General features: G+C 40.3%; 3 protein-coding genes across 5 annotated transcripts; 1 reads left to right on the top strand and 2 right to left on the bottom strand.

Annotated features, from left to right (window-relative positions):
• The first annotated feature begins 10,366 nt into the window (after positions 1-10,366).
• On the top strand, positions 10,367-25,865 carry ATP6AP2 (ATPase H+ transporting accessory protein 2). The gene is made up of 9 exons (XM_075196419.1): positions 10,367-10,542; positions 15,002-15,129; positions 16,415-16,543; positions 18,177-18,272; positions 19,327-19,464; positions 21,107-21,160; positions 23,458-23,607; positions 23,915-24,034; positions 25,467-25,865. The coding sequence occupies exons 1-9, from the start codon at positions 10,500-10,502 to the stop codon at positions 25,659-25,661; spliced, it is 1,053 nt and encodes a 350-aa protein (XP_075052520.1). The 5' UTR covers positions 10,367-10,499; the 3' UTR covers positions 25,662-25,865.
• Positions 25,866-37,811: 11,946 nt separating this feature from the next.
• On the bottom strand, positions 37,812-44,315 carry C2HXorf38 (chromosome 2 CXorf38 homolog). The gene is made up of 6 exons (XM_075196411.1): positions 43,897-44,315; positions 42,536-42,670; positions 40,828-40,950; positions 39,468-39,617; positions 38,221-38,436; positions 37,812-38,133 (listed from the first exon to the last, which is right to left on the bottom strand). The coding sequence occupies exons 1-6, from the start codon at positions 44,101-44,103 to the stop codon at positions 38,002-38,004; spliced, it is 963 nt and encodes a 320-aa protein (XP_075052512.1). The 5' UTR covers positions 44,104-44,315; the 3' UTR covers positions 37,812-38,001.
• A 13,027-nt stretch (positions 44,316-57,342) lies between these two features.
• Positions 57,343-104,581, bottom strand: MED14 (mediator complex subunit 14). 3 transcript variants are annotated; one of them, XM_075196407.1, is made up of 31 exons: positions 104,201-104,580; positions 101,168-101,194; positions 100,727-100,832; positions 99,891-100,064; positions 96,482-96,611; positions 95,885-96,013; positions 94,939-95,046; positions 94,227-94,359; positions 92,279-92,429; positions 92,054-92,165; positions 91,193-91,318; positions 80,298-80,376; positions 79,158-79,317; positions 77,989-78,183; positions 77,661-77,795; positions 76,065-76,141; positions 75,011-75,171; positions 74,779-74,925; positions 74,600-74,691; positions 74,100-74,252; positions 72,718-72,987; positions 71,518-71,655; positions 71,286-71,391; positions 70,298-70,423; positions 67,625-67,807; positions 66,640-66,875; positions 61,528-61,707; positions 60,545-60,652; positions 59,922-60,047; positions 59,366-59,555; positions 57,343-57,985 (listed from the first exon to the last, which is right to left on the bottom strand). In XM_075196407.1, the coding sequence occupies exons 1-31, from the start codon at positions 104,383-104,385 to the stop codon at positions 57,912-57,914; spliced, it is 4,317 nt and encodes a 1,438-aa protein (XP_075052508.1). In that variant the 5' UTR covers positions 104,386-104,580; the 3' UTR covers positions 57,343-57,911. The 3 variants fall into 3 exon arrangements, with proteins under 3 accessions (XP_075052508.1, XP_075052510.1, XP_075052511.1); XM_075196409.1 differs by lacking the exon at positions 67,625-67,807; XM_075196410.1 differs by lacking the exons at positions 57,343-57,985; positions 59,366-59,555; positions 59,922-60,047; positions 60,545-60,652 and having other exon boundaries at positions 61,620-61,707; positions 66,621-66,875; positions 104,201-104,581.
• Positions 104,582-144,179: the final 39,598 nt, after the last annotated feature.

Below are 144,179 nucleotides of genomic sequence, written 5' to 3'. Positions count from 1 at the left end.
TGGTGCTTGTGGTTCTCAAAGACTATTAATGGCAGCCGCGATGGCTGGAACTTGCAGTTCCACTTAAAAAAATTGTGTTTACATTGACATTAACTATTTTATTTCTCCACACCCACTGCCCAGTGATATGGGAAGAGCCCCAGTGCTATCAGCACAGGGCTGGGTGTCCCTTGAGGGGCGGGGGGATGCACATTTTTCTTGTGGACCCCACTCCGTAGGGAATTCAGTTCCAAGCTGAAAAGCCTCTGGCTTGTTTGTCATTATGGCAGGGGGGTTAACCTGCTATAGTGCCACCAGCCCCAAATGGTTTACCTAGTGCTGGTTTTTGTGCAATTGGGGGGACCCCACTCTTTTTTTCTGTCTGATTTTGCAATTAGCAGCACTAGTCTGGCAGCACAAGGGTTGACCATGTTTGGAGGGGGGACCATACTTTTTTTTTTTTTTTAAAACACTTTTTAGAGCTGCCTGGTCTGGAGGCGGTAAAACAGTTGGACCAAGCAAAAGATTTAAACTAGACCTCTGGCAGGAGTTACATCTGAAACCAGTGTACTTCTCAGTGCACTGGAAGCTGACTTGGATGTTACCTGCACGGGAACACCCGTACTGTACTTTATCAATGTTAATGTGCCCATTCCCCGTCCCGTTCTCTCTCCTATCGTAGGTGTAGTAAACCCTTTCTTATTTGTGGAGGATGCCTCAGGCCCAATTTGATTTTCGCTATCAAAATGAATATTAACAAAGTTTTTTGCACTTATCCTCCGGTTGTGTGCTTTTAGTAGAGATTATGTCCAGCATGCATCAGCTTAGCATCAAGCCCATTATAGGTGCATGGGAGGGGGTGAGGTAGGGCTTGACTGTTTACATTTTTTTGGTAGGATAATGTTACTTTTTACTATTGACATAATAAATATTGAATGACTTCTCTGATTTTCCTTTGCCAAAATGACATTAAAAAAAAGTTCTTAATCAGCTGTACCTAGAAGAAATAATGTGTTAGCATAGGAATGTTCTTTTACCACAGACACTTTAAAAAAAAATAAAAAATACAACTACATTTTATTTTTATAATCAACTTTATTAACAAATATAATCCATAAGCAAGACGGTGGCAGATATTAAGTATGCCTTTGACTGTGTTGTTCCTCTTTAACATCTTCGATAAAATTCTTTATAATAGTCGCTCTCTTTCCATCATGCCTCTGTTTCTTATTACTGTAGAGCATATCTGGCATTGTCAGTTTCTATTACAGCCTTGCCTGATTGGTTTTTATTTTTATGCAATGAAAATCCATTGAAACAGAAAATCTGACCATAGGTTTTACTTCTCTTGTCATTTTTCATTATAATGACTATTTGTACTGTCATTGGACTGCCGTACTGAAAATTAAATACTATCAAATGCTTATTAGGTTCATTACCATGTGCTGGCTCATCAAAGCCCATCAGTTTTAGAATGCTTTACCCTGCTAATATGTTTGGTAGGGCATTTTACTATATACAATTAATTATCAATTCCTACTGATATTCACAGCAAGACATGAATTAATAGCATATGCAATAAAACCCAGGACAAAAAAAAATAGTCCAAAGTCATAAAAAAGAGTTACATACAATCTACTACTATATTTCCTACTGTTTCAATAATTCTTATCATTTATTGTGTTCTAGCAAAAAGTGAATGGTTTATAGAAGATGCAGAGAAAAGTGTTAAAATGTCGCCATCACAAACGTATGATTGGTATTGACTTTTGTATTTTTTCATTAGAAGTTTATGCATGAAAACCAGATGTAAAGCTCAAATATAAAAAGGTGTCCTAAAAACAATAGAAATTAGAAGTGTTGGTATGGAAACTTAAGTGAAAGAGCAGGGGCTGCCAAGGCTCCCAGATGCTTTAGAAAATTTAACAGTGTAAAATTCATTTTAGATGCATTTTAACACTATATAGTATATAAAACAATAAATGATGATAGAGTTCCCCAATTCCCGTATCAAATTACCTTTCCCCTGTGTTCCGCCACTTCTCTCTCATTTCAACTGTGCATCTTTCTCTAATGTTACCTGTGTACCCACTCTTAGCGATATTTCTTAAGTAGTGAGTGATCAGATAAGATATATCATATCGGTCAGAGAGACATTAATTACACAAACAGGTGGAGTGTACTATATGCTCTGAGTTTATCAAGACAAATTATCACCTAATTATAATGTATCAGTCTAAATGCAGCATCAACAAATATTACAAAGAATAAAGAAAGATATACATGTCCTAGGAAACTGGACATAATGGTTACAAATCATAGTTGCAGTTCTTGCATGTCCTTGAAACTTGTTAATAAAACTAAAGTCTATATAGACTTGCAAAGCTGTAGGCCTGAACCCTGAACAATATTTTTTCTGAACAAACCAAGTTAACTTTTTCACCAAGTATCCTTAGTGTACTTACATTCTCTAGCATAATGTATCCTGTGTTTCTTCACCTCTTCTGTATGTTCTCTATGTGTCCCTTCTTCTTTCTCCTATGTTTTCTTTGTCAATTATATCAGTGTGCCCTTGCCCTCATCCAAGTGAATCACTTTTACACACCTCACCTGCTTCAAGAAAACATATTAAATTCCAAGGTGCAACTTGGCAGGTCCAGCATAAGTCATGAATGGGTGTAGTACTTAGAGAAAGATCGTATGGTGTAATGAATACATACATTTACCAGAAATTTCCAACTAAAAAGGGATGATTAAAGGTTGGTGTAATAAGGCTGTGCCAGTGTTATGTCTATGTTTTGTAAACAACAAAATAAAGTTAGGATTTCTTTCTCCTTTATATATAACTTTAAAAACAAACAATATTTCCTAATTCCGAGCATCTAATAATCAGGTAGAAGTAAAATGTACTAGCATTTAAATGTTGCAGACACATACACTATATGGACAAAAGTATTCGGACGCTTAACCATTACACCAACAGGGACAGTAATGACATTGTATTCAAATACATATACTTTAATGTGGAGTTGGTCCTCCTTTTGCAGCGATAACAGCTTCCACTCTTCTTGGAGTGCTTTCCACAAGATGTTGGAGTGTTTCTGTGGGAATTTGTGCCCATTCATTCTGTAGAGCATTTATGAGGCCTAGCCCAAACTCTAGAAAACAGCCCACTACCATTATCCCTCTTCCACCAAACTTCACAGTTGGCATAATACAGTCAGGCTGGTAACATTCTCACAGCATCCGCCAAACCCAGACTTGCCCATCTGACTGCCAAACAGAGAAACGTGATTCATCACAACACAGAACACGTTTCCACTGCTTCACAGTCCAGTGTCGGTGTGTTTTACACCACTCCATCCGATGATTGGCATTGGTCTTATTGAAGTGAGATTTGCATGCAGCTGCTCGGCCATGGAAATCCATTCCATTAAGCTCCCGCCATACAGATTTTGTGCTTACATTAATACCAGTGGAAGTTTGGAACTCTTCAGCTATGGAATCAGCAAACTGTTGGTGAGTTTTACGTACTTTAGCAGTCGTTGACCCCACTCTATGACTTTACCTGGTCTTCGACTTCGTGGCCGAGTTTCTGTTGTTCCTAAACGCTTCCACTTTATAATGATATCACTTACAGTTGACTGTGGAATATTCAGCAGGGATGAAATTTCACGACCGTCTTATAGCAAGGGTGGCATCCTATCATAGTACCACGCTTGAAGTCACTGAGCTCTTCAGAACAATCCATTTTGTATCACAAATTAAGTGCTTGGCTGGGTGCTTCATTTTATACACCTCTGGCAACAGGTCTGATTGAAACACCTCTGTTCAATAGCTAACAGGTGAGGCCAAATACTTTTGTCCATAGAGTGTATATAAAGAACCAAAATTACAAACAGAATAAAAGGCAAAATGTACAGCAATAACAACTTTCAACATAAAAATAATAACAAAAAACAAATTAAATAAAAACTGTTTATACCTCTTTCTCCTCCTATTATTTCCTCTCACTAGTGCCAGAATTTTTTTTTTTTTACTTAACCCTATATTAGGCTGAACAAACTCATATAAACAAGCCTATAACATTCTGTTTGAATTTTTAAGGGCAGGCTTACACAGAGCTCTGGGATCAGCTGAGAGAGGCTGACTCACTGTCAGGTGAAGGAAAAATGCAGTGTGACAGGTACCGCTGGAGCTCCGCCCTGCCCCGTCCCCCACTGATAAAACATCAGGTGTCTGCAATCTCTAGTTTAGTTGTCTACTCTGCCTATAACACTAGCAGGACCCGAGCCAGCACCCCCCATACACCCCAGTGGACCGAAGATGCAATCTTGGAGCCTCTGCATGCTGCTGGTGCAGTAGTATAGCAAATGTGTGCTCTCATTGTTTGCAAACAAAATAGCTGCTTGCAGAGTGTGCAGCATCTTCAAAGGCAGTGGCAATTTACAACTGACGGTAAGTCATATTGGTACATACATGCACACTTCGGTGACTGGCTGTGACAATAAAAAAAAATATAACACACCCCCGCCACCACAACATGACAGAGGGCACGGATGGTTGGAGTTCTTCCTGGCCCCAACTGTTGTGACTAATCAACAATAAAAACAGGGAAAACACTTCCAGAGACAAATCTTTAAAGACTGAGAAAGCTTAAACTAAGAAACAACACATTTTTCAGGTACTCTTGAATAATTGTGAATAATATAGACAGAAGGTATTATCAGGGTAGTGAGCCTCCTTATGTAACTGCCTCATTAGACGTTTAAATGGGTTACTGGGTTCTATATGATGGGCATTTTCTTTATATCCGACATTCCCAGTGATCACTGTTGCCTTAATTAATGATGTCATTTAACATGGAAAAATTTGTACACGGTTCCACCAGAGTCTGCATCCTCAAAAAAATCATTGTGGGGCTATTATTATTCCCGTATGCCCAATATTTAGGGAAAGCAGGTAGGCAAAAACATACCTCCTAAACTGTTACAATTAAGGAGCAACTTCACAGGTTGCGAACTGCAAAAGAAGCGGGGCTTTACTAAAATCGGGTGAAGTTTTACCTGAACCTGAATTGTGGGTGAAGTTTGAACAGAACTCCTGATTTTGTGATTCTAAATGTTGGGAGGTTTGTATTAACCCTTGAACCCCACAGTATTTATTTCACCTTTGGGATAAGTTCTCTGCTATTATGCCACTTCCCACAGTACCAGAACAGTTAGACATCTCTTCTTAAACCTACAGTTTGTGGATTCATGTTAAGTCAGGGCTTTCAGCACAATGCTGGGGGCTATTTCTTTTTTTTTTTCAAAATGTGGTTTTCATATTTCTTTCACTGACCTGTCCAACTTCAACAGCTTTTTATATGCTTTACAGATTATAAGAGCAGTTTTGGTCTATGCTGTTAGTTTGTAACCACATAGGCACTGTTTCCTGTAATCTGTGCTCCCAGGAGATAAGAGTGAAAGCTTGCTGTAATGAGACCATGGGGTCTATTTACCAATGACCGCATAATATGAATGAAACTTTTCAATCCTCATCGCATAGATGCGGATTGAAAAGTTTCTCATATGTATTAAAAAATCAACACAGGAACAGCCGTTCCAAAAAACGGCTGCTCCTGTGAAGATTAACACTTACCTGTCACTGAAGTCTTCTCTTCTTCTCCCTCTGCGGTGCTGCTCGCCCCTCTTTCAATCCCTGTGCGCATGCGCCGACCAGTAAACTCGGGCATGCGCACAGAGATCCCTGTCTGACGGAACCTGAGGCATGTGTGGAGGGATCACATGATCCCTCCACACATGCGCTGTGCAGCTCTGCTCATCAGAGCAGCGCTGTTTTCAGTGAAACTTTTCAATTATGGTAATGTACGCCAGCTTCAGATGGCGTACATTACCATGATTGAAAACTAAGTATCAGTCATTGATACATAGCGTTACTGAGCACTTCCCATACACTGTTATGGGGAGTGCTCAGTAAACCGATGAGAGAAGCAAAGCAGCAGATATCTGAGATATCTGCTGCGATGCTGCAATAATACATAGTAATTTAGTGGTAAGTCCCCGAAAACTGCTGTTTTCGGGGATTTACCTCTAAATTAGAGGGGAGATCTTTGATAATTAGGCCCCCATGTATACTGGGCTTTCTCAAAAATGTAAATTTGTTAACATTATCATTTTCAACTCAGCTTACAGGGAACACTGAGCCAGAGATGTAAATATAATAGTCCTCACCTAATGCCCAGATACTTTTAATATGGGGTGTGAGGGCAAAGACTGAAGAAATGGTGTAGAATAATTAAGGAATAAGGAGAAGAAAAGGGAAATCTGTCTCAGATTAGGGGGAGTTTACTTGTCTGTAAAACTCACTATTCACTCCTAGGAGTTTTGAAAAAGTGTAGATGTTGCCTATAGCAACCAATCAGATTCTAGCTAGCATTTATTTAGTACATTCTACAAAATGACAGCTAGAATCTGATTGGTTGCTATAGGCAACATCTCCACTTTTTCAGACCCCCAGTTTAGTAAATATACCCCCAGGACTGAATAATGAGTTTTGCAGACAAGTCGAGTTGCCTCTTTTTGCCCTTTTAGAACTCCATCAATGGCATACATAGGCCAATATTCTTGTGATCCCAACCCAATGATGGCCGAACCGCCATCCTCTGAATTGTCAGTAGTATCCAAATAATAAAAAAGTCCTGAACAATTTTTAAGAACCTTTAACCAGACTACCCATATATGATGGCAAAGGCTTGCAATCAACTAGCAAATCCCCTTTGCAAGAGCTTATACCATTTCGTCTTAATCTTCCTCCATTTCTTCTTTCAAACTTTTCAATGGCAAACCCATGCAAACATCTGAAACCTCCCCCAAAACGTTCTCTCTGACTTCATGTTCCACATGCATCTATCAACCCTTCAAAATATACATCTGTACTACCTTGTGATGAGTCTGAAAATGACAAAGACTGCTCCTTAGTCTTATCTTCCCCACTTAATTCATGTGATGAAGATGGCCCTGGACCAGCAACACTTAATTCAGAATCTACCAGCTGCGGTTTTATTACCACAATCCCTCTCATGGCCTTCTCAGGTTAGAAGTGAACTAATGCTGTGCTGACTAGCCAGGGGCTAATTTTCACAGTTGTAGTCTCTCTTTCTGTTATAACAAAAACCACCTGCACAGGCTGCAGATTTGAGGGTGTGCCACACTACCCGTTTTTAACTAATTTTGCTGCCTGTTTTTAATTTCTTTTGTTTTTACATTGTTTTACACAATGAACTGTGCATGAGAACTGTTTTATCCCATTAAAAGTATTTGAGACTGATCTTTAACAGCTGTTATCTGGTACAAAAAACAAGTATTTTTACATAGCAGAAATGGTTGGGTACAGCACAGAACTCACCTAAAAAGGTTAGCTCATTTTAATAATCTTGCTCTACAAAATTAAATCCTTTTTCTGCACTGCTCCACCAGAGGCGCAAGAACATGCCTGCTACTTACTTCATTGGGGACACCTTTACATTGCCCAATTCATCATCATCATCATTTATTAATACAGCGCCACTAATTCCGCAGCGCTGTACAGAGAACTCATTCACATCAGTCCCTGCCCCATTGGAGCTTACAGTCTAAATTCCCTAACATACATACACACAGACAGACAGACATAGAGAGAGAAAGAGAGAGAGACTAGGGTCAATTTTTTGATAGCAGCCAATTAACCTACTAGTATGTTTTTTGGAGTGTGGGAGAAAACCGGAGCACCCGGAGGAAACCCACGCAAACACGGGGAGAACATACAAACTCCTCACAGATAAGGCCATGGTTGGGAATTTAACTCATGACCCCAGCGCTGTGAGGCAGAGGTGCTAACCACTTAGCCACCGTGCTGCCCTCATCCCATCATTCATCCCATCTATCTATGCAAACTGCTGCAAATCCAACTACTTTAATTCGCAAATCTATGTGCCCCAGTGGACTGTAGGAAAGGAGTCACTTAATGATCATACTTGCATGTATAACATAACTGAGCAGCAGCAGAAATTTACTCTTTAATTTTTCATACTTTTAGAACATTTTACATAACGGATCTCTGGCTATTAGATTCTAGACCTGTATAATTAAACATAACACATTGGCATTTATTGGCCAGGTGAATTACTGGCCGGAAGATTCTGTCATGTAGATGCTTAATTTTTTTGGCTTTAAAAAAACCCAAAACATTCTTAGCACAGTGGTTTCAATTAAGATGTCAGATTTTTACTGAAGGAATAAAATGTTGCATTTTTACTGACAGTTGGTAAATGTTTTTTTCTTTAAATCTTTTAATTTTGAGAAGCAAATGCTAACAATGGAGCTTCAGTTATTTATTTTCAATCACATAAGTGTCAGCATGGGCCATTTACCTAAGCTTAGGAAAAATACATCTCTGCGGCATTTTATTTTGTGCAAATATGTATATTTATCAACCTTTATTTCAGAGTTTATTTTTTATTCTAAAATACAGCTGCTTCCAGTCTAATTTATGTCTTATTCATTAAATATTAATATGTTAAGTCCCTAGAATAAGGAATAGTGAAAATTGCATTCAATACACAGAAAAATGGGAATTGGACTGTTCACCAGGTCAATTATGAAAAAAATGGACATTTTCATGGACAAATCTCGAACTGTCCCTAGAGATTAGATAATTACCAACAATTTAAGCATCATCTACTTAATTCAGCCCAAGTAAATTCAATGGAATACTAGTGGGGATCAGTGCAGTTTCTTGGGTAGAAATGTATACAGTAATTTGTTAGGTAATCTTTAGTCATAGTATGTATTGATAAATAACATTGAACACCCTCTGAAATGCTATACATCTGAATCTGCCTCTTTATTATTGCTGCATCTGAAATGCATAATTTAATTATGTTATTGCATAGATCATACTTGCCTCCGGGAGACTCCCAAAATTTGGGTCAGTCTCACGGACTCCCGGGAGAGCTGGCAAATCTCCTGCATCCTGCTACTACCATCCCAAAATGACACAATTTGCGGTGAATCGCTTCATTTAGGCCCCGCAACACAGCAAAACGACATTCCTGTCGCAGGGGCGGGGCCAAAATTACGCATTTGCCCGTTCCCCTCCTGGAAAAAACTTGTCCGAAATAGGTGTCTAATCTCCTGGAACATCAAGGAGACACATGAATTAAGGCGAGACCTACCAGACTTCCAGGAGACCAGCTAATTCTCCCAGAAGGGAGCTTACCTGCTTGCAAAGTGGGTAGGGACATACTGTAATGACGCAAATCACGTCTTTGAATTCACTTAATGGCTATCACAGTGTATCAAAATGCAAAGTTAGGCTACCCAAGCGGAAAGATGTCTCACTCTGAATCAGGTCCAAAGTGCGTGCACACAAGTTCCTATTCAGAACTTCGATGTGCTGTATCACCCTCAGATAAAAACACCTGGCACACACCTGCAGGAGTGTGCAGCACACACTCACTGCTACCGTGCTAGCAGAGCAGCAATGAACCAGGCATATCTCTCAACTTTCTCACTGCAGGACAACACATTCCTTCCAACATTTACAATCATGAAATCTGGACAAAATAAGCCCCCACCACACAAACTCCACCCACAAATACACAACTTCAGGTAAAACTCCACCCACTTTTGGTTCAGCCTCATCCTTTTCATAGGCAAACCGAGGGTGGGTTCTAGTGCCTGGAACCCCCCCCCCCCCCCAAGCCTAGGGTACTGTATAATTGAGGTGGCTGAACCCTGCCCCGCTTCATACGGCTCTGCTTGAAAAGGGAGAGCTGCGTGCATCTAACAATAGTGCACGCAGCATTGCCCATGTATTATGGGGATAGGAAGAGTTGGAGAGCAGCCAAGCACGGTCTAAAATTATAGTTACGCCCCCATGCATGCTGGTCACGCCCACTGGTGGAGTGGTGTGGAAACCCCCCTCTACAAATCCTGCGTTTGCCCCTGCTTTTTACAACCTGCCTATCAGTATGTCCCACCAAATCAGGACATTTGGTTGGTATGACTAGAGCAGTAGCACAGAGCCCTCAAATCAGTACTGCCCGTCCTGAGTACACCCTTCTCTCAGTTAATTAAATTTGCCACGGTAACTTCAATATTAAATTAAGTAGGACGTTTGGCGGCAGAGCCTCTTGTACAAGATGGAGAGGTTCATGCAGGGTCTGGGATAATTGTTAAGACTCAGTACCTCCATTTTACTTCCTTCCCAGCCATTTCCTCCCTTCCACCTCGCGCTTCCTAAAAGGACATTTCATGTGTCAATCACACAAACACCCGCCCCCTTATCCCTGAAAGTCACGTGAGACGAGCAGGGCTGGGTCGTACACTAAGGCGGATTTCTATTGGCTGCTGTGTTGTCGGTCAGCGGCTCTCCAGGAAGACGTTCCTGTCCTTCTTGTACTTGGCTCATAGTGGTATGAGGACCTGCATCAACCATTTGAGATAACCGGTGTATCTGTGCGATCAGCTGTAGCCATGCTGTGTCCAGTGCTGACCGTCTTCGCTGCACTTATGGCAGGTAAGCTGGAATGACCGCATTGCTATATACCCTCCTCCCATTCAGTGTGCTGGTCATGTCATATGACTGCTTCTCGCTGCCCCATCTTATATTATCATATCATGGTGTGGTATAGGCGTACATGTCATACGTTATACTCCGTCCATGTATCTTGTGGATCTAGCCTGCTGTATTTACCGGGAGGCGATGGTGTGTTGTAATCGTGACCAATAAGAACATATGTATGTTCTATATGCTTAATGAACTTGCAGCCATGTCAGTTCCCTCATGTCAAAAGGGGAAGTTACTGCATTTGCTTCTTTTTTTGCTATTTGAGTATATAAATTAATCATCTTGTGTTTATAAAGGTGAATGGTTATCTAAATGCAGATTCAGTGCAGACGTTAGTGGTATATAAAGGAAGGTCTGTTTTTCTTTTTTTGTGTGTGTAGTCTATGTATGCACAATACTATGTTATTGTCAATATAACTTAAAATCACAAAAATTGAAGCACTTAAACGTAATAGGATAGGAATTACTTTTCAACATGTCTAGTTGACAATAAAAATAAATACATTTTATATTTGTTATTAAATCTCAAGTTGAGCTTGTTTCGTAAGGCCAAATAAAAGTCAGGGTGACAGAAATTCTATCCTCAGATTGTCTGTCTGTTGGGCACTATGATTTATATATTTGTAGTCTCATTTAATATCCTACAATCTTGTGTAGAAAATAATGTATTATATTGAACTGTTTGGTCATGTTGGGGTTTTTTTCTTTTTGCAATTGCATCACATGATCCTTTTTTTTTTTTTTTTTCTCATTTCTGTTGATCTATTATCTGTTCTGTGGAGGATATCTGGAGGGCTTGAATCACTTCTATTTTTGTTTTCTATTATTATCTGTAATGCTTAGGACTTGGCAGATTCCCTTAACGTTCAGCTTTATGCCTAAAATTTGACCAAAACATCCGTTGGTGTTCCCTTTCTCATAAAATTTAGTCAATTGTCTTATAGTAATTAGGAATAAACACTTTCTTATCATGTCCGTCCCCAAATCTCCAAATTATGGAATTAATTTACTTTTTTCCTTCCCGTATTAAAGAACTTTACAGCTAACATAATATGCTTTTTTTTTTTTATTTCATTTTTACCCAACAAGAATCAAAGTTTCTAGAAATAATTCTTACTCATGGAAACTTTGATTTGGTTTGTGCTTCTTCTTCTCCCGTACTAAGTTCCTTATTCTTAAAGCAGTGAAGAATTTGTTAATAAGTTGAGCAATTTGCAGCAGTGGGTTTTTTACTTATTTTTTTATTTTTACAACAGGGCATGACAGTCCTGCAAGGAAATACAAATCCTTTCTGTCCCGGAACATTTTAATACTGTATCACAAGTTGGTAATGTCATCCCTGCATCCATTATAACCAAGTGTCTCTTCCCGCAGTCACTACTAAGCAATTTAATAAAGAAGGGAAGCTAGGAGCAATGTATGGTAAATAGGGTATTTTTTAAATTCAACTTACTAAATTTTGGGCACGTTGTCCCAAGCATTCTGGATAATGGTTCCCATACCTGTTTAGTAAAAAGCTATGTGCATGTTTCTTGGTATTTGTCCTAGAAATGCTTACTTCTGGAACTTACCAGTCTTTTCCCTGTCCTACCTTCACTTTATACATCAGTCTCAATGGCATGTGAACGGACAAATCCTGCATCATTTTAGTACAGGTTCATCTTGCCACTGTAATTTTGGGAAAACGATAAAAAAGGTTATTACAACAGTTACTTTATTTAACACACTGTAACTATGTCAAGGCTTCATTATTAGTTATAATATTTAAATAGTTTTATATTCTAATACTGCATGACTTACTTGTTATAAATACCGCCATTTACCAGTACCTGCACGTTAAAAGTAGATAGTGCTAGAATAACATTGTTAAAGCTTTTCAATAAAGTTGTCCTGATTGTAGTCTCTGTGTGGTTGTGCTTCAATCATATGATCATAAAGCCTGCATTATACAGTTAATTAGACATCCTCTTTTCTTGTTACTGAACAGGTCACTCAGTTCTTTCAAAATTCTTCAGCACCAGTGCCTGACATCCACTTTTTTTTTTTTTTTTAAGATATGGAATTGTATGTCTAGATTAATAAATGAGCTGTTATAGGAGCATGGACAATGCATATTTTTAGTGGGTGACTTATTTTGGGCACATCTGTCATTTGTGCTGGTCCTTGATAGTTTGTTTTGCACTTTACAAATTTGTATGAAACCATAGCCTGTACCAAGTATCTTCACAAAGAGCAGGGTTGTCAGAAGACAGTAAATTTATTGATGTATAAAAAGTCAAATTTTCACCTGTCGGTTAGAAAAAATAGTAGCTTATCCAAACCTTAACAAGGAGGTGAGAGTTTTACAGAAAAGCAGACTCGGAACTAGAAACACAATGGATAAATGCTTCAGCCACATGTTCTACATGTTCTGGTGCTGGAGGCTCCGATAGAGGAGCAATATAATAATTGATTGCAGGAAAAATATAGGGCACACGTTAATATTTCAGTGACAGGAAAGGACATATTTTTCTATTGTTTTGGAAGAAATAGTGACACAAATGTTTGTTTGGATGTGAACAATAAAAAGAATCTGAAATTACATCTAGACAGAGAATTTGGTCAGTCTAAGTCCACAGGGTGGATCTTATAGCCACATTCCCTTTTTGCTATATGTGTACATGTACACACCCACCAGTGTTTTGCTGCAAAGACTTATTAGTAAAAAGCTTTTATTATTGTTGGTGAGCTTTTTTCTGTTGACTGTGACTGTTCTATTTACACTTGACATATTGCCACTGTTGTATGTATGTTTATGTGTAAGCAATATGTGATGTGTGGAAGAGCAGGTTTAAGAGTGTGTACAGTAAACATGTTGATTGGTTCAAGTAGGATCAAGCAGGGTTACCCCAGAAAGTGATGTTCTGTGAGATCTCCTTAAATAACTTTTTATTAGAAACCATCATGCTGTAGAACTGTTTATATATTCCACAGATTTGTCCACACTTAATCCTCATACCCACTGATTTTGTGCGTTGTAGTAGTGTTTGTCACTAGTGTAGTGCACAAAAGTTGGTCTGAAGATGGAGCATTGGTTCCAATAATTTTGCACATGTTTGAGAGTAATGCTGTTTTATTCCTGTTCTATACATCATTTAAACCAGGTTAAACGTATTGGGCCTGATTCATCTTCTGACGCAAGTCCCTTTGCATGCTGTATCTTACGTCAATGAACGCAGTTGCATGTAATCCATGTCTGAACATAAATGACCCTTACTACTGTCTACAACTTGAAGGGCGGAACTGGGGAGGGAAGGGGCAGGCAATGTACAGTAAGCTCGTGCTTGGCAGAAGCTGCCAATTCAACCTCTGGGTATCTTGTACATATGTGTTTTTGTTACTGTACCATTTGCACCAGCTACAGGGCAAGTGTAATTGCCAACTGATAGTGATGACTGTCACGGCATCGTCTTTGTATTAAAAACTGCACGTAAGCGTTCCACTAGATAGCATAGAACATGTGTATGCAAGTAAGAGAAACTATAAAAACAGATTACATGTACAGTACATATTAATAACATCTAGATTTATGTATTAGTTACAAAAAATTAAGAATTTATTATTACTATAAACATTAATAAAAATGAGTTGGCAATTTATTTTATAATTTGTTTTTTTTATTATGTATGTGCGTATCCTGCAATCTGTTAACATAAGTCAAGTACTGTTTAGGCAGAAATGTGTGTTGAAATCCAATTGTATTTTTATACGCAGGTACACTCAAGTTTCGTGCTCATTTTAAAAGCGCAAGTTGCATTCACATTGGGTTTTGAAGATGAATCCGGCCCATTGTGCTCAATGGAGTGACCTTTATTTTGCACTGTTAAAATACCAAAGTGTACCAGGCCTAATTATGCTGGCATAGACTTTCATTTAAAGGAAGTCTCTTTTTGAGAGGTTGATTGCAACAGTAAATCTCACTGCTCAAGCATTTTTTAAATATAAAAAATGGCAAAAATACTGTGAAAATATATTTTTATTTAAAAATACGTTTACAGCTCATTATTTAACAGGGCTATTTTCCTAATCCATTAAGAGAGTTAATGCTAGATTAGACAGTGGTCAATCAGAAGATTGTTTTGTGATACTTGGAATTTATTGCAATCAGCAAAAAGAGTTAGAAGTAACAAATATAAATGTGCTATAAAAACAAAGCATTATTTTTAGGATGTTGATACTGATGTGTATTTGCCATGTCCTGACGAAAGCCACATATTTAACATATTCTATATGGGAATGCATTTTATGGCTTATAAAGGTATTACAAATTGGGAAGACACCTGCCATGAGTTGAACTCCCTAGGGACCGTAGGGGTATACAATTCCATATTATACAGAAATATTTAATATTTCTTTTATTTCTTTCTAGTTTCAACTGCTGATTTTACTGTCTTGAAGTCTCCACAAAATCAAATCTTTAAACAGGGAAGTTGGCCAATTCCTGGAGAACGCATTCCTGATGTGATTGCATTGTCTATGGGGTTTTCTGTAGAAGAAGTAAGTGTGTAATTTGACTTCTTCCAAGAATTATTTGAGCTGTGAGAACATGTAACCTTAATGGGTCAAAAGAAAAAAGAATTAACAGTAGTAGGAAAGTAACTGAAATACCAGACCATCACAATATTAGGTTTAAGTTACTAATTGTACCATTCTAACATCTGTTGAATTGATTTTAATTTCAGTCTGTTGTTAGATTTATAATTTAGTTCTACATTACTTAGGGTAAATTTTACATTCTGTGTATGTTTACCGTCTCTACTCCAGGTCATGAATGAAAACTTGCTGTTACTTAGAAGCCATATGCTTTGTACTGATAAATAGATTATTAAGTGAAATAAACATGGATTCAAGGATGCTGTGCGGCCATAACACAATGGCCACATGGATAGCACTCTAGGGCATAGGTATCCATGTTGTGACACACTGCATGGGTAATGTATTAAAAGCCGCACAGTAAGTGAACTTTTAAAGGAATCGTGTGACTGAGCGTACGAAAACATTTTTTTTTGTGTGTGTGCAATGTCAGTAATTTTTGTTGGTATGTATACATCAGTGTTGGCTAACCTGTGACACTCCAGGTGTTGTGAAACTACAAGTCCCAGCATACCCTTCTAGCAAAAAGCTGCTATATATTGGCAAAGCATGCTGGGACTTGTAGTTTCACAACACCTGGAGTGTCACAGGTTAGCCAACACTGGTATAGATTCTCTTAACTCCATAGCTCTTTTCTCCACAAGGAAAAAATCTTTACTAATGTCAGATGAAGAATCCATTGAAACGTTTAAGTACACCCTGATTCTCTAGTCGTAATCCATCCTTAGTTTGGGGACTGTCAGTTGTAAGCTCCGAACAAAATAAGGCTCGCTCCCTCTGTAACCTGCTATATACATTTTAAGAAAGTTATGTTCGGTTTTCAGCCAGTGGGAGGGATGTCGGACATCTTGCTATAGAACCTTCATTACTTGTTTATATTTCTGCCAGCAATATTATGAATCCAAGTATGAAGCTCTGCTTTAATCACAAGGTTCTTCAAATTCTTTTTAGAGTGGGAACCCATCTTCCTACCTGATCGGATCCTCTGAAATACAAAATGTAAAAGTAGAGACAGTAGATGGGTTCCATTACTAATTGGTTACACTTGTGTTTAGGAATTATTTATCCTTCATACAGTGCTACACAGGGGCCTCAAGTACCTGAATGTAATGTATTATAGAATGAACAGAGATCTGTTACAGAAAAGAAATAGGGAATTACAATATACTTCTCTTGGTGTGTCCCCTAGGATCTGCTTTGGCCAGGTTTAGGACCTGGCAACATTTTCCATCGTCCTCGTGCAACCGTCCTGGTAACGGTGACAGGTGTGGATAAACTTCCTGCAGCAGACAATGAGATTTCCTACCCTGTAGAGAATGTGAGTATTATGGTGATTTGATTGCTTTCTTCACACAGTGCATTTTGTTCTGAATTATATAAAGCAGAGGAAAAAAAACACACATAGGACACTTGCATGATATTTGAGCAGACTAAACTGATGTAGAAGTATATTTGAGCTTGTGTTTGAAATGCTCCTCCTTCCTTCACAGTTATTCCAGTACATACACATCATGTCCAAACGTATGTGGAAAACAGAATATCACATCCATGTGTGCTTGTTGACGTTCTCATTCCAAAACCATGGGTATTGATATGGAGCTGGTGCCACCCTCCTTTAACAGCCTTCATTCTTCTGGGAATGCTTTGTACTAGGTTTTTGAACATGACTGTGGGGATTTTCAGTCATTCAGCCACAAGAACGTTGGTTAGTTCAGGCACTGATGTTGTGTGATAAAATGACATTCTAGAGAATTGTGTGCGTCTCTAGAATGTCATTTTATGCTTTAGCCTTAAGATTTCCATTCATTGGAACTAAGGAGCCCAAGCCAGACCATGAAAAACAGTCCCATACAATTATTTCTCCTCTACCAAACATACGGTTCGCAATATACATTCAGGTAGGAAGTGTTCTCTTGGCATCCGCCAAACCCAAATTTGTCTATCGGACTGCCAGATGGTGAAGTGTGATTCATCACTCCAGAGAACATCATTCCACTGCCCAGGGTGAAATGGCATAATAACTGTACATACAGTTGACAAAGGCAGCTTTGTGTGTGTGTGTGTATATATATAGCTCTTGCACATTTATAATATATATACAGGTTGGTTCATAAGTGTGGAAACACCCTTTTAAAACAGAAATGAGTAAGGACATATAAATCCAGTGTCTACACATTTGATTTGGGTGGGGTGGAAAACCTTTATGTATGTGGCCAGTATGGTGGCCATCTTGATGTGTGCCATCTTGGATGCAACTCTTATTTTTTTTAAATGGGAAGGTAATCATGTTACGTATCAAATATTTATATATACTGGCATATGATTAATTATTATTATTTTTTTTTAGCAAGGACCAGAATACATACCCATATCAAGCATAAAATATAGCCTCATGTTCATGATACAAAACTGCTCCCAGCATTACTTATGTTCTAATGATATAATATGCTGCCAGCAACATGTGTGGCCTCACAGCTTCTCAATACAGTCATTATAGTAGAATTGTCACTTTTTTGCATTGGTTGCAGACTTTGTATTAGCACAGTAATGCTGATTTCTGAGCTAGTCATTAATTTGTGTGTGCTGGATTACAAAAGTGGATTATTATGGATTATTGTGTGTGCTGGATTACAAAAGTTCCTAGAATCTCTTATGACCAATGATGGCAAATGAGAACATGTGGAATATACATATGATTTCTTCATTCTATTTCATTAACTTCTGCATTATTATGACTGATGTGTCTAAGCCTAATCAGACACAACTGTTTGCTGAAACACAAATTTCGTGGCAAAGGGAGGATTTTATCTTCATCAATTACACAAATTGTGTTTCTGCCTTTTCCTCCCTTGAGACACTTAAACACATTGCAAGCTTTACAACAATATATAAGAGTTTATTTTATAGTGCTGATCTCACATGACATTCTTTTTTCTTTTTTTCTCTTGTAGGCTGTTCCTTACAGTGTCGACAGTGTTGTGAACTCTATCCATTCGCTGTTTTCTGAAGAAATGCCAGTAGTTTTACAGCTGGCACCCATAGAAGAAGTAAATATAATCTATTTTACTTTTATGTTTGTATGTTTTCATTTAATTGTCTGTGTTCTGTTGCAGTTGATCTGTGTCTGAGCACAAATGGGGAGTAATAGGAGCATAGCATCAGAGGGGGAAGATTGTAGTTTTTAAATGATATTTTCTTGTATCGTTAATGATCAAATATGTCCTTTTTTTTTTTTTTTTATATATTATTTCCTGGATAGATCTAGATATCTATGACCTTTTCTTTCCTCTGTTGATCTGACCCATTTTTGCCTTGCTTCATCTAGTCTCGCCCAGTTGCTTGGAGCACCATCATTCCGGGAGTGTACTGGGAGTTACTAGTTTGATTTGCTTTTAGTGTGATCTGTCTGTGTTGTATGTACACCCAACACAAATGCCTTTTGTATGCTTATCACACTTTGCTCTTGACTAGTTCTAGAATGTTTTAAAGACATAAAATGAATAATGTAAATATATAAATTGGATATAAAGCTTATTATATTGTGTGTGTATTATATATACACACAATTATAATAAACTTTTTATAGCATATATATCATGAGCAAGATAGAAAGTAAACAATTATTGCTCAGTGATAATGTAAGGAAAAAGCACAGAGATATTTACAAGGTGTCACCTCTTGAAGTTCATGAAGAGGGCTGCAAAACAATTTCAGGAGGGGTATGTCTGGTGCAGTGTGAAGAATGAGTGGGGAATTTTGACAGGCGTTTAGAGCACCATACCAAAAATATGTAGTTACAACTATTCCGCATAAGATTTCAAACCAGTATAATGTTATAATTGTTTGCAAAATAGTGAACCCATTATTGATACAATAAAAATTATAATATCATAACCTAATTAGATTTGCGGAATGTTCAATTGTATACTGACTTCTTAAAATTATTATTTATTTTTTTCAGTGTTTTCACCACAAAAAAATAGGAAAAAATGCCCATATTCTTTTGTTAGGAATCTGGTAATTTTACTATTGGAGAATTTACCAGGTAACTAAATAGTTTTGTGCCAGCACATTTACCTTGCAATTTGGTATTTTTTCCAGAGAGTTTACATGGTTGGAAAGGCGAATACAGTGTTTGAAGATCTTGCCGTCACTTTAAAACAGCTAAGAAGCCGCTTAGAGCAAGATAACTCCATTCTTGGCTCTCTGTCTGTGGGCTCTTTGTACAAAAATGATGAGGTAAATTTACAATATACAAAGTATTTAAATAGATTGTGGAGTAACTGATATATATGATGAATTGAATTATGTAGTGTTCTGTCATACAACCGTATTAAACTTAAGAAAGCAGCCAATTTACCTAATAAAGGAGGTACTTTTATATGACATGAGCTGGTCTTTATTATACGTGAAGCGACCTAGATAAGTGTCTATGACGTAGAATGCTTGAAGCAGCTTACAGTACTGGTTCTTTATGATTGACTTGTGATTTCAGTATTTTTAGGGTTTTGCCTCTGAAGTAACTTTTCATTCAGTGACCTAAGCTGGGTACACACATATATAATTATCATGCAGATCTGACAATTCACAACCTTTTCATCAGATATGGCAAGAGTGTGTACACTCCCACGATCTTGTTTTATCCTACCAAAATGCTTTGCATCTGTTGATTTGGTTTATAAATTTCCTAAAAATGGAACGATGTCCTCCAAATGTGGAAGTGTGTATACACATGACCAAGAGTGTAGGCAGATGGTTATGAGGGATGATTATCAAAGATCTGAAGGCTAAATGGGTAGGAGTGTACACATGAATGGGCATGCCTATTGGGACTTTCAATTGTTTTTGAAATCGTTAAAAAATTTGCATCTAATGTAAGATTGCAAAGGTGTGTACCCAATTTTAGGGAGTTTGCTAAATACTTTGTGCACTAATTGTGTTGTGCCCATGCTAAGCAATGATTTTGAAAAGAGAACATTGAGAATGGTTGCTTCAGCATATTTGTGCACATTGCTTTGTAAAGAATGGCCCAAGCCATTGAATCCCATTTGGTGTGTCCAGACACAATTGTGTTGCTCAACATCAGGTTGGCGTTACAATAATTTATTGATAATGTGAAAACTCACTATACATGTATAGGCTTATATGAATTTATCATTTCTATTTGGATTATTTAAACCTATTGTTAGCTTGTGTGTTGTGATACTATAAAGGGTTTCAACAATTGCCCTATATGTAGGTACAAAGTAATTGCCAGAAAAACCAACTGGAAATATACAATAATACATGTATATTCAGATGAGATGCTCATACTGGTTGAAAAAATGTTCTTGAAACAGTTTTCAAAAGTTTTTTAAAATGTGTGAATTTCTTGAAGTTTTGTGTGTGTGAAAGGTTTGAGCTGTTGGCCTATTCAGCATCTGTGTGGTACATTTACATGCATTAACCTTGCTTCTGGTTGCAAACTGTGTATTAGGAGGACTAAACTGCTCCTACCAGGGTCTTGGCTAGGACTTTCGTTTCCAGATTTGATGGGGGAAATATGTGCATTGCTTGATTTGAGGGTGGGGGATTAGTCAACCTCCACTTTTGGTCATGGCACTGACTTAGAGGAAATCTTGAAGAGTACCACCATTGCTCCCAGTTTTCACTACAAACAAGCTTGGCCCAAATCGTGAATAAACCACAAACAAGTGTGAGGCTGACGCACCTGCATCTTTGCTCACATTTCGTGCATCTCCATATATACAGTACTTCAATATTTTGAAGTAGATTGAAGTTTGTACACTTATGGTATCAGAGTGGAATATTGAGACTTTCAACATATGTTCTTTGTTAAGCACTGTACTTACATTTGATTGCCCATCTATATTCTTTTTAGACGGACAGACTGTTCTTCTCTGAACTGCAAGTTCTACAAGACATTCCTAACCTGGTGAGTTTATTATAATTTGATACACATGTGTTAGATAAACTAAAGAATGGGGAGGAAAAAGCCCATTGATCAGTCGTAATTATCCTTATTTATTCTCCGTCTCTGGAAGCGCTCCCATACATTGTTTAACCATTCATTGCAAAGTTAAATATTCATGTATATTGATATTTTCAGTAATATACTGTTCACTAAATTACTACTGCCTCAGTAAAGTAGGCTACAGTGTTTATTTAATTTTTCTACCCACTTCTTTTAGGTATTTTATATTACATGACCAAAAGTATAGTGTGTCATGGCAACAAGGGAAACATGGTTAGGCTCCTTTGAAGGGTGTAGAATTGCAAGACACCTCTGCTTATTTTATTTTGAAGATTCTGCCATGCACTCCACTTTCCCTCCCCTCCATAGTCTAATAAAGGTTTGTCCAACTAGTTGGCGGGGTCCTGTGGCTGGATGCAAGCAGCAGCTGACGGTGTCAACATTGAAGTTGCTATAATTGTCCTGATGCTGAGCAGTTTCACAGGCTGCTCTACCTTCACTAATAAATTATCACAACAAGCCACAATTGTAATAGTACCTGCAACAAGCCTAATGGTTTTGTCGAGAAAACACACTGCTTCACTATCTGAAATCAGGGTGGTTTCAATGGCTTCATGATTTTATTCCTTTTGAGCCCCACACCTTCAGTGAATGAAATCTTGTAGCCTTTCAACTGGATCTCCACAGTAACTGGGGTATGCAATATGAAGGAGACGCCACTGACCACCAGAGAACCACAAATGTGGACAGGCACAAACAGGATAGAACAATAAAATAAAGTAGGACGATCGGAGACACACATTAGAAAGAACAGAGGCACTACCTTTAATTTTTAGATTGTAAGCTCTCATGAGCAGGGTGTCACTTCCCCAATTACTTTCTACCCCTCCTTTGTCAATCTTCCCTTACCCCTACCATCCTTGTAATTGCCCTGGATTTTTCCTTTGTAATATGACTTTAATGTTTCATTTCTTGTATTTATATTCTTTTCAACTTGTGTTTGTTTATGTCTACCTTGTTTGTACTACCGTTATCATCATCATCACCATTTATTTATATAGCGCCACTGATTCCGCAGCGCTGTACAGAGAACTCATTCACATCTGTCCCTGCCCCATTATTATTATTATTATTATTATTATTATTATTATTATTATTATTATTATTATTATTTATTTACAGGGCGCCACTAGGTATCCGTAGCGCCGTAAAGGGTGAGACATCACGGAACAGTTAACAAAAAGCACAGTAACTCGGAAGCTCAAAGTACAGCTAGATGACAGGCGAGAGCCCCAGCGGGATAGCTAGAGGGGTAGAAGGGCCTCACGGAAGAGACAAGGAGCTGGAGAGCAGAGTTAAGGTGGTGGAGGAGAGGAGGCCCTGCTCGAAGGAGCATACAATCTAAGGGGAGGGTAGGACGGACAGAGACGCAAGGGTAGGAGGAGGAAAGGGGGAGAGCGGAGGCAAAGACGGAGGGGAGGGGGGGAGAGGAGAGCGACGAGGAGGAAGGTAGGTGGGAGACAGGAAGGAGGGCAGTTAAGTGGGGGACTGGAAGGCTATAAGGAAGAGGTGGGTTGGAGCTTACAGTCTAAATTCCCTAATATAGACACACACTCACAGACAGACAGAGAGGAAGACAGACAGATAGAGACTAGGGTAAATTTTGATAGCAGCCAATTAACCTACTAGTATGTTTTTACTGCACTGCAGAACTTGGGGCGCCCTATAAATAAACCCTATTAATAATTTTTCATAGGACAAAACCTTTTCAAGTGCACCGTATCACTTCTATTTCTATATTCTTATTTTCTTACTCTTTATGCATGTTGTATATAATACACAGTATTTGATCTTGTTCTGTATGCATGGGCAACTGCTCAGTACCACTTGCCAAGTTCTGTATCTTTGTATAAAAGAGTAGAGTTCTACTAGTAGTGTTCTTTGTGTCTCTTGATCATTGAGTATGATCACAATTGAACATGACATAATTCAATATTAAACAGGACTAATCATATAAAATCATTTTTTGGATTCTTAAAATAAACAAAAATTATCCATTCACAAAAAGTTGGACCGCATCAGCCTAGAAAATATCTGCAGAAGAATGTAGCGTCATTATGCTGTGTAATAATTTCTGTTTGATAAATGCTTAATGCATATACTGAGCCGTAGTAAATGCTTTTTGTAAAAATGTAAGCACTTTTTTTTTCTTCCCACTTGTTGAATATTTCTGTGACCTGTTTTTCTTTGTCACACAGCTGTCTCGGCATAAGCATCTTGCCAAAGATAATGCTCCAGATATTTATTCTCTGGAGTTAACCGGTCTGGAGGAGATCAAGAAACGTTACGGAGAAGACTCTGTGAAATTTAAGGATGCAACCCGAATTCTGTCTGAATGTCTACAGAACGTAAATAAATTCTGGTTTATTTCTAAGAATGTTTGGAATAAGGGGAGATTTGGAGTGAAATTCGGACAATATATGTTAACAAAAGACACCATACAAAATAGTGTGTGAATTTAATATTTTGTATATAGTAGGGTTTATGGTGATTGCTGTCCAACACTTTGGCCGCTATTGATGTAAACCTATCCAGACTGGCACCCATGTAGGAATATTTGACATTTTCATTGTGCTAGACCCTTTCAAAATATAAATCGATGTGTAATCATTTATTTATAAATGGCAGAGTCTCCACTAATCTCATATTTTACAGTTTTCAGATGATATGTACAGTATTTATGGGGGAAATGCAATTGTAGAAGTTGTCGCTGTGAAAACATTTGAGATTCCACTGACGAGGAAAAGTCGCTCCATTCTGGAAAGTGAAGCCATTGTAAGTGCAGCCGTTTCTCATAGGTGATAGAGAGCAAGGATTGTTTTCATACAACTAGTGATTGATACAATGGAATTCTGATTTAAAAAAATGGGGTAATTGATTTAAGGAATGTGTTATTATTATTGTTGTTAATACAGTCCTTCTTGCTAGACTGTTTATATATTGCTGACCTCCACCCCATTTACAGTACAAATTGCACATCACTCTTGAAATTCCCTCACTGTTTGGCCATCCATGTTCCTCAGGGAACTATAACAGTGCAGGTTTCCCATATCTCTTTGCTGGAGCACAGGTGAATTAATCACTGACTGACACATTTTGAAAGATCCACAGGTAGTAGAATTATTTCACTTGTGATCTGGAAAACCTGCACTGTTAGAGGTCCCTGAGGACTGGGTTTGGGAAATCACTTGAAATTTGGGTAATTACACTTTTATAAAGACAATGGGACATCCAACCATGTTATTGCTTTAACTTTTTTCATGGTCTCTTATATTTTTTGCCTTTACACGTTCCACACATCTGTATGTGATAATATTTGAGCACCCCCCCCCCCCCCTCTGATGCCTCTGTCATATTTGTGCTCTTTTTTTGTGGGTTTTTTTCTCCTGTACCCAAAGTAAGATGTGCCCTTTGTTCAATAAAAAAAATGATTGGGGGGGGGGGGATTACACTAGTAATATAATTGCACAACACACTATTATAGATGCTTTCAACTCCTTAAAATATGTAAAGCTACACTTCTTTGGTTATTAAATGCAGAGTAGAAAAAAAATGATCCTTCTTATCCAGGTACACTAATTTCCATTAGCTTGATTGAACATAAGCAGATCCTTTTTTATATATACAAATATCCCATCCATAACATGGCTGGTATATGTTATTGTATTTAAATGTTTGCAGATATATCTGTGGGCTGTGAACGTATGTGCTTTTATGTTTGCATGAAACTTTTTAAATTTATGCGCTTTGAGGTTGCAACATATCTGTATTATTCTCCTTTATAAAGCGCCATTATTTTACTCTGTGCTGGATATTAATATTGCATCCACTGGCCTGAAAAAGAAGGTTACCATGCCCCAATTGAGCTTACGTGCTGTGCATATATATATAGATGTATGTGTCTGCACACTCCCTTAGCAGCCTTATTAGAACCTTCAGAAATGTGAGATTCTTTATATGATTTCTTTAAAATGCCCCCTCTTACAGAGATTGTCCATTTCTTGTATTGCAATACATTTTAGCATGGCTAACTATCTTCAATCTATTTAGTGGGATACTTTAATGGTTCATGGCCTATTTATTGCAGGGGTTCCTTTTTTCACAAAATGTAACTGTGTATTGATGTTATACCACACTATGCTGAGTGACTAAGCTTGTTTGTGCTGCTATTCCTGTTTCACAAAGCATGTTTCCTTTATATTATTAGAGTAATCCTGGCAGTCCATACAACCTGGCTTATGAATATAATTTCAACTATGCTGTCATCTTCAACATCATCTTGTGGATTATGATTGGTCTGGCTCTTGCTGTGATTGCAATCTCTTATAACATGTGGAACATGGATCCTGGCTATGATAGTATCATCTACAGAATGACTAACCAGAAGATCAGAATGGACTAATGTTAATAGTTACTAAATTATTTAAAAAGAAATGGCGTTACAGATGTGTTTTTGTTTTTTATTCAGACATTGAAGCTTTGTGAGTATTTGGAAACATCTTATAAAGCTGCAAAAAAAAAAAGAACTTGTTAGTTTTATGCCAATGTAACTCACCAGTGTCATGCCACTTCCACTTGAACCACTGTCTCAAATCTCCTATTGCCTGGCTCAAGCCAGCAAATAAATTATAATGTCAGCCAGGAAGCAGGAGATTTGAAAATTGCTGATTTTCTGATCACACTTTATACTACTTGGGAACTATTCCTGTACCTGCTATTACCAGGATATCGGTGAATGAGTATGCTGAAGCTCTTGAGTGGGATTGGGGGCATGCGCTGCCTTCTAACCAGTGGGTGTTCAGCATTGAAGTGCCCAGAAATGACACTTCAAAGCTTGTTAGTGAGACAGGCAATGACCACATTAAACATGAAATTAAAAATGATGTGGAAAAATAGCGTACAGTGGCTCCATTGGCACCCAGATAATTAACCAGTACCAGGAAAACTTGAGTGCTTAGATTACTCTCCCTCATTCGATGTTCCAGGTAAAGTACTGAACTGGACTTTAGAACAAATTGGAAAAGTTATAATGTATATGCAGGTGATTCCCTCCCCCCTCCTGTAACTTTTGTTAAGAGGGGGGGATTGTTGTCTTACGTGCTGTAGCTGATGACAAATCGCAGCAGCAACTAAAGCTGTGCACAGAACCCCCACCAATGGTCATGAAGTTGCACCAGTTATCAATACATGGACTGAACCATTACTCCAGAGAGCAGTCTATTTACTAGGAACTAGTGACACAGCTTTTCACCTCTGTCATGTCACTAGTTCCTCAGATTTTTAGTACAATGTAAATAGCTTGGTGCTTTCATTGGTTCTTACTGAATGGAGAGGTTGCCTTCTAATGATTATTGCTTTAGCCCACACAATGACTACCCCTGCTGTTCTGTGCACTAACTATTCTCTTTCAGTGTGAAGAGCAAAACCTGCAGCGTATTAAAAAAAATAAAAAAAAATACAGAGGAATTACTTGTTAATATAAGTGAAACTACAGATATATATATATATATATATATATATATATGTGTGTTCAAATCAAATAAATTGCATTGATCTATTATTAAATCTTACACCTGTTAATAATACATGTTTTATTGATGGGTTCTAGCTCCTTAGCCATTAACTTGCAACTACCATTAGGTGTCCTAATGTAACGCTGCTTAGCCATTATAGATATGATACAAGAAGTATACAAGGCAATGTTTGTTTTTAGAAACAATGATTTGGGAGTAGATTAAATATGGGGACATTTATGAATTTGTTTTGTGTACAAAGTGTGTTTAAAGAAAAATTCCTGTGCCCTTAAGTTGTATGGTTTAGTGGGAGTATGGAAAGAACTCTACTTACATTCCTCTGGGAAGACTATAAATGGATGTAAATGTTTTTTTGTTTTAACTAATGTAAATTTAAAAAGGGGAAATTGGGTCATTTTTGTGTTAGGTTTGTGAACGAATGCAGTGAAAGACATCACCATTTAAGCTGTCTTATTCTGAAACCATTAAAACTTGCAGGTATATTACATGAATTAAACCAAGGTGACAATGTGCCCGCTGGTGACCCTTGTGGACATGTTTTGACTTGTATGAATGCTACAAAGAACAATGTTTGGAAATGTGTGAACACTGTTTTATGGATATAATAGAATATTGCAACATGTCTTTCAACATGGTGACCTAGACTACTGTCATGTTTTCCACCAGCTAATAATCAAAGTCCATAAGACTAATTAATGAATAAAGCAAATTAGAGTTATGGAAAAGTAATTCTTGAAAAATATTTAGTATGTTTTTGCTGCTGTCATGCCTGAAGATTGCAATATAGGCAACCTCAGTACCAGAGACTAACATGTCTATTAACTGCACCCAACCTGAAACAGTGTTAGACTGTTATATTTATACATAGTGCAACTAGTTCTGTACCTATGGCTGATTTTTGCTATTTTGCTGCATTTTTTTGATTGCAATAATGCTGTATTTTATTTATTTTGTTACACTTCTACTAGTCTGCAGAAGTTTCCAACTAACTACTGGACTATCGCATATTAACATTTCTCCAATTCTGTGATTTCTATGAAGACTTAAAGATCATATGCCTACTATAAGACCAGAGACGGCACACCTAACGGTGTATTGTTAAATTAAGCACCAGGCCTTGGCGTTCCAAACAGCAGCAGAGTGTGACTGAGAAGGAGTTCTTGGATGTGGCCACAAAGCAATGGACCAAGGGTGGCATATGTGTCATTTTTTTTTGTGATTTGCTAGTTACAAAAATACTAACATTTTTGGCACCTATAAAACAACATATGACATTAGTTATATCCCTGAATTACAGATTAGTAAATGGGGAAATGTTGATCATCACACCCTTGAGATTTTTCCAGCCAAAATACTACAGATATTTAGCAGCTCTGAACATATAACAGTGTCCTGTTCTTTCAATCGGGACATACAAACGTTGCAGCTCTAATATACAGAAAAAAATAGCCTGTAGTGTGAATGTAGGTGTGGATAAGTATTGTTGAATACTGGGGAAGTGGCATGGTTATGACTGTCTTCTGAGTGTTGTTATTGATTGGTGAATTAGTTAAGGTTTTGTTTTAAATAAACTGTAGAAAAGATTTAAATCCTTATTCTATTGACTGCTGTACTTGTTCCTTGGTGACTCCATTTACCCTGTATTTGAACCACTGTTTCCCTTCATGGTAGGACAACTGTATAATCTCAGACCAATTAAAATAATAAATTATAAGGTTCACAAAGCCTCCAGTCTGTCTTTTCAGCATTTATGATTGTCTTGGTTTTTGTTTTTGTTTTTTTATTAAAGGGACACATCCACCAGTTGGTAAAGAGGTTTAAAGGTGCACACACACATTTTTGGTTATTTATATGGGTGCCACTTGTAACTTGGATTCCACCCATTTGTTTGCCAGTTCTCTGGCATCCCCTGGTTCTTGGCAGCCCTGTTGCTCTGATTAGAGGAGCAGGTAACTGCTGTACCTGGCAAGGGTCAGAGAGAACATGTATGTCAGATGTCAACCATGCTGTGCTAACTGCTTGACAAGCTGTGTTAATCCGTTTGAGAACATATCGGCCTATGTAAAGCTGGTGGGCAGTGGTGTGGCACCCAAGGGCGGAGGGGATAAGATTTGATATCTTAAGTCAGTTCCATGCTTGTTCAAAATAGCCAAAATTTACTGTAAGAAACCCACAGATAGAAATTTTTTTTTATATATATCTATATTAAAAAAAATCTATGACTGAATTAAGAAAGAAAATTTCAAACAGGCAAATTTATTTTATTGATAAAATGCATGTACAAATATGTAAAAAAACATTTTATTTTATGGAAACCAGAAATTTGTTTGGGATTCCGCTGAATACAAGGAGTTTTTTTTTTTGTTTGTTTTTATTATATGAAGATTCTGATTTAGCTAACCAAGTCTGAAATATGATTTATTGTACACTGCACACAGATGGATTACTTTCAGGGTCTAAAGTTACAGATAGGATTTTAACATTTTTCCCACAAATTAGGATCCAAGACCAGTCTAGTATATAACAGTATTGTCCCGGTTGGCCAGCCCAACAATGGTAGCGGGCATGGGGTAATTGGAACTCCCCATATCCATTTACATGTTTTTACTAGTGTTAACACTAGCAGGGGAGATTAGGAATTTAAAGTGGCCTCATGTAGGCGGGAACAAATTAATGGTAGGCAGTGCCAATACAAAATTAGGCATGGTTAGCAAACCATTATCCATAGCCACATCAGTGGTAGACAAGACCAATGCAATACGCAATGGTAGGCATTTTAGGAACCTATATACAACAAGGTAACCCGTGCATGATACTCATGCATTCTAGTCAAATCAAGCTAATTAAGGTGTTAAAAAGGTTCTGGTCATGCATTTAGGCCATAGCCCAGGCCTCAACCACTCCCCACTGTCACCCCCGGCAACCACCAACCACTCCCCACTGTCACCCCCGGCAACCCCTCCCAACTGTCACTTCTCCTTCAAGAAATATATATATATATTTTTTTTAAATCTTTATAAACACTTTTAACAATTAACAAATTATAAACATCTTAGTATACCAAATTTCAGCCCTTTCTGAATTTTTTTTCCCACACACACTAAGAATTTAGTAGGTCAGTGTATAATGCCACCCAGCAGGTGGCGCTGCAGCTTGGTTTTATTTTTTCCACACACAGACAGACTAACACACGCCACTAGACATTTATATATTAGATACAGAAGCATTTCATTGAGTGATATACAATACAGAGTGTATCCCAATTACCCATATACCATACAGAGATCATCCCAGAGACCGATATAGAGTGACCACCATACAATCAGATAACATCCTGGAAACTGGATTACAATATAGAGAGCATAAAATAAATGTTAATAAATCAAAGTGACTGCCATACAATGCAAAGAGCATCCCAGTTACTAATATACCATACAGAGAGCATCCAAGTGACCTTCATAAAATACACATATACACCAGGTAAAGGGTCAGTGACTGAGATGTCGGTATATTCATATATACAATGTGTAGGGTCTTTGTCATTGATATGTCTATTAATGTCAGTGACTCAGAGCTCAGTAAACATACTGATCTGGGTGTTGTAGAAAGACATCACCCTCCACTCAAATACTTACTTGAGGCCGTGCAGATACTGCTGTCCATCTTGGCCTATCCCAGCCTCTTCTTTTTGAGGCCTAGTTGCACAGTAGTGATGGCGGAGGCCCCGTTAAGGCTGAGGGTCAGGCTTTAAGCAACCTGTGAGTTCTCCTCTGGACAGTTTCCTCTCTTCGATGCCAGACAGGAGGAGGAAGAGGGGATGCTCCTCTGGTGCAGGAGTTTGGAGAAAGTGGAAGCCAGGGATTAGCTGGCGTAGGAAGGGTTAGGGCTGGAGAGATGTTTCTATGCAGTGCTCCTTGGGGGATCTTCAGCAGGCCAAGCAGGGGTCTCTCAGTTCTCAGCCTGTCTCTCAACACTCATACTGCATCTCACGACTGCCTCTCTCTCTCGAACAGCTCTGAGCACATCTCTCTGTTTTTCTGTCTTTCAGCCTGTTTCTCTCACAGGGGTCTCCCTCAGCCCTCAGTTTCTCTCAACATATATTTCTCACAGCTGTCTCTCTAAGCTCGCAGCCTGCTTCTCTCATAGCTGTCTGTCTAAGCTCTCAATCTATCTTTTTCAGTCTGTCTCTTTTACCTCTCTGCCTGTCTCTCTCCTAGCTGCTTCTCTCATTCTATCTCTCTCTGTCAACCAGTTTTTCACAGGTGTCTAATTTCTCAATCTGTCTCTCTTAGCTGCCTCTTTCACCACTCAGCCTGTCTCTCTAATAGCTGCCCCTTTATATCAGACTCTCACAGCTGTCTCCCTCTCAGCGAAGTTTCTCTTTTACCTCTCGGTCTAATAGCTGCCTCTTTCTCTCAACTTGTTTCTCTGAGCCTGACTCTCTTATACCTCACAGCCTCCCTCTCTCTCTCATTCTCTCACACTCAGCCTGTGTCCCTCTCATCTCTCAGTCTGTGTCTCACTCAGCAGGAGTGGGCCAGGCATAGCTAGTGTCGAATCTATATCAGATTATTCACCTGTAAGTGTCAGTTTATCAGTTATGAACTCATCAGCTGGAGAGAATTAAATACACTGCATGGTTTAAGTGTACAATAAACTCTGCTTTATTAGTTACAAGTCCCTATCTATATAGCAAAAATCATGTATTACAGAAAACTATGCCCCAAAAGGTTTTAACCACTCATGTTCCCTTCACACAGATGTTGATACATTCTTTCATTATCACACTGGACAACTCCGGGGGAGGGGGAGGGGGATGGCTTATCTCCTGCCTGCTATGTCCAAGGTTCTAAGCATAGCCTTGCAAATAATGAATTACTCCTACAAAACAGGTGCATCTAATTTGTATTTAAGCTATAACAGAACAAAATGGCTATAAGCCAACAAGATGGCGTCAGCTTAGCAAAATCACATTTCTCACTAGTCAAACCCAGAGAAATGGATCAAGCAGCCAGCCTCAGACACATAACCAATAAATAAAGGCTGCATGCTCTGCAGTTGATTACAAGACCTGCTGGTTTGCCAGCCAGGGTCTGCTGCAGCTCAGAATGTGCACACAGCCTAACACTGTCTCACTGCTTCCAGGCAGCCTCAGGAAGCCATCGGCCTACCTCAAAAAGTTCCTGTAAGGTCTATGGCCAATCCGCCTCTAAACACTAGTAATAGCGTTTATATAGACGTCAGTGGGTAAGGGCCCTAAGCTATTCAAAGGTGTGTAACTAATATTCTATGGTCGAATAAACATCTCTTATTCTACTGCTAATCGCTTTGCCTTGGCAGCCACACGGGTAGCTTTACCTGTTGTCTAGCTACAATCTGCATCTTTTACAGTTGACTAAATTATTCACCTCAAAAGCCTTATCCTTGGTGTATCAGCCCTACAATACTTGAATTTATTCTCCCAGGATGACTTCTCAAGCCTACAGAGTAGGCATAAGGTTAAATGCAAAACTGTGGTTGTGTCACCTGTTTCCAACATTGTGTGTGGAACCATGTAATACAATTAAATACAAACATATTTGGTCCCCATGGCAAAATCCTGGTAGGGGCTGATTGATGCCTTTCTGCCTCTCAATAGAGCAGGGCTGGGGGCCTCTTCTGATGATGCACAGTCTGGTGCGTGCGCTGAACAGAAAAGGCCATCACTCTGCTGTCTTGATAGTGGAGAGGGGTGGGAGCCTCACCTCTGGGCCCCATACCTCCTGCACCCATGATAGTTCTGCCCCTGCTGGTAATTGCCATTTTGGACACATTTTTTAATACTTCATGACATTAAATAACACACACTTACCAACCTTTGGTAAGTTCCTTCCGGGAGATCCCAGGCAAGGGGGCGTGGTTGGTGGGAGGGGTGGGGTGTGGTATTTCGCATCATTTTGGCTCCGCCCCACGACAAAATGATGATTTTTGTTGCGGGGGGCGGGGCCAAAATGACGCAAATAGCATCATTTTGAAGAGCAGATTCCATATGCGGGATATTTGCCTGCTCTCCCAGGAGACCTACCCAATTTGCGGGAGTCTCCCGTACATTATGGGAGAGTTGGCAAATATGAAATAGCAGTGTCCATGGTCTGTGGTTATTTTTTTCCCTATTCAAGAATAGCTACATTTTTAACAGATTATTAACCACTCCTGGCATGTCAAACTGGTTATAAACCTGGTTATAAACTTTCCGCTTCCCCCTTAGGTACTCCTTTACAGCAAAAACATATATATATAGGTGGGGCATCCCCCTAACCCTGGATATTCCCTGGGTTGCTTCTCTAACAGTATGATGTCCCAATTAAGGAAGTTACAGAAACCTACAGTGTGTACATTGCATCCTATCTTTGAAAAGATTTGGATAACCATAATCAAATTAATTATTGGTTGGTTTACAGCATTGGCTCCACCTAAGCCAACATTATGGTGTACAATAAAGGTGGCAGTTGCCTGCCTGGAAGACCCAGTCTTTGGTTCTAGTAAACTAGCTCCAGTGCTTTTGTCAAATACACCACCTATGCAATGCTTTAATGCAGGCCTGTCCAACATGTGGCCCTCCAGATGTTGTGAAACTACAAGTCCCAGCATGCCCTTCCAGCTATCAACAGGTTGTCTACTGGCAAAGCATGCTGGGGCTTGTAGTTTCACAACACCTGGAGGGCCGCAGGTTGGACAGGCCTGCTTTAATGCCTAATGGACTAATACTATGCCTGCAGCAATACTCTCCAAGAAGTCCCTTGTACTTTTTTCAGAGGTTATTGTCCCTTGAAGAAATCGCCATAAATAATTTTTTTCTGCCTCTTAACCACAAAAACAATAGGTCTACTGCTCTTGTTTTTATCCCTAAAAACAGTGTCTGAACTGCACTGTTGTCGAAAGCAGTGTTTCATTTTCACAGGGACTGCCTGCAAACCAAATCACTATGAAATAATGGATTTCTTAACCTCTTCAGGGCCATGTACGAGTGGGACTCGTGCTGAGTATATAGTTCGAAAGTTCTAAGGTTGAGTGCCGTGGATGGGTGAGGATCCTGTTATAGGTACTTGAGGACTAGGTTTAGGAAACATTGCCTTACACTGCAAAAAACATTAGGTAGCCCAGTATGAGAGAGGGGGGTTTTAACACCTATTCTGACTGCAAGAAACTATTGAGACCCACCATCATCTGAAATACAATAGCTCCTCTTAGTAGTTATTTTCTATTGATCACTAAACTATAACTTCCTACACTACAGACAGTATTAATATGTCCAGAGAGTGGGGAATTATACTGTCCAGATCTCCCCTATTCTGGCATCAATAAAAACAGGAGTACCCTCATTTGATGCAGAAGATTGTCTAGGTTTCTAAATGGAATGTCCTGTTAGACTAACATATTATCCCTACGTATTATATGCATTTCATTAATTACTGTGCAAACTAGCAAAAATCCCCCCCCCCCCCCCAAAAATAACAGCATTATCATTTTTAAGTACAGATTTATTCTGAAAACCTCTGTGTAGAATCCTGCATTTTGCAGATTTGGAGAGGTGGATTGGTGCCAAAGCAAGAACCAAAAAGTATTTCTTGGTGGTGGTTAGAAAAAAAAATACACATCCATTTGCTTTTAGTTCCTTTCTTGTAAATTCAAATGGAAAACAAAAATACTTTTTTTAGTCCATTTTGGATAGATTGCTTATACCTCCTTACATGGCAAAAACAAACAAACAGTATTTTATGAGAATTCAAACTGTTTTAAAAAAAAAACAAGGTATAATTTGTGTTGGTACTTCATAAACAGATTACTGAAATTGATGTTGGATGTGTCCATCAGTAATGAATACACATCTGCTCAAAGATATGAAAAGATTTCATAAGGTCCCATAGGAAGAGATTTGAGAAACACTGCTCTAAAACACCAACATCTTGTAACAGGGTTTAGAATAAGAAAATATCCTTTTAGCTAGTACTCCCAAACCAAATGTCCTTACAAAGTCTTCCCCAGTCCCCACTTTCTGCCCAACAGATGCTGGTAGCAAACTGCTTCAATTTTTAGGTAGTAACCATTGATGTCAATCTCTGGGGCTTGAGAAAGATATTGTGATGTAGTCTTCCCATAACTTCATTGAACTGCTAGCTCACATTGACTCCTATGCTATGTGTGTGTAATCTGACAAAGCGAACATGAGGGCCATCTTTTGTACATGCAGCCGATTCCATTTTCCACTAGTTCCATTTTTTGATGATTTCCATTATGCCCAGATAGAACGTGGCTCCTTCCTCCATTGGGATGACACAAAAAAATATTTACCAAGGGACATTTTATTTCTTTATGTTTACCAAATACTGTTTCACTCAGGAATACTGCTACCAAATGCTTAGAAACTCTGCTGTATTCTAATAGTCAATTCTGAACCTCTTCACTGAGTGGATACAGGGCCGGATTAACCATAGGGCTAACTGGGCTACAGCCCAGGGGCCTCTGGCATCCAGGGGGCCCTTGAAAGTGCTCAGCAGCAGTATTGAGATCGGTCGTGGGCGGGTGCGCCCCCGGCGCGATCAGTGCTGCTGAGCACTTTCCCTGCAGTCCTTCCCTGGCGCGCTGTAGTCTCCTTACTGAGGAGATCTCGTGAGTCTCACTCTCACGAGATCTCCTCAGTAAAGAGACTACAGCACGCAGGGGAAGGAGGAGAAGGAGGTAAATGCCGGGGGGGCGGGGCTCGGATCACGGGGGAAAGGGCGCGGCTCGGATCACGGGGGGGGCCCTCACGGGGGAATGGAGGCCCCCTTAGCCCAGGGGCCTCCATTCCCTTAATCCGGCCCTGAGTGGATACTTGCAGATTTACATGTGTTTGAGTGGAGTGTGCATCCCCAGAATCAGCAGTTTCAGATCGGTAAAATAGAAAAGTGTTTTTGGTGCCCTTGCACTTTATTATACCAGCAATCCACTGAATGCTCGATTGATCAGACACATTGCACACGAACCAATGCACAAATCACATTGACTATTTACAGTCCTTAAAGGACACACAAGTAGACAGAGTGCTTGCACTGGTGAATTCCTGCCCATAAGTCCTACATGGTATGACAGTTGTCTGGATGTTCCAGAGACATTCAGAACAGTGAGTGTCCCTCTGCTTTGTACTACAAGCAGATTTGATGTTGAAGGAGAATAGGGCATATTAATATTTTATTTATAATCGTTTATGTGTTATTCACACCTGACTGAATGTGTAGACCCGGCCCTAAGAACCAAAGACAGACACCAGGAACAGTTGCTCAGCAACAATATGTCTGGTATGAGCTGATAAGAACCTGTATAGTATGAGAGACAGCCAAGAACCTCGGAGAGAGGTCCTGGCCTCCCTGCAGCAATCTGGGGTGCAGGTCTATACATATGAATGAAATAGGACAGATTTGAGGGAGAAACTACCTCAGAACCTGACTGTATGACTACAACATCTGATTGAGTGAATCCAGAGACATCCTGCTTGGATCAGAGTAGGCGCGGGCTGGCATGTTTCAGCCCGGGGGGGGCGCACAGGCGGCTGCATCACATGACACGCGATGCGGCCGCGTCCAATGACGCGGCCGCATCGCGTGTCATGTGATGCGGCCGCCTGTGCCGCATCACTACACTCGTGTCATGAGATGCGGCCGGCGAAGGTGTACGACTTATCCATGAACCACAGACAGTGAAAGGGGTTACATTTATATAGCTCCAATCATTATACACAGCACTTTACAGAAAAGAGTTGTCAGTCACACCAGGCCCTGTACCATTGGAACAATATAAACTCCCTCACACACAGTAGGACTGATTCATTAAGGAAAGTAAGGCAAAAACTAGTAAGGTTTCTCATGGACAAAACCATGTTGCGATGCAAGGGGTGCACATTAGCAGGGGCGGGCTGGCCCAGGGGGCAGGGGGGCAGCGGCCCCCCGGGCCGCTCGGTCAGACCGCTATTAGGGCCGGGGGGTAGGCCGGCCGGCCGTCCCCCGGGTGCAATATAGAAAATTTTCACCGGCGGCCACATCTGATTACATCAGATGCGGCCGCGTCAGCACACAGGCGGCCGCATCACATGACAGGGGATGCGGCCGCGTCATCAATGACGCGGCCGCATCCCGTTTTATGCGATGCGGCCGTCTGTGTGCCCCCCGGCCATCACTCTCCCAGCCCGCGCCTGCACATTAGTTTATTATTTTGCACAGAAGTTAAATACTGGCTGCTTATTCATGTAGAACACAAATATTTGATAGCTTTATTTTTACACTAAAATTTAAAGTAGATCTAGGACATGTCCATGGGCAGGCTGGGCTGGGGAACATCTGCCCCCAGGGCCGGTCTCATAGTGGGCTATCTTGGGCTGGGTCACTGGGCCAATTGCATTTTTTTCTATTAAAATGTTTGTAATAGGCTGCTGAGCTGAGTCTTGCCCACCCAGGTTAAAATTTGCCAGCCCTCCCCTGGACATGCCCTTCCCTAACTATAAATTTGTCCCCACATTTTAAATTTAGCTTCCCCTCCAATGCAACATGGTTTTGTCAAGGTGCAAAGTTACTACTTTTTTTTTTCTTTACTTCCTTAATGAATCACGCCAAGTATGTTCTTGCACTGTAGGAGGAAACCCATGGAGAACATACAAACTCCACACAGATAGGGCCCTTGTTGGAATCAAACTTATGACTCCAAAGAGGCAGCAATGGTGTTCACTGTAAATAAGAAATACAAAGCATATTGAAAGTAGTGCTTCTACTGTGTGGTTTAATTAGTCAATTAAAATCCAATTATGCTAAGGATCATGTGTAAGAAGCCTAGTTGGCCAATATTGTGTCTACCATTGAGTAAGAGACCGCAGTTCCTTTAAAGGGTTGTTGCGGAGGAAGTCAGTTTATGGAGGCAAAGGTGCCAATGAACTGAAATCAAAGACTATTCCAGCCTTTCTGCAAGTGGACATCACACAAGTTTTCCCAACATATTTTAAACAGTGGATGTTTGTAACACATGCAATTTATAAATGTTAAGTGTTCTTTGTATACAATACATTTTAACCTCCTGTGAATCACTGTGAATGTACAACAATTTCACAACAGTACGTAGCCTCACCAATAAAGATAATAAAATATAAGACACGAGAACTCAACTTGTTCTCCTCTTCATGGATACTAAACAAAAAGAAAGGCATTAACTTTCTACATTGAGTGTGACATTGTCCTTCTGCAAGAGGTCTAGCCTCTCTAAGTCTTCTTGAAAAACAGACTGGAGATCTTCATACTCTGATAAGAAGTCCTTCACTTTGCTGATATTATCCTGGTCCTAAGGGAGAATACAGAAATTGTGTTTTGTAGCAGTCACTTTCCTCATTATTCTTGTTTTAATGCAGTGCTCTCCTTTTTGACTCACCTCTTTAGACAATGTGCCTTGTTCCTCTATCTGTAGATACAGTTCTTGAAGCAGCTGCTGTATGAGTTGTATTTCAACTTCACAGAGGGATAAGTTGGGAGTGTCCACGACCGATCCCTTCATCTTCACAACTATTGAGGGATCATATGCTGGTTTCACATGTCCATCAACTTCATATAAACCTACATCTTCAACACTCCAATCTGACAATAATACCTGAAATGTTCATTGTAGAAACAGACAGTTGACAAATACACAAAAAACATGACTGTAATAAGTAGTATGCAGTTAGCTGGTGCAGCTCAGAGCCATGATTAGAAATGCTGGCGCCAGGGGCAATTATTATTAGCCTTTATTTATAGAGTGCCACAAAATTTCAGCAGCGCCGTACAAAAAACAGAGAATGAAATGTGAAGTCCCCAAACCCTCAGTTGTAACCAAATTAATTTAAAATATCCATTCCCTGTGCCCCCTCGCACAGTCCTAAATACGGTCCTGGTGCAGCTACTGGGATTGCTGACTATAAAGTGTGTAGATTATTTCCCATTGATAGTGGAGGGTCCAGAGGCTAGGATTGGTACTTTAGACAGTGTCCTAAAGCGGGTAGAATAGATAGTCTATTTCACAACTGACTTGTGATTTTCTTTTTTAAGTAATCCTGCAGTTTTATGACCCTTGCAAATGATCATCCAGAAGGAAGTCAGTAATCAATGTGGGTGAATGTTAGGAATGTGTCATCAGACTCTATGGCAGGCATATTCAGCAACAATACATCTTCATATGTACCATAGAAATTACTACATCCCAAGGCTTAAAAAGTGGGTCTGGTTGGAGTTTTCTTCATGAAGTCTGTTGGATGAGTTGGGACACCAGATTTTGATATCGAGCAGTAGTGTTATTTTGTTTTTGCTTTTTTTACTAGGGCCCCATATGATCAATGAAAAAAAAAAAGACTGTTCCCAAAGGAATTTATAGAATATATAACAATTAGGGGTCCCTTTAAAACAATTACAAAAAAAGGTGTAGGGAGTCATGTACCAGTTTGAGAATGTAAAACCAATACTATAAATGAATAAAAAAATAACGTGAAAAAATCTCAACCAATGACCAGATTATGCTTGAGGTGCTGGGGGATAGCAGCGCCCCTGTTGTGATGTCAGTGTTTCCATTACTTAAGAACATTCTGCTCAAAACCCCAATATGTATGGATGTGCAAAATTCATATACAGAATAAAACAGACTATTACCTCTTGCATTTTATACCCTTCTTGTTCTAGGCCAGGTACGTGTGTAAACTCAGAAATTAATTCATGCATCTTCTGTCCAAAGTCTGCCAGCCAGGAAGAAGAAACCTTCATATCAGAGTTGTGCATCAGGTCATTTCTACACTTAATAACCTGAGACATTGAAAGTGAAATGGTCATACAAAACAATACATTCTCTAGATGCAAAAATAAGGTAATGCCCTATAATCAAAGATATTAAAATAAAATGTCAAGGTAATATTTTTAAAATTGTTTAATGAAATTGCTGTAAGCATACATTGGTAAACTGTCTTTACAAGGGATTGGTACAGCAGCAAGGTTTCATATCATATCTCCTCTATTCACTCAGATAGACTTATACCGCTTTCATACTACCGCCCCGGGTTTATGAACCCGGGATATTGCTGGGGCGGCAGAGGCTCTTACCTTTCAAATTCCCGGGTAGACCCTGTTCATATTGAACACAGGTCTACTCAGGTCTCCCTGGCAACATCACAAGAGGAGCTCAGATTGGCGCCTTTTGTGATGTTTTTTTTTTTTTTTGACAAACCCGGGTCTCACCAATCATAGTGTGGGCAACCCGGGTCGGACCCGGGCATTACCCCACCACCCCACTAATTCCCGGGTCAGCCGGGCTGCAGTATGAAAGGGGTATTAGTCAGATTATCTAGGGTAAACACAGCACTATCAGCTAGTTAGGCTGGGTAGACACTATACATCATTTTTCTCGATGTGACATCCTTGATTTTACCAACAATTAAAAAATTTAAAAAAAGTACTGATCAGCATGCCGATTCATGTGTACACTAAACACATTTTACATGATTTACCTTCAGATCTGTCACAACCATCAGCTGAAAGGATCATGACTCTGCACACTTCATAGAGATATTTGAACTCGTCATGAATGCACACACACTGCAGAATTGGAACAACATTGTTCCATTGTTGAACGAGATTTTTAGTTCAGTTTAAAAATCAAATGAAACAATACGATGTGCTTTGGAACGGTATTCGTTCATTGTTGTAATGTACACACTAATGTGATATCAGGCTGAACAGTAGGTTATTGTGTGATTGTCCCGATAATCAACTGAACACCCTGTAGTGTGTACCCAGCCTTACCTTGGGTTGGTAGCACAATGAAGAGTAGTAAGTCCTAAAATAATAGAGTGAAAATTAAGTCTTTTGTGCAAACTTGTATATGAGGTCAGGGAAAGTTGGGGGTCAGGAGGTGGGGTGAGAATCCCGTCTCTGCCTAACATGGATTGTGCTGACGGAAACAAGGATCTAACTATCCCTCATGGGAGAAACGGCCCTGCTACCAATTATTTTAAGTTACCTCTCTAATTCTTGATATGTTTGATACTTTGAAGCGATCACATGTATTTATCAGATTGAGAAACGCCGCGGCATCACATTGCTGGGGTCCTTTGGATTGCGCATGTCCACGTGGCAAATAAACCTATAACAAAAGTAACATTTATACAACAATGATCACACAATAATAGCGATTGCATTGATTATACATACACAAAAGCTGTGAAGGTGTTGGTCTTTTGTATTACAGTTAACAAGCAGTGTTCTATCCATTCCCTGGTTCTAGTGACAATGATCCTCACATTATCCCATACTTAGCCAGACTCCCGGGAGAGCAGGCCATTCTCCCACAGCCTGCTCACTTCCTAGTGAAATGGGTAGGATGAGAGCCACCATGACCAAAATGGTGCAATCAACTGCACCCACCCCTTCTGTCCTCACACTTCACCTCTCCTCTGGGATCTCCCGGAAGGGAGGTGTAAAAGGTTGGCAAGTATGCATTAACCACAGTAATGCAGGAAAATGCAGGAAGCTAGACAGTGCCACTTATTTATATAGTTATATATCAGTAATTTAAAGCAGCTTATTCTTTAGGCTATGTGGAATGGAAGTAATGATAATGCACTGTACAGACCACATGGATCTATGCAATTCATATATCATTAGCTGAGACAGTAGAATTTTTGAGTGTCCCAAATCTATGAATGCTGGATGTTGGTTATAGTACCCGTGTGTCACTTGGTAAAAAATAATAAATAACAGAAACCAAAGCCTGACCCCCCCCCTTACCCCCCACAGAAAAAAAGAATGTTAACTAAATGTCTACAGCAAAGGTTTGGATAAGTATCTCAAAAGAAAACAAGTTTATTGATCTGTTAGTGGACTATGGCTTTATGCGGTCACTGGGCCTTGTTTAAGAAGCGAATAACAGCACAGTGAAATATCCTCTTTTGTGGAGCCTTGCACCTCGATTTCCACCAAGGTACATGGGTTTGAGGAGCAAGCTGACAGTGTTTGAGGAGGAGCAGAAGTTTGCACTGGGCAATAGAAGTAGTTGGGTGCAGTAAAGTCGTTCCTCACTATATATAGAGGATGCGCACTGCAGTACAGAGTTATCTGATGCAACGCACAAATAGAATTTCAGTTTCAGAAGCTAGATTATTACATTAGATAAAGGGGGGTACTAAGCAAAAGGACTTAAATTTTACATGAGCTCTGAGCAGGAGGAGATCAAGGGGTATATTTACTAAATTGCGGGTTTGAAAAAGTGGAGATGTTGCAAACAATCACATTCTAGCTATCATTTATTTAGTACATTCTACAAAATGACAGCTAGAATCAGATTGGTTGCTATGAGCAACATCTCCCAGGGTTTTAACCTATAATTTTAATGTGATGAATTTTACACCTTCCAGGTGCACTTCAGTGCAGAAATGCCTTCCTTCTCAATCCATCCTCTACAATTCCAGACTGATTTTTATCTTCCACCACTTAAGTTTTGCAGTTTGTTAACAAACACATGTATACAGGGCCGTCTTTCCGACTGGGCACGATGGGCAGGTGCCCAGGGGCCCAGCAGACAAGGGGGCCTGAGGCAGGACTCCTGTAAAAAAAACCAAACCAAAACAAAAAAAAACATTACCTTTTGCGGTCAAAAGGTAAGGTTCACTGCTTTGCCCGGGGACCCATAATGTTAAGATGGCCCTGCATGTATAGTCTACATACATTACCTTTGCCACCTCCCAGTAATGTGTAGGCCACAAGGACGGATCACAGTTCCCCCAGTGTATTTCTCCATTTCTGTTGTTATGATGAGCTAGAATGTTTTCTTTCCATTCTGCACATATAGGACAATTAGGCTGAAACTTACAAGCAAAACCAAAATAATACATTGGTTAAATTGTTGACATGGATAAAAATAACAGTACATTTCGAACATGAGATGACAATAGTTATGCAAGTGTAGTCCACCATGTGACAATATATTATTTTTGCTCATGTTTGTGACTGCAGGTACATTTTGGGATTTAAAATAGGTATATATAGTTAATTACAGGTTTTGTGACTTGATGGGCTTAATTCCCATCCAGTCACAAAAACTAGAGCAGGAGGATCTGCTGCAGCACCTCTTGGCTAATTCATCTTGATTACTTAATTTGGATCGGGACTGCTGGGTAGTGGGCAAAGTGCCGTGGAGGATGATGGGAGCGCTGTCAGCTCCACAGTCTATTCTACTTGGACAACATAAATGGCAAAATGCAAGTATTTCCCACTTTTCATCTTCTCCCCCCTTATGACTATGGACACTTAAGGTAACAGTATACAATAGATCCTTATGGGACACTATAGGGGCATATTTAATTAGCCGCGAGGTGTCTCCAGAACATCCGCGATACACCTGGCGGCGGAGATTTGACCTCAATGGGGTGCGAGGGAAAATGGGTGGATATTTCTACAGTAATTGCCAGCAACTGAATCTCCCCCTCATGAGTCATAAATTAACACCATGGACAGTATAGACAATAGGTAAATATAATTCTGCCTTCCAAACTTTCCATTGTGTAAAAGTCATCTTAACCTATTGATTACATTTACATAGAGACGTGTCACAAATAAAACATATTTGAGATAAGGCTTTGAAAAATACAACTATTTTGTCTATTCACATAAGTCTTCTTCAGTCAGTCAAGTCTATTCTAGAAAATTGGAGTGTGCTGATCATTGCCTAAAATAGCTGAGAACAATTCTTCCCCAAGTTACATAGAAATCTTGTCAAACAGGATATTTTACTTATTTTTTTTTATGTTAGAAGGCAGTCATGATATATGTGCAGTTAATCGCTAGACTTTATACAGCGTCAGATTTGTCCCAGTTCTGTAGTAAACGCAGGACAGTGCACTTCACATGACTACACACACGCTCTTGATGCTGCAATCAGGTCATCTACTGTCGATGCTTCTGTAATTGCGTGGCTTGGTGTTGCATATATTAAAGTGACACGACACCTTCTGAAGTACATGGAAAATTATATATATATATCCCAATCTATGGTTCTATGGAATTATGCCTCTGTAGTGGTCTACACACTTACCTGCTTCCCTTTAGCTCTACACTGACATCTTTTTCTTTGTCTTGGTGTCGCTGTCATTTTGCTGGCTAGCTGTCTATGAAAGCTCTGCATCTCCGAGTTAATGAATCCCTGCATGCGGCTCTGCAGCATAGTGAGGCACTGCCCAGCTTTTATCCAGTTCTTGTACTCCCTGCTGTTCAACCTCCTCATAAAACCGGCCAGCGCCATGGTCACTATAATTTACACTGGAATATAGCTGCAGCATAACAGATATACAAATAGCACGAGAGTGATTCCGGGGCAAAGCTGAGCTAACTCCACCCAAGGTTTTAGACTATCTGACATGCAATATATGTATGTATGTCTCACGTTACCAGGCTGAGACTTCTCAGCCTGGTAACTGTTACCTCTACATGATCTCATTAAAAATCACCTCTAGATAATGAACTAAATGTAGTTCCTGCGGAGACAAGTCCTGCAGATAATGAAAGTGTTTCCTGTTGTGTAGCAAGTACATATAAAACTTATGTATGTGTGACAGATGCAAAAATTATATGACTAATTCTGTAGAATAGACTACACAACAGGGTGGGTCGCTATTGTTTTGTAGATGCTCGGGGGTCTATGCATCAAGCTAATTTCCACTTAAAATATATGGCTGTTTCTGTATCTTTTAAGAATATTTGCTATGTATTAACTATCTAATGTAGATTTCACAGGAAACCTCCTCCGTTTAGGCTAATATTGAGCAGCATCGCAGTCCCCATAGATTAATATGGGGACTGCGATGTTCTGCAATGCATCAAGCTTTGCTAAGCTACGCATTGCAGACAGATAATGCCATCCTGAGATGGCGTTACCTGTCATTTCTTATGGAATTGTGCTGAAGGCTCTCTGGCTTCGCAGAATCTGATACATGGTTAGTGCTGTGCGCATACTTCTTCCCGTCACGCTGGCGGTAAGCAGGAAAATGGGATCACTGTGCTGTGGCTCCCAGAGTAGTCTTGGGATGATGCATCCTTGCGGTACCTAAATATGCATCACTACAATGTGCAGCGATGCATATTTAGTTGAACCGCATCAAATTGATGCATAGACCCTTTAGTATAGTGCAACTGTTGAAACTTAAAAATACATATGTTCTTTCTGTTGGAGTAACTAAAGGTAAATCTATAAAAAAAAATATTATTTCCATAACCTCCTACTTCCGCACACCAGTTTATGCTGCTGCTCAACCTGACCCCAAGGTATAGGACTTGTTTCTAACAATTGTCCACACGCCATGCAACATGGTGGAGTCACTTTCAGACATGTGGAAATTGGACCAGACAGACCAACATGCCCAATTTATAACCATTTGATTTTGATCAAATTACTAGCCCCATCATCTGCAGGACTTGTCTCCGCAAGAACTACATTTGGTTCATTATCTAGAGGTGATTTTTAATGAGATCATGTAGAGGTAACAACACGATCAAAGCCAGAATTATAGTCAGGGACTCTGCACCTTCCAAATAAAAACAACATATCTGCCCATTTTCTGACTAGTATAAAAAACAAATACAGAAGTGGAAGTTGCTCAATCAATTTATAGGCTCATAGCAGGTGCTTGAAAGGGTGGGGTTATCCTAAAAGGAACAAACACACAAATAATTCTCCCAGCACACTGCTATAGCCAGCAAAAGACCTGCCTTTTCTACTGTAGATAAAAATGCAAAAGTCTTTTTTGCACACAACAGACAAAAAAAAACCCCATAAAGTATTTGCTTACTGGAGAACTATAAGGCATTGCCCTAAATACACACTGTCTGTGAATTATTCCAACATTACTACACACCAGAAACCGGAATCTTTATTTCTGCTTATAGTTATAAAGAATGAAACAGACATTGGATTAATGACCCTGCATCTTTGCATATACACTGATCAGCCACAGCATTAAAACCACCTGCCTAATATTGTGCCGCTCCTCGTAGTGCTGCCACGACAGCTCTCACCCTTCGAGGCATGGACTCCACAAGACCTCTGAAGGTGTCCAGTGGTATCTGGCACCCAGACATTAGCAGCAGATCCTTCAAATTCTGTAAGTTGCGGGGTGGGGCCTCCATGGCTCTGACTTTTTGCAGCACATCCCACAGATGCTCCATCAGATTGAGATATGGGGAATTTGGAGGCCAAGTTAACACCTGGAACTTGTTGACATGTTCCTCAAACCATTCCTGAACAGTTTTTGCAGGGTGGCACATTATCCTGCTGAAAGAGGCCACTATCATCAGGAATTATCGATGTCATAAAGGGGTGTACTTGGTCTGCAACAATATTTAGGTAGGTGATACGTGTCAAACTAACATTCATATGAATGCCAGGACCCAAGGTTTCCCAGCAGAACACAGCCCAGAGCATCAAACTGCCTTCTCAGAGTTGCCTTCTAACCATAGTGCATCCTGGTGCCATCTCTTCCCCAGGTAAATGATGCACACGCACCTGCCACCTCCACATGATGCAAAAGAAAACATGATTCACCACCAGACTAGGCACCTTCCATTGTTCCATGGTCCAGTCCTGGTGCAGTAGACAGGGGTCAGCATGGGCACTCTGACCAGTCTGCAGCTACGCAGCCCCAAATGCAGCATGCTGCGATGACTGTGCTCTGACACCTTTCTATCATAGCCAGCATTAACTTTATCAGCAATTTGTTCTATAGTAGTTCTTCTGTGGGATTGGACCAGACAGGCTAGCCTTTGCTCCCCATGCGCATCATTGAGCCTTGGGTGCTCGTGACCTTGCCACCGGTTTACTGATTGTCCTTCCTTGGACAACTTTTGGTAGGTAGTAACCACTGCATAACAGGAACACCCCACAAGACTTGCTAGTTCGGAGATGCTCTGACCCAGTCTAACCATCACAATTTGGCCCTTGTCAAAGTAGATCCTTACACATTTATTCTGCTTCTAATACAGCAACTTCAAGAACTGAATGTTCATTTGCTGCCTAATATATTCCAGCCCTTGACAGATGCCATTGTAACGGGATAATCAAGGTTATTCACTTCACTTGTCAGTGGTTTTAATGTTGTGGCTGGCAAGGGTTTTACAGATTTGTTTAGGGGTTTCTCTCAGTCGGTAACCTAACGTTACTCACCACTGCTACTGATGCTGCTTGGTCACCAGGCAAACACTCAGGTGCCCATGGTACCCAGTTGTCGCTGCCAACACCAGGCTCTTTCACCGGCATCTTTAACTGCTTGCTTCTGGGTGGTGTTTAGCTGCTGTAGCATCGCTTTGCTGGTTACTCTAGCTGGATCCTCCTGACCCCTTACCTTGGATCAGGACAGCGGAATAGCAAACAGAGCTTTCATTCAGGACACTGAGGTCTACACAGCACAACCAGGGGATAGATGAAAGTGCGAGCTCTTATCTGTAGGTCACAGTGTAGAATAGGATCTTTAGAAATAGTGATGTTTATTTGTGCAGAAATAGCTCTTTACAGAGCTGTTAGTCAAACCAACACCCCAACACCTTAAGGTAGATGTAACAAACCTTACATGAAGTTTTTTTGCCATTTATGTATACAGTTCTAAACACACATGTTGGCAGCGGGTAATCTACCTCCGTCCTCCTAATTCTTGGTAGATTCAGTTATCTTGCATGTGAATAAAATGTTTTCCCCACTGTCCATTCCCTGCCAGGGTCACAGGAAGCTCAGACCACCACGTCCACCCTGGCCAATTTAATCGTTAAATCTGCTACTCAAAATAGCTTCCAGGACTTCTCAACCAAGGTCTAGTGCCATCTCTAAGTAAAAATTGTCACCAAGAGCCGAACCAGCAGACCTCAGGCTATAGTGTGGGCCTTATGCTTTCCAAGCTACAGAAAGTCCAGTGTTCAGCTTGCCTACTAGAAAATCAGGCCCCTCCTACATGTGAACCCTGCCTGGAGATACTAAGATGTCACCTGGTTCCACAACTCTGTGCTCACACAAAATGCTGCTGGGACTCCTGAGACCGCTGCGATGATCCCTCAAACTGGGCCAGCCAGCCCGGAATGGGTACCAAAGAAGCAGGAGCAACTCGGCAGACTTCATCATCCACAGTAGTTTTAATATTTTAACTTTCTTTAAAACAGTCAAAATGCACTTGCACATTATTATATACAAGGCACCTTGGCCCTGCAAAACAGTACAATGGGCACACTACAGAAGACCTAGCTTGCAGGGTGTATGTGTAAGGGGAACCGGTCACAAGGAGATTTGGGATAAAGAGGGGAATTGCCAGGTCATGGAGCGGACGTGGTTTACTGTCTGGAAATTCCATTTGGATTTTTTTAAAATATTGACAAGCATAACATGCAAAGAATGGGTCTTTTTATCTGTACTCTAAATATTTGGAATACAAAATTGCATGTTGCTAATTAGCTCTTTCATTGTGTGCACACATTAGAAACTGTAATTTCATTCAGTGCCTCACAGGCTCTACAGTCACAGACATTCAATCAGAATCTATGTGCCTTGTATGTGTGACATGCAGTGGTGCACCATGCCACAAGGTCAGTAGTAGCTCTGGTGTCCATAGTGCACGATTTGTAAAGTCAGTGAAGTCAACTCTGTGCATGAGCAGCCAGCTACAGGGGCCTCCACTTGTCACAGAAACCACTGGAGACACCTGCCCTCAGCTCTAATCGCTCCACAATCACCCTCTTTGTTGGTTTGCTGTCAGTGGCAAAAAACGAGCTGTATTGGGGTGAAAAAGACAGTTGTGGGAGACCCTGACTATGCCTGCAAGCCAAGTCAGGCAATGCTTTATTACAACCAGCAAGATGGTAACAAAGAATGAAAGGGAGTAAACTACAGGGTACCTGTAAATGACTGTATAGAATTAATGCATGTACACATTTTCATGTATCTACCCATAAATAATTCAGAGCAGGTTTTAATCCTGTAGATGTGTCACATGGACTCTATTGCTTTTCCAGCTACAAAAGAACTAGCATTGTTAATACACAATCACTCCTGGTACACTCCTCCACGCTCCTTTAACACATAGTAACATTTCTCCTGCCCTTCAACCTATCACTATAGAAGTAAAAGAGCATTATGATCACTAGAGGTCTCTAGTTGGAAAAGTGCTAATGTTTAAAGTGACATTGCGACACTATCATTTGGTGGCCCAAACCCAAAATAAAGCACAAGGTGCCCGGAATAATTTTAGGGCATCATCATCTGTTTGATGTTTGAAGAGACACATTCCTACTTAGAAAAATTAGAGTGAAGCAGGCGCTTTCTTAACACATCACATTATTCCCTTTCATTTTTGCATAGATGCACACAGGCCACTAAAAGAGCTGCTTGCTGATATTTCCACCTGACAAAACGTATTTCCCATGGGTTATATACCTGCCAATTAGATAACAGCTATAGCCAGATTTATGATTTATTTTAAGTATAAGTCTTCACAAACATCTCATCAGTCAGTGGATAACAGTACCCATTGTTTAAAAACAAAACATAAAAAAGCCTAGCTCTCCAGGGTTGATGATTACCGCACTCTATTCAGAAAAAAGGAGCCGACAAATGAGCAACAGCATGCACAAGCTGGGCATTGCGTGATCGTCGAGATTGTTTGAGTGCTGGACTTTAACTTTGAAAATTCAGCTTTGTCTGTAATTATACTTTAAGGACCATACATCTACTACATTGGGTATCTCTGCCATACAAATACTGACCAGACATACCACAGCTACCCTGCAAAATTTGTCAAATGTGTGTTAAAATTATACTGGTTGTAAACAGCTTGATAGGGCATTTGGCATTTTAAGAAATTTGTGCTATTCACATTCAGAACAGCTGAGAAGACAACACTATTGTTTAGATCAGTGGTTTCCAAAATTTTGCAGTTTGCAACACCTTTAGAGTCTCCATAATTTTTTCAAGGCATCCCTCCAAAATAATTACAGAGCAGTCCCATTTTATAAATAGCTAGGTGAAAAAAAACGTAATAAGTATTTAGGTCAGGACAGAAATACTTATTTAGTTGTATGCAAGAATACACATAAATCCAAGGAAAAATAATATTTTTAGATATTTTTTTTCAAATATATTTCTGTCAAAGAATAATTTACAGCTAACTCACTCTGTGCCCCCCTCTGCATCCACACACTGTGTCCCCTCCATCCTTTCATGGCCAGGAAGAGAAAAAAACCCAACAAATAATCATCATCATTTATTTATATAGCGCCACTAATTCCGCAGCGCTGTACAGAGAACTCACTCACATCAGTCCCTGCCCCATTGGAGCTTACCGTCTAAATTCCCTAACATACACACACACAGACAGAGACTAGGGTCAATTTTGATAGCAGCCAATTAACCTACCAGTATGTTTTTGGAGTGTGGGAGGAAACCGAAGCACCCTGAGGAAACCCACGCAAACACGAGAACATACAAACTCCACACAGATAAGGCCATGGTCGGGAATTGAACTCATGACCCCAGCGCTGTGAGGCAGAAGTGCTAACCACTTAGCCACACGTCCCAATCGGGCAGCGCCCGGGACCCAGCATCCTCTCTCTCTCGCCGCTTGTCACTGAATGTCGGGCGTGATGATGTCACGCACGACATTCAGTGAGAAACGAGGATGGTTGCATGGATGCTAGGTCTCGGGCGCAGCCGGATTGGGAAGTTTGTTTGTTTTTTCCCTCTTCCTGTCCACGGCACCCCTGTGACAGCGTCGCGGCAGCCCTGGGCGCTGAAGTGCAGTTTGGGAACCTAGGGTTTAGAGAAACATATTTGCTGATAAGTAACACAACATCTACGAAAACTCGCTCGTAAAGCTGAACATCGTAAATCTTGTACCGCTAATGATTTCAGCGCATACACTACTATCTACCACTCCTATCGACGTGCTCTGGCCACTGCTAAACAAGCATACATCCAATCTCTCATCTATGCTCAGGCTTCTAACCTCAAACGCCTTTTTAACACATTTAAATCTCTTCTAAATCTCCAACCCCAAACCCCTTCGACTACCATCAGTGCCCAGGATCTTGCTTCCTATTTCAAGGACAAGATTGATAAGATTAGACTTGAAATTATATCATCTCCCACGACTAGCCATCAGCTAAATTCCTTTGCAGCATCCTCTGACACCCTCTCCATTTGATCCCACAAATGAAGACAAAGTTTCTACTCTCTTATCTTCCTATGATCCCATACCCTCGTAAATTGTTAGGTCTCGATCTCACCTCTAACTAAAATCTGTAATCTCTTTCTACTGGTCATAAATCCCACCCCGCAAGCTCACTGCCTAGGTGTAATCCTTGACTCGCAACTATCCTTTGTTCCCCACATCAACTCTATATTTAGATCAGGATGCATACATCTAAAAAAAAACACATTTCCAGATTACGTACATAAGTCACACAAGACACTGCAAAAACATTAATTTATGCACTCATCTCCCGCATCGACTATTGTAATTCCCTCCATAATGGTCTTCCCAAAATCAGACCCTAGCCTCTACAATCTATTTTGCAAGCAGCGGCTCGATTGATTTTCCTTGCAAATCGTTTTACATCTACTGAGTCACTCTGTCAGTCTCTACATTGGTTGCCTGTTTTTCAATATAAAATTCCTCTACTAACATACAAGGCCATCAACAAAATTGCACCAACACACATCTCCTCACTTGTCTCAGAATATCTCCCAACTCGACACCTCCATTCTACACAGAATCTGCGTCTCTCTACCACTCTCATCACTTCCTTCCATTCCCGGTTACAGGACTTTTTTCGGGCTCCACCCATTTTATGGAATTCACTTCCCCCGCACCACAAGACTTTCCTCTAGTCTTCAAACGTTATCTGAAAACCCACTTCTTCAGACAAGCTTATAATATTCCTCTACCACCCTCTTAATCTCCCTCGGTTACCCTATTACCATCCTCTACACAACATAAGACAACAACCCTCTGACCAACAGTTGTGTGACTGAGCATACTGCCCACTTTATACTTTGTAACCTTTGCATTCTAGCTGGACAAATACTCAATATGATGTAGCACTTACCCTTGTGTATCAAACCATTGTCCCATAGATTGTAAAGCTTGCAAGCAGGGCCTTCTTACCTCTATGTATGTATTACCCAGTATTGTTTTATTACTGTTTGTTCCCAATTGTAAAGCGTGCTACCTGCTGGTGCTATACAAATGATGATGATGATGATACAAAGGGCAGTCACCTCCTTTAAAAATTGGCAGGGCCGCCATGAGAGCCATCAGGACTAGGTACTGCAACTTCTTGGGGCCCCTTCCATAGCCTCCATTGAGGGCAGGGCCATAATGGACTGGGGACTCCTCCTACTACCCTTGCAGGCCAGGTCCTAGGACTTTCTACCAGCTCCCCCTTTCCCTCTTGATACCCCTGGTAACTGGGTTCTAGATGCCCTTTGGTTCCCCAAAGACCGGGCAGCTGTCTGGTGCCAAAAGAATAGGTATTGAGTTACTAAGGACATAGAATAAAAAATCTGCCATATAAGCTCCACAATCATACAGAATAGCATTTACTACTACAAAGGATAAGAAATACAAAAAGCAAACAAAATACCAACTTTGTATATAACTGGGAGGGGTGTCTGATTTAAAGTGGGCCACAAATTTGCAACCCAAATGCAGCCTATCCTGCGTGTTTGAGTGACGGGTCTTAAAATAGGTGAAACTCCAAACTACACTGTAAATATGCGGCTGGAGGAAAGATACAGGAATCGTCTCCATTTTGAAAAAACACAAATAAATATGAAGTAAAAAACAAACAAATTGCAAAATGAGTAACCAGCACCAATGCTATACAGCAGTCGCTTATCATTCAAACATGGCAACAAATGCAGGGTCCCACTGCAAAAGCAAGAACCAGCTCTGGGATATACCAAGCTGAGCTGATCACACTAAGGGAAACCAGCAACGTGGGCACCCCATTATTTGATATCAGCCCCAGCTTGGTCAGTGTGGTCCCTCTGTTACACTCCTTAATTGTAGTGGAACTTAACTAACTGCTCTGAACATTAACAGCCCAGAGAAAGGAAATCAAATGCCTGTAAAGCATCTGACAGACATAGTGGCAGTACTTACAATACAGTTGTTGATAAGTAGCACAAAGAGCAAAGGTGGAATCCCAATCTAAGGCTCCTATAAAAAAAACAAAAAACTCCCTAAAAATAAAAGCAGAGCTTCCACTTCTCTCATAGATGCAATTTAAATAGAAAAACACTGGTGAGTCAAAGGGAAAGTAGGGCCCTTTAAATACATTTGCTTCCTGTCCGTATTAAAGTTGGAGTCAAACTACAAATAGTATTGTCATGGAGCTGTAACAGAAAAATATTGTACAAACCTAACGTATGAAAATTGTCCATAACACCTTTCCCTTAAAGTGTATTATTTTAACCATACTTGCCCCTACTTTGGGCAAGTTCTTTCTGGGAGAGGGGCGCGGGTAGGGAGGGCGGCCAAATGCGCCATTTTAGCCCCCCCACAACAAAAATTTCGTTTTTCCGCGGGTGGTGGTTTGGGGGGCCTAAATTTGCGGTGAATCGCGTCATTTTGGGGCGGCAGTAGCAGAATGCTGTAGATTTGGCAGCTCTCCTGTGAGTCTGTGAGACTGACCCGAATTTCGGGAGTCTCCCGGACATTCTGGGACAGTTGGCAAGTATTATTTTAACCAATATGTATTTAATACACTTTATTTCTTTCACACTGTCATATTTTCTTCCTACCCTTTATCAGTCTTCCTCTCAAACTTGAAATAGTGCTGCTGCAAATAAGGCAAGCTCAGGGAGGACAGAAACCTCTAACTGTCTAGTTTGGGAAGGGGGGATGGGTCTGTCTGTATGAACCCTGTAAACAGATAAATGTAAAAAATGAAATCAGTGACCACTCTGAAGAGTTTAACAGACAGAACTTATCTGCCAACATAGCTTAAGGGTGAATAATCTTTATACATGTATATAGTGCCAGGAACTTTGAACACAGAAATGCTTCTAGCTAAGCAGCATTACAGCACTATTGCAGTTAGTGAGAGAGTCCAATCTAGCCCACACACACACCAGCTATGTATTACAGTCGCCTCCAAGCAACCAGAGACATAAAGCCATGTGTTTGAAGAAATTCACACTTGTACCTAAAAGAGAATTAGACATTTCTTCGCAGTGGAGTTCTAAAATAGTAAGAATTTAGATGTATAAGTCAAGTTTCTACAACTTTCAAGAAACCTTTAAAAGCAGACTCTATAGTGTAACTTTTTTTTTTTGTTTGTTTTAGGTATAATTTTGAAAGTGAAAAAAAAAGAAGAAAATAAATAAGATTTATTTTTTTTCTCTCAGAGGGCTGCTCATAGCGAGTCCACAGTCAAACCCCCTCTGCCACAACACAAACCTGACATCTTGGTTTGGACAAAGTAGCAGTACTATGTACACTCTACTAGAGAGATCACGTCAATTTTGCAAATTGAGCCAAATATAAAGAAAAAAAACCCCTACTAAAATAGTTTTTAAAACAAACTCTGCTCTTAACTAATGCACCTTCGGTATCCTAGGTACTTCACGCCCTTTTACCCTGTGCAATCACTTCTCTGATCCACTTTGCCAATGTGGGTTTGGATGGGGCATGTCCTTTGCGAGGACCTTCAGGAAGTCCAAATAGTTGCTTTGTCTTCCTAAGTTTTTTTGTCTTGATAATGTAAGCAGATATAGCTCTCACATCTAGAGTATGGAGACGTGTTTCGTCACTATTAGTGGGATGAGGGTAGAGAGATGGCAGAATCAATTCTTGATTGATGTGGAAGGAAGATACAACCTTGGATAGATACTCCGGATTTGTCCTCAAAATTACTTTATCTTCATAGGTATTCAGGAAGGGTTCTTCACACCATAGCACATGTATGACCCCTATTCGACGAGCCAAAGTGATTTCCACCAGAAGAGCACCTTCAGAGTCAGCCACCTGAGAGATATGTCTTGCAAGGGTTCAAAAGAATAAGCTGTTAAGGCGTCCAAGACAATATTAAGGTCCCAAGGGGCTAAGAATGGCTTCAGCCTCGGTCGTAACCTCTTCAGTGGCTGAAAAACCTGGAAGACGAGACCTTAAGATGATAACTTGATATCAAGAAGGATGCTAAGAGCAGATACTTGCATCTTTTAACGCAGCGGGTGCTAGTCCTTTAACAAAACCATCTTTGAGAAACTCTAACACATCCGGCACACTGCAGACATGGAATCCTTTGCCATGTCCCTTGCCCAACAAATTAATTTTTCCAAATTCTGTAATAAATCATAGAGAAATTATTTTCCTGGCCTGAATAAGAATGTCTATTACTTCATCTGTGACCGCTTTGTATTTAAGTAATTGCCTCTAAGATTCCACGCCATCAATCTCAGGGAGTTTGGATTTGGATGTAAAACTGGACCCCGATGTATGAGATCTTGCCTGACCGGTAACGGCCATGGATGTTCCAGCAACATTCTCTGTGCTACACCGATCCAGAGACGCCTCTGCCATGCCGGGAGGACTGCCATCACCTCCACCTTCTCTTTCCTTATTTTCCCAAGTACCTGAGGGATGACTGGAAAGGGGAAAAACACATACCCCAGCTTGAAATTCCACTTCATTGGCAGGGCATCTATCCCTAGTACCTTGGCATTGCTTCCTGTGGCCATCAAGTCTATCTGTGGCGTTGCAAATCTGCATTGTATAAGTTGAATAACTTCTTTGTGCAGCTCCCCTCTCCTGGGTGGACTTGGTGTCTGCTTAAGCAGTCCGCCACTACGTTGTCTTTGCCTGCTACGTGAAGGGCTGAGAGAGATTTCAGGTTCGCCTCTGTCCATTCCATTAATGCGGTTATTTCGGGCAACATTGCCCTGCTCTTGGTAACACCTTGCTTGTTTTATGAAGGCTACCACAGCCCTGTTGTTGCAGAACACTCGTATATGCTTGGTTTGTAGATAGGGCTGGAAGTACTGGATCGCACACCAGACCGCTCTCATCTCCAAGATGTTTCCCTGAGAAAATCTCTCTTCGTCTCGCCAAGTGCCCTGCGTGACCATAGCTTGCATGTGAGCACCCCAGCCTACTGAACTGGCATCTGTGGCAAGGACACACCAGTCTGGTTCCAAGACAGTCACACCTTGCTTTCTCAGGCCTGGGAGCTGCCACCAACGTAAGGACAGTCTTGCCGGTCTTGAGAGGTTGACTTTGGAGCCTAGAGACCCCACTGTATGATCTTATTGCACAAGGAGGTCTGATTGAAGATCTCTCATTTGCCATCTTGCCCACGGGAGGATTCCTATTGTTGAGGAAAACATTTCTAGGAGGCACAGCCATGTTCGTGCTGACACACTAGGTTGAATTTGAACTTGGTGTGCTAAGGACTGGATTTTGTCCATCCTTTCTTGAGAGAGGCAGACTTTGTCTGTTCTTGTATTTATTTGCACTCCTAGAAACACAAGCTGTTGTGACAAGGTGTCAGATGGCTTTTTGATACATGGACCAACCAACCGTGCTGTTGCAGAAACTGGATTACTTGGGCTGTAACCTCCAAGGCTGCTTCTTCTGACTTTGCCGAAATTAGAATATCGTCCAGATACGGCCACAAAGTCACTCCTCTTTCCCTGAGTGCTGCTATGAGAACTATAAGGACCTTGGTGAATGTTCTTGGAGACGTGGAAAGGTCAAACAGGAGACAAGTGAACTGGAAGTGACGTCCTTGAATGCAAAATCTCAGAAACTGCTGGTGATGAGGTGTGATTGGAATATGGAAATATGCATCTAATAAGTCTATTGCTGTCAGAAAATTTCCTATTTCCACTGCCTTGAGTATTGTGTTGACAGATTCCATCCGGAAATGTCTTGCTCGCACATAGCAGTTGAGAGCCCTTAAATCTAGCACTGTCGTGAAGGCACCTGATGGTTTCTAGACGAGGAATAGTCTGGAATAGAACCCCATGTTTTCCTGACTTGACGGTACTGGTAAGATAGCTTTTGTTTTCACCAAAGCCTTCCTGGGCTTACCCATGCGCGCGTGCGTCATTGTCCTGCGCGTGTGATTTCAGTGTGCAGGCCTATCGGCAGTCTTGCTAAACTTCAAAGAGGCAGACTTGTCCAGCACTTGCCCTGCTGGTGCTGTCCTCCACAAAGCCAGCTCAGAAGAAAGCCAGAAAAACCTCCAGGTAAGCCCTCTCGAATAAAACTAAAAATATAACAACAAACACTCACTACACTACCTGTCCTCTATACACTGCTGAGACAGGAAGAAAAGATACTTGAGGAAGAGGAGAAGCTACCTTATATAGGAGCCAGTTGGGACAAAATTCTTCCTGTCTACACTAGCGGATTAGGGATTAACCCATTGTAAGGGCTGCCATGGAGTAGGGAAAGGAAAACACAATGTTTTATTGAAGTAGTCCCATGTTTTCACAGCAAACCCAAGCCTGGTTTTTCATCTAATTTATTAAATATTGCTCTTGTGAGGACATGTTCTCAACACACCCAGAACTTTTTATGTATTAGGACTTTAAGCAGTCATATTAAAATACAGTTTCATTATAAAGTCTGTCACAGTTTTACAGTATCCAAAATGACAAATTCTTTAAAAAAAAAAAAAAAAAAGTCTGTTACACCAAAGAAAACACATTTACAAAACAAAAAAAAAATCAAAAACAAAGTTTGGCGTTTTCAAATTTCGTTAGGTATAAAACAGAATATTAAACCTGTTCCCGGCAAGCAGTTATTTTGGAGTCTCCATCATAGCTTGAAATGGGTTGTAGTATAACACTATACAACAGCACTATACAAATTTTTTTTCTTTTTCTTTTTTTAATCAATTATATATAATTTCTGGTGAAAGAAGTGCATTTTTGAAAAATATCTGCCACCTTTTGTGTCGTTGTTCTTACAGACAAAAATATCAAATGGCAAATAGTCCCTTGTCCAAATATATTTTTATCTGAGCAAAAAAAAAAAAAAAAGATAATAATCCATGCGGTTTGCAAAATAGTGTTCAAGGTCGACCACCAGGTGATAGCGTCAGATTAGCCATTAGATCACGCACTGCAGCAAATATTGTACATTCACCTGTGAAGAAAGGAAAATGTATGAGAAATATGATTAAAATATAATATTTATAGAGACACCGAAAAACCATCAAGGAAATTATTACTTTTTGTGCTTAGAAGTGATATGTAGAAGTCAGCTTGGAAAGTAATGTAGTAAAATTGCACATAGCCGAAGCGGCCGTTTTGTGTGTTGAACCAATATTCATGAGCAAATCAATTCACCAGGAACCAGGGACATCACTGAGACACAGATAGTTCAGTTTACAAAATAAATATTGTATCATCCGTCAAAATGGCTGCCTCCCCTTTGTGGGGCACTGTAAAATACATTTACTATTAGATTTGTTTGGATTGTCTTTAAAATGACCATTTCGGTCAATGTTGCTATGTATGTCCATAGTTACACTTGACTACAATAAAAAAGGAGTGAAGCTGGATATACCGGTTTACAGTCAGCAGTGTGGGCGGGTTTGACGGGATTAAGATATTTCACTTCAAGGTAAAAAGTATCACTAAATTGAAATTATTTGGGGAAACGAGATTAAATAAAGCATGCTTCTAGTGGAGAGGGTTTATGGCAATTTACAGCACAAATCTCTGAATTGGAGGCTAATAAAAAAGAAAATACAAAACTCAGAATTCGTACAAATAAGGAGATTAGAGAGAATATAAGGTGGGTACCTATATTCTCTCTAAGGTATTTTTTTTTTTTTTTAAATAAAACAAATTTGGATAAGAGAAGCAATTGCATTACAGTGGACCAGTCACAATGACATATGCATGACAAAGTACAACAGCACTATAAAATAGTTGCTGTTTTTATTTCTAACAGATGTAGTGGCTTCATAAGTTTCCTGACTCTAGGGGGGAATTCAATTGGCCGCATTACTGTAAAAAGTAACTCAGCCTGCGCACTATTACCGTTATTACGGTAATAGTACGCTTAAATACAGTTATTACGGTAGTTTCAATGCCGGCTTCTTGCTCGCAGCTCAGAAAGCTGGGTTAAATTTACCGTAATAACGGTAATAGGTTTAACGCTACGCTACTTCACGAGTAATTGAATTTCCCCCTGTATGTTAATAAAGACAGTTTTATGCTCAGTCATAGTGAGTATGTGCAAGATATTGGTGATGTGATCATCTGGTGGTTAAAGAACATTTATGCAGCCATCACTTACATAAACTCTTCCCTCAGAAAACGGGTAAATACTTAGCTTATTCATTCTACAGTAAATGTTTTGTTTACAGCATATGTAGTATTACAGTAATAAAAAATAGAAATACAGTATTGACTAGACAGCACCTCTCAGCTCTTTATTCTTAAAAAATGTTCATAACTTAAATATTTGTGAAATAAATAGGGATGATAAGTTCTAAGAAAAGCGGTAATGGCTCACCTGGACGTGGTGGATTCATCTCTGCAAACCTCTTTAGGATGTTGCTGACCATAAGTGGAGCTGCCACCGAGGAGTTCTGCTGACGGGGAATGTCTGCCTGCTGGGTTGTTCCTGATGCCATGTCATAGATGATGGGGACAATAATACTAACTGGCTCAGGGGGTACTGAAGTCTTTTGGGTTAGCTGAAGCTATGAATAAAATATGAATATAGGATGTTAAAAATAAAAAAACATATTTCACCAGAAAAAGGGCTGAAAAATATGCTTCTGGTACCAAACTGGGTTTATGAACATATTTGATAATAGTACACATTTTTTTTGCTAATATTTCTATTAATGATCTGTTCCTTGAATGGTTATAAAAGCTGGGTACACACAGATAGTCAATGTCAGATTAAGATATTATTAAACCCATTCATATTCGTTTCACCCTTTTATGACCCGACCAATTCAGACATTTATGCAATGTGTTACACAGAATAACCTTTACTACCAAGTCTAACCATACGAATTGTATATTTTTTGTCTCTAATAAATACAAATTATAATACTTACAAAAAACAGCATTTTTGACTTCAGCACAACAGCAGGAGTCCCCGGGGGAGCAATTGGGGGAGCACTGGGAGGGATAGTTAAGCAGAACTGTACATTCCATTTCAACTGCGTTGTTTGATCTGGGAACTTTAAAAAAAAGAAAAAAGAAAAAGAAATAAAAATAAAAAAATAAAAAAAAAAGTTAGTATCACATGTATTGATAGAAGAAATAAAAAACCACTGAAAACAAATCAAGAAAACAATTAAGGCTTAAGGTGAGGGCTAGTCCAAAACAGGAGTTTAAAAAAAACAACAAGCCACCAAAATGCGGTATACTAAAGGCTCTGTAGTGACACAGTTAAGGGAAAGCTTGGCGCCTTGCTTCAGAGCACTCCAGCTGTGAGAAAGGTAAAGCTTTCCCTTCATTGCTTTGTGTAACTCCATGCTGTGTTCTAGACCACCTGTGCACAGCTAGCCTAACCCTGCCCCTGAAAGGGCATTTAAACTGATCGTTGATTGGAGCTGCAGGGGAACGTAGAGGTCAGGGTGAGTTTGTCTCACATTTCAACACAGACAGACATCTCATAACTAGCATACTTTTCCCATTCATATTAACATTTAACACATAGTATATATATTCTTACCAGCTCTAGCTTCATTATGTGCACGCAGTCTCTGAGGATGTGCGTTGGTGCACCCAATAGCTTTGTAAAAGCTATTAGGGTATTTGCTTTGAAGGGTGGGCCCGCAACCTAAAATAAATAAAAATAAATTAAAAACAAAAGTAGTGTACACTCATTCAAGTTGAAAAGTTTTCAAAATTCCTACTTTCTGCATATCTTCAGCAAATGCAGTACAATTTCAGTTACAATTACAGGCATCCTTTAAACCTTAAACAGCAAGGAGACACAGGGAGATGTGATACCAGCTGTGAGAAGAGGATCTTGGCCAGTACTAAATTAAAGTGGGTTAGAGATGTTAAAGGGAATAGTAGTCAGGGAATCTAAACAGGTCTTATCAAATACTTGTGACATGTTCATATATCGATTTACTATTCACACAGTGATGGAACCCTGGAGCTCAACTACTTCTAGCAATGGATTAAGAGTATGATATAGACTTAACTGAAAAAGGTTTGTGCAAGTCTAGGGAAAATATTATTATAATATTATACTGAACAGACCTTGGGGGTCAAACTGTACACAGGTGCACATTTATGATTTAAGAATTTTAGGATCCTCTTTTTACGCCTTACAAATGACATGGGTGCATAACTAGCTAGTCCGGTTTTGAAACTAGGAATCATTTCAGTGCAAAAACACATTAAAACAATAACTATGAATTCATATTAAATGCAAAGTCACAGACCCACATATTTCAAATTTGGACCAGATTCATCCCATACTAAATCCCAAGCGTTTAAGACAACATTGAAAGTTAGATAACCGATAGGACAATTATCATGGCTGCTGCTGAAGTAAGTAAATCAAGTATATGATATATCAAGGTTTGTATTTTTATTTGCAAATATATAACTTGTTTGTCATTGTCTCTGCGTGACATACAGGAAATGTGTAACTGTGCTTTAAAAGCATTGTGTGAAATAGTATTGTAGAAAAACACATACTCTGGTCTCAAAGAACTTCTCTAGGACCTGCAGTTCCTCTGGCTTCCACTGCCCTGCATTCTCAGGTGTCACTTTCAGCTGCAGGGTCTGATTTGTAGCGGGGTTAAGAGCCACACGACATTTTAGAACATCAGTCTTGAACATTATCACCCCTGGTTCATTTGAGTTTATGAGCTGCAGCTGGAACAAATAATAAAATATATCTACAATACCAATTAAATTGAAAACCACTTAAAACCTGCTACATAATGACATCATTGCATGAAATAACAGCAGAGGGTTTGATAACAGTACAAACAATTTTGCAAACACTAAGCTACAAATGGAATACTTAAATGCCTTACTGGATTTATGACCCACTACATGGACACACTTCACACCCCACTGCAGAGTGACTCCAGAACTCTGAACTAGTAGGACTTTTACTCTTCCATCCCTAACAAATCCCTTCTTTTTATTACTTTAGCTTATCTTAATGATATATCCCCCGCCCCTGTAAAAAATTCTTGATGTAACAGTTCTTAAATGTTGTGCATTTTTCTCAGTCATTCATTTGTAAACTTGCCTGATGAAGGGGTCTCTGTGCTCTGAAAACTAGCAAATACAATATTTCTTTTTGGGTTAGCCAATAAAGATATCACTCCTATAATACTTTTGTCTTTTTTGACACGAAAGTATTTAACATCACATAACAAATAACGAATTGGATGATCACACTTTTTTCTTCATACACTGTTAATTTTACAGACAATTGGATAACTTTAAACCTAACAGGTATATTAACATGTATAGGCCTGATCCACTTTTGATTGTTCAGATATGGACAGAGACGGGTGGTAAATCCATCCAAACGACGACTGCTTATGAGGTCATCATCCAACAGGTCTAACACATGGTCTGTATTACTGAGCCATTTAGTTGACAAAATGGCCATATCTACTACAGCCTGTTTATGAAGAATGTTTAGTGTTAAGGTAATTAATGAAAAGTCCTAGGCTCATTTCCATTAGCAGATAAAGATAGGTCCCCATCAAGTTGATTTAATTATCACAACCTCTGGAAAGTTTTTCCTAAGGATGAAATTAGCAGATGGTCACAAATAGGATATATTTTTGTACTTTACGTTAAATCTGTTTTCCAAGGCTGTAAGGGAACAAATACAGTGGGTTATGTTGGGTGGGACTCTCTCCCTTGTAAAACTCTCTTTCCCCTGCTGATCAGTTTACCACTAGCCCAGCAAGGAGAAAAGAACGAAGAGGAGCAGATTCCTTTCCTCCAGCGGCATCAGAAAACCCCCAGATCGCGATGGGGTTTTCTTAAACACTTAACTGCAGAGGACAAGTGGGACTTAATATTCATCCTTAATTCATCCTTAATATGACCCAATATAGTGCTAAGGACGACTCCCACTAAAGGAGTTAAGAAGTTCAAAACATTCCCCCATTTCTTCTTCAGTAGCAGAGGAAGCACAAAGCCATCCTGAACAGAAGGGAAGAAAGTAGAAAAACAGCCACTTAGAGGACTTTTCCACCAAAGTCCACCTCCAGAGAGATGGCAAAGTCCACCTTGTTAATCTTTGAAAAAGCACGTTGGACAAACATCCCTGGTCAAGTATGCCGCAAGTCCAGATGTAACAAAAACCCCGTTATAGAAAAGGCCTGTTTGGATATAGCAACAGATTGATCAAGAGGAGGTGCAGCATCTCCCTTCTTATGCCCATAAAAAAAATACAAGCCTTTAACAAGACTTCTGTGTCCTGGACAAGTAAATTCATAGACCGTGCTAAACATCCAGAGAAAATTAGTGTCCTCCTTGGGGTGGAAAGACAGCATTGTGTGAATGGCTGTTAAACCCAATGAAAACAATATTCAAAAGAAAGATTACCTTCTAAATGAGGAAGTATAAGGAAACCAAAATAAGGGGCTAAAAGGGAGCTCCCAGCAAGGTCTTAAGAACAAAGATAAGGTTCCATGCTGAAACTGGAGAAGGAAAGTGTGGAAGATTATGTCCTGCTTGCATAAAATTTTTTTATTTTTTTTTTGAAAGGAACACTAACTGGCATTGGAAGAGAAGAAATCTCAACTCAGATCTTTTCAACCCTTCACTTGGCGAAAACAGTTTACCTCGGTTGGGAAGAAGTACAATCAAAAAGATCCTATGATGTATATAAGAGGGAAATAGCTTTTGTGTTTCAAGAGTCAGAGAGGCCCTTTTGTTTCCTAATTATGGCCTATGTGGTTAAAGCCGGCTAATGAATAAAAATGTCCTGAGACAGAAAGTCTAGCCACAGGGCAAAATGCTGAGGCTGGTTTATAAATTCAATATATAAGTTCACTACATCTGTGTAACAGGAATACCTTGGTCAGTTGGGGGCGATGATCAAGACCTGCATCTCTTTACCTGATTTAATACAAAATCCAAGGAATTAGAGGCATTGAGGTAACTAGCAAATGGAGGCAGCCACTAAAACATAAGTGAGATGCCTTCTAAGTATTGACGAAATGGGTGGGAAGCTTTTGATTTGGTGAATTACTCCGTCTGTCCTTTGAAGAATGACTTTTGGGTGGCAAGATTCTTGAAGCGTCCGTCTGAGACTTTGCAGGCTGGGCCCAAGAAGAATTACCAACTGAAGAACTCTTCTCTCCTGTGCAGTCCTTAATGATCCTTTCCAATTCAGGCTCAAATGAGAAAAGGGACTTATTTGATGTGTTGTCTGCTGACCAGAACTTTAGCCACAGGATGCCACCAACGAATTAGCCGAAGACCCCTTTGTTTATATAGCAGAATCCAGAGCCATCTTCCCTGAGAAGGAATGTGTCCAGGATATTGGAAGGCAATATCATCATCTCAGCCTGTTTCAAACTCTTCCAGGAATTTATCTGCCCATTTGTAGATCACCCTTTTACCCAAATTTCAAAAAAAGGGTTTTAAAAAAACACTTCATCCTCTTGTCCAAGGCAAACTTGAAGTATGCTAGATCCATAAGAATAATTGTAGTTCTTCTAGGTAGTTGAGAGACAGGAGGATTCATTGCTGTTCAGATTTCCCACAGCCCCAAGTTACCTTGGGAAAAGGGGTAAAGAGCTCTCCAAAATGTTTTGAGGCACAATTGATTTGGATCAGCCCATTCCTCAGATGCCTATTCATTAAAATAGCTAGTGTGGGGAAAAATATGAGCTGCTAGTAAGACCATTTTTTAAAGCTAATGCATGGAGGCTGCCCCTTGTCCTTATCATCAGCATTATTTATTTATATAGGGCCAACATATTCCGTAGCGCTTTACAATTGGGGACAAACATAGTAAACTAATAAACAAACTGGGTAAAACAGACAAAGAGGTGAGAAGGCCCTGCTCGCAAGCTTACAATCTATGGGATGTTCACAGCCGTAGTAAGGCAATCACCAGTTTGGTTGCCTAAATGACAGAATTGGCTGTAGTATCTTGAGCTGCTTCATCATCAACAATTCCTGAATTTGACCTCCTACAAGGACAGTTTCTACTACAGAGCTGTCTGAAATTATGCCCAGGAGCCTAAATTGCAGGGAAAGAGGATATTTGTTCTTTGGGAGTGTGAGGCTTCAGGCCTTCAACCTTCCAATAAAGGCCTGAAAGATTTGATAATGGGCAAGTTCCAAAATGGAAAAGGATATGCTTGGGCCTTCCTCCAACTGTACTGAGAAGAGTGAGAAACAAGCCAAGGACTATAACAGGGACCACTCCTATACGTGATCCAGTATAGCATGGGCCCCAGAGTGCTGTCTGAGGATATGGGGCCACCAGGTAAGGGGGGCTAATTGGGCTAATTGTCCCCTAGGTGATTTTATCCGAGAAGGTGGAATGACTAATTGTCTGCAAGCAGTTTAATCTGACATTTGACACAGACTTGCACAACAAGGTTGGAGGCTTAGTTATTGGCCTCTAACTGCTGAAGATAGTGAGCCTGCACCAAAGCAGGGACAAAAAAGAAAAAAAAAATGAGTGCAATCTGAACATTGCACTGCTGCTTTATATAAAGGCGTAAGATAGAAAACTAGCACCAAACAATGGGAACTACTCCCTAAGCCAGTGTTGGCTAACCTGTGACACTCCAGGTGTTGTGAAACTAAAGTCCCAGCATGCTTTGCCAATACATAGCAGCTTATTGCTGGAAGGGTATGCTGGGACTTGTAGTTTCACAACACCTGGAGTGTCACAGGTTAGCCAACACTGCCCTAAGCTATCATATTGGAGCAAGCAGTACAGTAATCAGAAGCATTTCACTTAAAACGGGCCAGTTCTGGGGGTTCAGCGAGCGCAGGAGCCAGAGTCCATTGACTGGCATTGTATCAATAAAGCTGGACCACTGAAGAGGGTATGAAGCCTATGCAACAAGCTGTTTTAATAGGCTGTGATGCTGTAGTGTAGCTGTTAGCTGCTTGTATAGAAAGGAATAGGCCCTTTCTCTGGATGTCTGCTGCTGACTGCTCAGTAATCATCACCACTTGGGGCCACGCACATTCCAGGAAGGGATATTTAAGGGGCATCCCATGATTACCCAGCCTAGCACAACTCCTTCCTCAAAACTTGCGCCCGCATTTTGTTGCATCTCCCCAAGGTGATAGAGGAGAGGAGTTTTTCCATTGCCCTACATCCTAGGGGTGAAACATAACCCACAGCCTATGTCCATATACTATGGAAGGAGAAAACCATTAGGCACATATTAAACCACAACAAAAGACTCAAGATTTCACACACACAACGCCATCTCCTCAAATATGAGCCCACCAAATAAGGTTCTTCTTATTTCCTCATTTTGTTGGGAGTCAAGCTGCTATTTCCACACTGAAACATAGAGGCTATTGATAACATTCCAGATATTGTGATCACTTGGGCTCAGCTTTATGGCACATTTTGTACAGCATAGTTTTTCAATCTGGTTTCAATGATATGGTATCAAACATAATTTCTGTTTAATTTAGAGAATCCTGTATATCTATAAATCTCATATCTGTGTTCCTTTATCTTTGTGCTGTGTAGAAGGAGGATCTTCATATCAAGTGACAAACTGAGAACAAATATGAAAATAGTTATGGGCAAATAAAGTGTAAATTACATTAAAATTCTTTACGTACAGTCTCCTGCTGGATTATCCTTTGGAGATGCCGCCTCATGTTAACAGAGCCCAGAAACCTTTCAAGAGGAGAACACAGATAGCTGCCTGCCAGTGCTGGGGCTAATCCAGGTGTAGGAGAAGGTAACAGGAGAACGTGCAAGGCACTATGAGTGAGGATTGTAGGGATGGAGGCAGCCCAAGAACGTTGAGGTAGCTTGCGAGGTGGAGGCATGTTTGTTGGCATTGACTGAGAGCCTAGAAAATAAATAAATTAAAAAGGATGTATAATTCAGCTACTTGCACTGGATACTTGCAGCAACTTCTACCAAACCAATTAAATGCTGGTAATTTGTTAAATACATGTTTTGGCTGCAATTTAAAAACAAAAAAAAAAATGCATGAGCAATATAAGATTACCTGTTCCTGTGGTATGTGCGATATAAAACATGCTTCTGACACCACAGTCCATATGTCAATATACAGAGTAGCAAAATAGAAGCAACAATTCCTAGCATTTAGTTATCTCCACACATTGGTACTGATCACAGAGAAAGGACTATAGCCTTTAGCAGTCATTGAGTATTCATGCTAAAATTGAATTAGAGAAAAAATACATGGTGGCAACTAAGTAGCGATCTCTTATTATGTGATACCTAATTTTTGCTTTGTTCAGTTTTTTGGCCTATTTAAATTTCACGATAAAATGTATCATGATAAAAATAGAAAACTGTACGAAAACTTTTTTTTGCACGTTTCTGAAGTTAATTCTATCATAGACTTTTACAAATATTTTCTGATCTTGTTCAATCTGTGATCAATTCCTCATCTTACCTGTCACTGTGAATACATTTTGGGTGAGCTGATAAATGCATTTACATTTTGCTAGTATCAAAAGAAAAATATGTAGTAAAAAAATAAAATATGCAATAGTTGTTCTGAAGTAGCTCTAGTAGAGCGATATACTAGATTCACTAAATGAGAGCATGATTGGAACCACAACATACTTGTTCCAGCTCGAGGGGAGTGAGACACATCAGGGACAGGAGAGTGTAGAGATGGATTTGCTGGTGACATTCCAGGCATGCGAGCTGCTGGAGAAGGACCAGACACTTGAGGAGACCCTGGCCAATTCCCTGCACGTTGGCTGGGTGACATCATGGTGTACGGAGAACTAGGGTCTAATGTACCTGTGCAGGTTGCAAAATGAAATTTTATCACATTACCTCCACTGTCAATATGGACTTAAAGGGACATTTTACTGATAAATAGGATTTGTTAAAACAATATAGGTCTGCAGATTTTAAAACAAGGGTACAAATATGCCAATCAAAAGCTTATTTGCAAGTAATGCCTTTCAATTATTCTATTTTTCCTCTGGATGTCAATAGATATTGATGTCTATAGATGCTAATGCTGGTCACACTCTGCAATATCTTAGGTAAAATATAGTAATTGGCCAGAATTGCAGCATGGCCCAAAACAACTGTGATACCTGATGATAACCTGAATAATTAAAGCCAATCAGATCATTATTGGGCAAGTTGCTAAACATTGTTGGAAGATGACCTTAGATCAACAATATCAGGCATATTCAATTAGTCGCGATGTTCCTCTGAACATCGCAGCTGCGCGCGGTTTCCGGTACCTGGACATCGTGGATTTCTCTTCGCAACCCTATGAGGGTGGGGTGAAGAAAAATCTGCGATGTTACATCGCCGCGGAGTGCCTCGAACAGTCTCAAAGGCACTCTGCAGCGATGTAACATGTGGCCAACTTTAAAGACATATAAATCATAACCAATTAGGCCAATTTAGGCAGTTTCCATTCACATGGACAAGCATCCAGAGAAACACATCTCTGTGTGAAATATCTTCTCCCAAAATACCTGTTTTTTTAAATGGCTGTGACTGTCCTTTCAATTTGGAGAACGTACAACTATTTACTACCTACCATACTGTAGATGTTAGTTCTATTTACAATTGCGAATCATTATAAAATGACACTGCTCTTTTACTGGCCACATATGGGTAAATTTGACCAACTAAATCAAAGGATAATTTAACAGCACACATGGGTGTATGTTCACAGATTGGGTCATTCAGTAGTTGGTGCAACAAGCAGATAACGCATGTGTGTGTAAATATTATAGGCCGATCATCTTGCATAGTGCCCTCCTTGAGAAAGACCTGCTTGTTGCCCCTCAACTGCCGATTGTTTAGACATGGAGCAGGCAACGGTCTCAGAAAAAAAAAAAACGTTGGAAAACCAGGTCATTTGTAAGGACGAAAGGTTAAAAGAAATTATACCGTGCTGCATACAAAAAAATACCCTACAACACATTCTTACAACCATAACCAACTTTTTAAAGCCAAATCATAAATGCAGCTCATGGACTGCAAGGCACAATTCTCTAGTATTGCCATTCAATAATCAATGCTATAGGGCTTACATAAACCCTTCCATGTCATCCAAACTGCTGCACCCTTTTTACTAATCTTTTATCTATTCAAAGTAGAGGTCACTTATCAGCTAAGCCATTCTAAAAAATCCACATGCTTGCTTACTGAAACAAATCAACATTATTTTCCTCCCTACTTTGACAACTAGTATTCCTATAATGTCTCTTAAAAGGCTTTTCATCACATGCAGCCATACCTGGCTTACAACTCTACACATAGAACACCAAAAGGGTGCAAACAAAGTCATATCAAATCTACCAAATCAAAAACTAAACTCAGGAAACTTTTGATGTTATGCTGTTAATTCTATAAACCTTACATACTATTTGTTTTTTTCATATCGAAATATTTAGAGACTAATGTATTACATGCTTACTTACTATAGGACTTTACCTATTTAGTAATCATTTTGTTTCATTCTTCTCCACAGTCCTTTATATACCCAGAAACCTCAAGTTACTCATAGTAAAATTTGATAATCCCCTAACCAGACTATATAGTGTAGACAAATCTAGTGGTAATTACATTATTAGGGGCTTGACCAGTTTGAAAAACCAAAAGTAACAGAGCAGGCAAAGAGGTTTACAGGGGGATAGCCTAAAACTATGTCTAGCAAATGTTTCCTTGGTGCTAGACACAATAAGACAAAAGTACATCTTTCCGATAAAGTGTCTTAGAAGCTATCGCTACCGAATTACTTACCTATAAGTTTAAGATCAGCACAAATTGAAGTGGTCAGAACAGTCATGTTGTAACCTTTATTATTGATCCATACAAGGGGTAAAACTATGGGGGAACGCCCCATCCACGACTTTTTTTTTTGATGGAGAGTAGCAAACAACTTAGTCTAAGTACTGGTTCCTGAAGAAAGTGCAGTCCAATAACGTACCACCGTACCTCCAATATGTGATCTTTCCTTATAAGGAAGTTCCACACAGATTTGTCTAATAAAGGCAAATATTATCTAATCTGATATTTAGGTAAAAATAATAACATGTAGAAGTGGTGGCACTTCCAGGTTGCAAATGGTGTAAAGATTTTGGTTTCTTCTGATGTCACTTCAGCAATAAAAACTTTTGAGTTTGGAAACCGTTACATATTTACACTTTAAAGTAACCCCTAAAGCTAAGATTACATGCAATATTCTTTTCAAAGTGGTCTGAAATATAAAAATAAAAAATTTAAACAAAACACAAGATCCCTATATTACATACTCACCATGAGGGCTAGCAAAGCTTGAGGTTGGAACCATTGTAATCCCAAGGGAGGAAGGAGACTGAGTGGGACCAAAAGATGCAGGGGAAGGTGCTCTGAGTGCACCACTAGGTGAACTTTGCAAGTTTCCTGATGAAGGACAAATAATAATGTATTACAATGCTGCTGCTGTACAGTTAAGGAACTAGTACTTACACTGCAGTTCTGTTTTGAACACAGAGAGGCAGCAGTGAATAAGTCAACAGTGAGTATATACAGTCCTTTGAAAAAGCTTATGAACTAAGCAAGGATGAGGGCCGTTTAAGTTGTATTATTATCCCAGACCAACACAGAAGATCACACATCAATAATGAGTGACAAACAGAAATTTTAGGTTTCACAACTTTTGTGCACACTGTCCAGAAGGTATTTCTCTGGGGACAGAAACGGGTTGTTGGTTGTTAAATAGTGTGGCAGGGATAATTCTGGAGATCTCTTAATTGAGAGAGTACAAGATTTATATACATGTAAAAAAGTGTGTACATCTCTCTATTAGAGGGGTTTAATTAGGACCCCTCATCATGTAGAGATACTGTGTAATAAATTAAGTGATAATTAAGATAAGATTAAGTAATAAAACTCCTTCCGTTTACACAGTGTTCTTTAGTATCACGCCGCCATTTTAGGGATGTTATTTTCTATTTTAAGACCCCAAAATTATTCAAATCTTTAACAGATCCCTCTCTACTTTTAATGGAAGTAACAACAGTTCCTACATGTGCCATATCTTGCTCAAAAGGGCTCTGTATATCTATTTACAATATTTATATTTGTTAGTTTGTGCATTTTGCAGGTTACTTTATCTGATTAATTGGTTTCAGCTGCTCTTTCATCCCAGCATTGTCCAGGACCTCAGATGTAACACACAAAGGAAATGTACTGCGTTCAAAAACTCTCTTACAAAGTAGATAATTATTGTCCAAAAATAGAAAGAGCAGAAGTAACATCTCACCTGGTGAATGAGAGTGCATCATTACTGGAGAGGGTGTAACAGTGTTGTGGTAAGATGTAGGAGATGTAAGTGGATAAGCACCTGATGCTCCAGACTGCTTTGCAAACTGTGAATGTATAGAAGAGATGCATTCAAACATTTACCCAAGAGTGGACAACCAAAATAACATGGCTTACACTGTGCACTCCAGCAGATACATAACAATGTCAGCTTCTGCACATATGGCAATTACCTGCTGTGCCTGAGGCTGAAACTGGGATATCAAGGAGTCCATCATATCACCTCCAATAGGTGATGGTGGATTGTCATCTTCATTAACCGATCGTCGCCTTGCATCCTGATTGCTATCCACAAACATATTTAAGAAAGTCTACAAGCAGAAAGAAAACATTCCTAAATATATGCAGCTAAATAATGGCCATGATACAAAAGACAAACAAAACAATTGCTGAAAGCTATGCAAATTAAATTACATTTTGCAAACACTATGAAATTATATGGAACTTAGAATACGACTGAGCGATCTGTGCAGTTCATGTACTGAAGAAACAATAGCATGCTAAGTAATTACCTACTTTGTGTTCTCAGAGCAGAAAATGTCAACATATGACTCTCCATTTTTAAAAAATTTCCCTTCATATTTGTTAATATAAATATTAAGAGGTATATATACACTTCCTGGCGCAGGAATTTACCTAAATTCCAGAAATATGTTCAACTCAATTTGCTAATTATCTTTGTCTCGTAATTCCAACATTGAAGAGAAACAGGATTTGTGGTCTGAACCTATTGTGGAACAAAGTCTAGCACAGGGCTGGATAAATCCTAGCACTGGAAATGGGGGCAGCATCTCTCTTTTGGTATCACAACTGCTTACTTTAGCCATTAGAGTTCTCATGCACCATGTTATAAAATGCTTTGCTATTAATGTATCCAGACACATTTCTGTATTTCCTGAAAACCAAAGTCAAGTCATGGCCAAAGATTCTCTACTGAAGAGTTTGTGACCATGTGGTGTCTGGGAAGTCTAAAGAGTGGTACCTCATTCTATTGAGTCCTGGCTTATGCATTGGAGAGGTGAGGAAAAAACAATGTCTGGTGTGGATGCAAAGATTGATATCTGCTAGTCACTGTGGGGGTTAGAATGTGCATACACCCATGTCCAAACTTCCTGCATATCTTGCAATATCTTTTGAAATTAGCAGAAGATTGTCAGAGAGAGGCCCCACATATACATTACACTGTGCTGAGCACAATTCAAATCGTATTCACACGATTAAAGTTCAACTTGCAGTTTAACAGCTTCAAAACTAAAGGCTGTTAAATTCTAAACTAGATGAAATAATAATTGGTAAAGATAGTCTTGCTAACTGTTCATTTACAGTTGCAAAAAAACCCCCAAAAAAGACAAGATCTAGAACATTTTACACACCTTCAATCCTGGAGCTGGATAAAAGCCTTCAACAATTTTGCTATTGTCGAAGAGACTGTAAGCTCCATCTCGAATAGCCACCACACCCCTGCTTCTACAATAAATGTCTATACAATACATATTTCTGAAGGCCAAGCGAATGTGCGTAGGGGATTGGGGAAGTATAGAAAAGCACTGGTAGGCTGTGTTTATCCGTTGTGTGAGTCCTAACATCGGCACAGTTGGAAGCTTGTTGATGGCATTTAAAGGAGCTTGAGTATCAAACAATACCTGTTGGGTTACAAAAAATTAAAAAGATGATTAGCTAAAAAGGCAAAACAATATTGATATTTGCACTGCCTGATGTAAGTCCTCTTCTAAATGTAGAATGACAAAGTCCTGCTGCTTAAACATGTCTTAATTTCCTACTTTCCTGTATTTTATACTTTTCTCAAGCCTCTCAAGGCAGTAAGTTACGTCTCTACTTCAAATAGCCAATTGTCATTTCTAGCAACTGATTATATAAGAACATAGCTGATACAAAGCAAATCTTTCACAGAACTTATACCATTTCAGCCCTGTTAGATTATTACTTCTCCTTCCTGTTATAGGTGCTCTGCTAATGAAGCTACATTCTGCATATTGTGCAATCTGTTCTCTAGTTGCAGAGTTCTTGTCTATGTATCATTCCTTCACTGCTGGTCTCTCAGATTAGTTCTACTCTAAAAAGCTAGTACTGTTAAGCTCAAAGCCTCTCTCTATGAACTCTTTAATGCAGTGGAATAAAATGATAAATTACACTTATTAAACCAGCATATATGGCAAGAGGTTGCCTCAATAAATGAATTAAAGCCTGGGATTCTTGAGTGCACGCACAATTCTTCTTCACCTGAATGATTATTCTGAAGTTTTGGTAGGGTAGAGCTGCCACAATTCCCCTGTCAATCAGTCCTATGTTTATTGATGCGTGAATGTGTTCTAAGGGGTTGTTTCTCTTTTTGTGTTTAACTATTATTGTGCAAACTTTTATTAAAATCTGAAATAAGAAAAAAGTCCATTCAACATACAGGATGTCATAATACATCTGAAATAAAATTCAAGTATTCGGGCAAAAATGCCACTATCTTTCCCAAAAGTGCCAAGAGACATTTAGAATTAAGCTATAAATAAAGTAACTGGCAATAACTATGTTTCTAAAGGGAGACTTAAAAGGTTAGGTCTGTAGTATTATATAGTGCATATTTCACAATCCCTTGCATGTGGTCTTGATGTCCAGCACTAAGAAATGACAAACATTCCATGTCCCCCACTCTTGACTTTAATCAGCTCGCCATTTTTACCATGCAACAGCAATCAGTAATAGCAAATTATGTACTTTCAAAATGACTAAAATAATAACAAACCTGTAACAATTGCACCACATTTGGGATTTTGTTGAACATCTCCTGCAACTGGTGAAGGATGATGTTGTGGCAGTTACTGCAACCAGAATTAGGCCCAGTGGTCCCAAGTGAGATGTGAAATTTATGGTGGATAGAATTCCACTGAATACTTATCTGCAATGTGGGATAAGAAACTGAAAAGTTAGAACATAAAAAGAGAAAAGATTAAGTGTCAATCAAACTTCTGGATGTATCAGTTTTCCCCAACTTTGCACAGAATGTAAGTGCCATTAGACAGATGCAGTCAGAAGATGAGAGGAAGAAAACATCTTAAAACTGCATATGCATAAAAAATATACATAATATAAATATATATATATATATATATATATATATATATATATATATATATATATTAATGTGGTTCCTTTCTTAGTACTATTAATATGGTAAAATGAACTGCGCCCATAACACCTTAAAAAAGTTAAAGTGGCATGACATAAAAATAGTTTTTCACCTACCGAGCTTCCCTTTGTTTGCCCATAGCACAGGATAAGCTTACGATAATTGTACAGTCGGACCTCAGAAAAGAGATTTAGGTGAGGAGGTATATCTTGGGGAGAACAAAAAAAATATAAAAGTTAGTTTAGTCACTTAAAACAAAGTTGCCATGTGAAAATGATCATTATGTAAATGTTACCTTGTAAACAGCGTGAAAATTCCAATACACATTCATATAATCGTGCAATGCTATTCCAGTCATTTAGGAACATTTCTACTACTTTTCGCCCACCTACTGGTTCTGAGAGGGGGTTTTCATATGTCAGGTATACGTGTCTTGTTGTGCCTGCAAATACAAAAATTGTAAATAAAATACTTGTTACTCCTAAGAAAATAATAAACTATAATTAGTGTGAAGGAATGCATCCTACCTTGTTCTCTAGAGACAGCACTGTTCAGAGGACAGTTTGCAAACACCAACTCTGCTACCCATGTTCGGTTATTCCTGCCTTGCAGTCGGAAAGTGCAATCAAGAAGCGACTGTTCTAGCGCCTTCTGCGTTTCCTCACATATTCCTTTACATGGAGGAATTCTTTTGAATAAAAAAAGGAGTAAGATATATATATCTATCTATATCTTTATATCTCTCTATATATCAATATATCTAAGATAGATCTATCTATATATCTATCTCTGTATATACACATATACATACATACAAAGATTTAGGAATAAAGATTCCAGAATGCAATTAATTAAAATTCTAGAAAAAAAAATAAATAAATATTGTTGATTTGTTGTTTTCTTCTCCTTTTTAGCTTATCTATGTAATAGCCAGGTGCTGCAAGCTCTTATCATACTGACTAATAATCATCTGTCTAGCTCCGGTATGCTCCTATAGTTAAGCTAACTAGAGTTTAAAGACTTGCAGACTATCTCTGTCCTAAACATGCTGAACTCATCTTATACTAATTGGTTGGTCTCAGGTCTTTAATTGTGATTATTAACCACTGGGAATTAGACTATAGTGTTCAGAGTAGAGTAGAAGCAGACAAGTTATATGGGGGTACATGGATGACCGCAATAGGGAAGGGGCACTGAAATGTAAACGCCATGTTTCCACAATTGTAAAAATAGCTTGAGGTGTAGTCTTGCCATGCGATTCTGGGGCCAAGCCGATAATCATGGTTTAGCTGATCTCTTTCTTTGCTTAACCTTTTATCAGTATCGATAAGGCTCATGATATGCCTATAAGACACTGTGTACACACAAACTGGACTGTAGCACACACATTACTACTGCTGCTGTAAAAAATACCTCAAACTTGTAAGCTAGTTGGTAGAAAGGTTCTTTGCTGTGGCAGTGGTTTTGGCAGATTAACTTTGCCAGGAGGCCGAGTCCCTTCGTGGCGATATTATGCCATAGACAATCTCTTGTTCCATATATGCAATATTGCTAAAGAAAATAACTGAAAATTCAATTTACCTTAGTATTCTGATAGCATGACTGAAACCATCCCCTTCTATCTGGACACCTTGATGTGGAATGTCCATGTTGGACAACTGCAAAAGTTATTTCAAAGGGAGAGCAGTAAATATTACAGTACAGCAAACATAGCTAGATTCTGCAACTTGACCTAGATATCATCATCTAGTGCAGGGTTACAAGGGCTCTCCCTTTCATGTCAATCTAAAACGGTGTTCGAACTGCCTATAACCAACTTTAATGCTAAATAAAGTTCCTCTTAGCACTTCTTTCTATAGAACCATATGGTGTTATTACTGACTGTCCATATATGCCTGTCAGTGTGATAGATTATAAAAACCAGGCATGCCAATTCAATTTTACAAGAGACCACTATAGGGACTCCCAATGAAAGAGTAGGGACTTCTAATGAAAGGGAAACAGGTCTCACATGTAACCGGTTGAAAATCAGGTTTAGCTGAAGAGGAAGGTGCAGAGTCTGAAAAACTGAGACTGACAAGATCTGCATACCAGGACAATATGAACCAAACCACCTGCAGAGTTGAGAGTGAGGTAGGGGCTAGACAAAATAGAATGGAATCAAACTCATCTACGAGAGTGCTCCTGGGTCCAAAAACCTGACGCCATGGTGAGGGAGTTTGTGGATGTAGTCAGTAGGCCAAAAGTTCTAATTCCTGGGAGTCCAAGATTTGCACTAGGTCCTAAAACACTTGCAGGGACCATTGGTCTGGGTCCATATGTGAATGGCTCAGGAACTGTGCTTATTATTTGTCTCCACCTTGTAATATAGATCTTGAATGATAGCTGGAACAAAACACTCTCTCTGCCCATTGCAAGATGCTTCATTCATGTGCTGGTCTCTGCAAGTGTCTGTTTGGACCTAACTGCCATCTCTTGAGCAGCAATGTCCAGGAGCTCAAGGACACATAGATGGCCCTATGCTCCAGGTTAATAAAATTGGTAAGACTGACCCCCCATGGACCATGCATCCTGGGTGTGGAGATATAGGAAACCCGCCCCCAAACATCCCAGTAGGTTGTTAGTGTCTGTGGTGCACACGTAAAACTTTGCGTATGAAACCGCTAGTAGGATCGAGATCATGGTCCCCAACCACTGACACGCAGTACAGGATGCTAATGCAATGGATGGCCAGAAGTGTGTATATTAGAAAAGCTTGTACTGGAGAAGGAGCATCACATCAAAATAAAGTCCCAAAAACAACTCGGAAGTTGATGGGTTCAGCCATGATTTGGGAGGAAAGGAGAACCCAAACCTGGAAGTGAGCTCCCTGAAAAGCAAAGAAGACACATTGCTTTTGGCCTTTCCATATGGAGATATCAAGGTAAGTTACTTAAAATAGTGTAGCTCGGTTCTCATACAAAAAGTTTCCTTAATGTCCGTCCAAGGACTCAAGAAATTACCCTCCCCATAAACAATAAATAAGCAAATCTTTAAAACGCTAAAGCTAAGCATGAACATTAAATACATTAATGAAAACTGTTATTTTACCACTACTATACCCCATGTCTCACAGTGTCCCCCAATGGCAAGAAAGAGAAATTGTTATTTTAAAAGGTACATTTGATGAAAACATACTTCTGACCGAAGGCCAATAAACGGCATGTTGGAGTCACACATGGCCACGAAGTGGGCAAGCACTTTATTAAAGGCACACATTTCTCCCGTCCGCTTTGGCTTTTTAGATTCTGGAGTACCCTGATCCCCAGAAAGCTGGAAGTGACAACACAGTAGAAACTCAGTTGCAGACATATAAAATGTGCAAGACATATAGCAAGCCTGGACAAACAGAACATGTTTAACATAACTGGTAAATCAATTCTCACATATTACTGGAACACTGAATATATTTCACATAATATATTAGCTAAACCACAATGCAAAATACACAGAGGTAAAAATATACCTTGCGTTTACAGCCAGCTTTCCCCTGCTTCCGCCACGTCCCATCAAATGACAGCTCCTCAATATTTCTCTTGAATCGCTGTAGTAAAAGAGCGGTAGGTGGGCTATCTTCCCCTTCTGTGTGACTGACAGACAGGAAGTGGTAATTATACTCCAACTCTGTCGGGCTGCCAGCAACCTCAAACATCTCCACTACCTATATGTTTAAGACAAATGTGTTAGCAGAACATGTGCAGAGAATACAAAGTACTTCATGGTCAGTTTAATCTTCAGTTCTGCAATTCTAAAATTAAAATTGATTTGGTGCATATTAAAAAGTAGTGCAAAGACATGTATTCATATTTTCATATAACTTCTCAACCTCAAAGACCCTAACACTGTCCCTTAATGAGTACTCCATCTATGTGTTAAGTGTGGAAAGTCTTGTAAGTTGACCCAGAGAACACTGTACCACACAAATATCAAATCCAACAGAAAAACAGATACCAGCAGTTATAGAACTGTGGCGAATCTAAAGTGAATTAACTATTTATATTGCCCTGGTCATTTATATTCATAAGTGAGAGGGGAAGTTGGGTAAGGATGTGAAAAAACTCTCCAATTACAAATATATAGGGCAGTACATTTTGCCATACACAACACATAAAAAACGAATTAATGTTCTTACTGTTAAATCAATTATCACATAATTCAATGAGACACAGTATGTATAGGCCCTGCCAATAGGCTAATGGTCAATAACGACTTAAAAAAAGTTAGCTCTTCCTCTGCATGCCATAGCCTCGATATGATGTTGGGCTATTGAGTTTTACTTCCAAAGTAGAGATAAAGGAAAAAAAGAAAACAAAAAACCACTGGACTGAATCAACATAACCATTGGCAGCATGATTGAATTAGTGACTTCTGAAGGACCTCTACAACACTTGCCCCAATGAACCACATGAGCAATAGATTTAACAGGAAACACTGAATATGAATCTTCTTTGTATCCCTGCAATTGTATTACATTGAATGATATAAGGCAGACGCTTAGTTTGTGCAGGAGGCAGTACAATTTTAGGGTGCATAGGAGTACATCACTGAAAACTAAAACAGAAGCCATATACCTGACAAGCATGTACTACACAGCTACATAATGCAATACATATTGAATGAAGGATGAGCACTTACTATGTAATACTGTGGAAGACGTGTAAGCTTAACAAACAGCTTATGTCTGGAGAGATTGTTAATGGGATGGGTGGCATAGTTTGTCAAATGCAATATTTCACTGCACACAGTGGGAAGGTGCTTTACTGAATGCTTACAGCGCTGCTGTCCAAGCCAAAACCTGGGGAAATAATAACACAATGTAATACTAAATACTGTAATACTAAGGGTGTAAGAAAGCAGGTTACTAATCTGTTTTAGAACATCACTGAGAGAAAAAAATAATTAGTAATTTCAACAATTTCCAGACACAGTTTAGAGGTTAATATTTCCAACTATATTACCTCCCATCTCCTAACAATGGAGCCTCAACATAAAAGTTACATTTCATATATTTAGGAGTCCTTTCTATCCTGGCAAAGCAGTGCGTTACAATCTATTCTGTAACTTGTACTCAACTGCTATTAAGAGGATAAGAGTGAGCTCTATATATTACATAGGGCCCACAGATGACACCAGTATTACTGATCTCAAGGTCTAATACGAACATTATGTAAATATAACAAAATATTCCGTAACATTACTTTAAATAAACAGCACTGGAATGAACTATACCCCATTCACACTGCCTAAAAAACCTGGGTTTTTGCAGAGGCAAGTTCCGACGACCCAGGTAGAGGCTCAGCATGAAAGGGGGTCAGTGCAATTAGACCCGGGACTTTTGCAGGGTTATTCCCTTGTCAGTCCTGGGTCGCCTGCAGTGTGAATGGTGCGACCCTGATTTTTTTAACCCAGGTTTCACCGAACACCATTGAAAAGTAAAATAAATAAACATCAACAGAAGAGAAGCCAATCAGAGCTCCACATGTGATGTTGCCAGGGAGCTCCGGGCAGACCAGTGTTCAGTGTGAACACGATCATCACGGTCTACCCGGTCCAAGGTGCAGTTTGAATGGGGTCTCTGAGCTGGGATGCTCTGTGACACGGCAAAAACCCAGCTTGGAAAACCCGGGAAATTGCAAGGACTGGCAATCTGAAAGTGGCATTATATGCATTTTTACAGAACACATATGGAAAATAATCAAAATATGTGTACTATGGATTCATTTTCCTCATAATAAAAAGTACATAATGTCAGAATCAATTCCCATAGTTACTTACTTTAGTTGCTGAAGCCAAGGGATGATTTTCTTCATGTCATCGTTGATGGATTTTTCAATATCATCTAAGGTGGCTTGGTCTATAAAATAGAAATTTTCACTTTTCACTATGATTACCCAATATAAATATACTATTTACACTTATTGATTAAAAATTATTTTAGTGAAATAAAGACATGAGTGAAGAGGTTTGAGAACTCATTAAACGGTCTGTCCACCTTTGATTACCACACTCTAATCAATGCCGCGCCCCACGGTGGCTCAGTGGTTAGCACTTCTGCCTCACAGCGCTGGGGTCATGAGTTCAATTCCCGACCATGGCCTTATCTGTTGAATTGTCCTCAGTTCTACCAGCAAAGCAGAATATTTAAGCTTTGAAGCGTTCCATACTAAGGAAATAGTCAAAGGACAGCTTTGACCCCATTTAAATGAGCACTGGCCCTTTCTACTATAAAAGTTTTGCATTTGATATAAGTTGATTACTATCAGGCATTCTAATCTATCTACTGACCTACATTGTTGTGTTTATAGCACATCAGCACTTGGGAGTACTTTTTTATATATATTCTTTTGTCAGACCTGTGTTTTCAATTTATCCCTCTCCATCTGTACAGGTAATTATCATTCTTTGATGGTACAAGCAATTTTAAAAGCTTACTTTAGTTATTTTATAATATAACTTAAGCCTTTTCAATGGTAAGTAGTATTTAATATAATCAATGAATTACAAATAAAAAGACATGTAAATAAAACAGACAAAGTGAAGGAACAGGATACACTGAAATATAAATGGAAAAAATTAAAAATAAATCATCCAGATGTCCTAGCTACACAAACCTCCGAGTTGGTGGGAAGTATTACCATCAATAACCACCATCTCAAATGGCTAGACAATACATTAGCAAAATTTAAAAGGCTCAGGAGAAATTACTGTAATAAAAAAAAATACATGAACTGATCAAGGATTAGCCTTGAAAATTATACAGCAGTGACCAAGCCAATGAAGCATCTAGAAGGACTAAGATGATACATAGGAATTTATTACTTGCCTATAAAGACAATACGCAAACCACCTTACAAAAAATTGTGCTACATTTCATTACCCTGAGCACACTTTGCTCTGGCAGTGCATGAAAAAAAAATCACCAGACACCATCCCCCTCCATGCACAATGTACATATACAGCAGCAACTATTCTCATATAGCTGGGGGCATCATGCTGGTGCGCAGTTGACACAGTTGGTGGATGTCTAGTGGCTGAGTGGCACAAGTAGGAGTAGTAAATAACAGTGGGTTGCAATCTGCAAGTGCCACTTGAACTGTAATAGCAACACCAGAACCAGCGGTTAAGTAAACTCATCCTGTTAACTGTGGCTATGTAATCAATGTATCCATTAAATGTTTTTATGTAATACTTTTTCACTTCATTGTTCATTTGGTATTGTTAACTGAAAATTACAACTCCTATTTATATGCTTACTGCACACACCAATCCCCCAGAGGAAGTGTGTAATACGCTGATAAAATGTGCTGGAACATTTCAATATACACTAAGCGTTTTGGACAGGGAGCTCTTTCGGCTCCCTTACTCTCTCTTGCAGATCGGAAGGTTCTTGCTTGAAGCAGAGCACAAAACCACAAAGAGGGGCTCCACATCTCCTGGGTAAATCCCACACCATTAAATTGAAGTTCTCATAAGAGCAAGGAGACTAAGGGGTATATTTACTAAACTGTGGGTTTGAAAAGGTGAAGATGCTGCCTATAGCAACCAGAATCTAGCTCTCATTTTATAGAATCATCATCACTTATTTATATAGCGCTAGCAAATTCCGTAGCACTTTACAATTGGGGACAAACACAGTACTAAACAATACTAGGTAAATACTGAGAGGTGAGCAATATACTAAATAAATAATAACTAGAATCTGATTGGTTGCTATAGGCCTCATCTGCACTTTTTCAAACCTTCTATTTAGTACGTTTACCCGTAAGACTACCATTTCTTAATGTAACTATTTATGGTCGCAGTAATAATCATGGTTTGTATACAAAAGAACGTTTTTTTTACATCTCCACAGGAACCAGAGAGATTGTGCTCATGGGAAGTTAGGATTCCCAGATAATTACAAGAAAACCACCTTATTTACCAGTTGGGTTCATTACAAAAAAGAAGGATTGGATTATTCATTCACAACTTCACCTACTTTATAATTAATACATTAACTTAGACTGGAACTTTTCCCAAGGAGACAATTTTTTCATCTTTATTTTATCACTGTATTTTATTTCATTCTTTATATTTCAATTATAGCAAATATTTTATAAAAAGAGGATTTTTATACTTACGATAAATCAGTTTCTCTGATTCCATATGGGGGACACTGCTACCATGGGTTGTGAGAGTGGAGGTGGTGTTGGCAATTAACAGGTTAACTTTGTTAATGTATAAAAGCTGACAAATCCCTCCCCTCTGCAACCACCTGTTGCCTCTCCAGTCCAAGTATAAAGCCCCAAGGAAGGGGAGTCAACAAACCAAAGACCACACAGCAGAAAAGCAGAAGGGAGGGAAACACAGTGTCCCCCAGAAGGAATCAGAGAAACGGATTTATCACAAGTATAAAAATCCTCTTTCATCCGATCTGGGGGACACTGTTACCATGGGGACATTCTAAGCAGCCCCCTTAAGGAAGGGAACGCTCTGATAGTCCGGCACGTAGAGCACTACTGCCCAAATCAGTGTCTGCTGACGAAAATACATTGAATTGATAAAATTTGGTAAAAGTATGGACTGAGAACCACGTGGTTGCTCTGCACAACTGGTCAGCTGAGGCCCCATTTCGTGCAGCCCAGGACACCCCCACTGAACGGATAGAATGGGCCACAATACGATCTGGAACAGGTCTGTTAGCACCGACTTAAGCCTGCTTAATAGTAGAAGTATGCCACCTAGCAAATCGATTGCTTAGAGGCCGGCCATCTTCATTTTCATCTTCAAAATAAAGGATCCGTGTGGCAAATCTTTGATATCCTCCTGACAAATTCAATTTCATAACCTTTTATTTATTGTGCAGTGCTAGATTTATTCACTTCTTCACTAGTTGGTATTTGATCTGGACTACTACTTTTCTATATTTATTATTTGCACCAACGATCATATTGAGCCTTAGGTTATTAAATACAACTATTGAAGTCAAGAATTTAGTTAATATATCTGAATGTTAATTAATAATAAGGGGTACTATAATACAATACTCAGTTCCTATTATGTCCTTTTTTAATACACTACATCTATTCACTTTTAATCATCAATTCGCTGATATTATGATTTTAATATTGAATTAATAAAGAAATTATTTTAATGTAATTTGGATCGGAGTACTTTCATAATATGCCAATAGTTTGAATAAATTCATTAAAAGGTAATCCAGATACATGCACCTTATAGTATACATACTTTTCTCTTTGTTTTTTGACACATGCTTATTTATGTACAATGGTTGCACCTTCTATGAACACATGATGAATAATACAGCTAACATAGTTTTAAATAGGAGCATCTGATTCAATGTACATTGTTAATCTATACAATCTGGTGCGACAGTCCCCTTTTCCTCTTTCTACAATAAATTCTTAGAGCCCTGACCACATCCAAAGACTCCATGGAACCTGTCCCTTAAATACTAGAACAACAATTTCTTGGTTCACAAGAAAGCTGGACACCACCTTTGGTAGGAAAGCAGGAACTGTTAAGATCCAAGGGGGCCTTTGGAGGAACATATGGAGGCTGGATATGTAGGACTCCTTGCAAGGGACGATATCTGTACTTTCAGTCAACCTAGACGAAGGCATGCATCAAAATCATCCTAGAGAAATGCCAGAAACCATGGAAGACAAAAGGCAGCCATGTGGCATGGTCAGTTATCACACCATCTGATGTAGGTTCGCCAGATGCGGTGGTAAATACGAGCTGAAATTGGTTTTGTAGCCTGAAGGAGGGTTTTTACTACTTGTGGAGAGAACCCTCTGGACCTGCACAGGTTGGCCTCAACAGCCCTGCAGTTAAATTGAGCCTAAATAATTCCCGATGTGTGAATGGTCCTTGCTGAAGGTGCTCTTGAAGAGGTAATTTCAGACCCAGACCTAGCGTTAGCCCCAGAATGTCTGCGTACCAAACTCGCCTTGGTCAAGCGGGAGCCACTAGTATGACTGCGAGTCCCCCTTGCTTCACTCATCAAAGGACTATGGGAATTATAGGGATCATAAACTGAATCCCCATGGCATCGTCATGACGTCGATGGCCACCGCAAAGGGGTCTCATGCTCGAGAGCAAAACGGAGGTACCTTCCTCTTGTGACGTGATGCCATTAAGTCCAGGTCCGGGATTCCCCATTGTAGGACCAGAGACTGAAAGTCCTCCGGATGGAGCAACCACTCGTCCGGCAATATCGCGTGCTGGCTGAGAAAGTCCGCTCCGTTTTGTATTCCTGGGATAAAAATTGCTGATATAGCGAGAACATGGTTCTCTGCCCAGGTCAAGATCTCAGCAGCCACCCTCATTGCTCCCGTGCTCCTGGTGACCGCCTGTCCTTTGACATGTGGCATTGCCGTCACATTGTCAGACTGCAGACGGACTGGGTGTCCGCGAAGTATCGTCTGGGCCTTCTAGAAGGCCATTTACATGGATTTTCGCTCCAGAATGTTGATGGGGAGAGAAGCGTCCTGAGCGGTCCAGAGTCCCTGAAACCGTAACTGAAGTACCACAGCACCCCATCCTGTCAGTCTGGCGTCTGTGGTTACTAAGATCCAGGACCATGGGGCAAAGGACCATCCCATTGTCAGATTGTCCTGGACTGCCCACCCATCTGAGGTGGACTTGATCTGCCTTCGTCTCTGGTGATAATTGTATCAGGTGTTCCGGAACCTGGCGATGACTTTGGCGGAAAGGAGAGAGGCAACACATGTAAGCATTGCCTCTTTCTTTTGAGGGATGTGGGTTTAACTGGTTGCGAAGAACCAACGAGGTGCTTGAACAGATAGGTCTATCATGTATTCTCTTGTCATGATCACCGGTATCCAACGGTCTTCTGAGGATGCTGTCCACTGATCTCTGAACAGTAGCAGACGTCCAACCACTCCCGCGAGGATGGGAGGGAGACAATCAAACTGACTGTTTTACTGGAAGCTTGGGAAAGTTTATAAGTGCCAAAACTCCTAGCCCACCTACTATACCCTAATGTCTCGCAGTGTCCCCCAATGGCAGGAAAGAGAAATGGATATTTTGTGAAGGAGGAAGACCTAGCTCTATACGATTGTCCTCTAGACGCCGAAGTGCTCCGTGTGCCCGACCCAGGCCAGCGGAGCCCCCACAAAAGGACTGTCTAAATGAGCCAAATCTCGGTGTCCTAGGTTTTGGAACATTTACAGGGAGGAAGCTGTTTTTGCCTCCTGTGGCCTGGCAAATTATGATGTCCATTTCAGGGCCGAATAACACTCCCCCTGAATAAGGGAGTGATTCTAACGACTTTTTTGATTCTGTGCCTGCATCCCAGAACCTGAGCTATAAGCCTATCTGGCTGCTACTGCAGTTGCAGAAATAGATGAAGAAATGGAGGCTGCATTCTGGGCAGCCTCCTAGAAGTATCCGGAAGCGTACTTGAGATGCAGGGCAAGGGGGAGCAATTCCAAATTTTGCAGACCCGCTAATTGGTCAGCCTATGTTTCCATGGCCCTGGCAACCCATGCCGATGAAAACATAGGTCTGAATGATGTACCTGGCACAGTGTAGAAAGACTTTAAAAATTCCACTATTTTGCAGTCAGTATTATCCTGCAGGGTGGCTGTCCCTGGGATAGGGAGTGTGGTGTGTTGTGCCAAACGCACCACCGGTGAATCAACTCTTGGAACCTATTCCCAGTTGAAGTCCTCCTCCTGTAATGCATGTAAAACCAGATACCTTCGCGGAACAGTACATTTCCTATCTGGTTGGTAACTGCTATGTTTGTTACATATTCTTTTACTAAAAACTTAATAAAAACCTTTTGAGAAAAAAAAAAAAAAGAATGAAATACAGGCAATCACTCACAAGCAAACAGAAAGATACTGTTGACAGAGTCAAAAATTAGTATCCCTTGCAAAGGCTATGTGGTATGCAATTAGTATTCTATATTTTATTAAAAAATGCTATTGCAACACAACTTTTGTTTCAATATACCCCTATCATCAGTTATTTATATAGTGTCACTAATTCCTCAGCGCTGTACAGAGAACTCACTCACATCAGTCCCTGCCTCATTGGAGGACTGATTGGAGGCACACAGACAGACAGAGACTAAGGTAAATTTTTGATAGCAACCAATTAACCTACTAGTATGTCTTTAGAGTGTGGGAGAAAAACCAGAGCACCTGGAGGAAACCCACGCAAAAACAGGGAGAACATACAAACTTCACAGAGATAAGGGCATAGTCGTGAATCAAACTCATGTCCCCAGTGCTGTGAGGCAGAAGTGCTAACCACTAAGCCAAGAGATATAGGCAAAGTAGTACTTAGCCTTCCAATCAGGCTAAGATGTCTTATGGAGCAGAAGAGGTCTGTCAGCAACGTATTGTCCCAGAGAATGTCTGCTGCACTTTTCCCGGGCAGTGTTTAGCGACCTTGGAATAGCACACTTGCTTCAGACTGCGAGGGGGGACTCTTTCCTTAGTACCCTCCGACTGCACCTTTTTTCCTGCTCTTCCTCAAGTTTTTTGCTGTTAAAGAGGGAGATCTGCTGCATCTATATTAGCAAGCAGTCGCTTGCAGCAGATTTCTAGTGGCCGTTTTTTTTCTGTTTGCACAAGTACCTCCCCCCCCTCCTTTGCTGAGGAGGGGAATTGGTATAATCCAATATGGCAGTCCCTGGCGATCCGACTTACCGGCGCTCTTTGCCGTTTGCTGATATCATGGTCCTGTAGCAGCCTGGCAGCGGCTATAATTCGCTTATCAGCGCCGACTGCTAAAATAAAAAAAACTTTCGATGTAAGCCAGAGCCGGCCGGCTCTCACTGTCTGAATAAGTGTGCTCTGCAAGCTAACAGAGCACACTGCTGCAAAAAATAAGTTACATTTTGGGAGAAAAATTTTAATAATTTCTTCCTGTCATAAAAGTAAGCCCAACTCCCTTGGGCACTTAACTAAGACTGGAGAGGCTACAAGGGGTTGCAGAGGGGAGGGTTTGTAAGCTTTGATACATTAACAAAGTTAACCTGTTAAGTGCCAACTCCACCTCCACTTTCACAACCCATGGTTGTGAAAGCACGGTGGCTCAGTGGTTAGCACTTCTGTCTCACAGCACTGGGGTCATGATTTCAATTCCCGACCATGGCCTTATCTGTGTGAAGTTTGTATGTTCTCCCTGTGTTTGCGTGGGTTTCCTCCGGGTACTCCGGTTACCTCCCATACTCCAAAAACATACTGGTGGGTTAATTGGCTGCTATAGTGTGTGTGTGTGTGTGTTAGGGAATTTAGACTGTAAGCTCCAATGGGGCAGGGACTGATGTGAATGAGTGCTCTGTACAGCGCTGCGGAATCAGTGGCGCTATATAAATAAATGGTGATGATGATGGTAGCAGTGTCCTGCAGATAGGATGAAAGAGAAATTGTACTTTTGTCTGTTTCAAGTGCATGTTTTTCTGTGCCCAATACCGTGTCATGCGTTCGGCAGTTACAGATGGCTGCATTTTATATGAGCTCTGTGCCTTATATCCCATATAATCATCCTCTCACAAGTATAAAATAGCTAAACAATTCGTGAAGGCAGTGGGAAATTACAAGGTGGTGTTGAGGAGCGTCATCACACAAAGGACAGGGTTGTTTTGAAAATCTATCTAGAACAACATCTCAATTTAGCTACTGGTCCCAGTGAGTTCAACTCATTGCTGTCGCCATCTCTGTTCCTCCTTTGTCGATATATGTGGTCTCCTTAAAGACAGCATCTGCCGCCACATCTCCTACACACATGTGCAACATTTGTCCTGGCTCTGTGTCCAGCAGTGAGCATCATGCCAAAGAAGAAGAAAACCACACAGCTACTCCGAGCTGGCAGATAACCACAAGAGTGCCAATACAGCATAAAAGCAATTCCTTGTTCAGAATAAGAAGAGGAAGGAGGTGCAGTTAAGATAAAGCTGAAGGATGGTCATTGTTGCCAGCAGATGAGTGTCTTAAGATTTTATAATGACTAGTTCAGCATTCCACTGTGTTTCTTCATTCTAAACATAACACCACCGGAAATTTGTGTCACCAATGGCTGCTTTAATATTGGTGGCTGATAATGCTTCTGCCTTACCACAGCTATATATACACTCTCCCCACCACCAGCTACAATTGCTTTGCCACCATCTTATGTATCAATTGTTACCCATAGCTCTTAGATTGGAAGCTCATTTGGATAGGACTTTCTGTTTCATTATATGCTATTGTATCATGATCCCCGCAATATGCAGCATTGCATAACATGCTGAGGCTTATAAAGGACATAATACTACTACAATTATGATGACTTTTGATGAATGATTGGACACCATTGTTTTAAGCAGCACAACAATTTGTTCTGTTACATTATTCAGGATCTAAATGCTAAATGATAATATGCAGATATTGTCCTATTTTACAGATGAAAAGGAACACTTAGGACTCGTTCACATGTGATCTGTATAAATAGGTAGAAATGCATGAAAACTAACACAAAATTTAGTACTGTTTTCCATGTGTTTTTACGAATATAATCTACTGTACTGGAAATGCAAATCATAAAGCATGAGAAACAGGTTGTGGTGTGTTCTAGAAGTTTAATGTGCCATTAGAACATAATGGTGAAAATAAGCCCATAAGAAATCATCCATTCTTATTTAATGCCCTTTCAGGAATTAGTTTGTAGCTGTAAAGCACATTAACATCAGAAAGGTATGAACAAGTTTCAAAACTTGAGAATCTCGGTTTTGCAGAAAACTGCAGCATTTTGGCTAGTATTTCAAGACCCAGTGAGATATTATACACAAATAAGCTGTGCTTAGATGGGATAAGTGTAGTATACACGATATCACAGAGTATTTAACAGAATAACAGCTACACAAACATTCTGCATTCCAACAGCAGGAAACTACAACCCCAACATATAAGAAACGTGCAAAACCTACCTATACAATTTATCTCTAAAATGGTACCAAACATCCAACCAAACTGGGAAACTCCATATATGCATATTAGAAGTACACTTATGCCTTAAGGACTTGACTTCAATTACTGATCTCAAGCATCAATTATCTTAATAATAAACATGAAAACATCACAAGCACTTCAGGTCGGTGGTAGTGGTGACCAAGGCTCTGACAAAGCAGACACACTTAACAACTACAAATTAACCCCGAAAGCAATAATAGCGATAGTATAACAATATGGACTTCTATGACAAAATGAGACTGTCCAAAACATCTGTTAAAAAGTCATTTTTTATGTAAACACAGTGCAAATGCTGCTTTTGTAGCGGCAATGGGAGGCCCCACTGCGTGGATTACATTATACAGGCAGTGCGGCCGCCCATTGCTGCTTTAAAAGCGGCATTTGCACTGTGTCTATTAAAAATGACGTAATTTTTTTATGAAGATATTTTTACATAATTTTACATCTGTAGATCATTCGATGTGCCGGACACAATAAGTGCCTCCTATATGGTAACTCCATATTGTTATACTATCGCTATTATTGCTTTTGGGGTTAATATGTAGTTGTTAAGCGTGCTGGCTTTCTCACACCCGTTTATTCATACCACACCCCTTCAGGTCACGTCCACAGATCAAAATTCATCCTTCCACAAAACATTAAGTCAAAGAATGAGATAACTAGACCAATATTACAGCAGAGAACATGCCAGGTCCTACAAATGGAGATCAGGATAGAAGGCATGGAAAAAGAGGGTGGAACCAGGAACTGAAAAGGCAAATAAATGCCCTAGTTACCCCCAATAATGCTGGTAGGAAGCTCAGAGATTTGATATACACTAGCTGCTGTAACAGTACAGTTGGTAATAACAAAGAGTTCTTGCAATCACTTGCAAGAAGGAAAGTAGGTACACATTCCAATGCTAAATAAGGAAGTAAGGTCTGTGCAGTCCTTTGCACTCTTAGCAACTTTTATATAACTGACAGATGACCAACAAGCTTTATGCCATAGCAATGAGCAGAGATGAGATGCAAGTCACTGCAAGAACAGGACCAATAGACAAAAAGCAAGCAATGTTGATAAGGCCATAAGAGTTGAAATTACCCTTAATATCTCATGCACATCTCATACTAATAAAAAGTAATACTCAAAATATGTATCAACTTCTTTATTTATTCCTAGGATTAGGGCTACAGAAAATAAGCCTAATAGACTTATAAGGGAATGAAAAAGGGCAAGAAAAGTAAAATTTTGGACATAATTCTGCATAAATAGTTGTTCAGATTCCATGAGTAACAAAAGAAACTGTATTGATTTAATGGTCACACCTGTCCTATTTAATATATAAAGATACCCCGATATCAACAATTGTATTTGCTTATTTGTGCCAGCACATAGAAATGCATACGCCAAACATAGATTTAGGTTAACGACTTAACCTAAGAATATTGTGGTTAAATGATAAAGAAATGGCAGTTTAAAGTATAATTCCACCCCAAATCCCTTCTCATCAGATCTTTAAAGGCATCCCAGGATCAAAGTAATGCAGGTAAATGACATTTTCTTATTGAAAAGCACATTTACATAAGCTTGTGAAAGCTTTTAAACTAAATTTATTTTAACTAACAATAATATGCTTATTGTGTCTATCAGACATATAGAAAACATTTAAAATGTAGTTAGGTTGCCTCTAAACCTTACCAAATCCATATAACATGAGTTGAAACATTCCAGAATGAAGATCTACAAACACATGAAGACACTCTGAGCGGCCGCAGGGCTCTAGAATGGGAATGACCAGGGTTGGCAGAGATGTTTCCACAAATGCTTCAAAACAAAAAGACAGCTTCAAATCAAACAAAACCATGAAAAATATTATTGTTTAGCTTTTTTTTTTTAACTTCCCTTTCCCCTATTTCAATTATCTGGGACTCAAGGAAAGATCCTATACAACAGAGGCTATTGATCACCAGATGTATCATACTCCCCTTCCATGTCAGGTAAACAATCAAGTACTCTAATAAGTATATTGTTTGTCATAAATTTCAATGATTTCACCTGAAAAATCCACTATTTTTTTTTTTGGGGGGGTGTTATTCCCATCTCATACTAGAAGTGTACAAGCAGCAATTGAATGCTCCCAAAAATTGTGAGGAACCCCCATACATTAATCAAAGGTGATAATATGAAAATACACAAAAGTAAATTATAACCAACAGAATTCTATGTTATTCAGGAAATCACACAATTCTAAAATACGATCACTGAAACTATGTATTTATTTGTGCACTTATGAAATGTCTTGCTATCTGGCATGGCCATGAAAAATTACACCAGCTTCAGGTAAGTGGCAGGACTGCAAGTATCATTAGCCAGCAAGGAAGAGAGAAGGGCTTAATTATAATTAAAGTGTAGATGATAATTCTATAAGCTCTCTAACAGATCTGCCTTCACAACTGCCTTCTGCTTATTTATAAAGACGTTTTCTTTCACTCAATATTTATCTTTCAAAAAGAAAAACACACCAACACACACAGACACACACCAGTGGAAAATACATACAGTTGTCTCTGGGGTTGAAGTACTTTAAGATGGCTTTCAGTTCCTGCAACTTCTGATGCGACCTTGCATGAACACTATCTATTAGCAGTTTTTCTATAGACAGATGGTCGATCTACACAAAAAAAAAAACAACAAAAAAAAACAAGAATATACACAAATGTAGAAATATATGCAGCAAATAATTAACAAGGAATCAAAACTGGTTAATGAGAAGCAATTGCTTACCCGCATAGCTCTTTCCAATAATTTGGAATCACAAACTGGTAGCGGAGGTTCATGAGAAATTTGCAAAGGTTTTGAGCCATCATTCTCATCGATCTTTATAGTGACCTTATGAACAGGAGCTGTGCCTGTTTTTCTTCCCAGTACCTGTTGGCTGCAATTCAAAATAGATCAACAAAAATTACACAGATCCTTATGCGTGCGATACTAGTGCTAATCACAAAAAAAATGTACACTCCACAAGGCAGTCATGGGGACTAGAGGAACCGAGGTTTTAGGTTACAAAGCAGTGAAAATGTCTATGTGAGTGTGTGACGGGATTTGCATAGTTGACCAACACTAGTTTCACTAAAGAAAGGCAAACAGAAAACAAGAGGGACATACCATTTGCTTGGAATAAGTTGCAAGCACAAATTGCATTGGATCACTTAACGCACAATAAACCATACAAAAAGAAGCATTCAGGCATCTTTATCAAACAATAAAAAATAACCTAGGCTTATCCAATCAAACAAAAATACCTATAAAACAGGGTGAAAACAAACAAACAAACAAAAAACATACACAATAAACCCAAGTTGTCATGGAATCTGTAAGGTTGCATGTAGAAGGTATCAGATATTTTTTTCTAAAATGAATTATGGCCTAAATGTAAATCTACTGCCTGTGACCCCTAATTGACCACATTAAAAAAAGAAAAAAACGAAAAAAACCTATTTTCCTGGTAAAAAAATTTAAATCTAACATTGTTTGCTTATTCTGTCAATCATACACCCAGATGTATTCACCGATGAAACCTTATTATTTCCAAATGGCCTTAAAAAGTACTTAACTATAACAGTTTTTATTAAATGTCCACTGTTCACTATTGAGCTAGACAGGAGGAAGAGTTCCAAGCCTTCTGTGGGAGGAGCTTAAATTCTATCAATGACCTCTGCGCTCTCCTCTACTGATGGTGACCCCATTGTGAGTAAGTCTCCGAATATCTTAAAAGTGGACTACTAGCTTTAACATAGGCTTTGTAACAAAAGGGAAGGACTGACCCTGTCATGTGACTGTTACCTAAAGACAAATTGCACTGTAAAACTCACAACAGAGAACTCAATCTGTCCAGTTTCTTCAATAAACCTCCTTAGAGAGTCATTGAAGAGGACAGGATGGATATAAACACACACCATGAGCTGCAGCACGAATGCACAGGATGCAGCAGAATTCAGCTTTCATAGCTCTCCTTATGTGAAGCTACGAGGGAGTGAGGAGACATCTATATAACAGGGTTTTCCAAATGTGGACAGACCTTTTACGTTTGCTGCATTTTATATAACTTAATGCCCAAGTGTACCGTAGTATCTGCCACACAAGGATATATATATACAAGATGTCCTATATTTGAGAGTGAAAGTTTATTAAAGGGATTATACATGGAAATGGTTTCTCTTACAATTTAAATAAATTAAATACATAAATGATATACAAAGTAAAACAAAAATATGGTCAAAGACGTTATGTTTAAAAGGCCTATGATGAAGCATATCAGCAATACTTATGCCAGTGTCACGTAGAGATGACATAATTTTAGGGAGACAGAGGAATAGGGGAATGTAGAGGTGCAGGAAGCTCATCCATGGCTATAGGAAGAGACTGCAGTAATTGTGACATCAACTATTAAGTCTAGGATATCAATGCCATTTATTTAATTTTTTGTTTTTTTAAAAGCATATACATTATTAAATTCAGATTCAAAAACAAAGGATCTGTATATTAATTGAGAGAGAATTGTAGAGACCAAATACTTTTGCGTTTATTAGAGGAAATGGTGTTATTTGAAAAGAGTGCCAATATTTTAAGCCACGATTGTACGATGCTTATTTTTGTCTCCCAGACCTATTTTATATCATCCTTGCAAAGGTAGTAACCCTTTTAAAAATGCATGAACAAATAAAATACATACTTCCAGACAGCTAATATGAGGCATTTCCCAGCAATGTATCGTTCAATCTGAACAAGATCTCCCCACCGTTCCCTTATTAGCATTTGTGCTTGTGAATGGAGGACTTCCAGCTGAAGAGATAAGCAGAAAGAATCTACCCAAGACAAAGTTAAGGAAAACAGAAAAAACTAAATTACAGAAAAAGGCCTAGATTACACAGACAAAAATTGCAATACTTTATCAGTTATAAATTTTAGAGAATAATCAGAAAAATGAAGTGTCTTCATTGCATGGCATACACCCAGTGGTGGATTATAACAAAGCTGATTGGCCAAATGACACAGAGCCCCCCAAAAAGATTAAATGAACCAGTGGTTCTAAACCCTGTCTTCAGGCCACTTCAACAGTATATCATTTTCAAATATCATAACAGGTTAATGCCAGGTAGGAATTTCACATAACTTTTACTCCTGCAAGTCTATCCACAAAGCATGCATTAGTGGCGAGGTCTGAGCATAGTCGAGAACTTTGTGGTTAATACACTATGGCTGCCCATCTCCTGACCACCAAGAAGCGTTCAATTATTTCAACTTCTAAAGTGGACAACACAAACTTTATGACGGTAACCAGCAAAGAATTTGCCAGAACAGATGATAAAATTAGTTACTAGCTTCACAAATTCTGTACAGCCAGCAGAAACAAACAATCTGAATCCAAAAAGCTGAAAGGATACGCAAACATGTATACATGTCCTGAAGTGGTTTCTCATCAGCAAAAAGCCTGGATTGAACCAACTGGTGGATGAAGTTAATTTGCAGGCTATGAACCAGGGCACGACCATCTGATAAAAAAAAAAAAAAAAGGTAAAATGTCCATTAAAACTGTCATAAAGCCTGAATAATAATGTCAATTACTAACAAATTACCTAGTGCTATACTATAATTATTTCAGCAAGATGCTTAACTGGACCATTAAGAAAATAAGGTATTATAGATCAAACCATTGAAAATAGTACCCTACGAAAGGTAATTTATATGAAGTTTAATGAAAGAATTTTGATAAAAACCCCTCTTAAGATATAAACTCTTTTTTTTATCAGCAAAGTTTGGTAGGTGCTGCATCTGTGAATGGACATTTAGACGTGTCCATTAAAGATAGCAGCAGCACGATCAATAGTGTGATATCTCTGAAAGATCTAAATAGAATTTTTTTTATTTTTTTTTTATTGGGTGGGGAACAAATGTTCTTAAAATGGTCTTTGATGGAGTTACTTCGTTTTTAAATCATATTTTATTAGAAATGGGCGGTAAACTCCACCATCTTTATCATTAAGCCCCACCCTCGTTTGCAAGCCGTGAAATGGGATGTCCTGCCAAAACCGGGACAGTTGGGAGGTATGAGATAAGGCAACTTCCAATAACAGATCCAGGTAACCTGGCTGTCAGTTACTATTTGTTCCAGTTTCTGGCCATATAGCTGCATCAGAAAAGTACACATTTATTATCCCTCTACTCAGGAAATGTAGCCAATCGACATTTGCTGTGTATTACAGCTCTTTCGACCATACGCTGTACAAACTTGTGCTTCCCTTTTGAGAATCAAACTGCCCCCCCCCTCAAAACAAACAAAAAACCCAACAACAAAAAGATACAAAATTCAAAAAGGCCCAACATACACACCTCCGGTTTCTTTATCTTCAACAAGAATCTCCAATTTCAGAAGCCTCCACGGAACCTCAGGATCATCTCCCATTACTGTGAGGGTGGCTTCAAACTCTCCTTCTACACGAAATTTTACTCTTCCATTGGCTGCAGAATTTTATAAAAACATTTTTGTTATATAAAACAAAACAAGAGGAAGAATCAGTTAGCATTTAAATAAACAGGACACTAATAGCATTGTGTGCACAGTATTATTTATTGTATGACTGATCGTTAATTGTAGGACAGGTTTAAAGTAGGATCCAAATCGGGTTGTGCACGATCAATGCTCAATTCCCCATATCCCCTCCACCACAAAGTAGAACAGGAATAAAAAATAAATGAAGTTTACGAGGCAGAGTTCTGTGTACTCACAAAGCACCTTTCTTGTGATGTATAAAGAAATACATCTGATTAAAGTTACAAAAACAAACTTTGAATTATATGATATTCTAACAATCTGCTTTGATTTTTTTTTTAGGGGAAAAAATGTATTAGGTTTAATGTCCTGCACAAGGATTGAACATGAGAAATGTAAAGCACAAAATAAAAGATCTGTTATAAAAACAATCATACCAACTGTAAGATTTGCCAGCTGCGGTGGCAGGTCTGTGGTTACCAAGCGATGTCTGAGGATCTGATTGAGATGATGAAGTGTTGATTGCTTCTCACTTTTGGTAATAGGATCAGGAGGGATTATTTTATCCTGTCAGGTAAAACAAATCATAAAAAAGAAAATTTCAGTCATGAGAAAAAAAGTTGATTTTTTCACACTTAAATAATTTTTTCGGATACTTGCAGAAATACATAGATGGTGGGCAAGTTTCAACCTCTAACAGGCAGTGCCAGTTTACCAGAAAAAATTACAAAAGCAGCTACACAAGTCAGACACAAAGCATTCCCCAGGTGGACTATTCTGTGTACCCTTCAAGCATTGAAGAAAGGGGTTCAACTGGAAGTACAATAAAGTCCCCATTTCTCCTACTGCAGGGGTAAACAGAGGGATATAGCAAAGCCACCCACATAGAGAAGAGGGAAGAAATGGCTAAACCACACTGGCCACATGGAGGACTTTTCTGCCAAAGGCAGACTCTGCCTTGTTGGCCACGTCCATCTTCTAAAATCTGTCAAAAGTATGCGGCGACAACAAGGTGGCTGCTTTGCAGACCTGTGCAAAACGCAGGAAGGACCGACCACCCAGATTGAATTGAGTCATAACACTGAAGGGGATCAGTTCTCTGAAAGTGGCCTAGTCTAATCTAATCATTATTCTGATCAATCTGGATATGGAAAGGGTTTAAGTGCCTCTTCTTAGTTGATATCCATTGAAAAACATAAAGAGGCAATCCATATGCGGGAACATCTGTGTCCCAGAGATATAAACATAAAAACAGTGGGCTACATCCAGGGTATGAAGTGTCACCTCCTTGGCATATAGGACAAGGGCACAAATCTTCTGGTTAATATGGAACCCTGAGATCACCTTCTCTTGAAGGATTACCCAACAATGAAATGTACGTAGCAGAAACCATAGCAAAGAGAAATGTCACCTTACAAATGAAGATAGACAATGAGACTGAATGCAGCACCTTGCAGGTCTTTCTGAAATCTTAAAGTTCCATGGAGGAACAAGAGCACGAATTGTCAACCAGACATGACCCGAGTCATGGAAATACTTCTCTGGATTAGCCCATTCCTCTGCAACAAGTTCATTTTTGAACAATCAGGGGTGTAAAAATAAATCATGAAGGCTGGGCCTGATCTAAGGAGTCAAGGATATGTAGGGCATAAATAACTGTTTTAACAAGCTAGAGGATCCCAATTTCACCAAATCAGCGGTCAGAAAATATTTGTTTCACTTTCACTTCTGCCTCCCAATCTTCAACTCTGGCTTTGCAGTCTTCCGAGGGAAAGGCCTGCAGGCTCTCTACCACACTAGACAGATATGCAAAACACCTGTTTGAGAAAGGCCCAGATAAGCTGTGCTAGCACATGCATCCCAGGTGAGAATCAAATAACTGTAGAGGCTGGCTGCAGAATGTGGGATAGGGACTAGACCCACTTAGGCAACAGTAGCAAAGCAGGGGCTATAGCTGCCAGGGAGTATGACTGGCAACTGCAGGGCTGCATAAAATGTGCAGCCTAATCATAGCCGTCCTTTAGGTAACTTCGGCTGGCACTTAGTTTGCACAACCAAAAAAAAGGGGTTGAGGCCCTTCACATTAGACATTGCATCTTGTGAATCTGACAATGTCAAAGTCACAGTACTCAAAAACACAAGGAGGTCAGAGTGACCAACCACTACTACCAGCTGACTAAATGACAAACTGCAGAAGCCTCCGCAAAAAAACATTTCCATCCTAAAGTAGTCTACATTGAGTCCAATTAACACAAAGCTGTAGATGGGAACATAGGTGGGGTGAGAGGGCTGCTCACGCTGAGAATGGGAGGACTGAGGGAGTGCAGAGAACCCAACCTGCCATGCTCAAAGAAACAGCTGCTGATGTTCCTCAATATGAGCACAGAAGTAAAAGAACAAAACGATAAAATACAATAAAATTAAATAAAACAATAAAGCCCTATGACCACATCCTATCCAGGAGTAGGAAAAAATACTGCCCAGGTATAGGAGGAACAGGGGTTGCTCTTCCTTTCAGTGCCCTGCCTCCTATAGGGAGCAGCTTACCCAACATCTGCATAATGAGAAAGAGGATTTCAACTGCATACAAACATAGGGGGGTATTTAATTGTCCGCAATTTTTTTTTTAGACCGCGTTAAGTCATTTCAACGCTGTTTTTTTTTTTTTTTTAAATCATTTTCGAGCGGGTTAACTTTACCCGCGATTCAATTCCATTTTTTTAACGCTACTTTTTTTCCCATGAAACGGTCCTCTCGCGGTCCAGTAGAAGGTCTATTAAATGTATAGGGTGTGCGAGAGGCAGCAGCGTTCAAAGCTATACAATTGTTTTTAACGCGGCGCGTTAAACAGGCAAATATGCTGTTTTATCTCGCACGTCTTTAGGGTGTGATAAAAATAAGAAACCTCTGAAAACTATTTGAAATCATGTAATAATGTGAAAAAAAAAAAAAGTTAAACTATGTTTATCACTAATGCCTAACATGTAAAAGTTGATTTTCATGTGAAAAAAATAATGAAATAAAAATAAAAAATGAAAATCACTAATTATATTTATGTTTGTTTTTGGTACAAATATGTATGTACTAATGTGTTTTGATATGGTATAGATGATTCTATGTAAAAAAATAGTTCAATAAAAAAATATGCTAAAGAAAGTACTGTAATGTAGATATTATCAATGTGTAATGCAATCTAATGTATAAAAATGTATGCAAATCTTTTTTTGTAGTATGTGTACAGTTTATTGGAACTATATAATGGAAGTATAGGTATAAAAAAACCTCTAAATCTAAAACGTCCAATGTGTTAATATCACAATTGATTTAGAAAGAGTGTTCCATCAGATATAATTTTGAAATTTTTTTAGCACAATTCATAGAAAACCATAATTGGGGGGAGAGAGAGGGATTTATATATACGTATATATACAAACACATATATATATATATATATATATATATATATATATATATATATATAATTGAGCACATAATCCTTTTTGCACTGTACTAAAAGGGTGTGTAACTTAAACCAAAAGAACATTCTGAGAATGTAAAATAATACACATTTGAAACTGAACTACTTAGCTTATGCACTTTGTTACTGTAGGAACTGGTTAAGAATTGTGCAGTCATGTAGTCAGAGTAATAGTATATAAACTAATTCAGTATATATAGTACTATTGTATATCAACTAGCACAATGATGTGTTGAGACCAGAAAATTGAACCCAAAATTAGATACAAACGATGTTATCTTAAGAATAATTTCAATTAATAGCAATTTGTGTACTTTTAATATAAGTAGCAACAGCCTGAGACAAACAAAAAAGGTGTATAAACATACCCTTATACAAGTTGGCAGGCGTGGATATGACCCTGTTGTTAGTACATCAATGGCATAAGGAATTGCAAAACTAGGTAGACGAGCATGCACCAGAGCATCCCTGGCTAAAGATGCCAGTCTGTCAGCAGTGTCAACAAACAAGATGGTTTGCTGATCTAGAAAGCTTGATATCAGCTGCAAAAAAAGAAAGAAAAGGTAAAAATTATATACATAACGGTTGAGAAAGTAAACCATTGTAAAATTATTACAATGCAGGTATAGGATTAATGATACAAAATGCTTGGGGTTTTCCGGATAAGGGTTGATCCCATAATTTAAAGCACCACGCCTAAACTATATTTAATTACCTTAAAAATAACCTAAGTCTTTCCTTGTACAGCCCCTGACATTAACGTCTTCATTCAATTGTTTACCAGTGCTCCTCACAATATGTGGCACGGCAACATACTTGACCATTTTAGTGCATATGATATTCTTTTTTTCCCTTTCTGGTTCTCGGACTTTCAGAATAGCGAGTTTCCAGATAACATGAAAAATGTTTAAAGAAAATGTAAGTGTTTTTAATGCTGCATAATGTATATGGAAAATGTTTAAATATCAGCCATGACACGAATATTTGTTTAAGCAATATGTCTGGTTTGTTTTATTATTGTGAAACCTTTAAACAGTTAGTAAACATGAATTGTATTGTGTTCTGCACAAACCAGCTGTTTAAAAGGTTTTTTTTTTTCCTTAGACACTACTACTGCCAAAAAGCAGGCTTAGTTTTGAACTGGAATAGATGAAACAGAGTAAGGGTAAAACAGTTACAATATTAAAACACTGCCAATACTCACCGCACACTTTTCTACTTTGCCAGCGTTGTTTGCCCATTTCACTAGTGCTAATAACCTGACGAAGAGCTGACGTGTACGGCTGGCAAACTGTACAATTTCAATTTTCCTACAAATAGGAAAAAAAAAACACGACGCTTTGTTTAGCTTGAGGTTTCTTTTTTCAATTATCTCAACAGTATTTTTTTTAAACACAACTAATGCATAAAATAACAGCAAAGCTAACATTCCAAGATCACAGCTGATTACACCAATGTAAATTGCTTTATATGTGTTCATTGTGTGGCTGATGTGGCAGAGCAATGTGATTATTCTCAGTAAAGCAACACAATCCGCGCATGTGTAGTTGTCACAACCTACCCATTAAGCTTGTACTATAAATGTTAGAAGTAGAATCAAACACTTTATCCACCAATAGTGACCACCGATTGTAAGAGAACTCACCTTTCCATGTCTGTCTTCCGTGGAAGCCTAGAAGATAAAAAGGTAATAGCTGTTACATTCAAATTTAATGTACTTTGACATTTATTTATGTTGACAAGGTTTTGATAGGGGGATAACAACATGTAACTTATTTGACATGATTTGCCATTTCCTAATCTAACTTTCCATTATTGACATGGCTAAAAAATATTAGAAAATGCAAAGACATGAGAAACAGATTAAAACAGATCAAAGCATTGTGTACTTTTTTTAAATGTAGTTCGCCATTCGCTCATGGTGTTTTACCACATTGTGCCTCGTGCACTGTATAGTAGGCAAAAACAAAAACAGTTTTCATATCAGAAAGCATGTTATTTACCTGGCAATGCAAACTCCTGAGCAGGCTTCATCAACACAGCACTGTGCCTGGTGACAGGTCTGTATTAGTAGCCAATTTTGTTAAACATACACAACATAGATTCTACAGCTGTCACAGCAAGCAGTAGAGTTTTAGCTGTGTTAGAGAAACATGCAACAGACTGCCCAAGTTTTAAGAAAGGGGCACACTTTTCCCAGGACCAGCCTAATTTTGCCCCTGTAAATCTGATTATTTTCCTAGGATGTGCATACATTACCATATACAACTCCCTCTTTATAGTGGTACCCTTGCATAAAAACATATTCCTTAATTCCACTACAGCACTGTTCTCCCCAAGACCTATTTGCCGGGTGATCCACCAGACTATTGGAAGCCAAAGGAGTCCAATTATAATAGGACAAACCATTGTTTATCTTATTATAATAAGCATAGTAGCCAGCAAAGTGTGTTAAATCACTGATCACCAGTCTGACCAGACCAGGCAGTCAAAGGTTCAGCTGCCAGGCATGAAAAAATAAATTATAAAAAAAAATAGGTGTATCCAGTCCAGCCAGCAAGTAGTCAATAACCTCCAGAGTATCTATTAATAATATAAGTGTTCTCAATAACCCCCAATATTTTCTTTATTATTCTTATTGCAAAATAGGAGATTGGCCCCACCCAGCTACATCTTAATGCCACCCAGCTGGCAACATTTTGTGGGGATAACACTATGCAGGATATGCCACTCGCTTAATAATAGCTTCTGAGCTATTATGCCAGTTTTTACCTGTGTTCTAAAGTAATCATTTAAAGATGAAACATTAGAGTAGGAAAAGCATACTATAACTGTTTTAGTGCATATGTGGCACCAAAAACTGAAAAGTGGACTGAACAAACTCCATGTCACTTGGGAGCTTTTATGGTGTTTTCCTACTTTAAATATATTTTGAGTAAGTACTCTCCTATCATCAGCTATTCTGCATATTTACCAGGGTTTTGGCACTCACATACAGCTGGTACCTCTGCCTATCACTTTCGGTGCTCCTCAGCACTGTAGATAGCAGGAGACATCACACGACAGTCCTATATGAAAGCAGTGTTAACTGGAGGAGTGCCTGCTCTGCCAATCAGCAGCTGATTTTTTTATATATAACAGTGTTGCATCGGGGATGGGGTGGAAATAGTGACATCTTGAAGAGAATTACATCACCTATACAAATTCAGATGGAGCTCTTTCTTTTGAACAATGCTCAGATTACTTTTTTTTGCAGCATATTAACTTTAGTTAACTCTATAATCACAGCAGGGAATGGTGTCAGAGAGGTGAATGGTGCAAACATGTCATTCGTCTTAAACAATCATGTCCCATCCGTATATTCCAACAAGTTGGATTTATAAACATTATTTCATATAGAGGTATATTTGGCACCACAATCTGCTTACATTATTGTAACAGGAGCCTCACATAATTTGCCCTGTTCCAAGGGGGACTCTGCTACCTCTACGATCAAACTCTGTGCCTTCTTGTTTGCTTTCTCATTTCATGACTTCTCACATGCAGCCCCATCCCTAGCAATCACACAAATGGACAGGTCAATGCCTCTCACAAGATCAGCACACACCTCCTGATGCTTTTACCATATTAATGATCTAATAAACAGGTTACACAAAGACCAGCAGGAGATAAAGACTGAATACAATAAGGTGGTCAGATACTAGCCAAACAAACCTAAAAAATAAAGGCTCTATAGCTTAAGTCATGGTACAGAGTACAACGTGTATTGCAAAAGTGCAAATGTTATGGTTTTCAAGAAGCCTGGACTTTTCAAATGAACATCACATGTAAAAAAAAGTATGACAACTTTATGGCTTGAAAAAAAAAAAAAAAAAAGTACCACTGATTCAGAAATTCATAAGGTAAGACACTACGTCTATAAATCCCACAAGAAGTAGTCACCTCATTACTTTTTTGTAAATCTCATGATGGGGGTGGGGAGGGGGGGGGTAAGCCAGCATTAACTTGACAGTTGCTGAAATGACATTTTTTTAGCACTAGATTCCACAGCAAAAATAGATTTAAAGTGTAAAACCATACAATGAAAAACAACATCTAGCCAGTAGTTCTCAAACAGAGAAACACTTGGAAGTAGCAATCCAAACATTAGCTATAAATATCAACATATTTGTTCAGCATATGAATTGTACTTTAGGAATCCTTGGTGTACTGTTACAAAACAAAAATTAAAGATCTGAGCTGTCCATGACAGAATCGATACTGAAAACTGAATGACTGCATCCATAAGAAGCAGTGCTGTAATCCATAGCATCCACCCTAACAAGCTGTGAAAAAGATACCCAACTGTCAAGAAATATTATTCACATTTAATATTGTCTGCACATCACTAAAAAGAAGAAAAGTAAATACAGTTTAGTCTTCTGAAATCACAATTTAAGAACAGTTTTTAGCTCACTGCACTTTAGTTTAAGTATGTTTTATACCGGAGATTTGTGATATGTAGCTATACAGCTGTTGTGAAATTACAATCCCCCGTATGGCAGGGCATGCTGAGACATGTAGTTCCACTGCAGATGAAGAGCCATAGGTTTCCTAAGCCCAATCTACACAGTGATGGCAGAGAACTAGCAGCAAATCCAGGGGATACTAACGTTCACAAGCACTAAAAGCCACTTACAGATCGGCCAGTACGTTGATCTCCTGGTAAGTCCTCTGTAGCAAGAAATCAATGAGGGTACTAAGGCGGTAGCCATGGCTAGCATTGGTTGCAGGTACCACAGCCCCCGGAGGTGGAGGCTGAGGGGCAGTCGTGGGACCCCCGGACACCACCAGCTGACTGCTCTCTAGCTGCACAGGAGGCATGTTGCCCCGGGTTCAGACTCTGTCTCTCATAGAAACTGTGGGTGTATAGGTAAAGGCATTGGCTGAAAGGAAAGACAGTTCTCAGCCCACCAGCCAGACTGTGTCAGAAAATAAAATAAATGTGTGTAAACCCCGGGCCCCACAAGCGGCCTCTTCCTTCAAGCACCGGAAGAGAATACTGCAGCAGCGGCGGAAGAGGAGGAAGGGGCTAAACCGGAAGAGACTCTCTAGGTGCATTGCGCATGCGCAGTGCCTGCTGTAGGTTTCAATTCATCTCTGGCATAAGAGAGTGCTGATTCCAATTCATCGCGGGACACAAGTCCCCGGCTCCATATTGTTTACTTTATGACATTGAAGCATTCATTGAATATTCTGTCGTTTAGTGGCTACTACATTCTCCATGTTTTTGGTTTTCATACATGAGCCTAAATGCATTTGCTGGTTTGATTAACTCGTGCCATTTTTAGCCCTAACTCAAACATAGAGACACAGTTATAAAAAGTTTAATTCAGAAAATTACAAGCAAATGAACTGTCACAAATGCTGCACTTAAAAACATGTTGCACAATAAAATTAGATGTATTTACAATGTATTTTGTTTTCAATTGGCCACTTAAATTTATTGAGAAGCTATATTTAAAATGTGACAAAAGTATGTTATCCAATTCTGTAAACAACATTATCTGTACCCCTAACAGTGCATGTTTTTCATATCTCCTTGCTGGAGCCCTGGGGGTAAATGTATCAAGCTGAGAGTTTTCCAGCGTGTTTGAAAAGTGGAGATGTTGCCTATAGCCACCAATCAGATACTAGCTGTCATTTTGTAGAATGTACTAAATAAATGATAGCTAGAATCTGATTGGTTTTTCAAACCCGCCGGAAAACTCTCAGCTTGATACATTTACCCCCTGGTGTATTCATTACTGACTGACATATTTTGAAAGATCCACAGGTGGTATAATTATTTCACTTGTTACCTGGAAAACCTGCACTGTTAGGGGTACTTGAGCACTAGGGTTGGGAAACACTGCCATAGTGGATTTCCTTGAGCTGGATCACTGTACTAACTGAATATTTTTCTTTTTAAATGTTCCTAATAGGCTGTTGATCCGAGTTTCGCCTCTTGAGGCTAAAATTGCCATCCGGCCCATACTTCAATTAGAGAAAATGTATGTGTCGGTAGTAAGATAGTCAGCAGGTCTCTGTAAAGAGATACAGTGCAGCAAAAAATTACTTTGCAACAGCATATTCAAAATCATAGGGACCCTATTGAACTATGCAAGAAAGAGTAACAGGGTCTGCTTAATCAGGCAGCATAGAATGATTCAAATATAATGTAACATTCCATGTGATATACAGCACTGAAAGGTTGTGCATCTGTTAAAAAAAAACCACAAACTTGAACAGATTGGAATATAATGCAACATTCAACCAGAAATATGTGGCACTTGAAGAAAGTGTATAGGTTGAAAATAAACACAAATATGTATTAAATCATTTTAAAATATTTTTTAAACATTTTGAATGCTGAAAGACGGGAAACATTTTATCCAGCTATATTGAAAATATCCACGTTCAATTCTGATTTCTAACTACTATATTTTAGGATCAGATTAAATAAAGGGGGTTTATTTATCATAACATTCCTAGAAGATACACTGATAATTCTCAATATTAAAACAACTAACAAGTGAAGTAAATAAAATTGATTATCTTGTTACAATGGCACCTATGAAGGGGTGGGATATATTAGGCAGCAAGTGAATAGTCAGTTTGTGAAGTTGATGTGTTGGAAGCAGGAAAAATGGGCAAGAGTAAGGATCTGAGCAACTTTGACAAGTACGAAATTGTGATGGATAGACAACAGGGTCAGAGCATCTCCAAAACAGCAGGACTTTTGGGGTGTTCCCGATATGCAGTGGTTTATACCTAACAAAAGTTGTCCAAGGAAGGACAACCATCGACAGAGTCATGGATGTCCAAGGCTCATTGGTGCGTGTGGGGAGAAAAGACTAGGCTGTCTGGTCCAGCTCCACAGAAGAACTATTGGAGCATAAATTGCTAAAAAAAAAATTAATGCTGCCTATGATGGAAAAGTACAAATGTTGTCGCACTAGTTAATGATTAGGGACTGTTGCTCAGTAAAGAAGATATGAATTGTTGATAATTTGTTTATAATATCATTGATAAAATGAATGTTCATAAACTTTCAAACTACTGAGGGTGCAATTTACAAAATTGGATTATATATGATGTTGGAGTGAAGGAATTTGTTTAATGTAGTGCACTAACAGTCTCAAAAAAGTATTCTTTTAACCAATTATTATAAATCCCAATTTATTTAAAAATGAAAAATCACAGGAACAGGAAATAGATTAAAAGGTATACCCAGAAGATTTTATTATTACTCTAATTCACTATTTTGCTTTGTAGTTATTTCGCTTATTTTAATATTCTAATTTTAAATATAAGTAATAAAAGTACATTTTTAAACCAATTGGGATTTACAATCATCGAATAAATCCAACCTTATATGATAGAAAGGTGTCAGAACACACAGTGCATTGCAGCTTGCTGTATAGCCATAGACTGGTCAGAGTGCCCATGCTGACCCCTGTCCACCGCTAAAAGCACCTACAATGGGCACGTGAACCCCAGAACTAGACCATGAATCGATTGAAGAAGGTGGCCTAGTCTGATGAATCACTTTTTTTTTACGTGATGGCCAGGTGAGTATGCATTGTTAACCTGGGGAAGAGATGGCACCAGGATGCACTTTGGCAAGAAGGAAGCCGGCGGAGGCAATGTGATGCTCTAGGCAATGATCTGCTGGGAAACCTTGGGTCCTGGCATTCATGTGGATGTTACTTTGACATTCAAACCAAGTACACCCTTTCATTGCATCGGTATTCCTTGGTGGCAGTGGCCTCTTTCAGCAGGGTAATGCTCCCTGCCACACTTCAAAAATTGTTCAGAAAGGGTTTCAGGAACATAACAAAGAGTTCAATGTGATTACATGGCCTCCAAATTTCCCAGATCACAATCCGAACGAGCATCTGTAGGATGTGCTGGAAAAACAAGTCCAAGGCAAGGAGACCCCACCAACTTGCACGGCTTAAGGGATGTGCTGCTAACATCTTGGTGCCAGATACTACAGGACACCTTTAGAGGTCTTGTGGTGTTCATGCCTCAATGAGTCAGAGATGTTTTGTCAGCACGAGGTGGACCTACACAATAAGTGGTTTTAATGTGGCAACACACGGTATAAAGAAATTTATGTAATTGTAATACACATTTTCTTAACATTTTTTTAATCTGAAAATTGTTGCACATTGTGGACCTGAGTCATTTTTTTTTTATAAAATTACTTTTTATTGAAAGCTACTCATGTTCCATACGCAACAAAATCATAACAATAAGTGGAAACCATTGAAAAATACATCACATTAAATGATAAGAGAATAGCATACAAAATATTCCCTAAAGATTGAATGATACTTAGATGTTTAAAACGAATAATTGAACTTTAAATAAACAATTTCTTATCACCTATTAGAACCAGCTCCAGTGAACTCCAGAGTTGGTGGCACTATAGCAGGAGGACATGCGGCAGGGGTCCCCCTGCCATAATGACAACCATAATGACAACCCCATGTGTGTATCAGGGCATTTATTATTTTTAATAAATAATATATGGTATAAATTAAGGTGTTTACTGTCTTTATTGTGGGTTTATTATTTTTATTAATTGTATGTGGTTGTAGGGAGTGGTGGTTTATTTCACATTTTCTTTGTGGAACTACAGGTCCCAGCCAGCTGTGGGTTTCAGGGCATGTTGGCACTTGTGGTTCTCCAGGTGCCAACATGCCCTGGCTGCCGTGGGTATGCTGGTGCTTGTAGTTATACAAGCATCAGCATGCCCACACTATTTATGGCACCTTGCCTGGCCGGGACTTGTAGTTCCAAAAAACAAAATGGTGTCTGTTTATTTTTTTACACTATAATCACCGTTTATTACCCTACACCCACCGCACAGGGGTGTAGGAAGAGCCCTAGTGCTTGCAGCATTGGGCTGGGTGTCCCTAGAGGGGGGGCCCGCTCGCTTTTTTGGGCGGACCCCACTCCCTAGGGAATCCAGCTCAGCGCTGAACAGCCTGTGGAAGGTTGTCATTATGGCAGAGGGACCCCTGCCGCGTGTCCTTCTGCTATAGTCCCACCAACTCCGACTGGTTTGCCTATCGCTGGTTCAGTGAAAATCGGGGGGACCCCACTCAAATTTTCCCCCGACTTTTCCCTTGAACCAGCAGTAGTCTAGCAGCACTAGGGTTAATAGTGAATAGAGGTGGGACCCCACGCTTTTTGTTTTTTTGTTTTTAACTTTCATCTATTTTTTAGAGATTTGACAGCTGCCGGGCTGTATGACAGGCAGTGCAACATTGATGTGTTTACGAACACGCTGCTAGCAAGCAGTGTGTTGTATCTGGTGTGTTTTAAAGCAAACTCAGGAGAGTTTGCTTAATGGCAGCTTCATACATTTGAGAATTTAATCACTATCGATTTTGGAAATAGCGATTTTGACAGAAGCACACTTCTGGCGATTTTACATGAAATCTCAGCTTCATACATCTGCGAGTTTCTACTCTCCTGAGAAAATCGCTGGATTTGCAAAATCGCACCTTAATACATTTACCCCCAGGAGAGCAAAGAAAGAAAAAAAAAGGAGTAACTTTGCACCTTGGCAAAACCATGTTACTTTGGAGGGGGGATAAATTTAAAATGTGGGGACATATTTTTAGTTGGGTTAGGGCATGTCACACATCAAAGTTACATTTCAGGGTAAAAGTAAAGCTATTAAGTATGTGTGTGCTACATGAAAAAACAGCCAGTATTTTCCTTACATGCAAAATAATAAACTAATTTGCACTTCTTACATTGTAACCAGGGGTAGGCTGGGATGGGGGACATCTGCCCCCCAGGCCGGTCCCATAGAGGGCTACCTTGAGCTGGGTCTCTGTGGCACCTTCATTTTGTTTTCTTTAAAATGTTCCAAATAGGCTGCTGAGTCTAGTCTTGCCCCCTGGGCTAAAATTTGCCAGCCCTCCCCTGATTGTAACATGGTTTGTCCAGAATCAAATGTACTCCTTTTTTGCGTTGCTCTCCTTAATGACTCAGGCCCTGTGTGTTTATCTTTGTTTTAATACTTTGCTACCTTTTTGGAACAGAAATCCTGAATAAGGGCTAAGGAACTCTTGAAATCATAAGGAAATAAAAATTATTGACATTAGTGTTTACTGCATTATAAAATAATTGAGTGCCCTGTTTTATTACATTTATTTCTCTTCTCATTTTCTGGAATTATATAATGTTGTGTAAAGGTGCATCTCATGATATATGTATAGTTAAATAGCTAAAAATATTGTAGTTTGAATGAGATCTATTACTTTTCTCAAGGAGTAAGTGCTATGTCATATGAGTAGTTTTCTCACAGCATTTTTGTAGCTTGAGAATAGTTGGGACACAATAACAGTTTTTTTTGTGCTTAAAAATCTCAACTTGAAAATAGGCAGCTTATAAAATTAGTTATTTGAGTAGTTTAACACCTCAGTGGACATGCGATACGATAGTGGTGTCGGTGCAAAAATGACATGCTCAGGCTGTGAAATTCCTTGCATAAATAATTTGATCTAGCAACTATATATAGTCTACCTTGATCAAGAGAAAAAGTGTTTGGAAGCTTCTGAGTGAAGGTCAAAACTGTAAACACCCATCCTTCCTGTTTCCATATGATAAGGTAAAATAAGCTGTTACTGGTGGATTCTTTGGTTAGAACAACTAATTTAACAGGGCATGACCCAACATCAATCACTTTAGAATTTTGCCCATTTTGATACTGAATTTAAATAGTGTAATTTAATATATAAACATTGATACCAAACACTCACACACAGGGCCACCGAGGAGGGGGGGGGTTAGCGGGTAACTAATTACCCAGGCCTGGACCCTCACTACCAATGTTTTTGTTTTTTTTAACCTGATTTCTTTTACTTTTTTTTTGCTCGCAGGAAGCAGCGCCGTGATCATGTGAGTTTACAAAATCACGGCGCTGGCGTCCCTCTTCCCTCCGCCGTTTGCACTGAATGTCGGGCGTGTCGTCATCACATCATGCCCGACATTCAGTGAGGGACGGCGCAGAGAGGAGTCCTCTAAAAGAGTACAGAAGAGGGAAGAGAAGAAAAAAGAGATGATAGAAGCCAATGCAAAGGTAAGTAAAAGATACGGATGAAAGCAGTAAGGCACAGGGTGATAAAGAAGAGGGGGGGGGGAGAAGGGCACAGTGTGATGAAGAAGGGGGGAGAAAGGCACAGGGTGATGACGAAGAAGGGGGGAAGGCACAGGGTGATGAAGAAGAGGGGGGTAGAGAGAAAGGCACAGGGTGATGAAGAAGAGGGGGGGGAGAGAAAGGGACAGGGTGATGAAGAAGGAGGGAGAAAGGCACAGGGTGATGAAGAAGAAGGGGGGAAGGCACAGGGGGATAAAGAAGAGGGGGGGAGAAAGGCACAGTGTGATGAAGAAGAAGGGGGGTAAGGCACAGGGTGATGAAGAAGAGGGGGGAGAGAGAAAGGGACAGGGTGATGAAGGAGAAGGGAGAGCAGCATGGCACAAGGTGATGAAGGAGAAGTGAACTCTTTATGTACACTCTGCATTTTTTATATACTACACTGTGGTGCTAGATGTCCTCAAAGTCAGGAGTGCTGGGACATATGTCACGCTCCGGCGAGCGGGCACTGCACACTTGTGGCAATGGTGTACACAACAATGCAGGTTTCTTTTCTGTCGGAGGGTGGTCTAACGCTTTTCACCTGCTAGCCATGCACCAATGATGGATAGCTACGCCCCCAATTGCATGACCACACCTACTTTCAATTTTTACAATGCTCAACTATAAGGGGGGCCCCATGAAGTTGTTGTACCAGGGCCCTCAATTCCTCTTGGCAGCCCTGGTCACACACATACACCCTTATTTAACCAGCTTGCTTAATATAGCTTTTATTCAGTTTAGAAAAGAGGAACTGTATACATGAACCTCAATTTATTTTGCTAATGACAAGAGACATGAGACCCTACAAACAGTTAAGGTTAATGTTTTCAGTGGAAATATATATTAATGCTTTTTATGGCACCATTGTTGTACTGATAGTAGTTGACTAACAGAAGACGGGGGTGTTCCTCTGTTTTTTATCGATCACCTGCCTGTTGACTGTATGATATTTGGTTTTTGGTCTATGCTCGACACACTCATTGTCACCTATTGCTGCTTTTCCTGTTTTTATGCTGCCGTACCTAGCACCTAATACTATGCCAAGAAACACACAGATTTTCTTAAATATTTTAAACTCACAAATGGTGATCTGTTTATCCCACTCTTGCACTACTGCTGAAAATGTATAATAGAGAAAGTTTATAATCATGTTTGCAACCTCCTGACTATATTCGAAAGAATATGGAAAGAGGCGGGACAAGAACCTTTAACAGATCTTGGAAATGTTCCCAGTATTCCACATTGATCCTAAGTGTTCATTTCACGTAATTATTTGAGAGGTGATTAACTCCATAAAGGCAGTACAGGAGTGTAACATGGAACTTTGCACTATTATGTAAAGGTAAATGCCGTTATATAACTGGTGCAACATTACATACGGAATAAATCTCAAAATTGCAGGTAACATAGAGATACTAGAAATGGTTTAAAATATGTTTTTGTTCATAGCAGACACAAATGTTCATAATTTGTGTTCATAAGTCCCTTTAAAACCTAGTTAAAAAAGGTAACCCTGATGGGTGAACTTTTTTTTTTACCAAGTACGTGGGGACAGCTAAAGAGTCAAATGTGGCAATTTTGATCTTTTAACCTTTGGTGGCACGTAGGGGCACTCATGCCTAACTCCGATTGTAGTTATAAATTAAACTAGTGTATATACGGATCCAGTACCCAGCAAAGGTGGTAATACATAACATTTCAAGTATTTTTAATAGAAATTGGCAGGTTAAAATTGTTTTTAACAAAATCTAATTTTTAAAAGGTTCCACAAGGGGACCTTACAATCGCCAACAAACTAAATAGGTATACATACAATCAATGTGTGTGTCCTGGGAAGAAAGGATTAGGTGACATAATATGGTTTGACAAAAATTATTTGTATTCTTTTTTTTTTTTTTTTTTTTTTAAATGGACACTGGTTGCCAAGAACTGGATTCGTACACTTCTCCCCAACCGATAAACAGATAATTGGAACTGAGAAATCAGTAATGCAGACAAGGAAAAAAATTCTGAAATTTCTCAGATATGGGGACACTATACAATAATTTTTCGTCATAATGTAGAAAAAGGCAGTTTATTCCCGAATGACATCTAGTGGTGGAAGTAATGTCAAGTTCAGTTCTTAAGTGGACACCTAGCGTAAAATAAACCAGAGAGTGTGGGAGGGGACAAAGTAATCATGCTCAGAAAGAAAGTCTTTCCAGAAGATTTTCATGTGTTGCTCCCCATATTCCAAATCAAGTCAATAGCTGTATATCAGAAGGAGTCTGCAAGCACACCCTACGGAGAACACAATAGATTGGTAAGAGAAAGGGAAGAATTCAAACATACTTTCTTTTGTGTCCCTACTAGGTGTGTGGAAATGACAGGAATTATGTGGTGATATTGTAGTAATGATGGAATTTATAGCAGTTCGCAGCCTATAATGATTGTCCGATTACAACCGCTAATCAATAGATGACAGGGAAAAAAACACAGACTCTGAGGTAATTCAGGGATGGTGCAGACTAACACAGTCTTTAAGACAATGCAAGAATATAAACAGTGTCTCTAAGGCAAAGCAAGAATTTAAAAAGTGTCTCTGAGGCAATGTGTATGCAGATTTCTAGTGTCTTTGAGGAAATGCAAGAATAGTCAGGGACCAAGCATATACACCAGAGCAAGGAACCAACAGGATTTCTGGAGAGCAGGGGCAAATGCAGGATTTGTAGAGAGGGGTTTCTATGCCACACCGCCAGTGGGCGTGGTCAGCATGCTTCGGGGCGTAGCTATTATTTTAGACAGTGCTTGGCTGCTCTCCAACTCTTTCTATCCCCATCAAATACACGGGCAATGCTGCATGCACTACTGTTAGGGGCACAGAGCTCTCCCTTTTCGAGCAGAGCCGTGTGAAGCGAGATATACCTCCCAACTGTCCCTACAATCAGGACGAAGTCCTGATTGAGTGTGCCAGAACAGTTGGCAGACTGTCCTGCTCTCTCCTACCTGTTCTTGCTGCTTTCAATACTCTTTGGGGAGTGATGACTGTGAACAGTGCATACAGAAACGATATGCACACAATCTGCAAAGTGGCTGGTCCCGGGGCAGGGTCCAGCCGCTTCAAGCATACAGTACCCCAGGATGGGAGGGGGGTTTCCAGGGAGCAGAAAATGCAGAGAGAGTTCCCAAGAGCAGTTTCTACATGGGAAATAACCAAGATCTGTATAAGTATAGGAGATTAGCCAGGATCAGGATATTCACAGGTCGGAATAACATATACAGAGGCAAGAAGCTAGCAGTTAATTCTGTTAGTGGCCATGAGTTCAGGTCAAGTGAGAGTTTATAAAGTGCAGCCTTTCAATCAGTAGTCAGAAGAAGACACACCTGAACTGCATAACAGATCTTAATAACAAGCAGAAGGCAGATGACAGAATGGATTCTAAGATGACCAGAAGAACACAGAACAGCAGTGCTTGGACACATGATAGAAGACCTGAACCATATGCCAAAAATGACTGTATTTCACATGACAACCACCTTGCTTTGCAAATAGTATGGCATCATGAAGCCACACAAAAGAAGACACAAAAATAGAGACTGGCTAAACAAGCCTAGAACTTTAGATTCAAGTGTAAGATACCCTATGAAGAGTAGGTACTTGCTTTACAGCAAGTTTTTTCATTGTCAAATGGTGAAAGTTTCTTTGTCGCCACATGGCGATACAGACGAGAATGAGATCACCCATTCACACAAATAAATGTGTCTCTCTCTCCTTTCCCTGCCCTAGTTAGCATGTTGCTTTAGCGTGTTTGACAGGTTTTGTATTCGCATGAAGTAAAATTGCATTTTTATTATAGTTCTTTTGACAACAGGGGGATTGTGAAGGTGCAACCTAACTCATAAGACACGTCCCCTGGATGATGATATACATCGTAAGTTGCAGCGCCTGGGTCACTGACACAAATAAGTGCATTGAGATACCACATGGGGTCTAGCTATAATTAATCAGAAAAGGTCCTGGATGTCAGGTCGTGCTGGAGCTTTTAGATCTATGAGCACCAGAATTCCCAAGAAATATATGGCTGCCGGAACTTGCTGGGACCAGTAGTACAACATACATACAGGGGTGTCAAGAGAAGTGCTATCAGCATGAGGCTCTATTTTTCTAAAAGGGTTGTCAGCATTTATTTTTATTTTTTTGCCTTCATGGTCCCCTGTATAATTCAACCTAAAGTGAACAGGTTGGAGCTGTGTCCCAATAAGGCAGGAGGACCCTATGCTGTGGGTTTGCCTGTCATAGTGTGACCACCCAGCCTGTCAAAGCCTGGTACTTGTTGTGGCTTTTGAGGGGGGCCGTACGCTGTTCATCCTCAGTGCATTTGCAACTGCCAGGCCAGTTATGACCACTTTTAAGGGGTATTAAAGTAATTTTATCATTTTTCAATAAGCATTGTCTAAGTGATTTATGTGGTTCCAAAGCACAAGAAATTTATTTAGCAAAGAGCAAAAAAAGGTTTAGCAGTTCAGATCAACAAGTACAATACAGCCGATACCAAATACATATGTACATACGCTGCGCTCGGCTGGATCCAGCTAGACAGTCCTTCAGTCCAGGCAGGGGCGGATCTAGACAATTGTTTTAACCCGGGCGATTTTAAGGGGGAGCAATTTAGGTCCCACCCCCTTTCTGACTTCTAAGGCTGCCGGCGGCTGCACACTATGTGCAGGTCCGCTCGACAGTGACAGTGTGCTGCCCGGCTGTTTTAAACACAATCAGAGCAGCCAGGCAGCACACTGTCACTGCTGAACGGACCTGCACAGTGTTCAGCCGTCGGCAGCAAGACCCTGCTAGGGGGGGCGATCGCCCCGATCGCCCCCCCCTGGATCCGCCACTGAGTCCAGAAGACTGTGGTCAGTGATGACTGTCTTAGCTGGTCCCAGGGAGCTGTATATATACACTCAGTGATACAGAGAAAACAATGCAGATGATGTGGCTTGCTTCTATGGGTCCAGGCTTCAAGAGGGTCCAGTGTAATGCAGGTCATAGGCCAGTTCAAACGAAAATATCCAAAGGTGGGGGTCAGCTCTCCAGGGGATGTACTCCGATTTTCCCACCAAGAATCCAGTTTAAACTAGTCTATTTACATTACACAGACAGTATCATTTTAAACATTTATTTCCTAACATCGCTAACCAGAGTATGCAATGAGCGATCCCTTCGGTGAATGAACCGGACAACTGCGGATAAATAGGGGGTTAAAATGATACTAAACATGACATATTTCCTGTAACCTGAACCTTAAATATCACTGAAGTGCACATATAACCTTATAAAATATATAACTATAAACCAAATACCATCTGCTCATAAACGACTATGGAATGGAACCATTATAAATATGAAATATATAAATAGATGAATGTAAAAGTGCGAGTGTATGCGGGCGTGTTTTATCATGCGATTGCGCCATGACACGTAACACGTGACGTACTGATCGCAATCGCACGATAAAACAATATTAATCACTATACTTACTTTCATCCAATTATGCGACTTCGACAGGGGTGTGGGAATGCAGTTCTAAAATTATTAAAACATTATTCCTCTCCATCATCTTCCTCAACCTGTTCCTCCCAATCCTACTTACACGAACAGAAAACCTACATCATGAACAGAAGTGTGGAATGAGGGGATATGTTACATATACCTGTTGGAATATACCTAGGTATACTTTGTATTTTAGCTGTTGGAGTATGACTGTCAAAAGGGTACATTATGGTTAGGATTAGCAAGGATTATCGAAATTGCTTGAATGTAGCATCAGCTTCTCTGTGGCCTGATATCAAATATACCCAGCATCCTAGCACAATCAGTGCTTCCGTATCTGGTGTAACTAACACACTGTAGTTTAGTTAGCTCAACTGCTTGCTCATTGTGTAAAATTATCTGTATGTGTGCATTATCATGTCCCACACAGATCTTAACTATAAGCATCGGCCTATATCTCCCCCCCCCCCCACATGGGCTCCCCTCTTCCCCAAATGGGTTTGTTGTTAATTATCCTGTTGTCATATTTCTAAGAGGTCATCCAAACAGTCAGTCTTTTAAACCAAGCTCAGCTACTAGTGCAGAGAATGAGAGAGCCTGTAGTCTCTTCTGTGACTAAGGAAACACCCATAAGCTCAGCAATTTGACTGGATCCTTCTTCTCCTGTGTGACAGTTTGTGAAGTTGGCCGTAACTCTACAGCATCCCACACTCGTCCTTCAGCTATTAGTGTGGCAGAACCGTCATGCAATAAAATATGACCGCACCAGATATTTATTCTTACATTAAATTATTTATATCTTCGTACCTCTGAAGCTCACTATATTATGTTATTACAATGACATGCTCCCACTGTAATTCAAAAAGGAATTGCTTTAGTTGTGGTGCACTACTAGGAATCAAATAATAATAAAATGTTACTTTTATTGTTCAAATGGCAAAAAAAATCATATTATGTTATTGTTAAATACTTATTAATAACTAGTGAACTATTAAAGCAAGTACAGTTTGTGAAATAGAAATATAGTGTCATAAAATATGCAGTGTGTTTTATTTGTCTGTTAACATATTTCTATAACAGTTCTTAATATTAGTTCATACAATCAGTTACACTCGTTATCACTGTAGTTATTATAAACTTCACAGCTCTAGGAGGGATACATCTTAAACTTTTTTACATTATCTTACAAATTTTCAGTAAAACAAATTGAAAGTGCTACATGAAAAAACAGTCAGTATTTAACTTATGTGCAAAACAGAATACTAAAAATAAGAATAAAAATAAGAAGTTTCTTAAGTTAAGATCCTTAATGAATCAGGCCCCAGGTGTTCATAGCCTGGGCTGGTTACCTATTATGCAGGGGTAAGAACAGCATGGGGACCCCCGTAAAAACCTCAACAAGCCCTAGAAATTAACACGCTGTGCTGATCACACTATAAAAGGGAAACTGACAGCATTGGGGTCCTGGTGTCATAGTTGGACAACGCCCTAGTCTGCCAAGCATGTCCAGGGCTAAGTCCTGAATGAGTGGAACAGTCACGAAATTTGGGACTGACTCACCAGAATCGGGACAGCTGACAGACAGTGATGTTCTCTCCAACAGTTTGTTTTGCGGCTTTGACTTCCTGGTGCTGCTACTGGTTTTTTAAATTCAATTGCTGCTTGCCTGGATACTAAAATGTTGGGGCTCTGTTTGAAATAGAGATTATGCACTATTAATCTCATGGAAAGCAAATCAACGAGTGAGCACCTTAAGCCTCCCTCTCCTTAACCAGTCCTTATATTAAATCAATAGCACTCATGTTTATTAATTAGGCCTCCTTCCTGAAATTAAATTTATAGCATTCACATTTAACAAATAAGCCTGTTTCCCCCAAACAAGCCCGGACATTAAATTAATAACACTCAAACCACCCCAGCATTAAATTGATAGTCCCCTTACCCCACCTTAGTTTAATAGGCACAGCCATGACACCACCATCATATAGCCGTCACCATAATCATCCCACCATTACATGAATAGTGCCGCTAATAAATTAATAACCCCCACCACATTATTAAATTAATAGCCACCCCCACCAGCCACATTACAAGATCTCTCCAACACCTTCTTCCATCTGTACTACAGAGCTGTATAATGTAGGTGGCAGACTCCTCTGCCTGGCTCCCATGCTGTCTGCACATGTGGAATGGAGAGGAGGGCAAGACAGAGAGAGAGACTGTCACACACTGAGGACAAGATGGAAAGACTGTCATGCACTGAGGGGGGAGACAGGGAGAAACTATTACCCACAAAGGAACTAAGTACAATGGGGGAGCACCATGCTTGAGAGGCAGAGGGAGATAGGCAGCTGAAGGCAATAGTTGAGAAAGTGATATAGAAGGGAGTTGGGATCTGTGCTTCCCACAAGTGTCTAGAAATGGTAGGCTGCCTCAAGGAAAAGTGAGGGGTGGGCTTCAACCCTCTAGAATGGAAATAATACAGAAAAAAAGGCACCAACTGTCAAAAACTGGTGTATATGTAAGAAATATCTGCTTTATTGGTACATTAACAAATAGTAAATTACAATCGCATATGATGCAACCCAAAGTAATGTTGAGCAGTAGTGCTGATATATATGATGTTATAGGGCATAACAGCTATTAACTGAGAAAGTTGCAATAATCAATTTCAATGTAGGTATCAGTTAAAAGCTTATATATAGTCTCTAGGAACTCTAGAGTCCAGATGTCACAATGTTCTAAAAAGCAATGGTAGATAAACACATTCTCTCCATGTGGAGGTAATCGAATCCAATGGGTTTAATCGTTAGTCCCAATATCATAGGAGTCAATATAAACACTTCCACAGGGAAAAGGATTCAATAACGTGTAAGTTCCAAAGTCATACTGACTAAAAATGTCCTGTTGAAGCAGTCCCGTGTAGAGTGTACTGCAGCAGAGGTACACTGGTGTTGCGAGAACAATGTGGCAAACAACACTGGTGAATAAATACTGTCTCTCCGTTTGAGTCAATTTCAACACTCCCACATAAACAGAGTTCTCCTGCCGCTCTTACAACATTCCACCAGCCAAGTTACACAGGGCTCCATTTCACATTATCACTTAAAATAGGTTTTACTGCAGAAACAAATATAGTTTTTAAACCAAAGTTCCATAATCTGTATTTAAATTATGTTACATATTTTGTGCTTGTACCTTGTATGTCAGTTAATGGTGTCACCCAATCCTTCTACTTGAATAGTTGAATAGTTGTTAATGTGTAATAGACACATTTCCATTAAATAAGCTTATTTAAGATCAAAAATTATTGTTCTGTTGTCCATTTCCAGTTCAAGAAAAATACCAATTGCAAATGTCATTAGTGTTATAACAATTAGTAATGACCATAATTTCAAATTTGGTTGAGGACCTATCAACTTTGAATACCAGTTTCTTTCCGTCTCTTGTCTTTTCATCTTCACAAGATTCTCATCCCCTGACTTCATCAAGAGGAGAGCGTCTTGCCTTTGTAAGGACTGAGACATTATTATGGTCTCAGAAATACCCCTTACTTGTAGAATAAAGGTGATAATTATCTTCTTACTTGATCAGGATCGGTTGCCTTTTTACAATGGGAAGCATGTATCCAAGTGCTTTTCTCTTTGACCTTTATCGCGGTTGGCGTTGTCAATAACATGAGATATGGACTCTCCCACCGATCAGTCAACGAACCAGATCTCAAGAAACTGCTTATCATCACCCAATCTCCGGGATGCAGATTATGACAGGCTCTGTTAATCGTGCCTATCACAGCAGCTTGAATCTGTCTCAACTGTTTAGTAAACAATAGAATGTAGTTAACAGTCACATCATTAACTTGGCTTTGACTGGTATTGCAATTCAAATTAGGAATTTTTTCCAAACATAATTTCATATGGTGATAAATTGATAGGACCTCGAGGGGTTAATCTGATAGCATGTAAAACTATTGGTAATGCTTCAGGCCATTGCATTCCTGTTTCCTTGAATATCTTATACAGTTTATTTTTAATAATTCCATAGTATCTTTCAATTTTACCACTACTTTGTGGGTGGTACGGTAAATGAAGTTAATCTCCTTGCATTATGCCTGATTAGAACTGCACCTGTTGCACTGCTTTAAGTACCTGCCTCTAGCTGTGCTCTGGGCAGTTCACCCCGTTTGTTCCTGGCTGCTGCTAACCTGCTCCTGTGCTATTTGGTATATACCTGCTGGACTGAACTTCTGTGTATGACCCCTGCCTGTATCTTGGACCTTGGCTTGCCTGGGACCCCGAATCATTTGCCTGTACATTGGACCACGCTGTTTTGCCTGTTGCCCTGGGTTAAAACTTATAATACCTGTTCCTGCCATTTTTACTATAAAGTCTCCTTAGGAACCTGTTCTTATCAGTGGATCTGAGTAATCTTTGTTTGTGTATTTACCTGAATAAAGACACTTTGCTTTACACTTCTGTTGCTCTTCGTGAATACACTGGGATTCATAACATGATGAACTGCCATACAATCTGGGCCTGCTGATTGCACGCCCTCTGCCTTAGTCCTGTAATTCCTAGTGTTTTTGCATTGAACTCTGTGTTTGGCTATTAGACATGTCTGTAAATCCACAATTACAAATGCTGCAAATGGACATTGTTCAGCTCCGTTACCAAATCATACAACTATCCACTTTACTCCAAGAACTGCTTAAAACTCTTCCTGCTGCTGTGATAAGTGGTTTCAACACTAATTCTGTTTTTAAAGCAACAAACTCCTTTAATGAAAGCATGCAGACCGCAGAGAATCCTCCCAGAACTTTTTCTGACATTCGTGCTGCATCTATGGCAATGCCAGCGGTCCCTACCATTAGGGATTCTAAGCGACCAAGCTACCTGCGTCCCCCTCTCACTGAGGAGGAACGATGGCGCAGAAGGATTGGTAAACTATGCCTCTACTGCGCCAGTGGCGAACATTTCTTACAAAGCTGTCCGCTCCGCAGACCACAACATCCTATGGAGCAGTCTTCAGTGTGCTCCTCTCCAGACCCTGGATTGTTCTGCACGTCACCTCCTGTTGCTTTACTTCAGCCTAATCTGCCAGTTCCAGTTGCCGCCTGTCCTGCGGTTCCAGTTGCCGCCTGCCTTGCGGTGCCAGTTCCAGTTGCCGCCTGTCCTGTGGTGCCAGTTCCAGTTGCCGCCTGTCCTGTGGTGCCAGTTCCAGTTGCCGCCTGTCCCGCGGTGCCAGTTCCAGTTGCCGCCTGTCCCGCAGTGCCAGTTCCAGTTGCCACCTGTCCCGCGGTGCCAATTCCAGGTGCCGCCTGTCCCGTGGTGCCAGTTCCAGTTGCCACCTGTCCCGCGGTGCCAGTTCCAGCTGCCGCCAGCACTGATCCTCCGGCCATTGCCTCCTGTTCCGAGGTGCCAGCCTCTGCCTTCAGCTATGAGTCTCCTGCCGCTGTGTCCGGTCCTGAGTCCACTGAGTCCGGTCCTGAGTCCGCTGTGTCCGGTCCTGAGTCCACTGTGTCTGGTCCTGAGTCCGCTGTGTCTGGTCCAGAGTCCGCTGTGTCCGGTCCAGAGTCCGCTGCCTCTACTCCCGAGTCTTCAGCTGCTGCCTCTACTCCCGAGTCTTCAGCCGCTGCCTCTACTCCCGAGTCTTCAGCCACTGCCTGTACTCCCGAGTCTTCAGCCGCTGCCTCTACTCCCGAGTCTTCAGCTCCAGAGGAGCTCCAGAGGGGGCGCTGCTCTTACAGCCTGCTCCAGAGGGGGCGCTGCCCTTACAGCCTGCTCCAGAGGGGGCGCTGCCCTTACAGTCTGCTCCAGAGAGGGCGCTGCCATTACAGTCTGCTCCAGAGAGGGACCTGTCCTTACAGTCTGCTCCAGAGAGGGCCCTGTCCCTCCAGTCCCCTCCCGAGTTGCCTGTCCATGCGGTTCAGCCCGAGTTGCCTGTCCATGCGGTTCAGCCCGAGTTGCCTGTCCATGCGGTTCAGCCCGAGTTGCCTGTCCATGCGGTTCAGCCCGAGTTGCCTGTCCATGCGGTTCAGCCCGAGCTGCCACTCTATGCTGTTCAGCCCGAGATGCCTGTCCATGCGGTTCAGCCCGAGTTGCCTGTCCATGCGATTCAGCCCGAGTTGCCACTTGGTGCTGTCTGCTCTGAGGCATCTCACGCTGTTTTGCCTGTTGCCCTGACCTTTTGGACAGACTTCTGGACCTCGCTAATTTGCTTGATCTCTGCCTGGCTATTTGGATTTGTTTGTCTGATCACTGCCTTATCCCTGGACTCTGTCTGCTTTCTTGGACAGCCTTGTGCCTTCTGGACTGGGGTAAAACTTATAATACCTGTTCCTGCCATTTTTACTATACAGTCTCCTTAGGAACCTGTTCTTATCAGTGGATCTGAGTAATCTTTGTTTGTGTATTTACCTGAATAAAGACACTTTGCTTTACACTTCTGTTGCTCTTCGTGAATACACTGGGATTCATAACACTCACCCTTATATTTCTGATCTTATCTCGGGGTACATACCTACCCGACCACTTTGCTCCGCCTCTGACCTCTACCTTCTGTTCTCTCCCTATTGGTCCTCCATTATTGAATGGACTATATCTAACACCTCCTATCTCTCTCTGGTGCCGGACGTGGCTTCCTGTATTCAGTACCTTCTGTATATCAGTCTGGAGACTATTGCACCCTGTGCATCATCTCCACTGGCTAGTGGTAATGCTCCGCAGACCGTCGCATCCTGTACCCAGTACCTTTTGTGTATCGGTCCGAGACTATTGCACCCCGTGTGTCCTCTCAACTGCCTAGTGGTAACGCTCCGCAGACCATCGCATCCTGTATCCAATACCTCCTCTGTATCGGTCCGCAGACTAATGCACCTTGTGTGTCATCTCCACTACCCAATGGCAACGCTCTGCAGACCATCGCAGCCTGTATGCAGTACCTCATGTGTATCAGTCCGCAGACTATTGCACCTGTGTGTCATCTCCACTGCCTAGTGGTAACGCCCCGCAGACCATCGCATCCTGTGCCCAGTACCTCCTTTGTATCGGTCCGCAGACCTTTGCATCCCATGTGTCATTGCCACCACCTAGTGGTAATGCTCCGCAGAAAATTGTATCCTGCATCCATTACCTCCTGTGTATCGGTCTGCAGACTATTATACCCATTGTATACTCTCCCTCATTTCTGTGCTACAATTGCACAGAGTTATCGCTCTACCCATTTCTGCTGTTGCAACATCACAAAGTATCTCTCTGCTACTCCATTCTCCGAGGTCGCGTTGGGTACTCCCCCTGAGGGCCGCAAACCTGCAGTGCAGAGGCTGCAAAGTCCCAATCTCCTTGTGAAGATCCCTGGCGAAAACAATCTGCACTGTTACTGCATCTCTGAGAGGAGTAGCACCGATCCTAACAGACCAAAAGGATACAGCTTATTCCTTGCAAACATGACACCATGTCTGTCTACTGGCTGACTCCCTTGTACATTCTGTCATGTATTTTGCTGCACTCAGTGTAAGTCTCCATAGCTTTACACCATGCTTACATTTTTTTTTTGTAAAGTTGCTGGGTTTAATTTTTCCAAGCGTTCCTCTCTTTACTTTTAACCAGGCCTTGGGTATATATAAATTTATTTGTTTAATATCAACATCTACAGCATCCACTAATTGAAATTATTTTTCAAAGAAGTTTCCATTCTAATGATGAAACCACCAGCACAAAATATACTTTCAGCTACAGAAATCTAGAGACGATTTTGTGATATACAGAATTCATTCTAGTGTTTGGATGAGTGTGGATTGCATATCTGTTCCAGCTATTAAAAATCAATGGACCTGATTCATCAAGACACGTGTCTGCCAACTTTGAGCGTATCATACGCAAGAATGCACATGCCCAGAACAGACAGATACGGCTGCGAAACAGAGAGACACAGATGTGTATGTAAGCAATGTTCGTTCGAGGCATGAAGTGGGTGGAGAAGGGGGCGTTTTGCCATACTCAATATACAATAGGGGCGTGCCAAACTCGAGTGTATGCAGCCACGGGCATATCAAGCTCTACGACCGTGAAATCAACTTGTAATTCTGCAGTATCTCTTGCACCAGCTCTGGGGATAGTCTAAGTCCTGGTCAGTATTGATGGCAGTCTAGTATGCATGCTGTAACATGAGCTTGCTATCACGAGCAACTGTAAATTTTGTTTGTATGTTCAGTAGACATTAACAAAGTTAAACCCCCACCCCCCAAAATAACAACATTTTTTTTCCCACTGTTTTATCACTAATGCCGTTATTATTCCTATGTGACATAAATCCTATATTTTTTTGTTTTTATGTGAATTCTTTTGAGAATTTATAATTAATATTAGAGATGTTCACTGACCTCCGTGTTCTGGCTTTGGTTTTGGTTTTGGATCTGGATTACCTTAGTGTTTTGGTTTTGGATCCTTATTTTTTCTAAAATCCCTATTTTTTTTGCTAAAATCACATAATTTAGCTTTTTCTCCCTACATTAGTATTAACCTCAATAACACTAATTTCAAGTCATTTGCAGTCAATTTGGACCATCTCACAGGTCACAATATTATTTTCATACACTTTCAAACAAAGACTGTAGCGACCTGGCTGGATGCTAAGCAACATAGCAATAATGACTCAAACACACGGCAGTTCCTAGAACATCTAGGAAACATTGCCACACAGCAGTGTCACTAAATAAAAGTGATGCAAGATGGAATTGTCATTGGATCATGAAATCAGTTATGGTTCATTTGATCGCTCCACCCGTTCCTTGGATAACTGTGGTAATACATGGTGACGAGCGTTGACCCCACCCTGGGATGAGTGCTTTTATCAGTCCCAGACCAATCCAGGGTGCCAGACAATGAACTAAAAAGAGTCATTGTAATTCACAGCAAAAAGCAAATTCATCGCTGAGCTTCGAATCAGCCCCAATTCACAATAAATTATAATGTAGTTAGGTACCTTTCATGTAAAGTGCAGATTACAAACACTTTGTACAATACTGAAGAAACAGCAGCAAAGTGGAAGGTAATACATATACATGTCTATATAGACATACACACTGAGATTGTATGCTCCTTCGAGCAGGGCCTCCTCTCCTCCTGTTCTCCACCACCTTAACTCTGCTCTCCAGCTCCTTGTCTCTTCCGTGAGGCCCTTCTACCCCTTTAGCTACGCCGCTGGGGCTCTCGTACTTTTTGTTAACTATTCCGTGATGTCTCACCCTGTACCGTATTTCTGTCTGTCCCTGTACGGTGCTAAGGATACCTAGTGGTGCCCTATAAATAAATAATAATAATAATAATAATAACAATAATAATAATAATAATAGACATCCATGCTTACATTACTTCTGCAAGCAACATTGTTCTTTGTTAATAAAACTGCTGTCTTTATACCGTTCAAAAAAATAATTTTAGGATTAAAAGCTGCTGAAGACAGATGAAAACGTCTGTGGTGAGTATATTGGGGATTTATTATTTTTAATAAAAATATATGGTATAAATAAGGGTGTTTACTGTCTTTATTGTGGGTTTGTTATTTTTATTAAATGTATGTGGTTTAAACAAAGGGTGTAGTGGTTTATTTAACATTTTCTTTTGTGGAACTACAGGTCCCAGCCAGCAGTGGGTGTCAGGGCATGTTGGCACTTGTGGTTCTCCAAGTGCCAACATGCCCTGGCTGCCATGGGTATGCTTTTGCTTGTAGTTATACAAGTAGCAGCATGCCCACACTACTTATGGCATCCTGGCTGGCTGGAACTTGTAGTTCCACAAAACAAAATGGTGTCCATTTGTTTTTTCAAATTATATCGCCGTTATTACCCTACTACCCACAGCCCACGGGAGTAGGAAGAGCCCTAGCACTGGGCTGGTTTTTCCTAGAGGGGGGACCCCCTCGTTTTTTTCGGCAGGCCCCACTCCCTAGGGAATCCAGCCCAGCGCTGAACAGCCTGGGGTTGGTTGTCATTATGGCAGGGGGACCCCTGCCGCGTGTCCCCCTGCTAAAGTGCCACCAACCCTGGCTGGTTTGCCTAGTGCTGGTTCCGTGAAAATCGGGGGGACCCCATGCAAATTTTCCCCTGATTTTCACAGAACCAGCAGTAGTCTGGCAGCACTAGGGTGAATAGAGGGGAAACACCACGCTTTTTTTTTTTTTACTTTTATCTATTTTTTACAGTTTTTGCAGCTACCAGAACCTCCATATTTATTGCAGAACAGTGTAACAGTGATGTGTTTACAAAACACGCTACTAGCAGGCAGCGTGTTATATCTGCCGTGTTTGAAAGCTAACTCTTCTGAGTTTGCTTAATTGCAGCTTCATACATTTGAAACTTGTATAGCTGGAGTGGCAAACAGTCAGGAGTTTGATCTCTATCGATTTTGGAATCAGAAGCACAACTCTGGCGATTTTACATGAAATCTCAGCTTCATACATCTGCAAGTTTCAACTCTCCCGAGAAAATTGCTTGATTTCGAAAATCGCACCATGATACATTTACCCCCAGATGTCAAAATGTTGTGCTGAGTCATCTGCATCATCAATGGGTTTCTAAGATTTTTTCAAAGCACGCAACAGTATATAGCACATGTAGGTAACATTGGCACACAGCGATAGCTGAAAGGAAAAGTGTTGCAAGATGGAATTGTCCTTGGGCCCTGCCACCCACCCTTATGTTAGATCTTAAAAAGGACATGCACACAAACCAAGCACTTCAGCAACAAGTGCCACTTTTGAAGCTGATGTGCTTGGTTTGTTTGGGCCCCCACAAAACAAGCTTGCAATGGGCTTAAGACACCTAAGGCAACAGTGCTGTTAATGAACTCTACTGTGGCAAGATGTTGTTGTCATCATCCTCAGCCTCATCCTCACCCTCATCAGTTTGTACATCATCCTCACACATTATTAATTCATCACCGCTGGAATCCACCATTACAGAAGTCTCAGTATTTTGATGTAATTGGCAGGAAAGGGCTTCCTCGTGGAAATTGAAGTTCATTTTTATGAACATCATCCTACGTTGATCGCTTACAAGGTTCCTGGCTGTGCTGAAAAATCTTTCCAAATACACACTGGAGGGTGGGCAGCTTAGGCAGTGCAAAGCGAGTTGGTAGATGGGTCTCCAAATTCCCTTTTTTTCCTCCCAATGTTTGATGTGTCTATTTCCATGCTGTTGTGAAAATAATCCTCCACCATCCTTTGGATGTTGATAGTGGGATCAGGTGGAGTTATGGCAGAGGTGTCACATTTTTTGGTCAATTCTTTTAGACCAGACCAGATGTCAAAATGTTGTGCTGAGTCATCTGCATCATCCCTGGGTCTCTTGGGAAAGCTAAGTTTTTTCCTAGCAGCAGTTGAGTGAAAAACTGAAGGAGACGCTGTCCTGTCACGTAACACTTGAGCTGTCATCTTGCTCACCAGGAGCTCCTTGCATCTCTTCAGATCTGAGTCAGTTGGAAACAAAGTGAAGACATAGTGTCACGGTTAAATACAGGAATACAGCTAGGAGCCACGAATATGGTGAAAACACTCTATGTTTATTTGCAGAAATGTACAAATAGCAGGTAATCATGAGTTTGTAGTAAATACCAGGTGCAAAGCTGATGCAGGAAGCAGGAGGTAATATGCATTTGCAGAAACCACCAGGTACACGCCTAATGCAGGGAAGCAGGAGGTATGGACAGGTCCCAAGCAGCAAGTAACCAGAAGCATATCAGAAGGCAGTAACAACAGGATGTGACAACAATAACCAGCAATGAATGCTGGGAGAGACAAGTATAAGAAGGACACACCCAGGTGCAAGGAATAATTAGTGAACAGGAAGATTAACTCCTAAAGCACAAGAAGCAGGCACAATTGCAGCACCTCTAGTTATCAGAGGTACTGCTGCTAACACATAAAATGAAACACAAATAATAAAGTCCAAAACTCCAGGAGACAGAAGCTGCCAATACAAAGCAGCAAACTGTATGCAGATCGTTACAGTACCCCCTCCCAAATTACCAAAAATGTCTAAATTCATCGGAATCATAGTTCACAATGGGGGGACTGGCAGAAAAGTCCTCGTCCATGGGCGGAGAGGCAAAGGAGACCATGCCAGAAGGAAGTTGAAGCACTGCAGAACCTCCTTTCTTTTTATGCCCTCCCCTTTATATGGGACTTCCTCGGGATTGGGACCTGAGCCAACTGGGAGGAGCACAATGGTATCTCTTGGCCAGGTGAGATAGGTGGTATTGCTGACAATGCAGAGGCCCCGCAAAATGACATAGCGGGACGTGTTACAAACTTGCTGATTACTGCCTCAGTAAAGGATTGTAAGTCCGATAAGATGGGATGATCCATCTCAATAAATGGGTTTGCCCATTCTAAAGCTTCTCCCCTAAAATGGGATATTAGGAATAGTACCTGTTTCTTAGGGCTACTAACAAGGCTTGGTACGGAGGGGATCTGTGAAGCAAAAAACCTCAGAAGGGCATTAAATTGGGAAGGATGCCCCTCAAAGAAAGGTGACGGTTCAGACTTGGCACCCTCGGTAACAGATGGTTCGGACTTGGCAGACGACTTGGCAGCAGGCCCGGACTGGGCGGCAGACTTGGCAGCAGGCCCGGAAAGGGTGGCAGACTTGGCAGCAGGCCCGGACTGGGTGGCAGATTTGGAGGGGACAGCGCTGTGAGAAGCCTCAGAGCAGACAGCGCTGTGAGAAGCCTCAGAGCAGACAACACCAAGTGGTAACTCGGGCTGAACCGCATAGAGTGGCAACTTGGACTGAACCGCAAAGACAGGCAACTCGGGCTGAACCGCAAAGACAGGCAACTTGGGCTGAACCGCATAGACAGGCAACTCGGGCTGAACCGCATAGACAGGCAACTCGGGCTGAACCGCATGGACTGGCAACTCGGGCTGAACCGCAAGGGCTGGCAACTCGGGCTGAACCGCATGGACTGGCAACTCGGGCTGAACCGCATGGACTGGCAACTCGGGCTGAACCGCATGGACAGGCAACTCTTCTGGAGCAGACTGGAGGGACAGGACCCCCTCTGGAGCAGGCTTTAAGGGCAGCGCCCACTCTGGAGCAGGCTTTAAGGGCAGCGCCCCCTCTGGAGCAGGCTGCAGCTCAGGAAGAGAGACAGCGGCTGAAGACTCGGAACTGGAGACAGCGGCTGAAGACTCGGAACTGGAGACAGCGGCTGAAGACCTGGAACTGGAGACAGCGGCTGAAGACCCGGAACTGGAGATAGTGGCTGAAGACCCGGAACTGGAGACAGCAGCTGAAGACTCGGAACTGGGTAGCATGGTGGCAGGAGACTCGGGTGCAGAGGCAGTGGCAGGAGACTCCGGACTGGACACCGTGGCAGCAGAGCTCAGGACCAGACACTGTGGCAGCAGACTCCAAGCTGGAGGCAGATGATGACACCTCGGAGCTGGAGGCAGATGCTGGGACCTCGGAGCTGGAGGCAGATGCTGGGACCTCGGAGCTGGAGACAGAGGCTGGCACTTCGGAACAGGAGACAGAGGCTAGACACCACCTCTTGCTTCAGTTGGTGACAAGGCAAATTAAATTGCTCTTGTAGCTGTTGCAGTGTCCTACATGCTGTTGCCGAATGCCGGAAATGTCTAGATATTTTATGGGCCACAGACAGCATCTCCTGCATGTCCCTGTTATTTTTTAAAAAGCTCTGCACCACCAAGTTTATTGTGTGACCAAAACAGGGAATGTGATGGAATTCACCCAGCTGTAATGCTTTCACAATAATGGTGGCGCTATCAGAAATGACATATCCTGAGGAGAGTCCAAGTGGGATAAGGCATGTTGCAATGACATCCCTTAATTTTTGTAACAGATTGTCAGCTGTATACCTCTTAGTGAAGCTGGTGATACGCAGAGTAGCCTGCCTCTGACAAATGTGACGTACTTGGGTACATGCTGCTGCTGTTCTTGCTGGTGAAGGCGAATCACCAACCCAGTGGGCTGTCACAATCATATAATCTTTAGTTTGCCCAGTTCCGCTTGCCCACATATCTGTGGTTACGTGTACAGTGGGTAGAATGGCATTTTGTAGCCCAATAATTACATTTTTGCAAACCTTCTGGTAGAGGTGAGGAATAGCTTTTCTAATAAAATGGTGTTGTGATGGAATTTGGTAACGGGGACACAAGACCTCAAGTAATTGTCTAAAACCAGCTGCATTGATAGTGGATATTGGACGCAGATCCAATACTAGCATAGTCGCCATGGCGTCTGTGATCCGCTTTGCGACTGGGTGACAGCTTTCATATTTGCTTCCTCTTGCAAAAGATTGTTTAACAGTCAATTGTTGTAAACTACTAGTAGTCTTCTTCTTGGTCTGCTTCTGGAATGAAGATTCACCCCCAGCAGCAGCAGCAGCAGTGGGACTAATGCTCAAGAATTCTTCTGAGGAATCCAGGATAGTGGAGGAGTCATCTAGCCTTAGCAACTTGAATGCAGGCGTAACTCCGATTGCTGCTGAGGATATTGATGAGGACGGTGTTGTAGGTGTAGATTGCAGGTGTTAGGATCTAACTGAGAGAAGGGACCTAGCTAATGATGGACTGCTTGTTGTTACTTTTTAGCATAAGTTTCTGATTTTCCCAACAGCTTGCCATGAACTCATTTCAAATGGCGTAACATGGATGAGGTTTGTAGATGGTTAAGGTCCCTACCTCTACTGACTGTGGCTTTACAAACGCTACAAATGGCTAGACAACTGTTGTCAGGATTTGGGTAAAAATAATTCCAAACATAAGAGGTGGATTTTTTGGTCTTGAGGAGGTGTGACGAAGTCTTTTGAGACAAAACGCGTAGAGGTACTTGTGGATCTTTGCTGAGTTATAGCTGCTTCGATTATGATGTCCGTTTATGCAGACTAGAAGTGAGCTGTGCTGTAACCTATGCCTGAAACCTATAACCATCCAGTAACTGCAATTTTATTCTTTTGAATAAATCTTACAACTTGGATAATATAACTGTGCCTTTATTTATAAAGCACTTACATATTACATTCTGCTGTACTTTGAGGGGATCATGATACAAACAAACTACATATAATGACATGAAACAGAAGTTAAAGATGTCCGTGCCCTAGCAAGCTTACAATTTAAGAAGCGCGGGGGAACACTTGATAGACAGCAGCAAAATAACAGAAAAAGCAAGATTTTGTGTACATGAAAACCCTGGCAATTGTCTATTGATATGGCTGTACTGGCTGTTTAGTAGAGGTTCGGTGTGCACCTTGCTTCTGAGAACAGATTTCTTTGAGGATTTCTGATTAGGAAGCAGCATCTTCCTTTCTTAAATAATTCATTGGTAGAACAAAAAGCATGGTGAGTGCAGAAGTGAAGTAGTAATTATGGGCAAAAATCACATTAATTATTTACTCTCAAAAATTACAAAACCTTTTAAAGCTGAACATATTAAAGCATATTTTTCTGCATCATTTCCGCTTCTATACAAATGTAAAAACAAAAACAAATAATGAAGACATTTTGGAAAGGAGGGATTAAAAACTGCAACTTTATAGCCTGCCTCTTGTCAAATTCATGATAATTCTGGCAAACTGTTCCAAAGACTTTTTAAGATAAAGATAATTAGGTTAGACTTTTTAAGATAAAGATAATTAGGGTAACAAAAGTGACATTGATCCTGCTTCCACACTGGTCAAAAACATTAAAATATTAATCATTACCAATCTTGAGCTATCAACTCTATTCAAAACTTTCCCCATATTTAAATATTCTGATGCCTTTCACAAGGAGTTTTATGCATCAGAAGATATGGCCATGCTTAGTAATCTCGAAGGCCATGTTTTTTAAATCAGCTTTCTTCATTGACCAGCCTAAAACCGTTCATGGCTTTACTGACAAGACTATTTAAATTTGATTTCGGCAACAGCAGGACTGTCTGCGAAAAATTAGGAAAGAATAAAAAAGAACTACTGAATGTAACATCATGGGGAATTTTACTAAAGTGCGGTTTTTGAGCAATTTTTTTAGACAGTTTTCAAACCACGGAACTATTTTAAAAAATGCTGGTTTTCAAATTGGCACATTAGACATTGCCATCCTGATTTTTTTATATGGTAAAAATACAAAGCATGAAATTAGAAATCTACCTGGGCATTCAGAAAATGAAAGGAGACACAATATATTATTAATTATGGAGGCAATGATTATTTATTGATTAAGGGGGCAACATTTTTAAATAATGACCTTAGAGGTAAAAATTATTTTATGAATATATTAGTATGAGCAAATTAATGTATGTTTATATTAAGAGGGCAATATTGTTTTAACATTTTATTAAGGTGGCAAACTTATTGTATAATTAAATTATGGGGCAAAACTATTTGATTGCCAATGGGTGCAATAATAAATTTAAATAATGGGGGTCAAAACCACCAGTGATGTGTTGTGGTTTAAAAAACGCATAGAAAATGGCATGTTAGTTAATTTTAAATTTTATTTAAAAATAAAGTAATTTCCCCCCAGTTCACTTTGCCTCTAAGTTGAACTAATCTCTTGCCGTGTCAGTGGTCACATGGCAGGGAGCTCCATATCTACCATTTTTCCCAGCATATATAAAAATTTTTGTTATGCTATGTTGGGGGTTGTCATGCCATGTAGAGGGGTTGTTACATTCCCAGGGTGTGCCTAATGCTTTCAAAGCATTAGACCACTTAACCTCTACTCTCCTTCCCTTCTCTCCCCTAAAACGACAAGACTTTCAAATTACTGTGCACCAATTACAGATGCACACGGCACCTGCTCACAGTGAGCATGGCCATACCTCCCAATTTTCAAGTAGTCATTTGTACAGGCAGCCAGGATGTCAGTGCAGGACAGGAGGGATATATGAAGCTCACTAAACATAATGCTGACCACATACACTGCAGAGAGGAGCAGGGCTGGCATAGAACTTGTGGAAACTCACATCCTGGTTGCTAAGGTGCCTGTTACAGTCAGGGCCGCCAAGAGGGGGGGGGGAGCGGGTACTAATTACCCGGGCCCGGCATGTCAGGGGGCCCGGCTCGGGCCCTTGCGCTGCTGATTTTTTCAAAAAGATTTTTTTTTTTTCAAAACGTTTTTTTTTCCTTTTCTTTTTTTTTTTTTTTGCGGCGGGGAGGGGGGGCTCGGTCATTGGTGAGGGGAGCAGGCTAGTTTAAAAAAAGAAAAAACATACTCACCTGATCGCGGAGCCGGCATCCCTCCTCTCTGCTGCTCTGTGCTCTATTCAGACTGTCTGAATGCCGGGTGTGATGTCATCATGTCATGCCCAGCATTCAGTCAGTCTGGAGCAATGGAGCACAGAGCAGCAGAGAAGACCAAGAGAGGAGAAAAGGTAAGTGAAGGGAGGAAAAAGAGGGGGGCACAGAGGGGTTAAAAAACGGTGTGGGGGCAGCATGACAGAGGGGTTAAAAAATGAGGGGGGCATAGAGGGGTTAAAAAACGGGGAAGTAGCATGTCAGAGGGGTTAAAAATGGGGAAGCAGCATGACAAAGGGGTTAAAAAATGAGGGGGAGCACAGAGGGGTTAAAAAACGGAAAAGCAGCAGGTCAGAGGGGTTAAAAAATGAGGGGGAGCACAGAGGGGTTAAAAAACGGGGCAGCATGGCACAGTGGGGTTAATAAACAGGGGTCAGCATGGCACAGTGGGGTTAAAAAATGGTGGACAGCATGGCACAGTGGGGTTAAAAAGGGGGGGAGGCATGGCACAGTGGGATTGAAAAAGGGGGGGGAGCAGCATAGTATAGTGTGATGAAGGGGAGCCAGATGAAGGGTAGCAAAAGCAGCATGGAGGGCGCAGTGTGATCATAAGGCATGGCGATGATGAAGGGGCACATTATTGTAATATTGGAGCTGGAGGAAGGCCTAATTATTAATTGTGGATGGTATTGATTTAACGCCAGGGTTGTTTGGAATTATCTAAATGTAGCTCTTTTTTTCCAAATAGGGCCCCCAGCATTCCAGGATCCAGACAAGCCGCAACTAGAGAAACATGCAGCAACAGGTGGTGAAGGTGAGAAGAACAGGTAGGAGAGAGCAGGACAGTATGTGAAATGTTGTGATTCTAGTAGGGACAATGTCAATTTTTGGTGAGTGTTGTGCCCAATGTAAGGTGGAGGCCAAGACTGAACTCTTTGTGTACACACTGCATTTTTTCTATACTACATTTTGGTGCTAGATGTCCTGAAAGTCAGGAGTGCTTGGACATATGTGACGCTCGAGTGAATTGAGAGCCTAGTGATTTTGATGTGTTAGCCACGCCCCAATGGTGCATTTGCCGCACCCCCAAATGCATGACCACACCTCTGAAAATTTTGGCGCCGCATTTTTTTTTACCATACTCAACTATGAGGGGGGCCCCATGAATTTATTGTACCGGGGCCCTGAATTCCTCTTGGCAGCCCTGGTTACAGTCTGACTCATTGCTGCACTAGTCTTTATAGGTACAGTTCTCCATTTTCCCCACCAGTGGCCGCTATGGAGATCATGTGTCCTGGAAGCAGCTGAGCTGCCTCACTCAGCTGTAAGCTGGTAATGCTGATGACTCACCTATAAATACTCACCTCTGGCAATCAGACCTTGTTGGATCATTGTTTTGCAGTTCATATTTTGAAGTGTTGGATCTTTGTTATGCCTGGTTCCTGTACTTAGGCACCTGGCTTCTGACCTTGTCTATTCCTAGCCATGCTCCTGATTTTCTGGTACCTGACCCACAGCTAAACTGACCACTCAGCATTTCTGGGATCCTGACTCTGGCAAGTTTGTTTATGTATATTAATTATGGACTTTTGTTGCTGTCTTGCCTGGCCCTTCAGCCAGTGAGGTCCTACCCTGCTTGTAGTAAGCAGTAAACATTATTTTAGTTCACCATCACCATTGTCTCTGCGTAATAATATAGTGTGATATACAAGAGAACCTTGACAGGACCTTAATGGGCCCCCTCAGCTAACAGGCCAGGTAGCAGCTGCTACCCCTGCTACCTAGGTAGTTACTCCACTGGTGAGGAAAATTGCATTATAGAGTACTTTGTAAACATTTACTGATATAAGGGGTACAATCTAAATAAATGTTGCAAAGTATGCATTGCTACGGTTTATGTAATTCAAGGTACCGTATATACTCGAGTATAAGTCGACCCGAATATAAGCCGAGGCACCTAATTTTAGCACATAAAACTGGGAAAAGTTATTGACTCGAGTATAAGCCTAGGGTGGAACACAGCGCTAATTTAACCACAAAAACCTAAATAAAAATGATAGGTTCAATCTATGAAATCATTTTTAGCTAAACCATATAAATAACAGTACATGACAAGGAACATTCATAAATGATTATAAAATCATGGGTAGCACCTAACCGAAATAAATTAAAGATAATGTAAGAAACACCCTAGGGTGCTCTGAGGTAGAGGGATTCAGCTGCATTACACACATGCTGCAGAGACATATCAAATTAACTGTCACAAACTTAAATATATTTCTATTTTTTTTTTGTATGTGTAAAATATTTTTATTCAACACGTTTCATGAGATCAAGGATATTTCTAACACAAGTTTGCGTTCCAAATGCCGAACTTCCTGTGTTGGAACGCATATGCAGAAGTTGAAGCCGAGGGACCGGACACCAGGTAAGTTCAACCGTGTATAAGCCGAGTGCCCTTTTTCAGCATACAAAAGTATGCTGAAAAACTCGGCTTATACACGAGTATATACGGTATGTGGTTTGCTAACATTAAATGTTAAGGAACAAATATAATACTTAACCACTAGATGTCACTGATTACAAATGTTGAACCTTTTGTTTTACCTCACAAATTATTAGACTAAATTATTATTAATCTTGAAAAGTAGTCAAGGCTGTACCAGAATGATTATAGAGGGCACCTATCGCAAAACATGGTACAAGTATAATATGATCTAGTTTAAGAATAAGACGTTATCCACAGTCTGTTTTCTAAACGGCAACAAGAAGACCTTTAAAATGGCATCTGTGCATAGATGGTGAGCAGTCTCTGTACCTTAGCCACTGCCAAATGGTGTAATGGAGCCCAGATAGCAAGATAATACCTCATTTCCTCATTCACTGCCTACCAAGCATCTCTCATTACACTAGCTTGTAGAACATTTACTATTACTCTAACTTACTGATATACCTAGATTTACATCTGTCATCTGGGTTCTCTTTATCATCTCTCAGGTCTGAATTAAGGATATATCATTAATCGGGGTCTGCTCACATACTGCTTAGAGTAGCATATTTGTTTAAGATATATCCATTTTTGATTGGAGATTGAACAATATATTATAACAGTATGTTATTTGGTCTCCCTTTATCACGTTATGTAATTTCGCGTTGTGTTTAGTGTAATGTGTATTCTATAACTACATCCATTTATGGACTGGAGATTGAGGTATCAATATAAATGATTGTCAAATAATATATTTATCAGGATTTATAATTATGAAATGGTTCTTAAATACAGGACTTATGGTACTTTGTATTGTAATAACTTATTACTCTAATAAGTGACCCATGAGAATAGGGGAGTTATATTATATAACTTATTATCCATAGCTGCATATGCTTAAATATGTTTAGCTATATCTGTGCTGATGCTCTGTACTTCAGTTAGATTTTGATAATAAGGTTATTGTAAGTTTGTATTCTTATTCAGACATGTTTTTTAGAAACTCGTCGGTAACATTGTTTTGTTATGGCTTATACATCAATGTGAATGTTCTCTATTTATTATGACTGTCTTTTTCTTTCTATCTCTCTTTCTTTGTATAGTTTGGGTGATTATTAATATGGTTATTTCCACCAGGAACCATTTAATTGTCTCTCACGAATCACTGCATAGCTAACACAGCTATGTATGTGGTCAGTGCACTCTACATAATTGAGATTGGAGATGCGGTTTTCTTTTTATAGCCTTCCGATGAAGTTACTGCATGTAACGAAAGTTGTTAGGGATGTATAGATATTGTTTTTAATGAACTGTTGGATCAGTTATTCCTTTCCACTTTGGGACCATACTCCTTTGAGCAGAAAACATAGTATGAATATTGGAGGATACGGTGAGCGCTACACTAGTGGAGGAGACAGCTGTACGCATTGTAGTCTTCCTTCTAACTTTCCCGTACACTGATACATGTTAGACCTACTCTAGCAACAGATTAGTGGATCTTGACAACAGAACAGCAATACGGGGACCCCCACAAGTATTTTATGCTTTCAAAGTGAATGGTGCTATTTAATATACTATGTTGTATACTTGAATTGCAATATAAAGAAGCTCAGGACTGTGTCATGTCTGCTGGGACAGTGGAAACTGAGTTAACATCTCTTAATTAGGTTGTGGAATTTCCAGCAGTTATAAAGTGGATTTGTTAGGTCTATTTTACAGTCTAGAAGACAGTGCCTCATTTATGCCAGCGGCACATTATATTTATATATTCTATACTATTTTACTTTACATTGTGTATGTTACCTGTTATACTATTTTATCATATGTTGTTCATTTTACAGAGAGTGGGCCTAATTCATTAAGGAAAGTAAAGCAAAAAAAAATTAGTAACTTTGCACCTTGGCAAAACCATGTTGCATTTGAGGCGGAGCTAAATTTAAAATGTGGGGACAGAGTTATAGTTGGGGAAGGGCATGTCCTAGATCAATTTTAAATTTCAGTGTACCAATAAAGCCGTTAAGTAATTGTGTGCTACATGAATAAACAGCCAGTATTTGACTTATGTGAAAAATAATAAACTAATGTGCACCCCTTGCATTGTAACATGGTTTTGTCCAGGAGAAAATTTACAAATTTTTTTGCCTTACTTTCTTTAATGAATCAGACCCAGTGTGTTTTTATGTTAAAAGAAAATAGCTACAACCCTAATTAGCATTGAAGTATTTTGTTAGTTTTTTTTTAATGATCCAGATTTTTTTTGTGCACCTACATTTCTAGGGATTTTTTATCTTCAATGATAATAATCCATCTGAAATCAATGAGATCATTGTCACACATGTTGGTATATGCAGTCATCACTCAGTTTGGTCGAAAATGACTGCATACCAAAGAGATTCCGATTCCTGGCATGAGCGCAGAATGGCCCACTAATAAATACTTGAGTAATGCAAACATGTGAGTTTATCACATGATGATCATGTCAGGTCATTGTCCTTGCAGCTGGCCCCAGCTGTTAACCTACATGTGAAGTCCCAATGATAACTCAAGTTCAATATTGCCAAAACCAAAATAATCATTCCCCCTTCAACCGTAACCAACTCCACCAATCTCTCTCGCCATTAATGCCACCACACTATCTCCTGTACACTAGGCCCCATGCATGCTGTCTGAGACATTCTAAACTCCCCTCCCTTCTTCGCTACTTACAACAATCCCTCTCCTAGACCTGACTCCTCCCATTCCACATCCCACATCCTTGAAGCCACTAAACTCTTGTCCATTCTCTAACCATCTCCTGCCTGAACTACTGCAACCTCTTGTCACTTGTTATGAATCGCGGTTCCCCAAAGGGCCGCTGCGGCTCACTTCAGGCGGTCCCAGGCGTCCTGGCCATCTCTATGATGACCGGGGCGTCACTTCCGCCTCCTACGTCCCGGTTGCCTGGGCAACAACCGGAACTCTCTGTCTCGCATGCGCGCAGAAGAAAATTAAGAGTCATGACTGGTGCAGCTGCCAGAGACTATTGTGGGAGGTAGGATGTGAAATATGTATATACATGGACACACAATACTCAACATTCCTGAGTCTAGAGCTACCATTGTTCTTTCAGGCTGATAGTCTGTTCACTTGGGATTGGCTGATATGTATTGGGAGGAGTATCGCTGCACATTGCCCTGATTGGTTCCTCTCACTATTTAAGGCACTGAGGACAGAGCCTCACTGCCAGTTATAGCTCCCAGTGTAGCTAGGCTCCCTGTTCCTTTTTCTGCTCCTTGATTGTTTTTGCTAGACCTGATCTCCCGTGTAAGACCCCTGGCTTGTTTCTGGACCCTGTTGTATTGCCTGTGACCTCTGACCTCGGCTTGTTCTTTGGATTCGTTGTCTGCTGCTGGCCCTCGACCCTTGCCTGGATTTCACTCTGCTGTTTGCTTCTATACTCTATAGCTGGGTTCTCCCCAGTCAGTGCACATCTCAGGACCCTCTGTTTGTCTGCGGCCAAATCTGTCCCCACCACTAGGGGCTCCAGTGAACACCAGACTTCAGAGCAGACTCCGGGTTTTGATGTACTGGCTGGAGGGGTTCCTAACATCACTGACCTATCCCTTCTCCAATCCATCTTAAATGCTGCAGCCAGACTGATCTTCCTCTTCCAGTGCTCTTCACCCCCATCACCCCTCTTCCACTGCCTCACTGTCTTCCCATACCCTCCAGAATCCACTTCAAACTCCTCACCCTCACCAACAAAAGCTCTCTACGTGTAGTGCCGGCGGACATAATGGCCTGCACATGTGCACTAATATCAGGGATTGATAAAGCTCTGCTCACAGTGACATCACAGAGACCAAGGGAGACTGGCAGTTAAAGTGTAGTGGTTAGTCTGGGAAAAAAAGAGCCAGAGAAAAAGTAGGCTGCAAGTGAGAAGGAGAGGAAGAAAGTGACAAGCAAGAGAAAGGAACGGAGGCAGAAGTGGGATGTTGGAACGGAGAAGAGAGAGACAAGAGGAGACTGAACAAAGTGACATATTCAGCAGCAGGCTGAAATTTAAAGAGGAAGAAGAGGTGAAAAACAATAGACAGTTACATGCAGGGCCGGACTGGCCATCTGGCACTTCTGGCAAATGCCAGAAGGGCCGATGGCTAGATGGGCCGATGGCTAGATGGGCCGGCCGACACTTCTTGGATTCCTGCATCTCTGCTGCGTGATGGATGAGGGCTGCTCTGCTCCCTCCCCCTTATCTTGTGCACTGTGCCCTGCAATGTGGACACAGTTTTTACAGTTTTTATTTTTTTTTCAACTAGGGAGGGAATCGCGGGGAAGGGGGGTGCCGTGACTTTCGCGGGAGGGGGATGCGCGGATTTTTGCACGAGCGTCATGGGGGTGCCGTGATTTTTGTGGGGGTATGTAGATTTTTGCACGGGGCTCGCGGGTGGTGCTGCGATTCTCGCAGGAGGGGCAAGGAAGAGGGTGAGAGCCAGGGAGGAAGGAAGAGGGTGAGAGCCAGGGAGGAAGGAAGAGGGTGAGAGCCAGGGAGGAAGGAAGAGGGTGAGAGCCAGGGAGGAAGGGGGTGCTGGAATAGGGTGAGATCCACGTGGAAAGGAAGAGGGTGAGAACCATGGAGGAAGGTGGTGCTGGAAGAAGGTGAGAGCCAGGGAGGAAGGAAGAGGGTGAAAGCCAGGGAGGAAGGAAGAGGGTGAGAGCCAGGGAGGAAGGAAGAGGGTGAGAGCCAGGGAGGAAGGGGGTGCTGGAATAGGGTGAGAGCCAGGGAGGAAGGGGGTGCTGGAAGAGGGTGAGAGCCAGGGAGGAAGGAAGAGGGTGAGAGCCAGGGAGGAAGGGGGTGCTCGAAGAGGGTGAGAGCCAGGGAGGAAGGAAGAGGGTGAGAACCATGGAGGAAGGGGGTGCTGGAAGAGGGTGAGAGCCAGGGGGGAAGGAAGAGGGTGAGATCCATGGAGGAAGGGGGTGCTGGAAGAGGGTGAGAGCCAGGGGGGAAGGAAGAGGGTGAGAACCATGGAGGAAGGGGGTGCTGGAAGAGGGTGAAAGCCAGGGAGGAAGTAAGAGGGTGAGAACCATGGAGGAAGGGGGTGCTGGAAGAGGGTGAGAGCCAGGGGGAAGGAAGAGGATGAGAACCATGGGGGAAGGGGGTGCAGGAGGAGGGGTGATAGCCAGGGGGGAAGGGGGTGCAGGGAGTAAAGTGAGAGGGACAAAGGAGAAGATGGTGCAGGGGCATAGGTAAAGAAAGTGTAAAAGGAGAGACATCTTAAGAATGGGAATGTCAGACAAGCAGCCATAATAAAACACAAGTAGTAATGAAGAATGGGAATGCACAGAGGGGACAAGTGTTAAAAGAAAATAAAAAATCAAGCCTTCATACTCCATTCACTTATATTTTCCATACCCCCACTTCTAAATTTCCGCTTTGACCACTGCCCTCGCTCCCTGCTCCCGACTGGCTGTGTGAGCTGACAGCTGCAGATTCCTAATTGCCCAGCGCGCCCAGTAGGAATACCGAACACAGGATGCCATAATCAGGTAAGTTCATATATTTTCTCATGTGCAATGTGTTTTTAACCACCCTTTGTTGAACTGGGGGCACTACTGTGTATCCAATGAGGTTTAAAACACTATGCATTGCTCATTATTGCGCTGTAATTTTCTTGCATATTTATCTGTACAGAGACTTTTAATTAAGAGAAAAATTGCATTTTAAATGGTGTATTAAGCTGCTCCTGGGACTCACACTCTAGTATCTGATATGCTTTACCAATTTTTATTTGTGAATGAGTTTTTTGTCTGGGCACTACTGTATGGCATAATGTTATTTGTGGGCACTACTGCATGGCCAAATATGAATTTAGGGTAATATTATGTGGCATAATATGACCTGGGGGCTCTACGGTGTGGCATAATATGAACTGGGGCACTACGGTGTGACATAATATGAACTTCTGCCAAAGGCAAGTCTCTCATTGTTGAATATGATGGGGGCCCAAGGAAGTTGCTGTACTGGGTCCCAAAATTCCTCTTGTCAGCTCTGCCTGTGAATCAAGGTGGTAGATGTCTACAGGCAAATAATCTAAATGTTTCCTATCTAATCAAACTGATGGATCACATCCAATTATCTCTCACCCACCTCCTCTATCCCCCTTAATTAATATACTGTGTTATTTAAAATGAATAGAAAGGACGCATAACCAGTTACTGTAGTATAAAAAAATATTTTTCTCTGACATTTTTCTGTAGATGGAAATACTTTTTATGCGGCCGTGTGGGTTCAAATGATCATTCAATAGTTATGTTTTTTCTGATATATTTGTTAGAGTTTTACTTCATGTGGAATGATTCATAAAAATTCTGCCATTACTATGTAATTGAGGGAAAAGGATACCTGTTGCCTATATGTGTGTAAGTACTCTGTTGTTGCTATTTTGTGGGAGATTTAAAAAAAACAAAACATTGTTTCCTACAGTGGCGCCTGTATAATTGGTGGTATTGCTGTAGTATGGGGTGATGTGGTGGTGGCAATGTTGTAGTGTGTTTGGGGCTTAGTATTGCTAATAAGTATGATAGGGTATTGCTGTAATGTGAGAATGATGTTGGTTGCTGTAATGTGTGCGGTGATGCTGGTTGCTGAAATGTGGGGGAGATGCTGGTTGCTGTAATGTGGGGGGGGGGGGGGAGGTGATGCCAGTTGCTGTAATGTGGGGGTGATGCTGGTTGCTGTAATGTGGATGGGGGGAGGGGGGGTGATGCCGGTTGCTGTAATGTGGGGGTGATGCTGGTTGCTGGAATGGGGGTGATGCTGGATACTGTAATGTGGGGGAGATGCTGGTTGCTGTAATGTGGAGGGGGAGGGGGGGGGTTGATGCCGGTTGCTGTAATGTGGGGGTGATGCGGGTTGCTGTAATGTGGGTGGGTATCGATGTAGTAGGAGTGTTTGTGGGGGGTTATTTATTGCTGTAATTTGGGTACTAATAATGTATTGTCATGGTATTTATTGATGTAATGTGGGTGCTAACAATGTAACGTTGAGGGTCATTGTGAGAAATAAATACCCCCCCCCCACACACTCATACTACATCATGTTGTACTGCACCAGCAACGCACACTGCGCCAGCATCAGTGTGCAACAATATAGTGCATGGAGCCCACAACACGTGGGCCTGTGTGTTTTAAATGCCAGGGCTGATTTTTAGTCCCAGTCCGGCCCTGGTTACATGAGAGGAAGAGGAGTGGGAAAAATAAATCAGATTGCCAAAAGCAAGACAAACTACATTATTAAATCTGACAAGCAAGAAATAAGACATCTTTCACACCACTTTAAATACCTGTACCCCGATCCTGAAGAGATTGCCTGAAACTGGACCTGCAGCAATATATTGATAAGGACCTTTTAGTTTTATTATACTTCCTGTTTTGCTAGAAAGACTGAGCCAAATGTACATATTAGTTTAGTTAGTCAGGGATCAGGTGGTGTTCTGGGACTGAGTTACATTTTAAAGGGTAAGTTTAGGGATAGTTAGCCAAGCTTTTGGACTCATATAGGAAATTAGTTAAAAGAGTTCAGTATTGTTATGAAAACCACTCAAGAGAGGCTGGAGTTCTTCTATATCATCATCATCTATTTATATAGCGCCACTAATTCCGCAGCGCTGTACAGTGAACTCATTCACATCAGTTCCTGCCCCATTGGAGCTTACAGTCTAAATTCCCTAACATACACACACACACACACACACACACACACACACACACACACAGAGACACAGACTAGGGTCAATTTTGATAGCAGCCAATTAACCTACTAGTATGTTTTTGGAGTGTGGGAGGAAACTGGAGCACCCGGAGGAAACACGGGGAGAACATACAAACTCCACACAGATAAGGCCATGGTCGGGAATTGAACTTATGACCCCAGTGCTGTGAGGCAGAAGAGTTCTAACCACTACACCACCATGCTGTCCATGCCCATGCCCGTGCTTCTACATGTGATAAGCATCGGAGAAATCTGTGTTTATTAACATTTTATTATTGCTTGTTGGAGGGATCGCAACAATAGGAGTATTCAGTTGCCATTTTAATTCTACTGAGAACTCATATAGTATTACAGCAAAGTAACGAACTGAGCCTGTAGATATGAATACCAAATGTACTTTATGATGTGTGCTACATATTGTTATATATTGGGCAGTTATATTTATATATGAAAGTTATATTGATTTCAAC

This window comes from Mixophyes fleayi, chromosome 2, assembly GCF_038048845.1.
Source record: "Mixophyes fleayi isolate aMixFle1 chromosome 2, aMixFle1.hap1, whole genome shotgun sequence".
NCBI classification, from domain to species: domain Eukaryota; kingdom Metazoa; phylum Chordata; class Amphibia; order Anura; family Limnodynastidae; genus Mixophyes; species Mixophyes fleayi.
This window is presented reverse-complemented; position numbering and strand designations above follow the sequence as displayed.

Bases quoted from the DNA above. Each gene is read 5' to 3' on its own strand.
- ATP6AP2 (XM_075196419.1), top strand. From the start codon at position 10,500: ATGCTGTGTCCAGTGCTGACCGTCTTCGCTGCACTTATGGCAG. The intron at 15,130-16,414 runs GTAAGTGTGTAA...TGTGTCCCCTAG, and splicing joins TGGGGTTTTCTGTAGAAGAA to GATCTGCTTTGGCCAGGTTT. The intron at 23,608-23,914 runs GTAAATAAATTC...CATATTTTACAG, and splicing joins TGTCTGAATGTCTACAGAAC to TTTTCAGATGATATGTACAG.
- C2HXorf38 (XM_075196411.1), bottom strand. From the start codon at position 44,103: ATGGCGCTGGCCGGTTTTATGAGGAGGTTGAACAGCAGGGAGTACAAG. The intron at 40,951-42,535 runs GTAATGTATGTA...CTTTTGTTATAG, and splicing joins ATTACTGGGAGGTGGCAAAG to GTTTATTTGCCACGTGGACA. The intron at 38,437-39,467 runs GTAATAGTCTGT...TGAACATTTCAG, and splicing joins AAGGGTATAAAATGCAAGAG to GTATTATTGTCAGATTGGAG.
- MED14 (XM_075196407.1), bottom strand. From the start codon at position 104,385: ATGCCTCCTGTGCAGCTAGAGAGCAGTCAGCTGGTGGTGTCCGGGGGT. The intron at 96,014-96,481 runs GTATGATTGTTT...AAAATTCTGCAG, and splicing joins GCTGGCAAATCTTACAGTTG to CCAATGGAAGAGTAAAATTT. The intron at 67,808-70,297 runs GTGAGTATGTAA...CAACCTGCACAG, and splicing joins AAGCTTTGCTAGCCCTCATG to GTACATTAGACCCTAGTTCT.